Genomic DNA, 144,179 nt, shown 5'->3' on the forward strand with positions numbered 1-144,179 from the left:
GGTTCATGTACTGGTTTTATCATTTGGAAGTGGCTTTATCTCTGTGAGTTGAACATCCTTAAGTTCATCCATAAGAGTGAGATGAGATGAGGGTAGATGAGAGTGAAGGTTCTCGAAAATAAATCAGTAAATCTGAGGCTTGGGCACCCCAGCAGGGGCGGGAAGATTTTCTTTTTCTTTTCTTTTTTTTTTCTTTCTTTTCTTTCTTCCTTTTTTTTTTTTTTTTGTTAAGTAGAGTCCTCACCCAACGTGGACTTCAACTCACCATGTCAAGGTCAAGAGTCACATGCTCTACCAACTGAGCTAGCCAGGCACCCCCCTCATTTTGTCTCAACACCTAGCTCACTCCTTTCACTTGGTAGAAATACTCAGATGAATGAAGAAAAGTAATATAGTTCACTTATCCAACTGTGGGATAAACCCTTCTTTCAGAGGATAGCCACAGGATATCTAAATCCACTTTTCTATGTACATCATTAAGTAAGAAATTTACTGATCAAAAATATTCAGTAGCATGGATATTCCTGAAACCATTTGTCTACTTTACAAATCTTATTGTATTGATGAATCTCAGGGATAGCTTTTGGATATGAAAAGGTGCTTATAATTTATTTGAAAAAGGAGGTATTATAACTTAGTTATATCAGAATTTTTCTTGAATTATTCATGTGCGTGTGTGTGTGTGCATGTGACAAAAAACAAAATAAAGAAAATATTTTAAAGTAGAAACTGCTTTGTGGAGGAGTGCCTGGGTGATTCAGTTGCTTAAGCATCCGACTTTGGCTCAGGTCATGATCTCAAGGTCCATGAGTTCGAGCCCTATGTGGGACTCTTGTGCTGACAGCTCGGAACCTGGAGCCTGCGTCAGATTCTGTGTTTCTCTCTCTCTCTCTCTCTCTCTCTCTCTCTCTGCCCTTCCCCCACACATGTTTTGTCTTTCAAAACTGAATAAATGTTAAAAAAAAATTAAGAAGCTACTTTGTGGAAGTAGAATTTATTCTTCACTTTATTTTCCTTCTTCTTTTCCACTGTTTTGGAGCCTTAGAAGATGAGTAGGTAACATATGGCCGATATGAAGATTACTGTAAGTAATGTTTGGGATTTAATTGTGATCTTTTTCTCTCTCTCTCTCAAATAACATCCTCATTGTCTGACTGAGACAGAAACTCCCCACCTCCCTATTAAAAAAACAAAAACAAAAACAAAACCCAACTCTGACCAGGACGTTTCTGAAGCCTCCATTGATAACACACAATGGCCTGTTCTTATGGGGCATTTCTTGGCCCTTAAGTAAGTCACTGTTGGCTGAAGTCCCCTGTTGGATGAAAGCATGAAAGACGGGAAAAGAGAACCTAAGGGTTCACCAGCCAAACCCAGACCTGGCAGGGGACTCTGGGTATAAGCAAGGACCCATAAATAGGCAGGGCTAAGAGATGCCAAATTTGTATCTTAATGATGAGAAAAAAGACAAACCTTCAAAGCAAATATTTTCCAGCATCTTTTAGCTTAGAGGAGAAAGGGAAAGGGAAGGAAGAGGTTAGAACATGATGAGCATTGTCTGAATCAAATCCACTGCTCAAGGTGGCTTTGCCCCCTGTCTCAAGGGAAAGGAGATGCTTTTCCCACTGCAGAGAGGTAAAGTGGTCTATGTAGATGTGTTATGCTGAGCTGTATTTACTGAAATCTATACCTGGAAAAATAAGACTGTGACTTTCCGTTAGCTTGACCTGATGCTCGTTCACATGAATGTCCTTACCCTGATCCCTGGGTATTGCATTACAGGGTTCCCCAGAGAGACAGAGCTCCTAGGGGATATGTAGATCTTTATATGAAGAGATTTATTACAGGAATTGGTTATGGAAGGTGAGAAGTCCTACAATCTGCTATCTGTCAGCTAGAGAATGAGGGAAGCAAACAGCATAATCCAACCCCATTTCAAAAGCCTGAGAACCAGGAGCACCAAGTCTAAAGACAAGAGGAGACGTATGACCCAACACAAAAAAGAGACGGAGAATTGCTCTTCCTCTGCCTCTTTGTTCTGTATGAGCCCACAACAAATTACATATTTCCTACCCATGTTGGTGAGGGTGGATCCTCTTTACTCAGCCTACTGATTCAAATGTTAATCTCTTCCCCTGAAAACCCTCACAGACATGCCCAGAAATGTTTTCTCGGCTGTCTGGGCATCCTCAGCCCAGCTGACATGACATATAAAATTAACCGTCTCGTCTGTCACTGTGTTACCTTGCATGGCAGGAGGGATGCTGCTGTCAAGGAATAAAAACTGTCCTTAAGCAGTGAAAGAAGGTGCAGCGCCCCCGCCCCCCCCACCGCCAGCGCCTTGGTTCAGACTTCTGGTCTCCAGAACCGTGAGAGGCTGTATTTCTGTTGTTTCAAGCTATCCAGTTTGTGCAGCAGCTTTAGGACACGAAGCATGCAAGGTTATAAAAGTGTATTAGCAGAAATGATAGTATATCCATTAATCAGTGTTATTGAGTTGTCCAGAGGTGTTCCCATATCACAGAATTGATTACGTGGGTAGCACGTGAACCCCTAATCTGATTTAAAATGCATGCTTAGGTGCAGAGATCCTTGAGAATCTGTGTCATCATCTGAGGCGCCACCTCCTCCAGGGTACTGAGGGCTAAATAGGTGACCAACAAATATGTTCTGGTTTATATAGCACAGCAGAAAGTCATTCAGCCAATGAGGAGCTCCTTGTGAATGCAAGAAAGCAGGACTGCCTAGACCAAGAGGTGCGATCCTGTGGGATGCCCGCCCACACCTTCTCTTGGTAGCTTCTGAATCTCCAGGAAAGACCTAAACCACATCCAACAAACATGGGTGATGCACAGTGGGCCCTCCACAATTATTTTCCCTCTAGCAGTTATACAAGAGGGGTTTCTGATGTCCTAGAACTGAGTTGGAGGTTAAAGCCAAACTGGCCAGATGAACCCACATGATGCAGAAGGACAGGGTCAAGTTTCCAAGGTGATGAGATCTGAAGCTATCTGCCTCAGAGGGGTGCCCATCAGGTTGTTTTCTCACTGGCTTCTACCCAAACCCGAGTCCTCCTGCATTATGAATTTGAGGAAATTTCTGATCTTTGGGGTGCTATCTCATTTGTTTTTAGAAATTTCTAGAATGCTTCTAGAATTCCCTAGAAAGTTTCTAGAAATCGTTGTTTTGTATGGAAGCATCCCAATGTCCTTTGCTGCCTAGCTTTGGCACGTGCCCTTCCCCCTGTCACAACACCTCCCTTCCAATCAACATGACAACCATCTGCCCTGGAAGCCGAGAGGCCAAAACAAATATGATTAGTGCACTATCTTCAGAGTGATGACAGCACCCTTGGTGTTGGATGAACAGGCAACCCAAGCCACTGTGCCAAGTTCAGTTCCCAAGAGATCGTGCAAAAACTACAAAAGGAGAGAGAAAGCCATATGCATTTGGATGGGAAATACGCCTCCATCAGCGCCTGTTTCCCCAATCCAATTCACCAATACAGGCAGCCATTAAAGAAGCCTGCAATTTTGATGATGAGCTTGGTAGTTGTTCATTTATCATTGTATTGTCTCATTCTACCCAAATATACCCAGGAGTCAAACTCCCAAATCTCTTGTGTTTCACATGGATGAAATTAACCATTTAACCCAATGAAATCTTTTTTCTTTCTTTTTCTCTCTCCCTCCTTCACTCCCTCCCTCTCTCCCTTTCTTTCTTTCTTTCTTTCTTTCTTTCTTTCTTTCTTTCTTTCTTTCTCTCCTTCCTTCCTTCCTTCCTTCTTTCCTTTCTCTCCTTCTCTCCCTCCCTCCATCTTTCTTTCTTCTTTCTTTCTTTCTTTCTTTCTTTCTTTCTTTCTTTCTTTCTCTCTTTTTCCTTTCTTTCTTTTTCAAAGTTTATTTATTTTGAGAAAGAGTGTGTGAGTAGGTAAGGGGCAGAGAGAGAGAGAGAGAGAGAGAGATCGAATCCCAAGCAGGCTCTGAGCTGTCAGTACAGAGCCCCACACAGGGCTTCAAATCATGAACCATGAGATCATGACCTGAGCTGAAATCAGGAGTTGGATGCTTAACTGACTGAGCCACCCAGGCTCCCCAACCCAATGAAATTTTCTATGCTGTGTGGCATGGCCACCAGTGGCCAGGATCTTAATGTCTCACTCAACAGGATGGTTCTGTTGCCTTCTCTTCTTGGTGGAAGCCGAGCTATATTGCCTTTCCACAGCAACAGCTTCCACATTTTCTGAGTTTGTAGTTCGGGAAGTTTGTTAGTTCTTTTGCTGGTACCGCTTCCTTGCTGCAACTTTAACGCGTCTAGTCTGGTTGTGTTGTCAGGATTGCTGTGATCAGTTCTTGTCATGGCCATTGGGTTCTATTCAATTTTCTTTTAAATATGGATGTTTATGGTTAATTGAGGGAGGCCATAGTCATTCCTGCTGTTTCAAGCCCACATACACTTACAGAACCAATTTTGATCGTCCAGGATTCTAGTTTTTGAGCTGGAGTTGGAAGGAATCTGAGGAATGAGCTGGTCCCAACTCACCATTTGCAGGAGGAAATCGACTTTTCCAAAGTCAAAAGTAGTGTGTGACCAGGCAGGATTTGCCAAGAAATCTCAAACTCCTCATTCAAAGCTTATGCTGTTGCCTCCAGCTTGCATCCACCGTGGAGTAAGGAGCTTGTTGTTTCTCAACGCATTGGCGCTCAGACACCCTGACTCGCAACGTTAGAGAGGAAAGTGACTGCCATGGGTGGTTGGCTCTTGTTTGCTAATGCCATTCACTCTGACTGCTGAGACACATGTGGTGGCATCATGGTCAGCTGAATGTACTGTTGGCTCTCTCTGCCCTGTGTCAGGTGACATCTGAGTACTCAGCCCACAGTTCAGCAGACCCTAGAGAAACACATGAGCAGACAGGATAAGCTCTTCTCCCAGATAAAAACACTGTTCAAGAATCACTCACATATGCGTTCCCAACAAGATACATAATCCCATTTTACATTCCAACCAGGGCGGTGGTGCAAATGAAATAGTAAGGTGACATATGTAAAAGCACAAAGAAACTTATTTATCAGTAAAAGTCAGCATGGCCACTGTTATAAGTAACTGTCTTTATTTTGCTGCTCCCCTTTTATTTTTCTTAAAAACGTGGACAAATTGCCATGTATAAGGTAATGTAATATAGCTAATTTGGGAAGCATTTGCTAATCCTTCTCTTTCTGCCAAATGATTCCCCCAGATGGATGTGGAACCAAGAGGCAGATCCAATATTGGCTGTGCCAAATGAAGAAATGGAAATAGATTTGCAAAGTGGGACTTTTGAATGGAAAATTGTTCCCTTTCCTTGCTTCCCAGCCTGGGCCCTGCTCAGAAGTGTTAGACAGCTCTCAGATTCCACAGTGAGAGAGCAGCGTTTCAGATGGAAAATTTTATTTTAAGTGCCAAAAAGCCTCCTGTCTCTAGGATAACATTTTGTTTTTCTTTCTTGAATTCTCTGACTTCCTCTTTTCCTTTGCAAAATCATTTTGAACCAGTTTATTAGTATTTATCTGTTGTAGTGGACATGTTTTGGTTTGTGTGTTTTTTATAGGTTTTTGTGGGCATGTGAAATAAGGCTAAGTCTTGCATTCTGTAAAATTTCATCAATACATTCCACAAGAAGGGTGGTGGTAGGGAAAGCAGGTTGCAGGTTTAGCCTTAACCCTTCAGGCCATTCTTATCCTTGGGACATTGGGCCTCAGTAAAAACCAGGTCATCCTTGGACATTTACTTTAAACTTTTCAACTAGGTTTGATTTTTCAGGTTGTTTTTGTTTCCTGAATTCAGCATTTACCCGTAAGTTTTCACCATTGTGTTAAACTCTTCACTTCACTTCACACTGGAGATGTTGAACCTGTAGCTACCTCCTTCGTGTAGATGGTTCATTAATGTGCTTTATGGAATAATTCATGCAGTTGGTTATTATATACGCATTTGATTTCTGATTGGCTGGCCCCAAACAGGAGGGTATTGCTGGGTAAATACGAGAGAAATGGAAAATCTTTTAAAGTTGGCATCGGTGTCCAACACACAACATTCATAGACTGAGAATTAAATCCACGCCATGCTAATCCCTGGATTCCTGGGAGGAGGCCTTCTTCCTCTCTTGGACTCTGGTACATGACAGTTTCTAACTTCTTATGGGAAATATAATCTATCCAAATAGATCACCAGGCAGCTATTTCAGGGGTCACAGAATGGAAAGGCTCACAAATCAAATTAGCAGTCTTGAGTCACACAATTTATTAAATCAATTTAAAACCTACAGCCAGGGGGCGCCTGTAACACTGTGTCAACTATACTTCAATTAAAAAAAAAAAAATAACCTAGGGGCGCCTGGGTGGCTAAGTTGGTTAAGCGTCCAACTTCAGCTCGGGTCATGATCTCACACTCTGTAAGTTCGAGCCCCACGTCGGGCTCTGTGCTGACAGCTCAGAGCCTGGAGCCTGCTTCAGATTCTGTGTCTCCCTCTCTCTCTGCCCCTCCCCTGCTCGTGCTGTGTCTCTCTCTGTCTCAAAAATAAATAAAAATATTTAATAAATAAATGAATAAAATAACACCTACAACCAGAAGCAAGGAGAAAGAGGGTAAGAAATTAACACACTCGTAGTTTGGGGTAGATGAATCACACTCCCAGAATCTTCTGTTATATGATGTTTATGCATCCTGTCTCTTCTTCTTTGCCTTTCCATGACAGCCATGCTATGAAGACTGAGCAGAGGCTTCTGTAACGGGGGCCTAATGAATAAAAGGAGCCTGGAGCCAATGACACATGTTCACTCTGTTGAAGAGATGGAAGCTATGGCTTGCCAGTTAGCCTAACAAACAGCTTTGGATTTTATTTTCCTTGGTGAAAGGACGTATGAGGCTACAATAGATGTCACTAATGAGTAGCTGTTGTAAACCCGCATGAATACTGAGTGCCTTGTATATATTAATGCATCGTGAATATTCCAAGTCTCATATAGTTCATGAATATTTCGTGTCTAATGGTTTTATCTTCCCTTTCTACACTTTGTCTACATATAACACGTGTCCCATTACTAACCTATCTTCATTTTATACATCTCATGAATGCTATATAGTCCTCATAAGCTGCTTGTCCACACTTCTATCCCACTGATTTTTTTTTTTTTTTTGGTCTTTTGTTGCAGAATTGAATAGTCTTTAATACAGCAAACACAAATTAAAGCAACATTCACAACCAGTTGGGTGGTGTAGTAGGAAAACTACAGAATTAGTAGACATTCGATAAAAAATTTCTTTATTTCTGGGAGTTATGCCTTTGTACTAATATCTTTCCAATGGCTATAGCAACAATAGGATGCCAGAAATCTTGGAAATCAATTTTCTCATTTCAATTAACAGCACAATAATTTTGCCAGTGGCTTGAGTCCCAAACCCAGGTACCATGTTTATTTCTGTCTTGCCCTCAGTACCTCATATATCATCCATCAATAAGCTCCATTGATTCTGCCTCCTATACACATTCTTAATCCATCCATTCCTCTCCACCTTTGCTAGAACTATTCCCCTTAGTTCAGGCCACCATTGTCTCTTGCTTTGACAAGGCAGTAGCCTCTTAGACATCATCCCTGTTGCCACAGCTGTCTTTCTGCAGCCCATTTTCCATACAGCAAGCAGAATGGTCTTTTAAATATGTAAGTCAGTGTGGGTGGCCTCCAAATGCCTCTAGACCAGGGTCAATCAAAGTATGGCCAGTGGAAGTGGGAACAATCCACTTCGTTTCACAAGAAACCACATATATGATTCCGGTGATACAAAAGTTCAAGGATAGGCAAATTTATAGAGATAAAAAGTACACTAGTGATTGCGTAGAGGTGGGGCGGGATAGATGGAGAGGGGGAGGGAACTAATAGCTAAAGAATACTGGGTTTCTCTTTGTGGTGATGGGAATCTTCTAAAATTGACCGTGGTGATTATTGCACAGATCTATTAATATGCTAAAAATGCATTCTATACTTTAAATGGGTGAATTGTATAGCATGTAAATTATGTCTTAAAACAACTGTTTTTTCAAGCTGGATGAGTGGGCAGGCAACATTTGAGTCATCTGGGATCTTGGAGAAATGCAGATTCTTGGGCCCCATCCCAGTCTCTCTAAAGAATTTCTGGGGGTGGGTCCCAGCAATCTGTGTTTTGACAAACATCCTAGATGATTCTTACCCACACTAAAATAAATTCAATTAAAATTCCATTTCAGGGGGCGCCTGGGTGGGTCAGTTGGTTGAACGTCCGACTGCGGCTCAGGTCATGATCTCTCAGCTCGTGAGTTCGAGCCCCGCGTCGGGCTCTGTGCTGAGAGTTCGAAACCTGGAGCCTGCTTCAGATTCTGTGTCTCCCTCTCTGCACTCTGCATTCCTCCCCCCTTTGCACTCTATCTCTCTCTGTCTGTCAAAAATAAATAAACATTAAAAAAAAATTTTTTAAATAAAAATAAAAAAATAAAATTCCATTTCAGGGTTACTGGGCCCCACAAGATCTTATGATCTCTCTGATGCCAACTCCTATTCCAGCCACAGTGCCCTTCCTTTGGTGTCATTGAAGGACCAAATGGGTTCCTCTGTTAGAGCCTTTGACCTATCGATTCCCTCAACCTGGGATACCTTTCCCTGCAATCTCTTTATGTCTGGCTTCTTTCTGCCATTTGACTTTCAGCTTAAATAGAATCGGGGCACATCACTCTTTATATTTGCTTCCCCACACTTCATAACTACTTGGTATTTTCTACTTTATTTAGTATATTGTGTGTCTGATCTCTGGGAATATAAACCAGCCCTTCTATCTAGCAGACAATCAATAAATATCTGTGGAATTGATGAGGAAATACACTGAGTCCAGGTGTCTTGGGTTACATGCCCTCCCACTTGCTATGCTCTGTGCCTAGTTTCTGAGTTGTCTGTATCTTGCCAATGTATTGTGTTGGAAACGGAACCACTAAAATTGGCCACGTTTCCTGGTGACACAAAAGGCCACCCTAGTAACTGATGCTATAGGCTAAGCTAAGGATGAGAGACAAGCAAATGGATGAAGAAGCAATTTTTCTTCTTTACCAGACTAATAGTTCCTCAAGAATAGCCTTAGCGTCTGCTACAAATGTGATGCACCCAGAATGTTTGCTCAACTCTTGGACTAAATGTTTAGGAAATAAAAAGCAATTCATTCTTGCTTTGTAAGAAACCACGCCCCCAGAAGACACCCCCCCCTTCTCAAATTCCTCCAAACCCTTGTAGAGTCACCTAGACACTATTCCCTGCCCTCCTCTTGTCCTTTCTGTTAAATGAGATATTTGTGTTTTAAATGAAAGCTATTGTTGACCCATCACTAATGGAAAAGAATCAATGTGCACGCATTCCTCACGTAATAAGAAATAAATCCCTTAAGCCTCTAATTTGCTCCCACTGGTGTAGAATTTTGAAGTCCAAGAATGCATCTGCCATCAAAGAAGTTAATTCTGGGGCTGCTGGCTCCACAGCTATGTATGTGGCCATTGTTCATGACCCAGGAACGGTCTAGAGGAGATCAGTGCTCTGTTCTCATAATGAACCTTATGTTTCTAAACACAGGTGCATTTGGATTGTAGACATCTGTGTCATTAACTGGGGGGGGAGAAAGAGCACAAAAGCAGCTCAGAATGGGCCCCTTGGAAATGCAGGGTGGTATTGTTGCTGTAGCTCTTATCAGTGTCATCGTTATGTCTTTGATGCTGTATCATGGCACAGAGATGGTGATGATGAATCCAGTTGTCTCCCTGCCATGTTTTCAACATGCTGCCTTTCACTGTGGGAGGAGAGAGACTCGTGACAGAAGTCACCCCATTGTCACTCTATTAGAAAGTGTTGTCAGAGAGCCCCTGGTCCACCCTACCATCATTTCAATCTGCTTTTTTCCTCTAACTTTGTATGTCATCTCTGCTCCTTGATGCAGAAGAATGTAAGAGCTGTTAGGAAATGTTTGTTCCTGATGGCTCGGGTGAGAATGAAGTCCTGAAAAACCATCAAAAAATGGCAGTCCAAAGAAAGAAGGACTATTAGATGGCTCCTGGACGTTCTCTGCTGACCCCGCTGACTCAACATTGATGTGTTCTGTACCCTAGTCCCAGATTCGTGCAATTCATACATCAACAGGTATTCAGAGCAACCCAAACCTTATGACAAGCAATATTCTTGGCCATTTTATAAGCACATATGCCCTAGGAATCTTTGTAGTTAGTCACATGGCACATTAAAATTTACAGTTGTTCTATATTAAGAGTATTTTAAAACATTACCCAAAGCATATGCCAATATCAGTAAACAAAGTTAATTTTTATTATTTTTATACTTCTATTTTAGAGAGATAGTGCGTGCAAGTGGTGGAGGAAGCAGAGAGAGAGAGAAAGAATCTTAGACTCCACTCTCAGCGTGGAGCCCGATGCAGGGCAGGATCCCAGGACCCTGGGGTCATGACCTGAGCCCAAATCAAGGGTCAGATGCTCAACTGACGGAGCCACCCAGGCGCCGCACAAAGTTAATTTTTTTAAAAGGGATCTGAGATACCTAGCCTCATTTGACTAAAACAGTTTTCTAGCTTTTTACTAATTCTAAATCTCTGAGGGAAAAGACTGTCTCAGCAAGTTGTAAAGGCTGTGATGGTGCTTTGTTAACCACCTTAAACTTTGAGCTGGAGCTTCCACTAATATTCATCTAATCTAACAAAACAGAGATACAGAGAAGTCAAGTGATATGTCAAAACACAGCTAGGCAGCGGTGAACCCGGGGCTAGAATCCAATCTCCTGACTTGAAGTTCTTTCTTTCCCTGACAGGGTGCGGTCGGGGAGCCAGAGCCACTCTGAGTGATACGGAGTAAGGGATTTATTATATGGACCAGATCATCCACGATGGTAGGAGCTGGTGGAAAAGTCTCGAAGGGGATGTTGCTCTGGTTCTGCATGCCAGCAGGGCTTGAAGTTGGGAAGAAAACCTGAATGTCAAGAGGAAAGAACAAGGGCAAACTGGAATCCATACAGACACATTCCACGCTGACTCTCTCTCCCCACCTCCAACTTCAACGATGTGGTTGACTTGCAAGAGGAAGCTGACAGCCTTCTCCCCTAAGCTGCATGTGCACCTGGCCCAGGCCACAGCAAAGTGGAAGAAGGAGGTCAGCAGGATGCGGGGGCAAATGAGACCCGGTTGTTTCCTCTAGGCACCACGGGAACCCGCAGATCAGCACCCGTGGGGGGCACGGCACTTGATGCCCTGCATCAGCCTCATGCGTGTGATGTCCATTGCTTCCCTACCTCCTTCCAAATCACACGCAGATTTCTCTTGTTGCCAACACGAACCCAGAACCAGACAGTGAAAGGAATTCTGGGAAATCGGTTTCAGTTTAGCTAAATAAAAAGCCTCTGTGTCATGTTGTGTCTTGTCAACGTATTGGCAGATGCAGTTGATTTTTCTTTGGATGCTAACTACAGAATAATTCAAGTACAGAAGAGAACACAAATATAGACCCTTTCCGTGGTTTCCTTTATGGAATTATTGCTTTTCTGGCACCTTGAGGACTCAGGCACTGTGGATTATTTTCTTGTCATATTGTGCTTCCTGAGATGATTAAAACTATGTCCTATTTGCATATTACTTATATATGAAGTATTGAAGCAAAACAAAGTCCTCTAATATTATGTATGTGATGCTAAATAAAGATTAGACAAATTTCAGGATCCATTGGCATATTACTTAGGCTTACATATTTATGTAGGTATATTATGTAGGTATATTGTATCTCTGTTCTTTCTGTCTATCTATCTATCTATCCATCCATCTATGTATCTATCATCTATCTATCATCAATCTATCACAGAGCTATAAAGACTTAAGGAAGATCAGTTTTCAAGAATAAACAGTCAGATATTTAAAAATGGTGAGCTGACAGACTGAGAAATTGGTGTTGTAACTTCTCTTTTTTAAAAAAAAATTTTAATGTTTTATTATTTATTTTTGAGAGAAAGAGAGAGACAGAGCATGAGTGGGGAAGGGGCAGAGAGAGAAGGAAACACAGAGTCCAAAGCAGGCTCCAGGCTCTGAGCTGTCAGCGCAAAGCCTGACCCGGGGCTCGAACTCACAAGCTGTGAGATCGTGACCTGAGCCACAGATGGATGCTTAACCGACTGAGCCACCCAGGTGCCCCTGTAACTTCTGGCTAATTATATCAACTACTGAACACCTGTCACTAATCCAAAAGCCAAAAGAACTGACAGTTGTGTAAACTGTTTCTTCACCTTGGCTTCTTGAGATTACCAAGATAGTTACAGATAGGAAGTGCAGAAGTTAGAGAGGCAGAGGAGGGGGAGAGGAGAGGAGTGGGAGGAGGAAGAGAGGGGGAAAAAAGGGGAGGGAGAAGAGAGGGAGATCTCACCACACAAGAGTATTAGTAATTTGCTTAGCTGCTGCCTCTCTAAGCATATCTTAGATTCTCTAACCTTGTAGTCTATTTTCCTCTGCAGATCCAAGCCAGGCAATGCTCCTTTCCTTTGCTCTTTCCAGGAGAAAAAAGTTAAGACTATAGGCAAATAAATCAACAAATAAATACAGCTCTCTGAGGGCACTGAGATAGATCACTGAGATTGTGAATCCACCTTGCAGTCTCAATCACCAACCAGAGGGAAACGTGAGAGCAGTGGTTTCCAAAAGCTGCTAAAACACAGAGGGTGTTGGGGGGTGGGAGGGGTGGTAGAGAGATCCCTGGTTTTGGATCTAGAACTAGGTTGAATCCCTTTATCCATTTGTGTCCTTTTTAGCAATATTTAACCTTATCAGAGTTTACATTTTCTCTTCTGCAAAATGACTATAATCTCATCTGCTTGCTGAAAAGTTCCAGGCTTGAGTGAGAGAACCTATGTGTCCACCTCCTTCCTACCTTCATTGTCTTAACACTCCTTCCCCTGCAATGACTCCGATTGTCTCATCATTTCCTGAAGAAGCCATCATGTGACTGATATATACAAATAGGAATGCAATGAGTGGGGTCATTTATTTTAACATGCTAGAGGATTAGCTGTTAGTAAGCAAGTGAACATTTTAAAAGAACTTATTTCTTATTCTGACAACCACTGTTTGTTTTGTCTAACTGAAACAACAGATTTTTCCTGTGTCAAAAAAACTCATGAAAGATTTTGAAATGGGCAAAAACATTATTGGGTGTCCTGCCTGGAGAACGCTACTGAGTTATCTATGTCTTTTATTTTTATTTTAAAACTCTGTGAACTGTAGATACCTGTGCTAATACAAATGATTCTTATCCAAGGACAAACACAGTTAAGTCTTATTATTCACGGTAGTTATGGTCTATAAAGTTGGCATGAACGCTGAATTAGTGAATACAGAACCTTTCCTTTTAGGGAAAAGACAGGATTATGTTCCTGCAAAACGCCGGTTACATTTTCTTCATCCAATTAATATTTAACTTTGTTTTATGTATATTTCTGTTTAAACATACCTTCTTTAATACACAGTGTTGAGTCATTAGCCTTTAAATAATGGCCAGTGACACGCCAACTCATGTCTGAATCAGGCTTTTCTAACTCAGTATTTTAGCACTTGGGTGAATTCGCAAATACTGAATCAGCAAATAATGAGAACGGACAGTAGAGTGTCTAATGGATACACAAATCATTTATCTCCCCACTTTCTCATCACAGAAGCAGCCAGTTTTGCAACTATTAAGCAGATTTATTTTGGTCATTCCTGACCACCTATGAACTGTTAAAAGATATACTGAGGCTTATTAAAATTTACAAGAGTTTATATGAGCAAACATCCATTCTACCTAAAGTAGTTAGAGGTGCCCCACTGGCAGGAGCTAGGGAAAGGCTTTTATAGATAAGACTCAGAGGCAAAGCAAAGCAAATTATTAGATTGGCTGTAGCTTAAGCGGTTGCCTTATTTGGGAAAGCCTAGTTGGCTGTTTGTGATTGCCTACTCTCAAGTTTTGCTTTCTTAACTTTGAGACATTTATAGGAATTGACTCTGGCTTAGGTTCTGGTTTGATTACGTAGCTGCTAAGACAGTAGTGCCCACCTCATTCTAACGTCCACCTTGTTTAATTCCTGAATGTCCTATGTGTCCACACTTCAGATTTTCCTTTAAAATTGTCATGGTATCTTTCTGGTTCCCTCACTAATTAGTGGTTACATGAAAATCTTAGCTATGTATTCATTTTATATTTATGTGAATGTCATGATTTTACCTTTAAAAAAGAATTTTATCCTCTAACATTTGAAAAATAGTTCAGGCTGAATTATCGTCTTCAACTTGGACAGTTTTATGCAATTCTATGGGCCCACCTTCTGACAACATTCCAGAACGTGATTTTCAACAATTCCTCTTTGAGGTCTGCCTTTGCCATCCCATGGTCTTACCATCTGAGAAAGTGCTTTTACATTGTAAAGCCCTCTGCAAATGAGTATCTCATTTAATGCTTACAGTCTGGGGGCGGGGGGGGGGTTGTTTTCCATAGTAAGGCTGAGGAAACTCACACTCAGGGAGATTATGTGGCTTGTTCTAGATCACACACATAGAAAATTTTAGTTTGACTGTTATCAAGAGTTAGAGATGAAAGTTTAACAGATAACAGAGTCCATGCTGTTCATGTAAATCACACAGAAATCAACACCAGTTACTGAACGGGATTAAAAAGCCTTTCCCACTTTTCTGCACCTAAGACTTGTCATGTAGATCAGGGAAATGGGTGGATTAGTGGCAGGAATATTGAAAGGTGTCTATCTTGACTTGCTTGATTTACAACGGAAAGAGAAAGAAGTTACTGGGAGCTGAGAAAACAAGAGATTCGTAATCAGAGCTAGGAAAGGGGGTGAGGAAGAGAACCAGAGAGGCTGGGTTGGGTGCTGCTGCTTGATGGGGAGTGGTCAGAAGGCAGAGGGGTAGGTGGGCAGTTTTCGTGTTGTGATGAATGGGGAGCTCTGAGGAGACAGGAGAGGGGGTTTTCTATTCTGCGGAGTTAGAGAGACGTCTGTAAGGCTTCCAAAATACTTTCGGGGGGTTGTTGGACATTTTTTTTAAGTACAGCATCTTGCTGAAGGATCACGGGGGCCTAGTTTTGTCTGATTTAGGATTATTACTTCCCTATGCTGTACAGGATACCTCTAACAGAGGTGAGGGACCTCTTCCAGGATTGAAAGTTAGCATAACTGACCATACTGACTCTGAGCTCCAATTCTATTTGATCAGCTAATCATTTTTATGTTTTTATTACTTTTTTTTTGTCAAGGGTCCTAGAATAAGATCACCAAGAAAAAAAAAAAAAAAAAAGGAGGAGAAGGAAAACTCTATTGGCCGCTATAGCACAAGGGTTTGTCTGAAAGCGAGCTGCCCTGCCTTCTGGCAGTTAGCAGAAGCCTTATATATTATAAGCACATAGGCTGGTCTTGAGAAAAAGGAACAAGAAAACAAGAACTTTATTGGTGGAGCAAAACTTATGTTCTGTTACCAGCCTTTTTTTTTTTGTTTTGAAGTTTTTTGTTTTGTTTTTGTTTTTTGAGAGAGAAAGAGTACAAGCAAAGAAAGGGCAGAGAGAGAGAGAGGGAGAGAGAAAATCCCACACAGGCTCCACATGGTCAGCACAGAGCCCAACACAGGGCTTGAACTCACAAACCGTGAGATCATGACCTGAGCCAATATCAAGACTTGGTCGCTTAACCCACTAAGCCAACCAGGTGCCCCGTAACCAGTTTTTAAAAGGCCTAAGAAGAAGTAAGTACAGGAAAACACTTTCTTGAAGTTTCTGGCAATAAAAATGGTTGCTTTAGTCATGTGGCGGTCCCAAACGATATTAATTAACCTTTCATTCTTTGAAATACATATACGCCCTTCCCCCTTCCTTACTGTCACAGTATACAGCCTTCTTATACGCATGGCAGGTCAATGACAAAAGTCAGTTACTGGGGTGCCTGGGTGGCTCCATTGGTTAAGTGTCCGACTTTGGCTCACGTCATGATCTTGTGGTTCACAGGTTCGAGCCCCCTGTCAAGCTCTGTGCTGACAGCTCAGAGCCTGGAGCCTGCTTCATGGATTCTGCCTCGCTCTCTCTCTGCCCCTGCCCCGCTCGTACTCTGTTTCTGTCTCTCTCTCTCTCTCTCTCTCAAAAATAAATAAAAAACATTGAAAAAAAAAGTCACTGATCACGGACTCACTGAAAAGTGAAGCCTGCTTTACATAATTTATTCAAACTCAAAATGTATATTTACATCTATATTTCGTAGTCAACATGTCATAGAAGACCAAAGATTATTCTCTGAATTAGGACAACTGATCGGAGCTCTGCATTGTCTTTCATACGTGGGCCACAGCAATAATATCTATTGTGTCATTTCCAGTTTTAATTTTTTCTTAAAGGGAGCAAGCGTTAAATGAAAACCAGTGAAACAATCAGCACACAGGGTCCCTCCCGATTGCTCAGATTCTTAAACTTTACAGTTCTCCTCTAACTGTTCCAAGCATTTGCCCTAGTTCTGACAGAGAAAATTCTCTTTCTAAATGCATTTTTCACTGATCTCTGTTATATTTAATTACATTAGGTAGTTATAATAACACGGACAGCTGGCATGGACAGGTCTGGGCACCATTCACTTGACTCCACTTAAGCATCTAACTCATATGGTAAGAGAATAATTCCCAGGATGCTCAAGGAAAATTCAGGAAAGTAAATATGTAGCATGTTGTGGGCCGCGGTCCATTATGCTTAGAAACGGAATTGCAAGCAGGGCGACCATGGAAAGTTAGTTCAGTGTGGAAGCGCCTGAAATGAGTTGAGCTCCTGGGTACCAGAGCAGGTGTCCTGCCTGGGACCTGCAGGGCAGGGAGTCGATGATGCTCACAGATTCGACCCAGGGATCCGGAATCTCCCACCCTCCCATCAGGTCCAAACCACCCCAGAGAGCCCATGGGACAACTGCGGAAGACAGAGGGGCCTACGGGTCCTCGCTAGGAGCACATGGGATCCCAGCCCGTGTGTGGCTCCGAAAAGTTACCCAGCCCCTCGCTCTTGCAGCGAGTCCAGCTGTGAAAAGTGAAGTTCGAGCTAAACTAAAACCATGTGGATCAATTTCATCTCAAAGCCAATGATTTCTTTGTTTATTTGTTTTTGCGGTCGTTTGTTTTGCTCCGCTTTGTAGAATACCTAGAATTACAGCGTTGTTTATATATAGCAGCAGTAACAGTGTTGCAATTAAGCAGACGGTTTGGAATTCATTTTCCGGCCTCTAGTTGGCAGTGGGAGCGGAAAGCCTCGGACGAGAGCTTTTCTCGATTGCTTCTGGACCTGTGGCGACGTGCTGGCAGCGTCCGGCAAAGGGACACCAGGCAAAGGGGACACCGGTGCGCCCCTGACCCTCACTGCTGAGCCTGCAAGCGGGGGAAAGAAAACCCAAACCAGAGGCCTACACCCACACCTTTCTCTCCAGCTCTGAGCTGGAGTGTGTGAGTGTCGTACTCCCCAAGGAGGCCTCTCTCCAAGGCTGAGGGCCAGGACCCTCTCAGGAGAGCGAGAACTCAACCCCAGCAAGCGCTCTTGCCGTCTTCCCTGGGCAGCAAGGAAGTCAGGTGGGCACGTCAGTTTCTATGGTTCCTGCCTTTTGTAGAAGTGCCTGCAGCTACAAACGCCATCACAAGACCAAACCCACCTGGCAGCTGGTCCTTCTCCTCCCCCAGCCTCACTTTGCTCCTGACGGGAAGAGTCCATTCGGTGGTCCGAGGAGGAGGACTTTCGTCCTCCCCAGGAGGCTGGCCTGACCACGGAGGGGACTCTGGTGCGTCCCTTGTAGGTGGTTTAGGGTAATTCATCTGAATAACCGTAATTAGCATGGATAATCGGCACACAGCACAAGAAGGTATTTGCTTGTGCCCCAGGCATACCTTTTCTCCTTCAGGATTGTTAGGAATCGGAGCATAAAACTCATACTGGGAGGTAATGACAAGTTTCTCCCTGGGGGGGGGGGGCAGGCCCCCAGGCCCCCTTTCTCGCCATTTCTGGTTTGCCCTGCCCCATCAGCCATCACATGAACTGAAGTGGATTTTGAGCCTTTATTGAACTTTAAAAAAAAAAAGAAGATATTTATGTTCTCTGTTCTTAATTTTAAAATCAGTGGAGCGTGACATTTTTAGATAGCTTTGTCTTTCATAAACAAAACCGAAGAAAACAGAATGAAGCCTCTTTTATATTCCCATGTGGTTGTGGCTTGCTTTTAAAATAGGTCAGTTGTGGGGTGCCTGGGTGGCTCAGTTGGTTAAGCGTCAAGACATTGGCTCAGGTCATGGTCCCCGAGTTCGAGCCCTGCGTCGGGCTCTTGTGCTGACCGCTCAGAGCCTGGAGCCCCTTTCAGATTCTGTGTCTCCCTCCCTCTGACTCTCCCCCATTTATGCTCTGTCTCTGTCTCAAAAACAAATAAACGTTTAAAAAAATTTTTTAAAACACGTCAGTTGCTCGGGATAGAAAACATCCCCAATTCCTGGTAATAACTAACTAACTAAATAAATAAATGAGTATTCCAAACATCTCTGTCTACAGTAGCATGGAAAAACAGATAATAGTACAAACTACACATATGTAACTTTATCTTTTCTCGTAGCCACCTTTAGAAACAGGAAAAAGTAACAGGGGAAATTAATTTAGTGATATATTGCTTTAACCAATCTATCCAAAATATCATTTCAACATGTAATCAATATGGGAGATTATTAAGGAGATAGTTTGCTCTGTGTGTGTGTGTGTGTGTGTGTGTGTGTGTGTGTGTGTGGAACTGTGTCTTTGAAACCCAGCGTGGTTTTACACTCGCCGCACACCTGAATTCAGGCTAGCCACATTTCAAGTGCTCAGAAGCCACACATAGCTAGTAGCTTCTCTATCGGCAGCACTGACCTAGGTGCCTTTTATGCTGACACCCAAGTTTTATTCCTGTTTTGTTGCTGCGTCTTAGAAGAGAGAAAGCATTTACACTCCAAGTCTTATGTCAGCTGGAAAATTTTCATAGCAGTTCCCGTGAGTTACAGGATTTGTTAAGCAACAGCTATTTCTAGTTTCATCAACTTATTCCTTCCTCAGCAGAACATCAGTTGGTATAAAGAGTAAGCAGTGAGTCAAAGCAAAACTGCTTGATTTCATTAATTCCAACTTAACCTCCTGCCCGGAAAAACCAAATTATTCCAATGAGAACTATCGCCGTATGTGCAGAGAACAGTTTTTATACAGTGTTTCTAAATGTGCCCAGGGCATTGTATAGCAACCTTGCAAACTGATACAAGCCCAGCTGTTCAGTAGAGCTTTCTAGATAGAGAAAACTACTCGTTTCCTTAGTTCCTTCCATGTGGATGCTGAGGACCGTACCCTCGACAGCGGTACCCTCGACAGCTTTCCTCACCTGCACTGTGACTGGGGAGAAGGCCTCCCGCTTGCAGCTCCCAGAGGAAATTCTGGAGAAGTTCTCTCTGGAGAAAGAGGAACTTCTACGCTTGATCGCCAAGTCTGGTACCTGAGAGTCTCCAGCTCATTATTACAACTTTGTACTTGTCTCTATTGTAGAATTTGGGCTAGTTAAACAATAACACTATGATTCCTTGCTCTGTCTCCCCAGTCGCCTATGAGCAAATTAGGACACAGAACGCTTATTTTTCAGTACGCGCCTGGTGCATCGCTCGTGCCCCGTACCCTGTAACTGAAGCCAGGAAGTTCTGTCCCGTTCATTTGTCTTTTTCCCCTTTGTCATACGCTTTCATCAAGACCCAGGTCCACACTGATGCTTCCACACTGAATTTTCTTCATTCCACAAACGTCCAATGAGTGCAGACGCTTTGCTGGGGGAATGTGGTTGAAAAACGATAGGCTCCTGAAGTTGAAGGATACAGGAGAAAACATGGAAAAACAAGCACAAAGGGTATTGAGGTTTTGAAATACCCTCCAGTGACTTTTGTTCCCAGCCGTCTGCTTTGTTTTGTTTCTTTGTTTTCCTCCCCTGCAGACCTTTCCACCATTCAGCCTTGAGTCTCAGAGCCTCAGAAAGGAGATCCAGGCACTGTCTGCAACAGACAAATCAAAGGGGAGGGAAAGAATGAAAACAGAAGCTCTCTCGGTGGGGTCAGTGTTGAGGGAACGCAGGGCTGAGAGAGAGGGCGATGAGGGAAAAGAGGGAGAGAGGGAGAAAGGGGAGGAGGACAGAGAGAGAGGCAGAGAGAGACACAGAGAGACAGACAGAAAGAAGCTCTTGCTCCTTGTCTGTCGCAAGCTGCTTTCAGCCCTTGTCTGTGCTAATTGGAAGGAAACTCTGAGTTTCAGAATTTAAACTGGACTGGGCCAAGTCTTAAAATATAAATGACTAAACAGTGACTAGATACCTCGGCTATCTCTCTTCCTGGCTGGCCTATAGATGGTGGCTCGACAAAGAAGAGTGAATAGCAGGAACTAGAAACATTGAAACTGACTCGTATTTGTACAGCCCTCAGTTGGGCCTCCCAGTCCAGACTGTGATGGCAAGGAACAAAATTCCCAGCCAAGTACTTCTCCTGTGGCCACATGCTTTTAAAGTTATACACCTTCCAGAAACGACTAGCTCTCTGTTTCAAATACTTGCTTGGAGGTTCATCTCAGAGGATTTCAGATGCAAAACACCAATCAATTATTATGAGAGTGTGTGTCCGATAAATATTTGTTTAGTGGGTGAATTTATAAGTGGTCCATAAAAGAAGAGAAAATATCTACTTTTTAAGGGTCCATTGTCACAGTAAGTCCTCAATAACTATTGCAATTCATTATCCAGAAGTTCCAGGGCAGGAATGCTACTAATTTGTGTTTTCATAGTCAGTCATTAAAGAATTTCTCCGACTTTCTATTTTAGAAAAGTCTGTGCTTAGATGGCCATCTTCTTAAAAGCATTTTCCAGACATACATACATACTACGTATATATATATATATATATTAAAAGCTACAAAGTTTTATATCTTCCAAGGAATACAAGAGCATATGGGTTTTGGAATCAGACAAATCTGGGCTCAAATCGCAGTTTTGTTATACTGTAGCTGTGACCTTGATCAAATAACCTAACTTCTTGGCATCTTGGTAATTTCAGCTGTGAAAAGAGAAAGGAAAGAAGGAAGGAAGGAAAGAAAGAAAGAAAGAAAGAAAGAAAGAAAGAAAGAAAGAAAGAAAGACAAAGTTGAGGGAAGAGACAGGGAGAGGGAGAGAGGAGGAGAAAGAAAGAAAAAGAGAAGCGGGAGGGGGACGGAAGAGGGGGAGGAAAAAGGAAGGAAATACAGAAGGAGGAGGAGAAGGGGGAAGGGAAGAGGAAGAAGAAGGAGGAGGAGAATAAGGAGGAGGAAACAGGGAAGGAAGGAAGGAGAGAAAGTGAGAGAAGGGAAGGATGGAGGGAGGAAATATTTTTCTTTCAGGGTTGGTGTTGGGAAGAGACATGGGTTAGAGACAACCTAAGAAAATATCTAGTATAGTTCCCAGCACAAAGTGGCTATTCAAAAAATGGTAACTATTATTATCAGCAGCGACTGCTGATTAATTTGCTATCCCTGAAATAGCCACATGTTTTCTGAAAATATGTATTTGCATTTTGTCTCTGGTCAATGCCCCTTACCTTCTCTGTAGCACTTATTGCCAGGATGGCTTAATGACATCGGTGATTCGGAAATTAGTCTCTGCCTCTAAGGGATGGGTTTTCTCCTGGTTCCTTAATCGCATCACTCTCTTGGTTTTGAACAATGCTTCAATGACTCTTCAATGTCCTCAGCAAGAACCTCACCTTCCCAGAGATGACTTTGGGAGGGGAGAGGAGTGGGTGAGCACGCAAGTCATAACCTCCCAGGGTATTGGGAGGATTAAAAATAACTCCTGAAAAACACGGCGCAAGGTATTTGTAAATAGCATCAAAGAATAATATTAAATGCATGAGTCGATATATTGCCCGTCAAGTGGGCTTTGTGTTCCCGCAGCTGGTAACACCAACAGCTGCCACCAGGGGTGATGAGGGTTGTTGCAGATCCCGAAACAAGGAATGGAAACCCCCAGAGCAGGGCAGGAACATGGGAGATACTCTGAAGAGGACAGGTGAACAGCATAAAACAAGAGGAACAATAATCCACCTGCCGCAGCAGGTGCAGACGCGGCTCACTTAGCTTCGTGTTTCTTCTCGCCAATTCCTTAGTGAGAAGAAACTCTCATTTCGACCTCCCTGTATCACAGAATTGTTTTCTTGTTTATGCTCAAGTTAAATTCTAGTAAAATGCTAAAGTTCTTGTTACAAAATCTTGATCAGCTTGTGCTCAGCAAAGCCATACGATTCAGGTAATTTGTGAAGACAATGCATTAGGTGTTGTCAGATGAGAGAACCCGGCCGCATGGCCATTACCTGATGGTTCGTGCCAACATTTCAGTACCCAGAATACATGGGTTTTACTCTAGGTCCCTCCAGCAGGGAGGATAAAGGGGGATATCCCTGGCGCAGGGATAAAGGTTCAAGTGCAAGCAGTTAATTTAGGAGGGGAGAGTAGACTACATTGGAAGGGGAGAGGGGAATTGACACAGGAAGGGGTGTTATTAAATCATCTTCCAATGAAGAAACTCTGGGAACCAGTGCAGAAGCTCCATCTGAGGGACAGGGGAGCTGGGGTATTTATACACCAACTTCGGGTAGTCATCAGTTGAAGGCTATTCCCGGGACCGTTAGTTTCTTACCACTGCTGATGTAAAGGTGACCATATTGCCAGTTTTTACTTTACTTTATTTTATTTTATTTTATTTTATTTTATTTTATTTTATTTTATTTTTTTAATATTAAATGTTTATTTATTTTAGAGAGAGAGAGGGGGAGAGAGAGAGAACCAGCAGGGGAAGGGTAGAGAGAGAAGGAGACCCAGAATTCAAAGTAGGCTCTGTGCTCTGAGCTGTCAGCAAGAGCCCATTGTGGGGCTTGAACTCACAAACCGTGAGATCGTGACACGACCTGAGCTGATGTGAGATGCTTAACTGACTGAGCCACCCAGGCGCCCCTTGCCAATTTTTATTTTAAATAAAATGAAAATTGCGTACAAGTACAGGTAAAGAAAAAGGAAGGGGGTGACAGACAGTGATTGAAACAGAGGTGTCACCACCCCCCAAAGCCATTGCTTGCTCCGGCAAAAGCATTCCACACGTCTTTCTGGGTCAGGCTCCACTCTGCATTTTCAGACCTGGTGCGCACACTGCAAAAGTTCCCAGAGCTCCTCAGGGACGACATGTTCTTTCATCACAAGAAATCAGTGTCCGTAATGGAAGAAATCTGAAAAATTTTGGCGGGGCACTGTCAGTTCCTTTTAATTTTCTGAACCGAAATCTAAATTATAGCGCCCAGGGAAAGTAGAGCACACAGATCCCAACGGAGAGTATAAGCGAGTGCGTGCACTTAGAAACACCCAGCTCCTTTCTTGTTACATGAGAGCAGGCACAGATCTCGCCCGTGGAAGTCAAGCTCCTGAATTCAAACTCTGTCCCAGAAAAGCATTCTGTCCCTCCCTTACGTGCTCTGACCCCCACATGACTGAGTCTCCTCAGGTGCACAGTAATCCAGTTCTCTCAGTTCGCCCTCTCCCCAACTTCCACCCTAGGGAGCTGTTGGACACTCGGAAGCCGTGCCTTTGGCTACTGTCCAGGGAACAATCATTTCCTGAAGAGCGACTTGTGGCCCCAGAGAGTTCATGGGAGCCTCCCAAAATATGTTCCTTTCTTTCCAGGTCCAGCTTTTGTCTGGGAGACCTGAAACATATGCAAATTTAAATGAGTTTCCCCTCTAAGAAGGGCAAATGAATGGTTTATTGAAACTTGCTGCCTGCAGGAGCAAGATAAAACCTCTCTCGAGCTGTGGCCTGGGACTTTGGCTTCCCATCGAGTTTGAAATAAGGAAAAATTCCCAGCTCACATAAGGGATTCTTTCTTCTCTCAGTTGCACTACCTGTCTCTTGTGTGGAGAAATTCAATACGACCATGAAGAAGCAAGGACTTAAACAGGCCATTGTCACTGATGGGGACTTTGGACTGAGCCCAAGGCAGATGGATCATCTTTGTTCAGGTGACATTCTGAGCCCGGGTACAGGTCTTACTAAAATGACAAGATTGCTCCCCAAAATAATGTCACTTAGTCTTGAGGGGAGTACCACTGACTTGTCTTTGACGGCAGAATTCTTGAACCCTCTCAAGTAAACATACACACACACACACACACACACACACACACACACGCACATACATACACACAAGGAGAGAGAGAGAGAGAAAAGGGAGACAGTGATCTCCTTTAAGCCTGGAATTCTTTGGGTATGGTTTCAAGCTAGAAGAAAAATCTTTGTTAGCAAGAAAGCTTGCAGATAAATCATCAAACTGTTTGGAAATTTCAGCACTTTGAAAAATGAGACTGTGTGGAGGAATTTTTTTTCTTTACTGTGTTTCAGGTTTTTTTTTTCTTCATTCTTTTTCCTCATCCATAACTCAAAAGAGATTGCCCTTTACAAGGTCAAACTTTTTATGCATTTAGTTTTCACGTCACATTGTTAAGGAGAAATATAAAATTCTGGCTTTGGTGTATGTCCCATATTTTAAAGAAACACAGATTGAATCCCATATGCTTTTGAAACTGACCTTGCTTAAAAAAAAAAAATGAGTTATCATGACCTGGGGTTGTAAAGACTCAGGTTGGGAAAAAAGATTTCCCTTGTGAACATGAAGTTCATTACTGACCAAAGACTGCCGCATAAGTGGTTTAAAACTTTCCCACTGTTGCTGAAATAGCAAGTCGTGCAAAGATGAACAGAAGACTGGATATTTGTTTTTATCCTAAAATATGTTCTCTTTGCCCTTTTTGACCTTAAATGGAGTTTCTGCCCTCTCTGATTCTCTGTTTCTCTTGTGTTCATTGCGGCAATGTGCCGGGTGGCTCAGATGTGACTGTCATGCTCTTTTAAACATCTGTGCGCTTGAATGGTTATTACATTGAGCATTCACACACGCCATACCCTTTCTCCCAGTACCCCCGCGTCTTAAATATACATTTCTTAAAATACGTTTTTTTATCCAAAGATCTAGGAAATGATGAGAAATGCATGGAGAGAGGTAATCACTTACTTAATAGGTCATTTTGGTTATTCCATTGCAAGACTATGTGGAAAATCTTTTACTTACTGCTCAGTCTCTCACACCATGCAGTCAACTCTTAATGATTCTAGAGAGTTCTATGAAGAAAGGGGATATTGCAAAAGGGGAGGCAGAAAACAAGACATGATTGGGTTTTAAGGTTGGAGTGTTGACACAATCTGCTACCTCAATCCCTGCATCCAAAGCTTGCATTTGTCTATAACGTTCTTAGTTTTGCCTAGATGCTGACATTTTGTTTAGTTATTTAAATTCAAGTTAGTTAACATATAGTGTAGTCTTGGTTTAAGGACTAGGACCCAGTGATTCATCTCTTACATAGGACACCCAGCGCTCATCCCTAAAAGTGCCTTCCTTAATGCCCAACATCCATTTAACCCATCTCCCTCCCCCCCCAGCAACCCTCAATTTCTTCTCTGTATTCAAGATTCCCTTATAATTTGCCTCCCTCTCTATTTTTGTCTTCTATTTCCTTCCCTTCCCCTATGTTCATCTGTTGTTTCTGAAATTCCATGTACGAGTGAAATCATGGTATTTGTCTTTCTCTAATGGACTTATTTCTCTTAGCATAATTCCCGCTAGTTCTATCCACATTGTTGCAAATGGTAAGATTTCATTCTTTGTCATTGCTGAGTAGTATTCCATTGTATATATATACCACATTTTCTTTATCCGTTCATCCGTTGATGGACATTTGGGCTCTTTCTACAACGTGGCTATTGTTGGTAGCACTGCGCTAAACATTGGGGTGCGTGTGTCCCTTTCGAATCAGCATTTTTGTATCCTTTGGATAAATACCTAGTAGTGCAATTACTGGGTCTTAGGGTAGTTCTATTTTTAATTCTTTTTAAAAATTTTTAATTACTTTTCTTTATTGTTGAGAGGCAGAGAGAGACAGAACGCGAGTGAGGGAGGGGCAGAGAGAGGGAGACACAGAATCCGAAGCAGGCTCCAGGCTCTGAGCTGTCAGCCCAGGACAGCCCAGAACCCAACTCCGGACTTGAACTCACAAACCGCGAGATCATGACCTGAGCCGAAGTCAGACACTAACCGACTGAGCCACCAGGTGCCCCTATTTTTAACTTTTTGAGAAACCTCCATACTGTTTTCCAGAGTGGCTGCACCAGTTTGCATTCCCACCAACAGTGCAAAACGTTTCCTCCTTCTCCACATCCTTGCCAACATCTGTTGTTGCCTGAGTTGTTAACTTTAGCCATTCTGTCAGATGTGAGGTGGTATCTCATTGTGGTTTTGATTTGTCTGATTATGAGTGATGTTGAGCATCTTTTCACGTGTCTGTTAGCCATCTGAATGTCTTCTTTAGAAAAGTGTCTATTCATGTCTTCTGCTCGTTTCTTCACTGAATTATTTGTCTTTTGGGTATTGAGTTTGGTAAGTTCTTTATAGATTTTTGATACTAACCCTGTGATACGTCTTTTGCAAATATCTTCTCCCATTCCACCGATTGCCTTTCAGTTTCGTTGATTGTTTCCTTCACTGTGCAGAAGCTTTTTATGTCAATGAGGTCCCAGTGGTTCATTTTTGCTTTTCTTTCTTTTACTTCCCTTGCCTCTAGAGACATGCCAAGTAAGTAGTTGCTGTGGCCAAGGTCTAAGAGGCTGCTGCCTGTTTTCTCCTCTAGGATTTTAATGGTTTCCTGTCTCACATTTAGGTCTTTCATCCATTTTGAATTTATTTTTGTGTATGGTATAAGGATGTGGTCCAGGAGATGCTGACATTTAAGTGCAAAGGACTCTGCCCTTACACCGCATTGCCAGATGGTTCAGACTGCAACAAACTGGAGGGATCATTTTTCTTACATTCTGCGTAGTTAATATTGATATGACATCAGATTCACAGAGAATAGGTTTAACCCCATCAGACATCACAAGTTTATCTGCTGGTGAGATTATTGTCAGTTCTGTCCCAGGGGCCTTAAGTGAGACATGGCCAGAGCGGCTCATATTTGTTCCCTGATCTATCTCGTCACCTGGGTAAGTGTTTGACACATATTCAATAAACACCTATGGAAAGAGTCCCTGGAGGTGCCTCTGCTCACTTCAGAGGGATACAGCTGTTTGGGGATGGCCGTTTGTGTTCTGTGTGTTTTTCCTTCCTCTTGGCCTAACCATCAAAGGAGCCTCTGTGACCTGGCTTAGGGTCTCCTCTCCACCTGGTTGGTTACTTCCTGGTGATTGCTTCCTCTCTTCCTTCTTTCTTCTTCTATTTTTTACCTTCCCCTCCTCTTTCCCTTCCTATTCCACTTCCTCCTGTCCTCTTTATTCTATAAAAAAGAAGTCAATAGGTAGATGACAGATAGATGGATAGATCATTATTCACGACAAGCTTTGCGCTAACCTAGCCAATATGAGCTCTAGAAGCAATGTGATTTATCAAATATAATGCTGGCTATTCATCTGCATAACGGAAGGATTGCCCACTGCCAGACTTCGTGTAGGCTCTGTTCATGCAAAGTAAAGGTACCTACTGATACAGGGTGCCTTTGATGAGAGCAGATTAAAGACTCTGAAAAAGTACTGCTAAACGACATTGAAACGACATTAGCTCAGATCTGGGGCTGATCTGAGCACTTAATTGCCTGAAGGGGCTGAGTAGCTCCTATAAACAAGAGGAGCCATGTGAGTGGAGGTGCCATAGGTGTGGAGACCCCTGGCCCCACAGCAAGGGGGAAACCACCATTCATCAGCTGATGCCAGGCGGGAGTTTGGGCCCTGTTGCTAAAACTTTCTGATTTTAAAGGAGAAAAAAATCCCAGTGTTTGTATGAAATTACCCCAGCTTTCTGATGTTGGCAGTTAATGCACTTAAAAAAAAATAAACCTGACTTGTCTTTGGATTCAGCCTGCAGCCTGATGATTTGCTACCTTTGGCTTAGGTTGCCTGTACTAAGTTGTTCTGGACATTATACTTCTTTACTTTCATTGTAAACATAAATCAAGCATTATATCAGTTAGGATGAAGTTCAGCTACTAGTAGTAGAAACCTAAATGACAGTGGTTTCAAATGATAAAGGCTTAAAAATGATAAAGGTGTGTTTGTCTCTCACATTAAAAAAGTCCAAGGGTATGGGGTACCTGGCTGGCTCAGTCAGTAGAACATGGGACTTTTGATCTTGGGGTTGTGAGTTCAAGCTCCATGTTGGGTGTGGAGATCACTTAAAAATAAAATTTCAAAAAAAAAAAAAAAAAGAAGTACAAGGGTAGCTAACCTAGAAATACTATGGGGTCCACATGCCTGTCCTATCTTTCTGCTCTTTTCCTCTGTTTCTGCCCATTACCCTCAGCACACACCTTGTATCTTCAAGGCTGACTCATACTCACAAGTTGGCTGCTGCAGCTTCAACTGTCACATCAAATTCTGACCAGGACAAAGAAAGGAAGAGGGGGAAAAGGGCTGCTTGCCTCCCAGTTGAGTAAACCCCTTTAAAAAAGAATTTTCCTAGATGTCCATCCAAAAATATCCACTTGCACATTGACCACTTTTATGTGGAAGGGAGGAAGGGAAACAGTTTGTTCACTAAACATGATGACATTCCCATCATGACCCTGTTGTTGAGGAAGGAGAAATTAGATGGGCAATCAGCATCCTCTCCCACAAGTCTCTATTATGATCCAGAAGACTGACACTCAAAGCCAAATAATCGAAAGTCCTATCCTCGAGGAACAGGACCCGTGAGAGGTGCCTGGGTGGCTCAGTCAGTTTAGCACCTGACTCTTGATTTCAGCTCAGGTCATGATCTCACGGTTGTGAGATTGTGCCCCATGATGGGCTCTCCACTGACAACCAGAGCCTGCTTGGGATTCTCTCTCTCTGTCTGTCTCTGTCTCTGTCTCTCTCTCTCTCACTCTTTCTCAAAGTAAAGAAATAAACATTAAGAAAAGCAATGGGTTCAGTGTAAGAGAAATCCTGCCACATTATAGTTGTGTATATACATCCAAGTATTATACTGATAATATAAACAGAGTTCTATAGGAACACAAAGGAGGGAACAATGAACTTGCTTGGATGTGACATCCAGCAAGGCTAACTCTTAAGCAATGATATCATAGCTAGGGAAAAATCGTCCCGGTCACTAACTTAACCATGAGCCTCACTCCTTGATACTCCTCAGAAAGATGTTCTGCGGGGTTTACGAAGCAATATTAAAACTTCTCCTAGGGAAAAGGAAATGAAAGGGTTTTACAGCAGAAACAATGAGTAAAGTGTGAACCACTGCTTTTAGCCCTGTTGGTATCTGCGTTATAGATCCAGGTGGTCTGATATTGGGTGTATAAATATTTGTGGTAACCAGAAGCAACAGGTCGTTTGGGGAAAGATGTATGAAGGTGGTCAAAAGGTACAAACCTCCAGTTATAAGATAAATAAATAGTGGGGATGTAATTCACAATATGGTGACCATGGCTAACACGCTGTATGGCATATTGGAAAGTTACTAAGAAAGTAAATCCTAAGAGTTCACATCACAAGGAAAACAAAATTTTTTCGTAGCTATATGAGGTGATGGTTGCTAACTAAACTGACTGTGGTATTCATTTTGCAATATATATAAGTCATCATGCCATACATGTGTAAACTTATACAGTGCCACAGGTCAACTACGTCTCAATAAAACTGGAAAAAAAGATGTGAACATCTCATGTTCGTGGACAAGGAACCTACGTAAGGAAGAATGGGTGCCAGGTCGACACACATCATGATTTGTAGACAATGAGAATTTTTAAAAACAATCTTGAATCAGAGAGAAAAACAAATATTTGTGAATATCTAGGATGACTGAGCTTTGCCGTAGAAGGACTCATGTCTAAGTCATTTCTGTGTCCTGAATACTTGGAAAAGACTAAAAGCTTATTCAATGTTTGATGAAGCAATGTTTTCCCTACTTGGGGGCAAAGATGGTCTTCTCTGTTTGTAATGAAGGAAGCTGCATGAATTCCAGAAGATGCTAATAGCTCTCTTGAGATCAAGAAGGGCATTTTAAGGAGAAGCCAACATCCAGAGAAAGGTGGAACAAAGTTAAAGATGAAACAATTCTTGGCCACCTTATTGGGTGGCAGAATTGAGATTATCCTAAAGTCAGAATGTATCTGTAGCCAGTAAATTCCCTTTATCATTTTTTTTTGGTCTTTCACTCTTATTTCATATCTTAAACCTGCAGAAAAGAATAGAAAATTATATAACAAGCATCAGTATATTTACAACCCAGCACTTTAAAACTGGCATATTTCCTTCCACATATTTTTAAGAAACCCAATGTTAAAGATGCTGTGGAAGCTCTTTTGCAGCACCATGGGGTCCAATGTTCCCATGGCCACGCAGATAGTTATTTGTTATTTCCATGTTGTAGGGATGGCAAGGCCAAGCTTCTGTAACAGAGACACAAAGCTTCCGTGTTTCAAGAATACACAGTTTCATTTCTTTGTCACCCCATCACTCACTCCAATATGAGCAGCCCAGGCGGGAGGGACAGCTCTGTTCTGCAAGGTCCTTCTGGGAAACTGCTTTACTCCTTCCTGTGACTCTTTCATCCCCAGCACTGTCACCACCTGCACACTTGAAGCTACATCACTGCCACTTCCAAATGCCAGCTAGAGGGGAGACAAAGCAAGCTCGGAAGGGATACACTCTTCAGTGGGGACCCCTACGTAGTACACATCCCTTCTTCTTACATTCTACTGGAGAGAACTTAGTCACATGGCCACAGAGCATGACACAGGAAGTGAGGAGCTACTGGCTGGCCAGATGGGCACATGCCTACCTGAGACTCTCCAACAATGGAGGAAGAGGAGAGTGGATTTTGTAGCAAATGAGTAGCCTACTACAGGCCATGCTACCATACCAGTACCAAACATGTATGCTTACCTAAGAGCGTAAAGAAAACCAAACACGCATAGGCCACCCAAACCCAAACATGCTAAACAAGATAACAGTGAATTGCAGGCAAAATTTCTCCTCAATCTAACAGGTATACTTCTAAACTCTCCTTAGTAAATAATGAGGCTGACTTTCGGTGTTCGATGGATACTATTTATCAGCTTATGGAGGCTTCTTTCCAGTCGTACTGTGCTAAGTGTTTTTAGTTCTTAGTTACGAATGTGGGAGGACTTCTATCTTATGCTCTCGGGACATCTATTGAGATGATCATATGGTTTTTCTCCTTTAAAATTATTTTTTAATGTTTATTTTTGAGAGAGAGAGAGAGAGAGACAGCATGAGCCGGTGAGGGTAGAGAGAGACAAGAGACACAGAATGTGAAGCAGGTTCCAGGCTCTGAGCTGTCAGCACAGAGCCTGATGTAAGGTCAAACTCACAAACCACGAGATCATGACCAGGGCCGAAGTCGGACGCTTAACTGACTGAGCCACCCAGGCACCCCTGATTTTTCTCCTTTAATCTGTTAATGATATGTATTGCATTGAGGAATTTTCTAGTACTGAGCCAACCCTATAATTAGTGAGACAAAACTTACTTTGTCATTGTATGTTTTTTAATCACTACTGAATTCAATTTGCCATATTGTTAGGATTTTTGCATTCATGATGATAAATGAGATTGGTTTATACTTGCCTTGTACTGTTTTGTCCAGTTTCCATATCAAAGTTCTATTAGCTTGATAAAATTATGTGGGTAGCTGACCCTTTTAGAGCTAGACTCAGAAGCGATTTGTATAACTTGGGGAATATTTGTTACTCGAAGTTTCCAAAAACTCACCAATAAAACTGTGTGCATCTGTTGCTTTGGGAGGGTACTATTGCGATTCCTGATTCAACTTCTTGAGTTCAGTCAAGTAGTTTATTTTAAATGTTCTTTTCTTTAAAAAAATGTTTTTGTATTTTAGGCTACAAATTTACCTCTAGGTGTGATTTTTGCTGCATCCTACAAGGCTTTATATATGACTTGTATTGTCATTCACAGTTGTCACTGTGATTTTTCTCTTTCACTCGTATAGTAGGCTGAGTAATACTCACCTCCCTTTGGAATATACCCATGTCCTAATCCCTGAAACCTGGGAATATTACTTTATTGGGTGAGGGGAGAAGACTTTGCAGATATGACTGGCTCAAGCATCTTAATATGGAGAGATTATCCTGGATATCTGATTAAATATAATCACATATATCCTTATAGGATAGGGGCAGAGAGAGATTTCATCCTGACCCAGGAGGAGGAGACATATGATCATAGAGGCTGAGTTGGAGTGATATAGCCACAAGCCTTAGAACTTCTGGGGCCCCCCAAGAAACTAGAAGATGCAAGGAACAAATTCTCCCATAGCGCTTTCAAAAGGAGTGTGGCCCTGGAAACACTACGGCTTCAGTCTGGTGATACTGATTTTAGACTTCTGGTCTAAAGAAGTGAGAAAATATATTTCTTTTAGTGTTAAGCCACCAACTTTGTGATAATCTATTATAGCAGCCATAGAAAACTCTTTTACCATGAATTATTTGAAAGTACCTCTCTAAGTTTCCCTATTTGTGTTTGTCCATTTTTAATCTTTTCTGTTGATTTCTACTTTAATCACTTTTAACTGGAAAACCATTATGATATGATACTAGTTATTTGAAATTTGTAGATAATACATTTGTGACATATATATATATATAATAAATTTTTATAAATACCCTATATGTACTTGGAAATAACATATATTCTGCATTTGGGAGTTGTAGGATTGTCTTTATATTTATTAGAATAAAGTTTTATTTTCTCTTCCTATCTTCTTTATTCTTAAAAACCAGGGGTCAGTTCAACCAATCATTTCTGGTATATTAAAATATCTCAGGTTTCTTTTTAATTAATCACCTTTTCCTTATAATTCCATCCGTTTTTGCTTTTTGTAGTTTGAGGCTACCTTGTTAGCTGCATACCATTTCACAAATTCTGTATTTCCTCTCCCTAGACCCTTAGCCCCCAGTTCCACACTGTCTCATATCATGGATTTAATCACCAAGTAAGAAGAAATTGATGGAGACTCTGGTTAAGAGGCTGCACTTTGAAACTTTCTCCTCTGTCTTATACATTTGTGGCCTCGAGTCCCACCCAGGCCCAAGCGTTAGGCAGTGAACTGATCTTCAGCTCTTTTTTTTTTTCTTTTCCATCTTTTCCTTTTCCTTTTCCTTTCCCTTTTCCTCTTTCTTTCTTTCTTTCTTTCTTTTCCATTTACTAATGCTTCCCTTGCTTTCCTCAGCACCTGGGACATTTTTATTATTTTTCCACTGAGGTCCTTAGATATATTTATATGCGTTTTGAGCCCTAACTATGTCTTCTACTTATCTACTATTGGGCTATGTAGTTGGGAGTGCCAGGAGCCATCTTGCCTGGAAATACTCCAGTATTGTTAAAAGTAAGTTGAGTAGAGTGTTCTGTTTTTTGCTACTAAGTGATATAATATAATTCTCTCCATTTTACAGACTAGAAAACTGGGGCAGAGGAGCTAAATGACTATCCCAAAGACCCCCTTAGCTCACAAGCCAAGGATCCAGAAATTCAGTTTAACTCTGCTGGCTGGAAAGTATAGGGTATTTTTCTTTTACTATGTTGCTCCCAAAAGAACATTTCTAAACTCTTGAAAAGAATAGCATTTGTCCTACCCTCCACCAGCCGCTCTGCTTTCTCCCCTCTCTACGCCCATGCTTCTAACTTATCTCACTGATGATGATACCAGAGCCAGATTGAATTGATGTTGCCAGGCCTGGGTTTCCTCATAATTCTTTCTTTTCTGGCTTTGTTTGGAACATATGCTCCCCGTGTGCCTGCCATAGAGAAGATGTGGGCTCACTGTGATTCATGGTTCCTCCATGCCAACCAACCTTCCATAAAGCAGACTCCACACAGAGAAGATCTCTTGAAAACCAACTCCTCTGCAATGTCTGAACCTCTTCTCGCAAATGTGACCATATAGCCTGCGTCACCAGAGACAATTAAGACTCTCTCCTGCCTTATTCTCCATCACTACTGTTCTCTCAGCCTCAACATACACCAGTTAGAGTCGTAGCAAAGGAATTTGTTTTCATTTACTGTTTCTTTTGTTTAATGTAACCATCCCAAACTTTGGAACAAACAATGCTCTTTCCTTTCCTCTTTCTTTTCTTTTTTTTTCTCCCATTGAGTAGATAAGAAACTGCTGTGTATTGTATTTCCCCTTCTCTGTTGGTAAGATTGTATTTACCACATCATCCTCATGAGCAGGACTGGAGATATCTCACACCCTAAGAAACTTTCCCATTTTCATAGCATGCAGTCTGAAGATATGAACACAAGTCAAATGAAAATTAAATCAGTTCCAGGAATGTTATGTCCAGTGTGCACAGATAGTTCTTTTAAGAATGAACTCTCCCCTGAGTTAAAATTTTAAGAGGCATGGCAATATAAGTCAATTAGACTATTAACAGTGGCTCCAAATTATAGAATTAAGGGAGTGTGTGGTGACACCAGAATGCATAAATAGGGTTCGCGCAAGTTTGTTAAAGAAATGACGTATCACGGGGTGCCTGGGTGGCAGTGTCAGTTAAGCATCGGACTCTTGGTTTCAGCTCAGGTCATGGTTTCACTGTTTTGTGGGTTCGAGCCCCACATCAGGCTCTGCATTGGCAGCCCAGAGCCTGCTTGGGATTCTCTCTCTCCCGCTCTCTCTCTGCTCCTCCCCCACTCAGGCTGTCTCTGGCTCTCTCAAAATAAATACACTTTTTACACAAGAAATGACTTCACGGTGAAGTTGGTTTTTCAAAGAGCCTTTCATGGAGCACTTGTTACTTGTTTCCTGAGTTGTTCTCCGAACTAATGGGCACACGAGCACATCAGACGCTCCCTGAGCGCAGTTGCAGATTCCCTGGGCCTCAGGTGTCTCCTAATCCAATGACTGTGGTGCAACCACTTCTGCATGGGCTCTGACTTGCTTCCTGCAGGTGCTGGTGCTGTGCTTACACAAAGGCAGGTGAGGACCTGCTGGGAGCTTAGACACGCAGAGCCTGCGTGGGTGGGGAAAGTGAACTAATTATGGAGAGGCATAACAACTGATAACTGCTGATAACTGCTGCCTCCTTCCCTCCCCGAGTAGAGAGCACTCAGAAACATTTCATCTGGTTCTTTGAGCTGCTCCTGGGGATCAGGCTGCCAACAGCCCCGGAAGCAACCAGATACAGGATACACTCGGCCCTGGCCCTCCTTTGGTCCGTGATGGGCTCTTGCCCTTCCCTCTGGCTCCCTGGATAATAGTTCCCAGTGGAAAGCTTGGGCTTAAGCCTGTCTTAAGTCCTGCTTTCTGGAAAACCCAAGCACAACATAAACACTCAAAAACACACTCCCCTGGGAAATGCCATGCTCTGTATCCCATTTATGAAAAGCCGTGATGCCCATCAACTTCTTAAAGGTTCTGAGGAGTCCTCTACCAAAACAAACAGAGAAAACAAAATTTAAAAAGCCTGCGTAACTGCTTAACTTTGTTACATAAAATTACCAAATTGCCGACATCATTCCACCATGAGACTCATTTGGAAAATGGCTCCTAAAACTTGGTACAAGACACACACCCCGGGAAATGCAAATATTGAAGTTATCATATCTTATACTGAAGATTGGGGGTGTTTCTGAGAGTTTATTCACATGAGAGCTGTAGTGTGTTGAATGGTGGCCCCCAATAAGATATTTCCAAGTCCTAACCCCTAGAACCTGGGAATGTGATCTAATTTGGAAAAGATATAATTAAATTAAGGATCTTGAGATGAGAAAATCATCTTGCATTAGCTGGGTTGGCCCAAATCTAATGACAAGTGTTCTTGTAAGACAAAGAAGAGAAGCCACAGGCACAGAAGAGAAGACCAGGTGACCACAGAGGCAGAGATTAGACATATGCAGCCACAAGCCAAGGGAGAGCTGAGCCACCAAAAGCTGGAAGGGGTAAGGAAGGCTCCCTTCCAGAGTCTCTGGAGGGAGTGTGACCCTTCCAAGACATTCATTTTGGACCTCTGACCTTTTAAACAATAAGAAAATAAATGTCTATTATTTCAAGCCACACAGTTTGTGGTAATTTGTTATGATGGCCACAGGAAAGTCATACAGGCGTGTCATGCCTGATGGAAAAGACACATGGAAGGGACCTTGCTCATCAGGTGGACCTCTATATTAGGGGTTGGCAAAGTGCCAGGCTGCTCTCCCTGGGGACTGACTCCTATATACAGGGATTTCTGAAGACCATGTTCTGCCTGAGAGCAGAGCAGAAGACAGGAGAGGGCATGGCTCTGAGGGCCTCGGCACTGGTGGACTTGGCTTTGACAGCCCTCAAGCACTGCACACATGCAATGGGCCCAACGTCCTGGCTCTGGGTTTTTCCTCATTTGCAAAAGGTATTGAATGGTTGTTGGTTCCTTTCCAGTTTCAAAGTTCTGGGATCGCCCACAGGGGTCCTTAAACAACAGACTTCCCCAATGTCTTTTCAGTGGTGGTTAACAGAGGGAACAAAGGAAAAAGGGAAGAGGTGAAGAGGAAGAGAGGGAACAAGAGTCTGCTCAAATGATCAGGAACACGCTTAATACCCAAAAATGGATTCACACTTGGCTCATCCAAGTATGAATGTCTAGGCAAGGCCATCTTGTTTTCTTTTCCACCTTGATTGATCTGAACTTGGGCAAGGAAGACTGCAAGCACTTTTCAAAATTTGGGTAACAGTGGTTGAGTAACAGTGTGTAGTATTTAGATCTTGCCCATCGATTGCCTTCCAAAGTTTCACTTTCTTTATGTGTTTTTTTTTAATGTTTATTTACTTTTGAGAGAGAGCAGGGGAGGGGCAGGGGGGTGGTGGACAGAAGAGCTGAAGTGGGCTCTGTGCTGACAGCAGCAGAGCCCCAGGAGGGATTCGAACTCATGAACCGCGAGATCACAACCTGAGCCAAAGTCCGACTCTTAAGGAACCGAGCCACCCAGGTGTTCCAATGGCTTTGTAAGTACCGAATTACCGAAGCTTCGGCAAAGCTGTGACTTCAGTTATCTCACTGGTCTTCTGCAGCTGGGCCTCAGGGCAGTGAGACAGCTCAGACTCTGCAATGCAGGGGCTCACGCCCCATCGATCATCTTTTGGAAGTTCTAGAGTTTCTTTTCTGTATTGCCTTTCAAACCTGTGACCTGTGACTGCCGCGGGAAAGTCAAGTTGAGCTTTTTTTCAAAAACTGAATTATACTTTAAGAAGGCACTCAGGTACTTCGCTATTTAAACGCTCCATAACAAATGAACAGGTAGTGGTCTGCTTTTGAAAAGCAGCCTCTCTGGGGGCCCCTGGTGTCTTAGAGTGAGCTTGTACATAGCGGGGTGCGCCTGCACATTCCACAAACCTTTTCTGTCTCCTTGGAGGCTCCCTGTTGCCTGTGTTCCTGCCTCGGCCAACCTGCTAGGAGTGAATTTACAGAGCTCTGCAGGACGGCCTCCAGGCTATAGGAAGCAGCAAAGAGATTCTTGAAAAAGTGCCAGATGGAAAACACATGACAGCTTTGGAGTCCTTCCAGAGCCCAGACAAAAAGCACTGCAGATACAGTCATTTCTTCACAGGGACTTGAGAAAAGAGAGAGAGGGAAAAAAAAGGAGTTACTAATGTCTCTTAAATTTTTCCACAGAGTCAGAAGTAAACAGACTTAGAAAAGACTGTATATTTCATACGGAGGTTCTCACAGGATATTTGTAAGATGTTAGGACCGTAGTCTTGGTGGATGGAAGAAAGCCCTGGACAAAAAAACAAAAAAAACAACCCCCTCCCCCCAAAACAGGGGTCCAAATTGTAGTCCTGACGCAGCCACAAGGCAAGTGAGACCTGGAAACTTCAATTTTTCCTCTACAGGTGGGAGGGGAGTGCCTACTTCTCCTGGTTCCTGTGGTGGCAGGACGAGATTGACAGAAATAAATATGGTTTGTCAAGATGGCGTCTTTTGGACGTATGTCAAGTATCATTAGGAAGGTCTCATTTTCCTGAAAGGCATATCCAACCATTCTTGGATGGTTACCATAATTCTCTATGAAGCAGGAAGCAGTTGGGCATCCTAAACTGCCCAAATTCTTTTTTCCCCTTTTTTGAAAAAACAAGTTAATTCTGAGATTCCTCATCTCATGAGACAGCCAAAGATGTATGCGGACTGTGGCCCCACCTGAGTATGCAGTGACTGCAGATTGACATCAGTGTAATTTGCAATTAAGGGATCTGTGGTAATCTCCTGGGGCTATATCCAAAGATCAGGGCACTCAGCTTGGGTGACAGATCGAAAAAAGGCATAACTCCAGAATACTCCCAGTCACTGGAATGTTATGAGCCTACAAACACCATCATATCCCCCCTCACTCATTATGTTCTTGAAAAAATATGTCCTCGAGTGGAGCAAGGACAGTTTTTCCCATAGAAATTATGCCTAATTATGGGTCTCTGTTACTGTTCAAGAGCTTGGCATTCAATGAGCCATTGATATGCTGCAGGAATAAAGATACCACAACTCCAAATCACTGTACTTATTCGAACGAGGAACATTATGTTCCATGTGATGGGACTGTTACAAATAGAAGGAATTTTCTTTTGGGGATAAAAACCAAAAAAAAAAATATTATTTATAAATGGTATTATTGTCTACCTAGAAAACCCAGAAGTCTCTATATCTTAATTAGTACACTTGATGAGCACATACAGCAAGGTTAGTGGCTGAGAAGTCAACGCATTTTTAAATTTTAAAAGGGGCCACTAACTTAGGAATACGTTGGTTAGCTGGCTAGCTCGGGAGATCAAGCTTTCCCGTATCTGAATAAATTTGGTGTTCGTAGCCAGAGCTTCAGAATAAATTTGGTGATTCAGGTTTGAGGAAGCAGAAACTACGAAGGAGGTGGCGTTGGATGCAATCAGACTCCATTTACATCCTGGCTTCTCCATTCGCCACTCACGTGAATCGGTTTTCTCACCTGTACGATGGAGGCAATGATCACACTCAGGAGAACAGACACTCCGTACAGTTAGCTGAGTCGGTGAGCGCACAGACTGAAGCCATGTGATGTGGGGCTTGGCTTTTCCACTTACACCTACATGACCTTGAACCTCTTCGTGCCTCAGCTTCCTTGTCTGGCAAGTGGGGACAGCAGTGCCTGCCTTATTGGGTTGTAGTAAATATGCAACGAGTTGCTACGGGGAAAGCTCTTAGAACAGTGCCTGGCACAGGGCAAGTATCAGCTCTTAATTGTATTTTCATGTTTGCCCAGAAGGCAGCTGTATAAAAAACTGCCTATCCTAAATAATAAACTCGGTTTCACCTTTTTTAAAAAATAGGATCTTAAATCTTAAAGGTGACCCAGGCCAACCTCTTCTTTCAGGGAAAGAAGCTGAGGACTGAGTGTTTCCTCTGGTCACATAGCTGGGTCACCCGGGAGCTCTCACCTCCCAACTCAAAATGTTTTCCTTATACTGCTCTCCTTTGTAAATAAGTCTATATGAAGCCTATGCTATCCGCACCGCCAGGCCAATGGGGCCACAAATCCCATAAACTAGACTTTTTATAGATAAAGAAACGGTAACTCAGCATTTCAGAAACTTGCGTAAAGTTACACAGCTCTAAGTCACCAGAAATTAGTCGATAATGATTACAGTCATTGAAGGAGCCACTAACTAGTTGTATAACCCGAAGCTAGCCACTCGATCTCTTCCTTGATACTCAAGAGAGTAGTCTGTGGGGTAGCATCACCCTAGAGCTGGATAGCAAGGCAGAATCTCAGGCCCCACCCCAGACCTCACTGACTCAGAATCTGCATTTAAAAGTTCCTTCTAGGGGTGCCTGGATGGCTCAGTCGGTTGAGTGTCTGACTTTGCCTCAGATCATGATCTTGAGGTCTGTGGGTTCGAGCCCCACGTTGAGCTCTGTGCTGACAGCTCAGAGCCTGAAGCCTTTGGATTCTGTGTCTCCCTCTCTCTCTGCCCTCCCCTGCTCACACTCTATCTCTCTAAAAAAAATTCTCTGCATTTATGCCCATTTCTCTGAGGCTCCCGCTGAAGTTCATGGCTACAGAACATAAAACCCCTCTTCTCAGTCCTTAGGCTTCACCTTCGCACACAGAGCCACTTGGAGTGCTTCTTATGCCTCAGGCTAAATAATAGTTTTCTGTTCTCATAAACATGGAAGTTTTAGAAGTCAAAGTTGACTTTGAAAGTGACACAGAGCTACACAGAGGTTTTGTTTGCCAAACACTTGCAAATCATTTTCCGTCCACAAAAGCTTTTAAAATGTCAGCAGCCTGCACATCTCTGCCTACAGGGCTGTTCCTAACACAGGACCAGGGCAGTAATTTACTGTCTAGGACCTACCAGCCCCTGGACCCCAGGAAGGTTGTGAATATTTATGGCCCCTCAAGCAAAAGTCTTCTGGAACTATCCAGGAGCAGCGCAGTCCCTTTCACTCTCTATGGCACGGAAATATTTTTGTGAAGGTATTTTTATTTTAAATAAGTGAGCTCAACAAATAAATACTGAGCAAGGATTAGTAAAGTACCTTGAAATGAAGCAGAGGTTAATGAAGACACCAAAAGATTGATATAAAAGATTCTGGTTTTTCTTTTATCCCTTCTCTTTTCTTTCTCTGAGGAGCGAGTACATGGAAAACAGCATTCAGCCTCCCTGGGAATGAGTGTGTAAATCGTAGATCATTTTATGGGCTAAAAACAAATCTGTGCATGTGGGTGATGGTGTGGACTTCATTTCCCTGTGAAGTTACCACGTGAAGGAAAGAGTTAGTCATCGCCCTGCTCCCTCTGTAAGCGAGAAGATGGGAAGGCTATCATGAATTATCAAGAGAGAAATAGAACTTTCTATTTTTCATAAATGGGCCAAAGAGGCATCTGGTCAAATTCAGAGGAAGTTAAGACAGAGCCACGGGCAAAAGACACATCCAAGTCTCCCCAAACATACCACTGTCTAGTTGACTAACACAATATTCTCAAAAATAGATGAAGAAAACAGCACGTTATTTTTCCTCCAAAAAGGGAAATGTAACCCATATCTGAAATGCATTATTGTAGCGTTTTAATTAAAACATACTTCAAACATATATTCAGCTGAGAATTCATTCCCTCCCCCATTAACCACATTCTTCAAGCACTGAACAGGATGTAAGAAGAATCGCCAAGTCACTACTGGATCATTTCTCGCTCTAAAGTTGCTTTCCCGGCACTGACTGCATCTGATTCTACAAATGAGAAAACATAAAATGATCTTCAAGAATGAAAAGCTTGTATGGAGTTTTGTGCAATAGTGTTGAACAATTGAATGAATACTGTGGCCATAACTAGGTTTTATTTTGCTTTTATATTGAATGAGTTGAAAGAAAATAGAAAAAGCCAAGTCTTTTTAAGAATCCAGAAAATTTTGCAGATAAGGCTGATGGAAATGTTAAAGGACTTCTGGAAAAAGATGGACATTTGTTTAAAATCTAGCTTTTAGCTGCATTTCATTCTTCAAGTCAATGTCTGCCTCTCCTGTTCCCTGCTGTTTTCACATACAGGGAAAAGGTTTTTGAAAAACTCAAGTCCCAAAAGACCCCAAACAGCTATGAGATGTCAAGTAGGCAGTTTCATTTCTAGAAATCTAGATAAACTCATTTATTTTAAAGCCATGGAAATAACAATAACATAAAATAACTGGCTCGCTCTTCATAATAAACGAACAAGCGTAGATGCTCTTGTACACACACATATATACACACAGACAGTACACGTCTTATTTGGCCAAACAAAACTTAAGGGCTTATTCAGTGACTTGAAAGATCATTAGTTTTATCTGGAAATGGGAGAAAAAGAAAAAACATACAACCAGGACTTAAATGCTGAGGCCAGGAAGGCCAGGAAAAAGAAGAAAGCCGTAGTCGAGTATTTTTATCTTCTTCTGTGCGTGAGTTCAGCAGGTCACCCATGTCTGTCTCCCACAGTATGACAAAATGAGTGTCTTCCCTGCTCCTTGCTGCCTCCTCTGGACCGTCCACCCTCCTCCCACCCCACCCTTCATCTCAGCTCCTCTGAAGTCCATGCAATAAATCTATGCCACATGCCAGTCCTCTTAGGGGCAGTCATCTTCAGACCCCCAATCACTCATCTTCATTCCTTGTGGAGTTTAGTTTTTCTCTTATCTTACTGTCATTCTCTCCACTGCTACTTCTATTATTTCAATGTCTACATAGAGAATTCTTCCAATAATCTAGTTTCTTAATTCTCCCTCCCCCTCCTTCCTTTTATGAGCTTGCGCTCTACCTCATTTCAAATGATCCCACTCCAGACTTTATCATTAGTAGTGTGTGCCCCTCCATAATCTTAATTTCAAATATCCCCCCTGATGATCACTACCTCCCATTTTTTCAAATCATTACCTGTGTTCAAACTCCATTAACCAGTTGGCCTTCTGTGACTTCTAAGCGCCTCTCTCCTATTTTTTCAGACCTGACCCTGATCCCTTGCTCTAAAACTATAATCGGTCCCTTGCACTGTCTTCAACTCCCTTTCTCACCCCCTCCATTAGCCACAACCTAACTAAATCCAGCTACTTTGTGTCTACTGTCTCTTCTTGATCTAAATTCTTAACCAAACCTCATTGAGCCCAGATTGCTGGCCAGAAACTACACATCTCCCTGGTCAGCTCACACTATCAATCTTTGACTCTACCATTTCATAATTCCTTTTCTATCCCTAAACCACTAAAATTTAGCCCCCATTCCTTTCTTACTCAAGTAAAGACCTTCTTACTTCAGGAAAAAGAGAGTCAGTAATAAGAGAAATTCCGAAAGTTCCCACCTCCAAATGTGCTAATCTACCTGCATCTGAGCCTGCATACCATACCTTCGTCCTGTTCCTTTGTCCCTAAGGCCACTCTTCCTTCAGATACTGAATTCTATCCCATCCAGAGTTGTCAAGGGCTCCCCTTCTGTAGTCGTGTCCTCCTTTCACAAAATTGTCTATTCTTCTATCAATTTGGTTATTGCAGTGAGCACCCAACCACGTTGGGATTGCTCCCTTGACAGCCCTTCCCCCTTCTACTACTTGCCATATTTCTCCACTCTTCCACAGCATAAATTCTCCAAAGACTTATCTAAATCTACAGTTCCCCGGGGCACCTGCGTGGCTCCGTCGGTTGAGCGTCCAACTTCAGCTTGGGTCATGATCTCGCGGTTTGTGAGCGTCAGGCTCTGTGCTGACAGCTCAGAGCCTGGAGCCTGCTTTGGATTCTGTGTCTCCCGGTCTCTCAGCCCCTCCCCTGCTCATGCTCTGTCTCTCTCTGTCTCTCAATAATAAACAAATGTTAAAAAAATAAATTAAATCTACAGTTCCCCTAGTATCTCTTTTAATCCTCTCTTGACCACTTTGCAGTCAGGTTTTGCCACTAAAACTCCTGTCAATCCAATCTAGTATTCATTTCTTGGTCTTCTTTCTTGATCTGCCTGCAGAATTTCTGTCAGTTGCCCTTTCTCTTCTCCTTAAGGCAATTTTTCTCACTTGGTTTCCAGAGCCCCATTTGCTTCTAGTTTTCTTCTTATGTCACTGTCTCCTCTTTCTTACATCCTTTATTGGATTCTTCTCATTCCCCCAACCTCCATATGTTAGTGTGTTCCCAAGTTCAGTCTTCAAATCACCTCTCTTCTCTACTGATAAATACCCCCCATTTAGTCTCGTCTGGAAAATACCATTTACACACTATTACTCCCAAATGTCCGCCTGCAGCTTAGGTCATTCTCCTGAACTCCAGACATTTATCTTCCTGCCTTCTTGAATATCAATCTCACTCTTGATTACCCACCCAAGCTCACTTTTTCTCCCACCTTCCTCATCTGGGTAAATGACAAATCCATCTTTCCAGTTGTTGAAGCCCAAATCCTTGAGGTGCTCATTCCTTGACTTCTTTCTCTCAGATCCTTCTTCCAATGTATTATCAAATACTTATAGCTCTATCTTTGGAATGAATCCAGAATCTGGTCACCCCTCAAATCCTTTGTTCTGCTTCTGTTCTGCCATCGTTTCTTGCCCAAACTATTGCAAAACCTTCGTATGTTCTTCCTGATTCCATCTTTTTTGGCTTCCATTTCAGTGTGTGTGCATTTGTCTTGTTTTAATACAACAACCAGAGTGCTTTTAAGATCTAAGTTGGACCTATTGTTCCTCTCCCCAAAATCTACCAAGAGCTTCTATCTCTCTCAGAATAAAATCCAAAGTTTTCACCATAGCTTATACAACTCTGCCTGATCTGCCCCCCTGCTACTTCTCTATCTCATCTCCTGTGGCTGCCTGTCCCCCATCCACTCACCTCTAGCTACGTGGGTTCTCATCACAGGTCATTTGCACTTGCTTCTCTCAGATGTCTGTCCATCTCATTTCATTCAGAGCTTTTCTCCAATGTCAAATTACCCAAAAACTTTCGTCTCTATTCTACTGAAAGTATCCCACGCCATTCATTCTTTTTCTGTCTACTAACCCTGCTTTATTTTCCCTTGGCACTCACCACCACCTGACATAATACATTTATTTGTTTATTATATTACCTCTACTAGAAAACAAGCTCCATAATAACACTGGTTTTTCTCATTTCATTGCTGTATCCAAAGGTCTCTGAGATATAGTAGATGACCAGTAAACACATATGGAATGAATAAATTAATTTTTAATAAGAACATTTAATAATAATATAAGCCCTGAATCAGATTCAAGTATTGATTTAGCATTAAGCACTTTTTGATCATCTTTTTTGGGCCAGCAAAACCAGCTACAAAACAAGACAATAATAACAACAACAATAAACCCCAGAAACATTAGAATAGGAAGAGAAATTTGCTCGTGAAAGACAACACTAGTAATTATTTTAAAATATCTCTGCATATACACTAAGATATCCATATCCCAGAACCATATCATAGTCGAAAGGAGAACCCTGAGTGTGACACATAACTGTCGGTTAAAGAAAGATACAAATGGCAAGGAAAGTAAATGCTTAACACATACATGTTGACTAAATGAATTAAGAGGAGATATAGAAATTTTTCAAGAAAATTCACATTTGACATTTTGATTGTCCATAGAAGACCCTGAACCATTGTAAATCTGTTATTTTTTTTGCTGATAATAATCTGTCTCCTTGGCTCTCAAAGGAAAGAAAACAACTCTACACACACACACAAATACATAAATTTTATTTGCAAACTAATATCTTTGGCCAGTTTTCTGACACTGTCTTGAAAATGTTTTAGAGGGGCGCCTGGATGGCTCCGTCGGTTAAGCGTCCGACTTCGGCTCGGGTCATGATCTCACGGTCCGTGAGTTCGAGCCCCGCATCAGGCTCTGTGCTGACAGTGTGGAGCCTGGAGCCTGCTTCAGATTCTGTGTCTCCCTCTCTCTCTGACCCTCCCCCATTCATGCTCTGTCTCTCTCTGTCTCAAAAATAAATAAACATTAAAAAAAATTTTTTAAAAAGAAAATGTTTTAGATGTGGAAGGAGTTGTTTTGAAACGTTGAATTTATTTACTTTGATTAGATCACAAGAGGGACAATGCAATGACATTGAGATTGGAGAAGGGCTGGTTGTGTTTTGTTTGTGCTGCACTTAATCTGTGTCTTACTCATGTGGAGTGTGGCTGGTATGAGGAACAGGAGACCCTGAACTGAGATACAAACTTGTAACCTTAGACATTAGGACATCCAGTGCCACCCCAGAGAAGAAAATCCATGGTCCCCACTTACCTTTCTGACCTCACATCCTACTCTCTGCCCTTTGGTCACTATGATCCAACTACACCGACTACCTCTCCAATGGTTATTAGTTAGTTACCAATTAGCAATTAGTTATTTCTCTAATCACCAAACATGTTAAACTTCTTTTCATACCTCTTATGTTTCCTTATTTCTAACTTGTGTCAAGCTTTGAACTTTCTCTCTCTTCTGCTTAGAACTCAATCCCCCAGCTTTTCCTTCTCATTCTTCCATCTGAACTTAAGTGTCACCTCCTCAAAGAAGCTTTAGCTGACCATCCGCTTTAATAATGCACCTGTCCTTCTCAACTCTTTGATATGACCTTATTTTGTTTTCCTCTTAGAACTTACCGCTGTCTGGAATGATCTTGTTTGTTTACTTTTTGATCATACCCTCCTCTCTCTCCCCCAACTGAGCAAAATCTGCAGGAGAACAGAAACTGTGTATATTTTGCTAAGATCTCTGTCACCAGCACTGGAGCCATGCCTGGCACATAGCAAGTACATTTTGGTACATTTACAAGCACATTTTGGAGAAAAAGAAAATGGAATGACTTATCTTTTCTTTTTTTTAATTTTTAATTTTTTTTAACATTTATTTATTTTTAAGAGACAGAGAGAGACAGACTGTGAGTGAGGGATGGAGAGAGAGAGGGAGACACAGAATCTGAAGCAGGCTCCAGGCTCTGAACTGTCAGCAGAGCCCGATGTAGGGCTTGAACCCACCAACCTTGAGATCATGACCTGAGCCAAAGTTGGCCACTTAACCGACTAAGCGACCCAGGCACCCCGTGACTTGTCTTTTCTGATTAGGAAAAGATTGGTTCATTGGTTTCATTATCTCTATAATGAAAAAGCTGGGTTAGATCAGTAATTCTCAAAGTAGGGTCCCTGGATCAGCAACATCAGCCTGGGGACTTGTTAGAAAATTCAGATTCTCAGGCCCCACATAAACCTGACACATCAGAGACCTGTGACTTAGCAGCCCTGTGAATGTATGTTAAGTCTGAGCATCACTGTACCACATGTGTGTACAAGCAGGGGGGAGGGGGTGGGGGAGAGGGAGCGAGAGAGAGAGAGAGAGAGAGAGAAAGAGAGAGAGACAATCTTAAGTAGGCTTCACACACAGCACGGAGACCCATGTGGGGCTCGATTACACCACCCTGGGATCATGACCTGAACTGAAATCGAGAGTCTGATGCTCAACCGATGGAGTCACCCAGGCAGCCCTTTTTTAGCTTTTTAAATTACGGAAGTATTTCACATATAGACTTAAAAATAGAAAATGATACAAAAATCATCAGTCACTAATAACTCAATCTAGCATTTGTTAATATTATGTCATATTTACTCAAAAATATTAAAATATATACACTTCAAATCTATTTGCATGACTTTTTCCCAGTCTCATCCCCTCTCCCCTCTCCAGAGGAAAGCCACGCCAATGGATTCAGTGCTTATCATTTCCTAATTATTTGCCAAAGTACTTGTATAAATCTACATTCTCATTAACAGGCATAAGAACCCCATTTTGCCATGTACTTCCATCATTTGGTACTGTCAGGGATTTTTAAGTCTTGCCAATTGACAGACATGAAATATTATCTATTGGAATATTAATCCGTGTTCCTTTAATAACTAATGATGCCAGCCTTCTTGTGTCTGTCCTCAACTCAGGTTTCCTGTTATATAGTCAATCACGAATTCTCTATCAGCCATATGGTTGCAAATATCTTTCCCAAGAATGCAACTTTCCCCCCTTTGTTTCTGATGGTTTTTGCTATAGAGAATTTTAATACATTTAACATTTTCTTAATGATAAGCCCTTTCTTATTAACTAAGAAATCCTTCCCTAACCCCAAGGTCATAATGGCATTCTCCAAAACTTTAAAATGAATGTTATACTTTCCATATTAAGGTTTTAATCCTTGATCTGTATATATGATTTGAGCCAGGGATTCTAATGTAATACTTTAGATTGGTATCTTGTGTTTCCTTTCATTCAATATGAAAACAAATGTTATCTATATAACCTTTGCCTTAGTGGATCTTACAGCTTTTTAAGGAACAGAAACAATAAACAAGTAAACAAATACATACATAGTAATAGTGAACGTTTACATAGGGTTTCCGTATGTGAGGTGCTAAGCTCTTTATGACTATTTAAGTGATTTAATTGTCAGAATTCTCCATGAGGTAGGAGTAATTCACATCCTCATTCTACATATAACAAAGTTAAAGCATAAAACAGTTCAATAACTTTCTCAAAGTACCCCAACTATGAGAGAGTTGAGGTTTCAATTCAGATTTTCCTTCACTTTCAGGATCTGTGCTTCTAAACCTGACACCAGATAGCCTCTCATCTGTAGTGCAGGAAATGCTGGGACTGAAAGTCATGTGGGGGTCGGTTGCCTCAGCTTACCTCCATCAGGGCTCAGGGGAGCCTTTCAGAAAGGACACCCAGGCTAACAGCTGAAGGATGAGAAGAACACAGCTTCTCCCCAACCCAGGAAGGTGCATAGTTCTGTGTCTCTAGATCTTAAACAATCAGAGAGCACAGAAGGAATGAAGGCGTTTTTCTACCCTTTGGGGTCATGTATGTGTCATCCACATAGCAGACTGGGCCCCAAACACAACGCTTCTTCTCTCTCAGCTGAACGTCTGACTCTGGGAAACAGCATGGGATGCTCTCTAGATGGATTCTCCTCCTATCCCTGTCTTCCCTCTGCACTGCTGGAAAGACAGAGAAGCCTTTGTGAAATCCACGATGGGAGCTTATAATTACACAGACCCATCTGAACCAAGTCTGAACATATTAGTCAAGGCACTTGAAAAACATTATCTTCTTTCCCTCAAGACACTTCATTCACAGTTTTACCAGACCCTCACTTTATAAATCAAAGAGTAGGTTGTTCTTAAATTGCTCAAGAGATGAGAAGTAGGAGAAAAGACTTCCTCATGAACCATGGAGGAAAGCTGGAACTTTTTGGAAATGGCCCTGAAGTGTTAGGTTGGTTTAGGTCCCTTGTTAGCTTGTTAGCAGGGCTTGCAGTACTCACTCAGAAGTATGGGGGGTCTCCCACTTGACCCATACAAAGGCCCCTCAATACCCCTTACAAACCCACCTCTGCTCTTCCCCACATTTTTCTTTCCATGTCCCTCTGAGGTCACGAATCACATTTTCTGTGATTTCTTGATTCCTGTGAATCAAGAGATATAATCAGTATGGGCAAAGGTCCTAGAGCCCCCTCCTGAAGCATTCTATAAGTCCAGTGTAATGCTTGCACTATTTCTGAGTCCTGAAAGGATAAAGATAAAGATAGGAGTCTGACTGCAAGTAGAAAGCCATAACCTGGGCTGAAGAAACGGACACCTCCTTGACCACATAGTTTGATGTTAGAAGCCCTGGCCAATCAAGGGTGTCTGATGTCACCTGGCACAAAATCCATCCAGCTAGCTCCATCTAGTTCTCAACTGTCTGATAGTTTCCTATGACCTGGAGAAGATTTATAGTTATGCCTTAAGAATCCTGTCAGTGGGGACTGTTTTAGCTTTCTCCTGGGCAGAGGTGAGATTACACTATTTGCGCCTGCTGAGGCTCTCATTATACTGAGTTAGTAATATAAAATAATACACTCCAGACATTTGCCGGGGAGAATGATGTCAGGTGAACATGGGCCCGTTACTTATTCCAAAGTCCAATGGAAAGAATCAGTCTTCAAAACTGTTTGAAGGATCACTGTCAATTTTCTCTTCTAGGTGTTCTAAACTATCCCCCTGGCTTAGGAAGATTAGAAAGGAGCCAGCTACACAGATTTCATATTATTGGATCCCTGAAGAATTGATTTTTATGAATTATGCTTTGGGGATGCCAAGAGCCTAAATAAAAGGTCATTACTAGAAAAAGCCTTATGAAACTCCAACATCCAAAGAAAGGATACTGTTGAACACATCGATCATTATGTCTTGTTTATGAGTATCCCAGAAAGAATGACCTGGCTTTAGTAAGAACACTAGTTAGAGCTTTTCTCAGTAACGCATTTTGTTGTTTTCCATCTTAAAAATATTATTTTTTAACGTTTATTTATATTTGAGAAAGAGAGACAGAACACAAGCAGGAGAGGGGCAGACAGAGAAGGAGACACAATCTGAAGCCGGATCCAGGCTCTGAAATGTTAGCACAGAGCCTGACATGGGGCTGGAACTTGTCAACCATGAAATCATGACTGGAACCAAAGTCGGATGCTTAACTGAATGAGCCACCCAGATGCCCCTTAAAAATATTATTGATTGTCTTTTGACCAGGTTCATTGGTTCAACCCAACCAAAACAGGTTTAGACCAATACCCATTTTTAAAGCTTCATCCATTCCTTCATTGTATTCTTTTCCTCACCCATCTTTCTTCTTTCACCTAAATTATATTTGCCATCATACCTTATGCATGGTGTTATAGTCAGCTAACTCATTCCTGAAATTAGGAGGAACATAAATTAATAAATAGCTGTAAGATCTAAAAGCTCAATGAACTTTAACTTCTACATATCCTCGTGGTTAGTGCCTGAAAATGCTGAACATTGTAAGTTATATCACTTCTTAGAGACTGTACCTTACAATTTTTAAAAAAAAATTTAAATGTTTTATTTATTTTTGAGAGAGAGAGAGAGAGAGAGAGACAGACAGAGCATGAGCAGGGGAGAGGCAGAGAGAGAGGGAGACAAATAATCTGAAGCAGGCTCCAAGCTGTCAGCACAGAACTCAACACAGGGCTCAAACCCACAAACTGTGAGATCATGACCTGAGCCGAAGTCAGACGCTTAACTGACTGAGCCACCCAGGTGCCCCTGTACCTTTCAAATCTTAAAGGAAGTGATGGGGCAGTTCTTTTCTGCTATGCTTCCCTATACCTACAGTTCCCATCTTTATTTTCTTGACCTTCAGGATGTAATTATTTGGAATTTCTGGTTGTACCCCTTGTCTGAATCACTCAGGTAACATTTAGAACGTGCTGTTATATTCTAAATTCAAAGTATTCTGCCTTTAATATGGCCATGGATAGATCAACAGAGAAGATGAGGTCATTATACACCATACTTCTTAGCCTCATTCTTTCCAACATTGGATTCTTACACTACTCCTTCTTTCCCCTTGTATCCTATTTACATTGGAAGTTCTACCTTATATGTAAATGTTGTTATAGGCCAACAACTCCTTTCTGGAACTAGGTAGAATATAAATTAATAAATAATTTGTTATGGTCTGAAAGCTTGGCAACCTCTAAATCATAAATACCCATGAGGTCACAGGCCTTCAAACAGACCCTTTGGTGTTACCACACTTGTGGTAGCCAGAATAATCCCTCCCCTAAATATGTCCAATCCTAATTTTCAAAACCCGTGGATATGTCATTTACACAGCAAAAGGGACTTTGCTGATCTAATTAAGACTATGGCCCCTGACTTGGGGGAATTATCTGAGTGGGATAATAAGAGGGAGGCAGGTGCATGGGGTTCTGAGAAGGAAATATGATGATGCAACTAGAGATAAGATTCAGAGATTGGAAGATGGCTACATTGTTGGCTTTGAAGATGGAGGAGGTGCCACAGATCCAAGCAATGCAAGCAGCCCCCAGAAGCTGGAAAAGGCAAGATATCTAGAGCCTCTAGAACAAATGTTCTTGCCAACACCTTTATTTTAAGTCCAGTGAGACTTCTGACTTCCAGAACTGTAAGAATAAATTTTTGTTGCTTTTTCTAAGTTTATTTATTTATTTTGACAGAGATAAGGTGAGAGAGAGAGAGAGTGGGAGAGAGAGAGAGAGAGAGAGAGAGAGAAGAGGGGCAGAGAGAGAGGGATAGTGAAGATCCTAGGAAGGCTTTGCGAAATCAGTACAGAGTTCCACATGGGGCTCAGTCTCATGAACCATGAGATTATGACCTGAGCTGAAATCAAGAGTTGGAAGTTTAACCAACCGAGTTACCCAGGCACCCCAAATTTGTGTTGCTTTAAGAGAGAAAGCTTGTGATAATTAGTTAAAGCAGCAGTAAGCTAATACAACACTCCTTGAGAATTCTAGATTAGCTCCATGTCACAACTGGGCTTATATGGTTTCTCTTTTTCTCTGTTATTCTCTCCTACCCCACAGACTTTGTAATCACTCTTCAGCCCCAAGTTTGGTCATGGTGTATGGTCTAGATTCTACCATCCTGCTCGGGATTGCTTAGCTTTGAACTTCATGCCTCCATTTTGACATTAATGTGTTGCCCCTGTTCCACCTGGGTAGTGTACCCTTACAGAATATCTGTTTCATTGTTCATCTCTTTAACTAAATGGTGCTCAATTTCCACAGGCTGACAACTTCCCACATCTCTAGAGTACCCACTGGGCAACCTATCTGCCTTCATCCATTAGGACTCAATGCCAGCCAGAAGAACTGTTGCAATGATGGAAATGTTCTATCTGTACATCCAATATGGTACCCACTCATCATATGTGGCTATTGAAACATGACTTGTGTGGAGAGAGGACTCAAACAAAATCGCAAATGAAAGAGGAAAAATAACATCTGACACCACAGAAATACACACATTAAGAGAATATTGTGAAAAATTATATGCCAAAAAATTGGACAACTTATAAGACATAGTTAAATTCCTAAAAACATATAACCTCCCAAAATTGAAGCAGGAAGAAACAGAAAAATTTGAATAGGCCAATTAGCAGAAATGAAAGTAAATCAGTAATCAAAAAACTCCCAACAAAAGTCCGGGACCAGATGGCTTCACAGGTAAATTCTACCAAACATTTAAAGAAGAGTTAACACCTGTTCTTCTCAAACTTTTCCAAAAAATAGAAGAGGAAGGAAAACTTCTAAATTCATTCTATGAGGCCAGCATTATACTGATACCCAAACCAGATAAAGACATCACACACACACACACACACACACACACACACAACTACATGCAATATATGAAATGAACATAGATGTAAAAATCCCCAACAAAATAGTAGCAAACTAAATCCAACAATACATTAAAAAATTCACTATGATCAAATGGAGTTTATTCCTGGGAGGCAAGGATGATTTAATATTTACGAATCAATCAATGTGATACATCACATCAATAAGACAGGATAAAAACCATATAATCATTTCAATAGATGCAGAAAAAGCATTCAACAAAGTATAACATCCATTCGTGATAAAAACCCTCAACAAAATAGATTTAGAGGGAATATACCTCAACGTAATAAAGGCCATATATGAAAGATCCACAGCTGATATAATACTCAATGGGGAAAAACTGAGAGCTTTTTCCCCTAAGGTCAGAAACAAAACGAGGATCTTCACTCTTACCACTTTTATTCAAGGTAGTACTGGAAGTCCTAGCTACAGCAGTCAGACAACAAAAAGAAATAAAAGGCACCTAAACTGGTAAGGAAGAAATAAACATTTGACTATTTGCAGATGACACGATACTATATGTAGAAAACCCTAAAGATTCCACCAAAAAACTACTAGAATGGATAAATGAATTTCAATAAAGCTGCAGGATACAAAATCAATGTACAGAAATCCACTGCATTTCTCTATGCTAATAATGAAGCAGGAGAAAGAGAAATTAAGACAACAACCCCATTTTCAATTACACCAAAAATAATAAAATATCTAGGAATAAACTTAACCAAAGAAGTGAAAGATCTGTACTCTGAAAACTATAAAACATTAATGAAAGAAATTGAAGATGACACAAAGAAATGAAAAGAATTCCATATTCGTGGATTGGAATAACAAGTATTGTTAAAATGTCTATACTAGCCAAAGTAATCTACAGATTTAATGTAATCCTTATTAAAATACCAACAGCAATTTTTACAGAACTAGACTGAACAATCCTAAAGTTTGTATGGCACCACAAAAGACCTCAAATAGCCAAAGCAATCTTGAAAAAGAAAAACAAAACTGGAAGTATCACAATTCCAGACTTCAAGTTATATTACAAAGCTCTAGTAATCAAAACAGTAGGCACAAAAATGGACATATAGACCAAGGGACAGAATAAAAAGCCCAGAAATAAACCCACAATGACATGGTTAATTAATCTTTGACAAAGGAGGCAAGAATTTGCAATGGGAAGAAGGCTCTCAACAAATGGTGTTGGGAAAACTGGACAGCTACGTGCAAAACGATGAACCCGGGCCACTTTCTTAAACCATACACAAAAATAAAGTCAAAATGGATTAAAGACCTACGTGTGGGACCTGAAACCATAAAAGTCCTAGAAGAGAGCACAGGCAGTAATTTCTCTGACATTGGTCATAGCAACATCCTTTTAGATATGTCTCCTAAGACCAGGGAAACAAAAGCAAAAATAAACTATTGGGACTGCATCAAAATAAGAAGCTTTTTCACAGTAAAGGAAACAATCAACAAAACTAAAAGGCAACCTACGGAATGGGAGAAGATATTTGAAAATGACATATCCAATAAAGGGTTCGTATCCAATATATATAAAGAACTTATACAACTCAAAACAAAAAAGAAATTATCCAATTAAAAAATGGACAGAAGACAGGTAGAGACACTTTTGCAAAGAAGACATACAGGTGTCCAACAGACGGATGAAAAAATACTCAACATCACTCATCATCAGGGAGATGCAAATCAAAACCACAATGAAATATCACCTCTTGACTGTCAAAATGGCTTAAACACTCAAGAAACAACAAGTGTGGGTGAGGATGTGGAAAACAAGGAACCCTTGTGCTCTGTTAGTGGGAATGCAAACTGGTGCACCCATTGTGGAAGACAGTATGGAGGTTCCTCAAAAAACTGAGAAATAGAACTACCCCGCAATCCAGTAATTACACTACTGGTTATTTACCCAAAGAATATGAAAACACATTCTAAGGGATATGTGAAATTGGTGGAGGGAATTAAGGAGGGCGCTTATCTTGATGAGCACTTAGTAATGTATGGAACTGTGGAATCACTATATCATACACCTGAAAATAATACAGCATTGTATGTTAACAACACTGGAATGATACTAATTTAAAAAAGACAGGAAGCTAAAAGAAAAAAAAGAAAGAAATGTGACTAGTTTGACTGAGAAACCAAATATTTAATTTAATTAATTTTAAGTTCATCTTAAATAGCCACATATGGCTAGTCGTTTCCACATTGGACAGCACAGTTAGGTTTTTACTAAATACATGTTGATGATGAATAATTGAAGAAGCTATCAGACAGACACCTATAATCCTTAAGTTCAAATCAATAAACCTTCTTTAACTGTTGCTTGAGAAGAAGGGCAGTGAGGATGAAAAATATCTGAAAATGAAAGACGTCTGTCTGTATAATAGGCTTCAGTTGTTTGGGAGAATGATCAGTACTTAAACCAAATCCCCCAAACTATTAAATCCCTGCTCACGATGCCATTACCTTCAGGAACTCATAAAAGGAAATGTCCTTAATTAAAAGTGTGGATTTTTTTTGTGGCTCTGGGGACTTTTAAATGTCTGCGTATAAATAAACCACATTTGTAGCTGGGCTTGAAGGTGAGCCCTTACTTCATCCAGTTCCCAGGTTACCCTGTTTCTTGGCGACCTAAGAATCCAGGTCTGTTGTTGCATGAGAGAGAATTGGCTGCCGGTGCATTTTTGCTGGTAGCTGTGTCCCCATGCTATTCTCTGTGATTTATCTTCCATGAAATGTCTGTGGATGTAAAAGCCCATATAAAACAGAGTAAAAGTGAGGGCAATAGGAAATTTGTAACTACCAGGTGCTTATTGGTTGCATTAACTGGAGGAAATATGGCAGGAGCCATGGGCCTGGGATTTGGGCTAGACAGCATTCTGCGGGTCAAGTGACACTGGATGAAAGCCAATCCGTTTCCCAGGACAAAACCCAGATGGTTCGATGGAGAAAGGCGCCCCAGCTTCCTGCCATTCCCCTGCCTTCTGCAGGTAGATTCTGTAAGATTTGAACTAAAACCCTAAACAGAAACAGGCATCAAAATGTCAAATTTATAAAGCTCGCATTTGACACCTCTTACCCTTGTGGAAGCGTCTATATGGTTAGGTTTGCAGGTGTTTTAAAATCCAGGGAAAGTGAAGTCATAAGTATCACAAGTAAAGCCTGTGGATCAAGAATGTACTGGTTCAACCCAGACACAGGACCTGGTATCCCAATGAGGCAGGTGTTTGTTTCTAGAGAAGCAGTAAGCTCCCTTATTTGGACATTTCTTTCACTGATTATATAATTCTTTAGTGTCAAACTTGCTTCCACTTAAATAATAACTATAAGAAGAAGAAGAAAAAGAAATAACTTTAGAATATAAGGAAATTTACTGACTTATGAATCTCAAGAATGTCTAGTCAACTTGTTCAGACCACAATCCAACTTTATAATGAAAACGACTCCTGTTGATTGTATCTGGGATTTTGCAACCTCAGAAGTGCTTCTCTGGGATTTCAGATGTGACATAGCTTCATGCACAAATCAATGAATCAATCACTTGCCAAATGTTGAGTGTTTGTAGGATATTCTGAACAAGAATTTAACGTTGTGTGAACATTACTTCTGTAACTTTTCCCTCAAAGGTAGAAAGAGGTGGGAGAAACATCCCTTAATATTTCTTTCTTAAGAGTATTTCCTTTCCCTGTATCTTTGCTGGCTTCCCACTCCAGAATTTGACTATTGTGTTTGGGATGGTAAACACTACCAAAAAACAATTTTATGTGGCTTGACTGGAATGTCTTCCACTTTAAAATTTCAGGGGCCATAAGTTGAATTACGACTCAGTTCCAAGCCCTGAAACAAAAATACTGTATTTAAAATAGAAACACCTGTATTCCCTAAGTGGATAATACAATAACCTTTCAGTAATTCACATTTCCTTGGTATGTAATCATTTGTGTTATCAAACTTGAAACTAGCACCAAAGAGTTCTACATTCCTTATCCCGCTGGCTAGGCCACCTGGCCTGAAATTTCTCAGTGCTTACAAAAAAAGGACAAGTACCCAGCGCAAGGCAGGAAAACTCAGACACTTCAAATCTGGAAGTGTGCAGATATTTGAGTCTGCTGCATGCCCGGTGGGTGCTGAATTGCACTTCAACGGTCCATTTCAGGGCCGCGAGCGGTGAATGTGTCCTCCTGGGTTTGCTGAGGGCATTCGAAAAGCAATTCTGACTACCTTTTCCCTATGGAGCACCCATAGCTGTGGGCCTTTTAAACACATTAGGAAAATAGAAATCTAGCAGAGAAAGGAGAGAAGCCTAATTGTGAAAGAGGCCAGGAGTCTGTCATAAGCAAGAAGGAAAAAATTCAGACGTTTATATTTTTTAAGTATGATTTATTGTTTAAATTATACTCTTTTGCATTTTAAGAGCAGCCAGGAAAATGAAGTTATTGGTACGCTAGAATTTTCCTCTCTGCTGTCATTTCCATTTAATTATTGCTCAGACATCTGTAATGGAAAGAACCAGGGGCTTAGAGTGGATTTTCAGCTTGGGTCTTTCTAAATCTTTCCTGGGACAGATGACAGAGCCTGGGACAAGTGACCAAGGCCTCCCAGAGGTTGCTTCTTTATCTGAGACAGCAGAGTCCTAAGTGCTCCATGACATGGGGATGACAAGAATTAAGCGTTATGAATGGGACCCCAAGTCAATGCTTAGCAAGTTAGCCCAGTCCCAGTTTAATCATTACGTTTTGAAAGTTGGCCATCAGAGTCCTGCTACCTGTGTAGCTCTGAGGCTTCGAGTTGAACTGTTTCCACTCAGAGTTCATGACCACATGGGAGGCAAACTGATTTGTATTGAACAGAAAAGACACTGTCTGATGTCATATTGACATATTGGTCTCAAATCACTGACTAACCTTCCATAGGGACAAAAGACAGAATGAGAAGGAATTCGAGATTCTTCTAAAGACCCTAGAAAGGTGGAAATACCTGTAAAGCCTTCCCCAAACACGGAATTTATTTAGACCAACTTGGAATTGAAAAATAGTTGCCACTCAGAATGTTGGGAGAGGGGAGAGCAGCAGGGCTCACAAATCACAAAGGATGGAGTCATAGAATCCACCGTATGGTGAATAATTAGGTTTGCTCACGTGTCATCTGGCTTCTCATATACCATGAAATACATAGGCACCTACCAAAGACTGAATACAAATACTGAGTTAAAAATATATATATATTGATGAGGCACCTGGGTGGCTCAGTCAGTCAAGCATCCAACTCTTGATTTTCACTCAGGTCATGATCTCACTGTTCATGAGTTCAAGCCCCGTGTTGAGCTCTGTGCTGACAGTACAGAGCCTGCTTAAAATTCTCTCTCTCTCTCTCTCTCTCTCTCTCTCTCTCTCTCCCTCTATGCCCCTACCTCCCCCCTCTCTCTCTCAAAAATAAGCATTTAAAAAAAATATATTGAGTTAATCCTGGCTTGGCTCAGCAGCAGTCTGTTTTAGAGACTTCTAATAAAATTACAAGGTTTTTTTGTTTGTTGTTTTTTGTTTGTTTGTTTGTTTTTACAAATGGACTCTTTTCCAAGTGGCAGTTATACACATGGACACATGGGGCCCTTGGAACTACTTTTTTCCCCCCCTCTGCTTCTTTATTCAACCATTGTCTACACTTTCCGAACTGAGCAGAAGCAGAGAAACCCCTTCCAGTGCATATAAAAGCCTGGTTTGGCTTGGAAAGTCTGGTCAAGTTCAAGCAGGCAGTGTGCCTATGAGCCCGTGCTCAGCTTACGGCTTTGCGGCCTTCATTAGACTCTCTCAGAGTTCTGTTTTTAGAAGAGCAACAGACCGACCCTCCTTAACCGAGGGGAATGAAAGGAACCCCTTAATCCACCACTCACGTCTTCTTTCCAGTTCTGATACCAGATTTGGCCCGCAGGAGCCACGCCAGGCTAGAACTCTCACATGGGTCAAACTGTGGCTCCTGCTCTCCAACGCCGTTTCCCAGCGGACTGGGTTTTCTCATCAATCATGTGTTGCCCGTATTGTGTTTCCTGGCTTGGCTGCTCATGCGGCCATCCTAAGGTTGGGGGTTTGGGGCGTCAGTATTAATCATGAGACATGCCGCTCTCAGGGCTGAGTTTGCTGTGATGATGGCATCTCATACTTGCCTATAGCTGTGCTTTTTCCCTGGAGAAATCTCAAGTTAGACGAGAGGGAGGGAAAAAAAAAAAAAAAGCCAGTTCCTGCTTGATGTTTAATAGCTGGGTCATTATGAGGGATCCTGTAAAACCCCCACCCCCTGCTGTTATGTGGGTGTTTTGTAACTGTCAACTCCATCCACCTTGCCACAGCATATTAACTGGCTCCAGGTTTAAGGCAATCTACGAGGATTTTAATTTACTTCTCACCTGTCTCCTTACCTAGTTCCCACACAATTATCCCTGGAGACTACTGAACCCTTGGCTTGCTATCATTTCAGTCAGGAGCGGTGTTTTAAATCGCACTGTGTCACCTACCCAGAGCAGCCGGAGAAGGTGACGCGCGTAGTAGGATTGAATTGCTGACCTGCACTGCGGGGCTGGGGAGAGTTTCAATCACACTGTTTGCTTTAGTGCTAGACGTTGCCTCAGCTCTGAGGTGTGGGAGCTGTAAATTAGCATCTGAAACAACGCAGCTGTATTCCTGCCTCTGCATTTCTCGCCAAGGCCCCTGTCCCTGTGACTCCCGAATCCTCTGTGTGGGAGCTGCTCTTTGCTGAGTTGAATCCGACTTTGAGGAACAGATGTGGGTCTTCTCTGAGTTAGTCCATGGGAGGAAACTACGGAGATGCCCACACTCATTTTGGGTTTCCCCTAGAAGGGGAACCCAGGGTAAGGAGTAGAGTGTAAGGCAATTAATTATCTGGGAGGTAATCGCTAGTTGGAGAGTGGGGGAAGGGAAGACAAGCCGTAAAGTGAGTTTCCACTGCGGGCTGCGGAGCTTGACTTCCGTTGGGGGCGCCGGGAGCCAAGGTGGCAGTATTGTCCCTGACACACAAGGGAGCTGGGGTGTTTGTGTTAAGGGATGTTTCCAGGACCCCGCAGCCTCTGCAGGTAGAGTGGGCTCCAGAGACCAGACAAAGCCCCCAGCAGAGAAATGCAGGTGCCTGCAGGTAGAAGTCAGGCCTGTATGTTAAAATGGTAAGGCTGGTGTGGGGGTTTGTGGGTAGGGTAGGAATAGAGGAGAACAGTATCTGCCCCACTAACTCCACACCCCAGGTACTGGAGCAAAGAGCCGGGCAAGCTGAAAACCCTGTTAAATATCACAGCTTGGAACAAGCTGGGAGAGGGTCTCCCCCAGTCCTAGTTCCATGCAGGAATATTTTCTATAGGGATCATCCAGCCTCTACCTGAACATTCCAAGGGGTGGGGGGCTCAGCTGTCACAGCTGCCCAGGCTGTGTGTAGATAGTTGTGGCTATTATTCTAGTTGATACCTTCTAAATTTCCATGTTTGTTCAAATGACCATTCATTCCCCATATGTTGAGCGCCTCCTGGGTGCCAGATGCAACATGAGGAAAGGGGTTATAGCCCTTAGAGTTGCATGCCCATGGAAGGATGGACGAGCAGTGACGTTATTCTCCAGCAACATTTTCAGAAGGTGCCCCCGATGTGCCGGATGTATGCTACAGTAACACTCCACAGGTAGGGAGAGCAAGGCAGTTAGAAAAGTGAAGCTTGACTACAAGCGGTAGGAGAGACATACCCAACACAAGCCCAATGGCTACATCCAACAGTCAACATGCCAACAGCGATCTCCACGCCTACAGAATACATGCCTCAGTAGTATCTTAACTGGAGTTCTACTTAAATGGGATTAAGAGGAATGATTTATTACCTACTTTAAAAAGCATGGAACTTCTTAAGGAGAATAGCAATATCTTTTCTTCTATCCAGTTTCCCACCTCTGTCAATTTCTTGCCAGGTGACTGCAAATGAGCTCATCCTGCAACGTAAATTTCACCTTCCTCTGCAGACGTTTTAGGAGGCTTTAGCTGCAAACATATGGATACCCAGAAATTACCACCAGTCTCACACATACAAATAGATGTTATAAAAAGTAGTCCCGGGGTGCCTGGGCGGCTCAGGGGCACCCCACTCTTGATTCTTGCTCAGGTCATGGTCTCACAGTTCATTAGATCGAGCCCCACATTGCGCTCTGCACTGATAGTACAGAACCTGCTTGGGATTCTCTCTCTCCCTCTCTCTCTGCCCCTCCCCCCTCAAAATAAATAAACATTTATTTATTTATTTATTTATTGCAGGATACATTTTTGCATTTATTTAGGTTTTTCTTTTATAAATACACATTTTTTTTTTTTAAAAGAGTAGTTCCAATCAAGCACCCATTGGTCTTGGGGGGCTTGTGACTGAAGAGTGCTGACCACTTTCACATACTGCAAGTGGCTCCCTAAGGAATGAGGAAAAGAAGAATAGTCTGCTGCCCAGTCGTAAAATTAGCAAACTTCAAAACGAGGTGAATCTGGAAAATGTGTGAGCCAAATACAGGTGTGACTGCACTTTCCATTTGCATATGAGTGTGTATGTAAATGTGTGGGTGTGATGCTTATTTCTATATGATCCTGAAAAATGAATAAAAATAATTAGCACACTGCTCCCTAAAATAGGAAGTTTATATTCAACAATTCTGTATTATTTTAGAGAGAAAGCAGAAAAAGGAAGTTGACATGTAAACTTGCCAGGCTTTGGTGAAAACATTGGTTAAGGGACCACCGGAGGTTTGAAACAGTAGAGGGATTTGGTCAGAGCTATGCACTGGCAAGCCAAATTTGCTAACACTGTGACGTCCCTGAAAAAGAAGGGTTAACATAAATTTAAGTAGCACCATCCCTATCCTCCATGGTTTTCCCCTCAGTCTTACACGGATGTCCTATTAGTTGAGTAGAAGTCACAAACTGGCTGTCCGTGTATCAAACAAAAGCACTTTATGGTTGTGTTTTGCTTGGCTCGCACAACGTTCACCCACATTGCGTTTTAAACAGGCATTCGTTGCTGTCATTTAAAAATAAGAATAGTTGAAATCAAAATTCAGATTTCCAAATTCTCTTGGAATATCAAGATCTCTGGTAATCCTGAGCACCACTTGGCACGACGACATTTGGCCAGAGCTAGCAGCTTCTGTAAGTGTTTGGATCTTCCACCTCTGAAGTCAACTGAGTCAGTACCTAGGAAATGGTTTGGGGTGCGCGCAAGATGACATACTCTGAGCTATGATGAGGTAACCGGAACAGTCTCAGGAGACAGGCCCCAAGTAGCTAGAGAGGGACTCATTCCACATAGATTTAAAAAATATTAAGATCCTCCACTATTTCAGTCACCAGGCTATGGATAGGGAAACAATAATAAACAGAAGGGAGCTGTCTCCATAGGCCCTGCCCTGTGGAGCTCATGGTCTAGACGAGGAGGTAGACAAACAATTCTGCAGTTAAGTAAAGTGTCAACAAAATGGCAAGTTTGGCCAGTACTCAGAAGGAAAGGTGTGTGGTGGCTTGAGTGGCCAGGGACTCTGGCCTCATCTTGGAGATCAGAGAAAGTATTCCTAAGGGAATGAGGTCTAGAAGACGACTAGAGGTAACTATACAAAGGAAGGGCAGGAGTACATTTTTGGGTTCTATTTGCACAAGCCTTATGGCAATAGCATCATGATTACTCAAGAACCTGAAAAGACAGAATGTAGCTGAAATTAGTAGAGAAGATCCAAAATGACACAGAGAGAAAAAGAATAGAAAGAACAGAGCAGAGCATAAGAGATGTGGGAACCCAATCAAGTGCTGTGGCAAAGCTGTACTATGAGTCCCAGAAAAAGAGGAGAGACTGAGATTGGGGCAGAAGCAATATTTGGGGGGAAAAATGATCTCTAAGAATATTCCAGAAGGGATGAAAAGACCTCAACCCACAGATTCCAAAAGCTCAGCAAATCCCAGGGGCTCCTGGGTGGCTCAGTCAGTTAAGCGGCCGACTTCGGCTCAGGTCATGATCTCGCGGTCTGTGAGTTGGAGCCCCGTGTCCGGCTCTGTGCTGACAGCTCAGAGCCTGGAGCCTGTTTCGGATTCTGTGTCTCCCTCTCTCTGACCCTCCCCTGTTCATGCTCTGTCTCTCCCTGTCTCAAAAATAAATAAAACGTTAAAAAAAAATTTTTAAAAAAAGCTCAGCAAATCCCAAAAGTGACCAGTGAATTGTAAATTGTGATATACCCATATAACGAAATTGTATTTAGCAACAAAAATAAATCACCTTCTGATACACGCCACAAAATAGACAAATCTCAAAAGCATTATGATGAGTGAAGGAAGCTAGTCACAAAAGGCCATAGGCTATACAATCCCATTTTTCTGACATTCCGAAAAAGGCCAAAGTATAGTGATAGAGGTTAGATCCGTGGACACCAAGGCCTGGGGTGGGTAGAAAATTGACTAGAAATGCGTATGAGGGAAATTTGGGGGATGATGGACTTTCAAATATTAATCAAAGCAGTATAAAAATGGGCTGGAAAACAGTGTGACCAGTAGGATGGCGATTCTGTTATATTAATAACAGTAAAGCCTAGAAGATAATATCCATAATCAAGTCATGAAGGGTTAGCCTCTGCTTCATTTTTGTCTGCTTTTGATTCTGTTATTTATTCTTTTCCTGAACTGCTAAATTTTCTCCAATAAGAACACAATCATTATAACTAGGGAAAAGATTATTTTTGAAAACAACTATATTTTCTGATTTTCAATGTTACCCACAAAAAAAAGGTGTTTTCCTTTTATTATCTTTAAAATTCTATATTATTAATTCACTCACAAACACGCACGCAAAATTACACCTTGTATTTGAAAATCTCTGTGAGCATAATAATCACCACGTATAGGCTTACAGAAATTTTATGCTATAGTACTCGCTGAACTGCCAAACAAAGTGAATTTCCAACATGCTATTCGCACTGCTGACTTACATCTACTTGCAACATTTTCCAAGTGCGAGGAACAACGGGAGATGTGAGGACTCCATGTAATAGATCACACCTGCCCTCCTGGCCCCAGACCCTTCTAGATGGGTCAACGACAGAAATGAGTGTTGCACCCCCATATTTGGCGGGACAGGATGATGGCCCTGTGGCTCAGCAAGGCTGCAGTATGACAGACGAAGTACTTAGAAAAGGATCTTCTTGAGTGTTACCCAACACAGTCACCTGTTGATTTATGAACACACACTCACACTCACCTTTTACATCCTGTCAATTTGGTCATCTCAGCAGAGGAGAAGAAAAAAAAAAAAAAAGGGAACTGAAACCACTGACTATCCACAACTCGGCAAACACTCAAAGTCCCACATCTGTTAAATCTGGACGGATGAAGTTTGTAAACCACTAACACCTCATTTTCTTCTATTTTATAATGAATTTTTAATTGCAGAAGAAATAAGTGAAGTCATTCTCCCCTTAAACATTAGAATGTTTACTCAAAACGAACTTTTGGCCACCTTCTCCAATTTTAGTCCCTCCCATAGATAGGGTGGGGTTTGGGGTTTAGGCTTCTAGACCATGTACATAGACAAGTACATATCCATGAACAAACATAAATATAAATGTGGATCTATACATATATATATATATATATATATGCAGGTATGCAGGACAGAATGGACAACATAACATGGCCTTGTGTTTCGTGAGGATTTTTCTTTTTTTCATCTCTCTCTCTCTTTACAGAAATGGCTTCATCCTGTAGTTATCAATCTGCAACTTACTCATTTGTTTCTTTTTTCGAGCTCTAGCCCAAGCCGGTTATTTGTTTTAACTGCTGCATCCAATTTCATCATATAAATACACCACATTTTATTTACCCGCTCCCCTGTTGATAGACATTTAGGTTATTCCAATTTTTACCATTACGAACAACACTGAGATGAACATAATCGTGTCTGACATTGTGTGTGCACGTGTCCCTCCCACCCAGCTATGGCCAAGACCCTTGTGTCCACAATGAAATGTCAGGAAGTTTGACAATCCAATGACATGGTGCCTGAGTCTTGGTTCTCACATGACCTGGACCTTGGTGTGGAAGGGTCTTGGCGGGAGGTCTGGAGGCCACGTTTCCCAGAGGACTCGACCCTCCCCCTGGGCGGGGTCAGAAAAGCTGATGGAGAAACTCTCACCGCTAGACAACCAGCTCAAATGCTAACTTGGCCCCTTTTGCAGATTTAAATGAAATGTTCATCATTTCCCCCAAAATCTGCAACCCGCCTAAAGGTGGTCTGGCGTTGAACATTCCCTCCACAATACCCCGGCTGAGGAGGGCCCCACCGATGCTTCCCACTACAGGGGCTTTTGCAGGAAGGGGCAGAGGCACTAGGGAGTTTCTGCTGGAGATAGGAGTGATTTTCAAAACCGCGCAGGCAGGGCCGCCAGTCTGCCGAGGCTCTTCCACCCCTTGCCACTTGCACCCTGCGAATACAATCCGGCCCTGTTCCCGGTCCCTCTGCCATTTGAGAGTCATGAAGTCATAACAGCTGTGGCCGTAGCCGCCCCGGAGGCCTGGAACAGGCTGGCCGGCGGCCCATCCCCCGCAGGCCGGAAACGTGCGCTCCTGCAACTCAAGCACTGCCTGGGGGGGGGGGGGCGGCAAGAAGCCTCCGGCAGCAGCCAGGGAAGCCTGATGTGGGCGGGGCAGGCAACGGGACCAGCAGATTCACACCCAGTGACCCACAGGCCGTTGTCTGGGAACCAGCATCGGTGCCCCTGGGCCTCTCGGGTTCCCGGGGCCAGGCCCACAGATTCAAGCCTTTTCACACTTGGAATGTGTAACAGGGGATGGCCTGCAACCTGCCACCTCGGTGTCAAGCTCAGCTCCACTCCATAAACCCACTGGGGGTGGGCGGGGCGGGGGGGAGGTACTGGGGGCAGAGTTGAAACAACGAGGGGCAGAGGACTAGCGAGTCCCCGGCGTGGTTGGGGCCAGGCGTCCATCTGAGGAAGGAGGCCTGGCCTCGGGCTCCGTCTGCACCAGTGGAAAAAGCTACGTAAGTGCCAAGTCAGAGGAGAGCGAGTCATGGCCCAGGGCTTTACAATCTGTTTCACGAGCTCTTCCTCCCAGCCCAGCACGCCAGGCAGCAACATTTCTCCATTAGTGCCCAGCAGATGTGAGCCTGTGTGCCCCGGGGGAGCACGAGGCCTCTGACACAAGCAGGTGGCAGCTGAGGGTCCTGGGAGGGCTTAGGAATTGAAGGAGTGCATTCGCACGTCTAAATGGTCTCCCCTTTTATGGGGCTCGGGGAGTCGCATGCATGTGGTGGTTTGGGGTCAGCTTTCAACCCAGACCCTCACCCTGCCCTTCTCCTGATGGTATAAGCAGGGTCTGGCTCTGCCGGATGCCCCGCTGCCTCTCCCTGGGACCAGAGAGGCTGTGAGGAGCAGCAAAGAGCCCTCTGTCCTGGGGAGAGACTGTCTTCATGGAGGCGGGGGGGAGGGGGGGGGAATGGAAGGCAGGGGTCAACACCGAGAAGGGAGCAGAACAGTCACCAGGAAGACTGAGCAGCACAGATGGGGGGTTCCCAGGGACTGGGGGTTAGGGATTCAGGGTTAACTGCTGACAGAAATCCCTGGAGATGCTTTCTGGGGCTCCCACCCACCTCTCCTCCTCTGGTGTTGCTTCCCTCCCCTCCCCAGGAGCTCTGCTTACGGCCAACCACAGCTGCCCACCATCTCCTACACATTCAGCACCTCTGGCTCTTGGTCTCTGCCCTGGGTTCTTTGGAAACTAAGGGTTGTTATCAAGAGGGGCATTGAGAACGAGGAGGGGGTTTCCACCCCCTTCTCTGTGGGCCTCAGCCCTGCCATGGGCAGCATTCCCTTCCCTCTTCCCGAATCTGGAACTTTGTAACCCCTCCACCCAGCCGAAAAGACAGAAGAAAGATTTTTGAGAAGAACCACACTGAAACCATCCTTTGCCATTCAATTCGGCAGCTGAGTCTGACGCTGGAGGGAGGAGGGGAGGGGAAGGGAGAAGTGAGGAGGGGAGAGGCGAGCTGAAGATGGTGCTTAGGAACCCAACATTGGGCCGGTGAGTAGAGCTGGAAAAGGTCCTAGTGACAGGGAGTCACGATCTCCCCTCCTTCCCTCCTCCTGGGAGGGCGCCACTCTTCACACCCAAGGGTAGGGACGGGAGACAGGTTGGAGGGCTTGCTCAGGCCACATCAAAAAAGAAGAAAATAGAAAATTCTGCATGCTGGCTATGATGTGCATGGGAGACAGCACTGGAAAGTGTCCACACATGCCTTTCCGGGGTCTCTGCTCTTTCTTATCTGAAGGATCTTCGTAAATGAGCGCCCACCTAAACTGTTTTTAAAAAATAGTGGAAAGAAAAAAAAAACAAAAAATAAAAAAATAAAACAAACAAACAAAAATAGTGGAAAGGGTGCCATGTGTGTCCCAAAGAAAGGTTCCTGATGAATTGAGGAGCCATAATAGACACAGTTTTGAGGTAGACGCAAAGCAATAAGCACCGAACACCTCATAATACGTATAATCACTGAGGTTTGAAATTTTGTCAATAGTCGTTGTAAACACAGCGCTCCACTGTACGGGCCACAGGTCCGCTTTGTCGCTGTACGTGGGCTATAATCTGGGTGTTCACGTAACAGTGTCACCTAAACGGGTGGGCCCCTAGCTATCATCTCGAATGCCAGTCCTGTGGCTCCAGCTAAAACTCACCAAAGACCATGTCCACTTGTGGAGGTTTTCCTTTACGATACCCTGCAGTGAACCCCGATGACACTCAGGAATGAGAGCCAGAGGCCACGGATGATGCTGCGTCTTCATAAATTAGGCTCTGTGGCTCAGACGTAGTAAGGCTCATGTCCTCTCGCCCCCCTGACTGACACAATAACGGGGGTCCCCAAAGGGCAACAAGTGGACTTCACGTAAGAGGGGACGCCACCTACGGAGACGTTTCTTCCCGTAATCTGGGCCAGCCCCCTTTAACAGCAGAAGAGTGTGGTCCTTCATCTCTGAATTTCATCTTTGAGACTGTGACACAGATGTTTCCTTGGATTCCTGAAATTTGTTTAAACAGGAACAGACTAGGGGCACCTGGGTGGCTCAGTCAGTTAAGCGTCTGACTTCGGCTCAGGTCATGATCTCACAGTTCATGGGTTCGAGCCCCGCATCGCGCTCTGTGCTGACAGCTCGGAGCCTGGAACCTGCTTCAGATTCTGTGTCTTCCTCTCTCTCTCTCTCTCTACCCCTCTCCTGCTCTCCCTCTCCCTCTCTCTCTCAAAAATAAATAAACATTTAAACACTTAGGAACAGACTAGACCATGTCTTGTGCATCATGACCACGTGCTCACATGATCAATGACCCCAGGCACGGTTAGAACCCTACTCTTGCACCAAACAGCTCTGCAATAGCCCTCCAGACAAATCCACAGCACAGGACAGCACAGGCTATCTTTCCAATGACACCAGGAGTTTCTTGAAGTGGGAGAATATATTCTAACCCTTACCAGCTTTCTTTCTGGGGGAAGAATGTTACTTGCCCCAGGTAGCAACTCAAATGCTAATTCTTTTCAGAGCCCTGAAAATGTTAATTTCCTCAGCTTCTATTGTGCTCCAGCATTCTAGGTAAACAAAAAATGTGAAGGAGGCTTGTGTAAGGGAAGGCAGGCAGATGCAGGCAAGAAAGAGACTGGGGAGTGCATATCTCAGGCCCCTGAACCCTGTCCTTGGAGATCTGCACCCTTCAGGTGCCTTGGAAATGCCACTGGAGCTAGGTGGGGTTCAGAATCTGTAAGGAATCAGGTTCAGCACCTGTCAGTTACGTGCAGTGCCCAGCAGTGATGCACACCTTGCAAGATGTACCAAGAAGAATGTACATTTTCTCTCTCTGCCTAAGATACATACAGTCCCCCATCTTCTTGGGCCTGAAGAATATCACATTGGGTTTTTCAGAAACTAGCATTTGGAAATGCCAGAATTTTCATCGTGTCTTTTGTCTTCAAGACACTCTTCTGAGGACTCCTAAGGAGCTCTCTCAAGAGGAAAGAAAGAAGAGTAGGAGTGGCAGTGGCTGTCTTTGCTTTATCTCACAAATTGGTATATTGTGTACGATTATTTTTGAATTTGGGACACCTGGGTGGCTCAGCCGGTTAAGCATCCGACTCCGGCTCAGGTCATGATCTCACAGTTCATGAGTTCAAGCCCCACATCAGGCTCTGTGCTGACAGCTTAGAGCCTGGAGCCTGCTTTGGGTTCTGTGTCTCCCCCTCTCTCTGCTCCTCCCCTGCTCATGCTCTGTCTCTCTTTCTCTCCTTCAAAAATAAATAATAATTAAAAAAAAACATTAAAAAATTTAAAAAAATAAAAAAGATTATTTTTGAACTAAACTTTCATTTAAAAAAAAATGTTGCAGAGGCGCCTGGGTGGCTCAGTAAGCATCTGACTTTGGCTCAGGTCATGATTTCAGTTCTCGAGTTTGAGCCCCCGCATAGGGCTCTCTGCTGTAAGGCAAAGCCCACTTGGGATCCTCTGTCTCCCTCTCTCTCTTCCCCTCCCCCTCTTGTGCTCTCTCTCTCTCTCTCACCCCAAAAAATAAATAAAATTGCAAATTGTCTCTCTATTCTATAGAATAAAGTTAATGTTTAATGCCTCCTATATGGCAGGTGGGAATTTAAACTATGTAGTTCTCTTAAGGTTGTGTATGGGCTTAAGAGGTAAGAACAGGAACAAATTCAGATTATCACAGTCTCAGGAAGATGTGGGGAAGACCTTGCATCAACTTCTCACAATCTAGGGCCTTCTCCACTCACCGAGGGGCGATAAGCAAATATCAAGAGCATTGTGTTTTGTGGTCTGGGAAGTGACCTTTGGGCTCTGCTACATAATACTGGGTTTCATGAAGTTCCCAGGATGCATCAGGGGCAGCCGACACAGTGGTTTGGTGTCTTGCTTCACCAGACAAGACCCAGTCGTTTTTGCCTTATTTAGAAATAGACTTGTTTTATTATGACACGGACCGTTTGTTAGCACAGAGAGAGACAGAGAGGCTCACAATGTTTGAGTCCCTTATCTTGCATTGTTTATGTTCTTAAAATAATTTAATTAGCTTAATAAACAAAAGCATTTTCAATTCATAAACAAAGAGAACTCAGAAAAATCAAATGTCCCAAAAGGCAAAAATAATAGAGAAGTCAAATCATTCCAAGACTTTCTCTCACTCTCTGGTGTGCATATTCTTGCAAACCTCGCCCCTGACAGCCAGTGGGGCTTGGGAGACATGTGTTTATTTCCTCCTTTTGGTAGGTCACGGAAGCCTTCCAGAAGGATCGATATTTAAATGGACTCTGAAAGGCCGCATTCTTAAATGACTCCCTAAAAACTTAAAATGGAAAGAAGAGCCAAATACAAGGTTAATCATTTATAAAGCAGTTTTAAATACATGGGTTGATTCAATTTTTAAAGCAGGAGGAATTTAAAACTGTAAGGCCAAAGGAGGATTTCTTAGAAGAGCAAAAGGAATGAAGGGGTTCTGTAATTCTGAGTTTAAATTAGCAGCACAAGCAGACTATATCCTTTGAATCTTCGACTGTATCTTACTCATATTTCTGGCTTTTAAATTATTCTCGCTTGTTTAACCCATAGATGACTAGGGATGGTCTCAAAATGTACTTGTTATCTTTGCACTGTGCTGTATCTTTACACTTCAAATTATGGGTTGTATTATTACTATTATAGCAGTGGCTATTAGCAGTGGCTGTTAGCAAAGCCAGATGGCTTGCCGTTGTTTCTGATGGGTCTCAACTGTGGCCCAATAAACTCTTCCACCCATATCAGTCATGGCTTGATCAGATAAGCATAATCACCAGGAGGTAATACATATGTGTATGTGCTTACCTACACACATATGCAGAGGTATCGGTATGGGTATAGACAGATATCTTTGTTACACGACTTTTACCTTAGAGGATTGTGGGAGATGATCGCTTTTGTCCACAGAGCAGGCAGTGGGAAAGCAAGGATAAGCCAGGACCCGCGAGCATGAGCTGGAACCCATAAGGACAGACAGAACCCCACGTCAATTCTTGCTGCCTCTGACTTTGCCGGTGTTGATGTCCTGTAGGATAAGCTGGTGCCCTTCATCACGGAGCTGACCGGTCAGAGAAGCCAAAGGAGAATGCAAGAGAAGGAGAAGCAGCTGCAGAACTGGCTGCCACCCCACACCAACAAGATGAGCCAGCAGAGAGCAACAACATATGAGCTACATCATGGCTGCTCCTTCAGTTCCTCCCTCCACATCTCCCACAGTGTCTCTCTTGGGGCCTACCCTAACCCAAAACAAACAGGGGAAGGAATTCTGGGAAATACAGGTCAGTCTAGGCAAGTCGACACATTACAAAGCCACCATGCACACACACTCCCTGTGCCCTGTTTTCTTGCATGAAAGGAGGTTTAGTGTTCCGTGTAGAACGACGGAATCACAGACAATGGAGAAAATTCAGCTCTGCCCCATAGTGAGCACGCCGTCATGTCAACAGACACTTAGAGCACCTCCTTTGCACAGGCACTGTGCATCAAAGGTGCAATGGTGAATGGAACCTGGTTCCCATCTTTAAGAGGCTAATCATCTGGGAGGATGAGGGGAAAGAGAAACAGAACAGGTAATATCAATACAGGTATTATAACAACTATTATGATAAGGGAGTGCACCCAGACTGCACAGCAGTGGCCACCCGGGCGAACTTCCGGAGGATGTGTTATCTCAGTAGTCTTACAGGGTGAAGTAGGAGTTGCCTAAGTGAAGATATATAAGTAGAAATTTTAAGGTGGATGGGGAGAGAATAGCCATTAAGGTTTATGGTAGAGGTGAGATGGGGAGACTTACAAGCAATCATTGTGGGAGGCTGGGAGTAGAAGGAAAAGGTGTTGGAGAAGTAGGTGTTGCAAGCCTAGGAAAGTCTATACATGCTACTCCAGGGAGTTTGCACTTCATCTTCTAGAACTGGGGAGGAATGAAAGAGTTAAACACATAAAAATGATACGATTGCTGAAGTAAATGATCTTCACAATAGCCACCACAATGGTCTCCTTCCTTTGCACATGTGTGGTGCTCATCACATTAAGAGATAGGGTCTGATTCCCTCCCATGAATCTTGGGCTGGCCTAAGCAACTGCTTGACTAAAAGAAGGTAACAGAATCAACATTCCAAGGGAGAGTCTTAAGGAGTCTTACAGCTTCTGCCTAGACTCTTGGAACATTCACTCTTGGGATAAGACACCTCTTCCTGGAAGCAAACCCGTGCTGTCAGAAGCTCAAAGCATAGGGAAATGCCACATAGAGGTTCTCCACTCAATCACCCTAGCTGAGCTCCCAGCCAAACACCATCACGTGGTTTGCCATCATGAATGACCTGGCTAGCCAAGTTAAGCACATAGAGGACTTCAGTCCCAGGTACCATCTAAATACAGCTTCATGAGACACCCCAGATGAGAACTGCAGGATTTGAGAGATAATGAATTTTGTTTTTGATTTCTAAGGTTTCTTATTTTTTACATAGCAACAGATAACCAGAATTGTCATTTTTATATTTTAGGGGGGGGAAACCTCTTGGAGGATAGCCTATTGACTTAAAAGAGATCGAATGGAAATAGGGAGAACTGGTAGGAACCCATTGACATAATCAGAAGGAAAGATGACAGCCTGAGAGTACCAGTTAAGGCAAAGAATAAAAGCAATATTCTAGAAACAGGAAGCAGACTTAATAGACTTCACAAAAAATGATGAATAAAGAAGAGAGGAAGAGTCAAAAGTGCTCTGTGTCTCTTGCACAGTGGGTGGAAGCTGGCTTTCTTGGTTCCAAAGACCTAGAACACTGAAGGACAATCATGTGTGGTGGAGAGAGGAATATGATGAGGCTGGATAGACACAGGGTGAATTAGAGGTTCTTAGTGTCACCCAGATTGGCAGGTTCAGGAGGAAGCTTGGCTGGGAGTTGGAAACCCAGTGGGGAAAAACTCCTCATAGATGTCACTCATTAAAGACTATGAGAGTGAACAAAATAATTCAAGGAGAGGATTTGAAGTGAACTGAGAAATTGGCCAAGAATGCACAGCTTGAGAAAACTTACACTTTCATTCTCTGTCATGGAATAGTTTGCATGAACTTGGGCAAATAGCTGGACATTTCTCAGTGACCACATTTCCACAATGGATTTTGCTGTGGGTTTTTAATATGATATTTAATGTAATAATGCATTCCAAATACCTGGCCTAGAACTTGGCATAAGAGCTCGCTAAAAATGGCAGATGGTTTCTACTATTGATATTATTATCATAATTTGTGTTGAAGGGATGGGTTGCTGAGATATCCATGAAGGAGACCAAGAACTGTTAGAGAGTTGGGAAGAAGACAGGAGGGTCACAGAAGCACAAGAATTGAGAGTTTTGAGAAAGAGCCAGGGTGGAGGTGGGAGGGTAGGATGTTCTTACTGGAATTGGCAATATTCAGGTTGCTGAGGACCTTGATAGGGAAATTTTTAATGGTGTAATAGGAGTTTAGCAAAGCTGGGAAGTGGGATATGAAAATACACAGATTGTTCTTTTAAGATATTTGGCAAGACATAAAGAAACAAAGAAGTCCTGCCATTTGCAACAACATGGGTGGACCTTGAGGGCATTATACTAAGTGAAATAAGTCAGGGAAAGACAAATACTGTATGATCTCACTTATGTGTGGAATCTAAAACACACACACACACAAAACAAGCTTATATAGAAAGGGATCTGATTCGTGGCTACCAGAGGCAGGTATAGGCAGGGGGTAACTGGAGGAAGGTGGTCACAACGTCCAAACTTCCAGTTACAAAACAAATAAGTACTAGGGATGTAAATGCACAGTGTGATGACTGTAATTAACAACAGTTATCAATATACAGGGAAGTTGTTAAGGGAGTAAATCCTAAGAGTTCTCATTACAAGAAAAACATTTTTTCTTTCTTTTCTTTGCTTTTTCTTTTTATTGTATCTATATGAGATGATGGATGTCAACTAAGCCTATAGTGGTGACCATTTCATAACATATGTATGTCAAACTGTTGTGCTATGTACCTTAAAACTTATGCAGTAATGTAAGACAATAATAACTTAATAAAACTGGAAAATAAATAAAAGTAATTTTTAATGAATAAACTACTTTCTAAAAAGAGAAACTTAAGCAAAAATGAACTACTGGGACCTCACCAAAATAAAAAGCTTCTGCACAGCAAAGGAAGCAATCAGCAAAACTAAAAGGCAACCAACAGAATGGGAGAAGATATTTGCAAACGATGTATCAGATAAAGGGTTAGTATCCCAAAATGTATGAAGAACTTATCAAACTCAACACCCAAAAAACAAATAATCCAGTGAAGAAATGGGCAAAAGACATGAATAGACACTTCTCCAAAGAAGACATCCAGGTGGCCAACCGACACATGAAAAAATGCTCAACATCAGTCATCATCAAGGAAATACAAATCAAAACCACAATGAGATACCACCTTACACCTGTCAGAATGGCTAACATTAACAACTCAGGCAACAACAGATGTTGGCAAGGATGCGGAGAAAGAGGATCTCTTTTGCATTGTTGGTGGCAATGCAAGCTGGTGCAGCCACTCTGGAAAACAGTATGGAGTTTCCTCAAAAAACTAAAAATAGAACTACCCTACAGCCCAGCAATTGCACTACTAGGTATTTATCCAAGGGATACAGGTGTGCTGCTTCGAAGGGACACATGCACCCCAATGTTTATAGCAGCACCATCAACAATAGCCAAAGTATGGAAAGAGCCCAAATGTCCATCGATGGATGAATGGATAAAGAAGATGTGATACACACACACACACACACACACACACACACACTGGAGTATTACTCAGCAATCAAAAAGAATGAAATCTTGCCATTTACAACCACGTGAATGGAACTGGAGGGTATTATGCTAAGAGAAATTAGTCAGTCAGAGAAAGACAAATACCATATGACTTCACTCACATGAGGACTTTAAGAGACAAAACAGATGAACATAAGGGAAGGGAAACAAAAATAATATAAAAACAGAGAGGGGGACAAAACATAAAAGACTCATAAATATGGAGAACAAACAGAGAGTTACAGGAGGGGGTGTGGGGGTGGTATGGGCTAAATGGGGAAGAGGCACTAAGGAATCTCCTTCTGAAATCACTGTTGCACTATATGCTAACTAATTTGGATGTAAATTTTTTTAAAAAGTTAAATAAAAAAAAAAGATTTAATGGCTCAACCAAGAAATTAAAGAATAAATTAAAAAACAATACATGGGAGGAAATGATAATGAAAACACAATGGTCCAAAACCTTTGGGATGCAGCAAATACAGTCATAAGAAGGAAGTATATAGCAATAGAGGATTTATTGCTATTGACGTTAACCTCGATTATCTGGCCAAGGTGTGTTTGCCAAGTTACTCCACTATAAAATTACTTTTTACCCTCTTCCAAACTGTACTTTTTGAAATCAACTCATTAAGTTCAGTCTATATTTAGAACAGAAAAGATTAAGCTGCACCTCCCGGGGGTGGGGAGCAGGCCTCCAAATAAATGATTTAGAATCCAAAAATAAATAAAATAAATAAAAACAAAAAGAGAAATTTTACTGGAAAGAAAAGGAGAATAGCAGTGTGAAAAAAGCTTTTGTTCGATTGCCGTTCCTGTTGCTATCATTATTTACATGCTGTTTTGTTTGTTTGTTTGTTAAAACGGAAGAGATATGAGTTAAAACGAAAAAGAACCTAGACATAGGGAAAAAACAGAAAGGGCTTCAAGCAAAGACCCTTGACTGAGAACATAATTAAGTCCTGTAGGGGGAGACCTAGAGCACTGGCAGGCAAAGAAGTGTCTGGGACTCAGCTGGCTTGGGATGGCAGCCTTATGGGAGCATAATTTCAGAGCAGAATTTTAGAAGAGATGGAATAATGCGAAATTTGAAGACTTAGTGGGAGAGGACTTTGCATATTATGAGGTGGTTATGCAAGTATTTCCTTCTTATGGGCTTAACCAGCTGGCTCTGAGCATTAATGTTTGCCCTCAGGAGATAAACATGGGGACTGATCCAAGAGTTACTACCTAAATAGCCATGGTTTATGGGGGAGTTTAGTTTACACAGACATGAAAGCCTTCAGCTCACCCGGGTAGAAGACATGTGGAGCTAGAGTTAGGAGACCCCCACAGTCCTTGCTGGACAGAGAGATGGGATCAGAAAGTGTCCCTGACTAGAATCCAAACTGAATAACTCAGATTCAGGGAAATGAGCTGCAGGGGTTTTCAGGGACCAGTGAGGTGGGGAAGGTAAAGAGTAGATTCTGGGCTATAGTTTCTTCAAAGGTGGGTAGATCTCCACAACTAGATAGAACAAGGTTCTAGATTAGGCTCCAGACTAGCTAGAATAAGGACATCCCACCTTATTCTTCCTGCTGATGGTATCAAAACAGCCAGGACAAAATTCATAAAGCAACTGAAAGAAGACTCAGAAGTTACAGGAAAGAAGATAGACTGGCAAGGGCCTGCCAGGCTCAAGGACCCATCCAGTAGTGAGTTCCTGGGTTTTGTTTGCTTGTCTGTTTGTTTTGTTTTGTTAAATTTTTTCACTTCTTATATATGGCAGCTTGAGCTCTGGAGAGGACCACCCAGAAGCATCATGGGTACAGATTTTTAAAAGCCCAGGAAAAGTCTTCTTTCTATAGCCAAAGGACCAAAACATACAATATTTGTGTTTTGCAGGGCAAAACTTTTGACCATATCTGCATATTTCCCTTCTGTAGTCAAACACCCCTGCCCCCAAAAAAAGAAAGAAAGAAAAAAGCTTTGTCCCTTCCCCTTCTTACCAGGTGCTGCAGGTAAGAGCAGTGGGTAGAATCCAATTAGCCATCCCTCTTCCTGCAACAAAGAAATGATATCCTTCCCCCCACCCCCTAACTAGAATACAGTGAGGTGGATTATGTGGAGGAGAGAACTAAAGGGAGTGAGCTTCTAAATCTGATTATGAAATCCTGGATAGAGCTCTCAGGGACCTGTGCATAAAACAGACAAGAACTATTCAGTAATGGTTTGAAAGGATAGAAAAACTGAATACTGATCTGAAACATCACCTAGTTTCGAGATTGGCGTCTGGGTTTAATGCACAGTGGGGCATGCCATAACAGTACTGCCAAGGTTTTGACATTGACATTTGAACCACAGCCCACAAAGAGGACCAAGACATGCATTCTCAGTCTAAACTGGTTGACTGCCTGCTAAAATAAAAGATTTAAGTAAGAATCAGAGTCACATAGTCCTCACAATGTCTAGAACACAATCCAAAATCTCATCGCACTGAGAACCATAAAAATCTCAAATTAAAAAAGGCAATCGACAGACATCAGTATTTAGATGCCGCAGATATTGTACTTATCTGATGAGAATTCTAAAGCAGTTACTATACAAATGTTTTAATTTTAAAGTAATTATGAGTGCTTGAAACAAATGAAAAGATAGAAAGTCACAGCAAATAAATAGAAAATGTAATGAAGAAACAATGAAAAGTTCTACAAATGAAAAATATAGTTACCAATTTTTTTTTTAAATCACTGGATGGATTTACAACACCGTGGATGGAGCTAGAAAGTATAATGCTAAGCAAAATAAGTCAGTCAAAGAAAGACAAATACCATATGATTTCACTCATATGTGGAATTAAAGAAACAAAACAATGACCAAAGGAAAGAGAGAGAGAGAGAAACCAAGAAGCTTATAGAGAACAAACTGATGGTTACCAGAGGGGAGGTGGGATGCAGGAAGGGGTAAAATAGGTGATAGGGATTAAGGAGTGCACTTGTGATGAGCACCAGAAGGAGTGCACTTGTGATGAGCACATGAAAGTGTTGAATCACTATAGAGTGCATCCGAAACTAATGTAACACTGCATGTGAACTATACTGGAATGAAAATGAAAAGCTAATAAAAAATCACTGGATGTACTCAATAGCAAAAATTCATGAGAAAAGACCGACAACCCAACACAAATATAAGCAAAAGATATGGACAGGGTTTTATGCACACACCAGTTTACAGAAAAGGAAATACAAATAACTCACAACAAAGATGTTTGAGTTCAACTTCACTCACAATGAGAAAAATAAAAATTAAAACTATGAGGGTGCCTAGCTGGCTCAGTCAGTTGAGTGTCTGACTTTGGCTCAGGTCATAATCTCACAGTTAGTGGATTCCAGCCCCACATCGGGCTCTGTGCTGACAGCTCGGAACCTGGAGCCTGCTTCAGATTCTGTGTCCATCTCCTTCTGCCCCTCCCACTCATTCTCTCTCTCTCTCTCTTTCTCTCTCTTTCTCTCTCGAAAATAAATAAACATTAAAAAAAAATTAAAACTATGAGGAGATACTAATTTTCACCTGTCAAGGTGGCATAGCTCCCAAGTGTATTCATGCTTGGTGTGAATACACTTACTCTATTGGTGAGAATGTGGAAAATTGTCATAGATGGCTTATGAGCATCTAGAATATTGGCCACATCTCTAAAACCCACATGCCATTTGGCCCCGTAATTCTACTTGTGGAAATCTATTATACAGAAAACTTGTATATGCATGAAATGACAATGTCATTCTTTGCATAATCACCGAAGACTAAGAAATAATTTAAGGTCCATCCACAGGCTACTGGTTAAACTAATCCTTATAGGTCCATATAGTGGGAGGTTATAAAATGTAAGAAGAAAAAGTGGGAGGGCAGGAATGAGAACTCTCTATAACTTACTACCATTAAGTAAACAAAAGGAGAGCAATAATCCATATTCATGTGTGTGTGTTTGCATAAGGAGAACCTGAAAGGATAGTTAAACAGGAAGTGGCCGCCCATGGAGAGGAGCAGAAGCTGGTAAGATGGAAAACAGTCTTACTAGATGCCTACTAATATGTTCCGGTTATTGAACTATGTGAATGCATTGCCTATCTGAAAAAAAAAAAAAAAAAAAAAAAAAAAAAAAAAAAAACTAAACCAAAAACAATTAAACACACACACACACACACATGCACAAACCCAGAAACAGTCCTAATGTCCAGTCCCAGGGCTGTATCATAGAGGTCCCTTTATGTCTGGACCCAGTAAACCTATTCAGCGTTTCCATTAAGGTGGCTTCAATATGAGCAGGGATGCTGTTTCATCTCAGGCTCTGTTAGTCAACATGCCTCCCATCATCCTTACGGGGAAGCAGAGCCCCTGGATCACCACAGGCACTGGGGAGGATGGAAGCATTTTGCTTACAAATATTTTTCTCCATGGCCTGGGGCACTGGAGCCTCGAAAATTGCCTCCTCTACACTTCCAGCCCCTCACTGCTTTCAGCTCATCACGTGGTGCTCCCTTGTGGGTTTTGAAAAGGCTTTCTTTTTGGAAATACCATAAGCTGGTTGGTGATGACCATTCACCCAGCTCCCAGCTCTCCAGGTCGGTGTTTATGGTTTCATATGGAAACCAGGCAGAGCAAGCAAGTTCTCTTCCCTTCCCATTCCAGGTACCCAAAGCAAAACCTCATCATAGCTGGCCCTTGGGCACCTGCCACGTGGAAGGACCTCCTTCCCTGGCTCAGGAGTTTTGTTTGGGTTTTCATCAGAGCTGTTCAGCCCCCTGAAGGGCAGAGTTTGAGGATGGAGTCTTGCCTTTGACTCTCTCTAACCTGTAGCAAAAACTGCAATGGCCCTCACTTTCCATAAGGGGATCAAGTTGCTTTTCTGAAATCAGAGGAGTCACTTTTCTTCCTGTTAGTTTTGAGCTGGCTTTCCCACGGGGACACATGTGGGTCCGGGCACAGCTGCTCCCGGCTGTAACCTGGGCTGACACACGCAGACAGCTGTTGGAGGAGGGCACCCCTTTCCCTCTTTGTTCCACTGAGCTCTTGGCTTAGCTCAGCTTTTGAATCCCGGCAACACCGCTTCATCGGCAAAGCACAGCCCCCAAAATAAGGCAGAAAAGACTAGCCCATGCGGAGCCCGACTCCAGTCATTTAAAGCAAGATCGATCTCACTTCCCCTGTTTCCTCAGCGATCTGAAATAACATTTGAAGTTCTGCTTTGTCTCTTTGGAGACCTGCCAATGGCTTCAAGGCATGTAGTGAAGTTATGTATCAAGACAAGATTACACTCAGGACTTTTGAAAAGTGATTCGCACTTAGCAATAATATACGATATGAATTTAATAATCTGCCATACTACTTTCTTTCTTTCCTCAAGGAAGTGAATGGAATACTTACCGTAGCAAAAGCAATCTCTCACCATGGGCATGATTAATCAATAATGTTTTTTTTTTTTAGTTCATAAACTATTATCCATGATGGGTCTTAAAAGGAACAAAATGAGCGAGTTCTTGGATGTTCTTCTTGTGATCTTGACTACATAAATGTTCTCAAGACATCTCTTGCCATCACTTGTTAACTTTAAAAATGAAGAAAAAAATTCTTACTATATTGAAATTAATGGGTGAAATGTAGTCTTTAAGAATAAAGAACACCAAAAACCCACCGGTCACTTTCCCCATTCTGACCACAATTACATAACTAATTATCAAGTTCAATGCACTTTCCCTGCCACAATCTAGATAGGTGACTCTCACACTCTTTAAAATCTATCTTAAGTTGTATGATCATTATACTGATACATTCTTATAAAACATTTACAAAATGGGGAACAACCCATTCCACCCTGTTCCACCCACATCTCTGTAAGCTCAGTGTGGCATAGATTCTTCTAGACCTTTTTTATACGCACGTATAGACATACAAATATTTATATATAAACACAAATATTTACATTAGAGGCATATGGTTTAATTTTATGATTGTCTTTTACATATATGGAATTATATCGTACCCAACTGTTCCATAACTTGATTTTTAACTTCATGTCTTGGGGATGTTGCCACATCAATAGATGTAAATTTGCCTTTCTCTTTGGAACCACTGTGAAGTATTCGATTGTGTCTGTATCCCACACTCTGTTAACTCTTCCCCTATGCATTTATACAGTTTCCATTTTTCCCCATTACAAATGATGCTTCCATGGACATCCCTGCAAAAGCTGCTCTTTGAGCACATGAGTATTTCTCCATAGACATACCTAGATGTGGAATCATTCTGACAAAGGGACTGGAGTTTTATTTTAAAAAATACTGTTAAATAGTAATAGTTATAGCTAACTATTACATGCTTGGACCTATATTAACTCAGTCCTTATACCTATGACATAGGTAATATCATTGCTTCTATTTAGAGCTGAGAAAACTGAGGTACAGAGAGGTCAAGTAACTTGTCCAAAGTCACACCATGGAACCAGGATTCATATCTGGACATCTCACTCCAGAATCTATGTCCTTAGCAAAACAGTAGGCTGTCTCTCTCAAATGTGTAACTGTATGGACATATTATGTACCTAAACTATATACAAAAATAGAAGTTAAAAGAAATTATATAAACCAGTTAATATTTTATAACATTAATAGTCAAAAGCGTTTTCTTTTAATAAAACTATTCTTAATAGTAATATTTTTATGAAAATATGTGATGGAATATGCTCCCTTCTTAAAAATATTTGACTCTATACTTTATGATGCAGTCATTCAAAACTTAGGTTCAGTTTATTGGCTGTCACAGCTGAAAATGTTACCCCACAAAGACTCAGAGGGAAGAAGTACATGCTGGACCATACTGACTAAATCCTGATATGAATTTTTAAATCCCATCCACCAATTAATCATAGTCTTTTCCTAAAGTGTGGCTGGTAAATGTCCATTTGCTCTGTATGTCAATATGTTCTCCTTAGGAAGTAATCAGAACATTTCACGTTTCTGTGCGTGTTGGTAGCTTGTCTCCAATGTGGCCGCCATCAATTCCTTCCCTCCTAGCAAATGCCAAGTCATTTCCCTACTGAGAAACAGAGTCTGTTCTTTCATTCCCTTGAATCTTGGCTAATGTGTGACTGCTTTAGCCAATGGGGTATTGTTAAAATGAAGCTGCCTGATTTCTTTTTTGATTTAATTTGTTTTAATGTTTGTTTATTATTTATTTATTTATTTACTTACTTTTTTGAGAGGCAGACAGAGCCTGAGCAGGGGAAGAGCAGAGAGAGAGAGAGGGAGACACAGAATCCGAAGCAGGCTCCAGGGTCTGAGCTGTCAGCACAGAGCCCGACGTGGAGCTCGAACTCACAGGCTGGACTGCGAGATCGTGACCTGAGCCAAAGTCGAGCCACCCAGGTGCCCCAGACGCTGGCCGACTTCTGAGACTTGGTCATATTGAAGACTTTGGACTTTCTGGGGAAAGCCAGCCACTGCATAAGATAGAGTACCCAGAGATTGCCAGGTTGTGAGGAAACCCAGGCCTTTCATGTAGGTAGAAAAGGAAAGAGATGCTTGGCCAGCTCTCAACACTTCCAGCCAAGCTTGCCCAGACAGCAGACATGTGAATGAGAAAATCTTCAGGTGACTTCAACCTCACTCACCTGTGACTGCAGTTGTGTGAGACATCCCCAAGTGAGAACCATCCAGTTAAGCCTGTCTATACCCAGAACTGTAAGAGATAGTATTAAATTATTTTAAGCCACGTAGTTCTAGAGTGCAGATTATCTGCATCACAAACAGTAGAACAGAATTTTACTGCAATGCCACATTTGGAAGACTTTTCAGTGGGTTAGATCATTTTATTTTCATGGTTTCCTTCAAGGGTGAGACACGGCAGCTTTGTATGGGTATACTCATAAAGCTTTTTAAAAGGCATGAGAACAAGAAATATTTTCAAACATTCATTTGCAAAATGTTCTTTCTGCGGCTGTTTCTATTTTAAAAACATTTTTTTAAGCCACATATTGTTTAAAACGTCACTTTTCCTAATAGGAGCAGATTAGTTTTTTTTTCCCCCAAATATGTACAAAGCGGGAAACTACAAATCATGTTTGTCATCATAGAAAAAGTCCATTTTTTAAAACTTTTTATTGTGAAACAGTTGTGAGAAGAGTACAAAGAACTCTCGTATATGCTTCACAGAGATTTCCCAACTGTTATCATTTTACATGTTTGCTTTATCAGTCTCTGTAAATATGTGTATTAATTATTTTCCTTATGAACTATGCAACCCAGTTGCAGATATAATGCTTCTTTACTCCGCATAAACTGGGACATTGTTTTACAAAATCACAGCGCAGTGATCAAACCCAGGAGCTTAACGCTGATGAATGCTATTATCTAATCTATAAGCTTTATTCAAATATCACCAGTTATTCTAATAATGTCATTTTGAGCAAATAAATAAATAAATAAATAAATGAAAAACATCTCACCCAGGGTCCCATTCAGAATCACATGCAACATTTTCTCGACATGCTTCTTGTCTCTTAATCTGGAGCAGTTTTTTAGTCTTCATTTCTCCCCAGTGACCTTGATACTTTTGAAAAAGTCAAGCAATTTGGATTTATTTCTTCATGATTAGAATCAGGTTATACATTGTTTTTCTTTCTTTTCTTTTCTTTCTTCCTTTTTTTTTTTTTTTTTTTGCACAGAATTGATTCTCTATCCTTTCAACACAACTTATTAAAAAGTACCTGATGTTGTTTGTTTTCTGTATATATGGGTCTATTTCTGCTTTTTCTTTGCTTGCTTGTTTGTTTGTTTGTTTGTTCACTTGTTACATGTGATCTCACATGTAAGCGAAATCATATGGTATTTGTCTTTCTCTGACTTACTTCACTTAGCATAATACCCTCTAGGTCCATCCATGTTGCTGCATGAAACAGCCTGTTTAAAAGGGAGGAAAGAGCTGCAAGAGATTCAAGAAAGGAGTCATTATGTGAGAAATGACATCCAGACTAAGAGATTTGAATGAGCAAATGAAAGAGACACGAGGGGTTGGGGACAGAGCGGCAGTTTAGAAATGGATTTAGGTAAGTTTTCAACAAGGACAGTGAGGGACTGATTGGTCTTCAATAAGCTATGTTTGCTAACAACAAAACAGCAGTAAGCCCCTTGAAAATTAAATGCGTATCATAACTTGTCTTAATGCTTAATGCTTTCGCTACATCGTCTCATGTAAGTCATGTAATAACCTCATGAGGTAGACCTGTTAGTCCCCGTTTTACAGTTGCATAAAATGAGGCTCAGAGAGAGGAAAGAGATTTGCCCGAGTAGATGAGACTAACTCCAAAACCCTCACTTGCTAACAGTCTGCTTTCAGGTTGGGGCCATACCCGTATTATATTGATAGTCAACAAGCAACGGAATGAACTACACCAACCGATTTCTTAACAAGTTAAAAACAATCTTCTCTCCTATAAAAATACACAATAAACACCAAAGGCTCTAGGATGCATTCTTTGATACTGGTAACAAACTAAAAGAAACTGGTTCTCCCAGCTTGCAAAAATGCAAGAAAAGGCCAAAAACTAAAGGTTTTAAGTCCATTTAAATGAGCGAGTAAATCTTGTGGCAATATCATCCATGTGACTGGGCCTTAAATAAATATGAGTTCATTATTTAAGAATAAATAACGAGTTACAAATTATTTTTGCAAGTATCAATCATTCACAACCATCTTCTTTTGTCAGTGGCCTAGAAATCTTGAGCCAAAAGCTTTATGTTACTAAAGATTAAATTCTTCACTAGTAGGCCGAGGATGAAAATATATTGTGTTTTTATTTGGATAGTCTGGGAGTATTGAATTTGTCCTTTTCTTATCATTAACATTCATCTCTCTGGATCAGCCACTTCTCTTTGAACTCGGGAAACAGGAATTTGATAGCACACAGTATTTAAATCAATTAAAACAAGAATCCAGACAGAACCAAGTAATTCTGGGAGTTAACTGCAATAACTCTTTCATCTCAAAAAAGTTCAGTTCAGTTGTTTATTTGGAAAATGACCAGCATCAACACTAACTTTCCAGGGTGCATAAATGTGTTTTCCTACAATTACTAATACTATGTTCTACTTTCCAAAGAACAGAAATGAACCAAAGGGATATAAGCACTTGTTGGCAAAATTAAAAAAAAAAAAAGCTTTATTTTAGGAATTAGAAATTTGAACTCACTTTATGAAGTGCTTTTAACTCAACACAAGTTGCATGTAGTAACGCGTTCAACAAACTTTTCTGATTTATGGTATGGACATGGCTGTGAGTTGGACGTTACATGGAACAATTTCTCTGGAGAGGCGGTGATGTTACCAGCTGTCAATAATAAAGCCAGAAAGGAGTTTGTGAAGGTTCGTTTGATCTGATTTTGACTTGGTCTCGTTTGGTGGGGTCTGAAAAGTGCAAAAAAGCAAATGGCAATAATGATAATCACTCATATTGCAACCCGGAGCTAATCACTATTAATGTTTAGCATAGCTGCTGCTAATTTTTTTCTGCTTAGCTACATTATTCTAAAGATTGTGCAAGCTATCTGGTTACAACATTTTCTTTTAAAGAAATAATTAGTTCCTTTCTAATCAAGCTGAGTGTCTTTGGACATCTACCCTTGCCCTGGTCCCTCCCGCTCTTGCACTTGATTTGCTTCTTTCCCTTTCTTTAAAGCAGTTTTTGGCTTTCTGCTTCTGCTCCTTCTTCCCTTTCCGCCTTTCCTTCCTCTGCTGTCTATAGCCTTCCAATTCCATCCATCACCTAGTGTTACACTGTAATGAACTAGTGTGGCTATGTAGTAGATTAGGGCCTCCTATGAATCCGGAGAAACAACTTACAGATGGAGAAATAATAAAATGTATCCTTCTAGTCCACGGGAAGCAAATTCTTCCTGGCTTGGAACCTTGCAGATTTGATTTATTGGATCGAATCCCCTTAATCATAACTGCCCTTTTGGATGGGTTCAAAGAGTACATATTCCAATGACCTAAATAAGAACAAGGCACATACACTCAAAAGGCCAGCATGGGATGGAAAAATAAAGTCAAAGGGACTTTATTCCTTAGACCAGAAGGAAATCCATTTCTTACCCTGGATCCAAGACTTTGATGGCTCCAAGCCAGCAGCCCATTTCCTATTTTAAAATCTTTGATATCACCAGAGTTCTTCTTTTTTTAAAAAAAATTTTTTTATTACATTTATTTATTTTTGAGACAGAGAGAGACAGAGCATGAACAGGGGAGGGGCAGAGAGAGAGGGGGACACAGAATGGGAAGCAGGCTCCAGGCTCTGAGCCATCAGCCCAGAGCCTGACGCGGGGCTCGAACTCACGGACCGCGAGATCGTGACCTGGCTGAAGTCGGACGCTTAACCGACTGAGCCACACAGGTGCCCCCAGAGTTCTTCTTATGAGATAAATAATACATGCCAATGTACCTTAAGAAATAGAAAGCCGTATATAAATGTGCATGGTTATTTTTATCAATCTATGCTGTCCGTCTCTTTCCGCACCAAGAGCAGAATAGTTTTGCCTTCTTGTTCCTATTGTACAGTATGAAAAATAAAGCTTACAAGAAATGTTTTCAAGCCGAAGGGAAATGGCATCTCCTTCCGGCCCAGTTACTGGCACATAATGAGTATGTATCAAACATACTTTAGTGAAATTAATATAAAACGAAAAATGCTACAAGTTGTCTTTTGAAACAAGTAGCAATGAGAATATCTTCAAAGAACCACCCCATCACATAAAGCCCTTCTCACTAAACACTGTCTGGCAAATCCAGATAATTCATTCTTGACTTTTGCTGAGATAGTTGTAAATCTAGCCTTTTTAAAAGACTCGCAACCTACCCTTATGTAGAGGGATAAAAATGGTGAGATTAGTAATAGAATTATGAATAGGATAACAACATCTTACTTACTCCTGTCCCTGAGGCACAATCCTTGGCAAGGAAGCCAGATCTTATCAATGGTAACTGAATAAATATATTTTAGTTTGTAATAAAATGACTTAGCATAGGTCCAGATATTTATGTATCAGTAAGTGATGGCTTTAATTCTTAATTACTTCAAAATACTATAAACTGATCTTTGCATCTCCTTCCAGCCCATAAGTAATAAGTATTTATCAAACATACTTTACGTAAACTAACATAAGGCATATCGAGGCACTACAATCTGATGGCCATTCGCAATTAGTTTGTGTTTTTTGCCTCCATGAAATTTTATTTTCTTATGCTTGTGTTGATAGACAGTATGGAAATATACAGGATTGGATCATAGACTCCAGAGGACTACTGTTATTTATGGGCAGATTTCATGAATTCCAATTGTCTTCTGGCTGGCTTGTACTTAAAAGGAAAAGTCTAACTCAGTGTGTAGGAAGAATGTTAAGCAAGAGTATTATGAAGTTAAAAAAAAAACTCACCTATAAAACTGAAACTATTTATGCCTAGGGAGAATTTATATTATTTACATTCCTTTTCAGATAAAAAAAAATTATATGGAAAGAACCGTTGGGAAACAGAGCCTCCCCTTGATGAGTTAATATTTTATCCCATTTGTATCATTGCTGGAAGAAGAAAATAAAAGTTGAACATCAAGGGAATGCTTTGAAAAAGTAACCTAATGGCATGTACCATTTGATATCAAAGTTATAACATCGAGTAAAGTGTACGGACAACCTATAAGTATTTGTGCAGCCACACATCACTCCAGGCAATTGCTTATTAGGGATACCTGTTCATACTCCTTGAAGTATAATTAGGTGCCTTTTTTTTTTTTATTGTCCAACTCAAAGTGGACACACTACAGAAGAACATGGTTGAAAGATGGGCATAAGGGAACTTTAGAAGCCTATCTATTCAGTAGCTGTGGGTATGTAGGTACATTGAAAATAGTTGCAATGTACTCTTTAATCCTTCAGTACATAAAATGCCTTGTGAATATTTGACATTGAGGATAATTCATGAGACTATTATCCCAGGGAAGGAGGGGTAGATATACCTTCAATAAAGATGTATTTATTCTGGATTAATCAACAAAGTTGATTATTCTGGATTCATAGGAAGATAATATTGTTAAAAACCAGGCTTTTCTGAGAATATTTTTTCCTCAAAATCTCTCCTTATATATGTTTATGTCTCTCCTTTAATAAATATCCCAATTATATACCAGTCCTGGTCTACTCAGAAAACAGAGTTTTTATGTGGACGTACCGTCAAGAAAGAGGATAAGAAGAAAGAAGTTCCAAACCAAGAAAAAAGAAAGGGCCTCTTCACTAGAGAAGATGGACAGGAAAGGGTAAAGAAGATAGAGAGAGATGGAAAACATAAGACTCGACTGAGAAGTCGGCCAGAACCCCAGACAGTCCTAGGAGTCAGCCAAAAGGAGAATGTGAGAAAACAGTAAGTCTGATGGAAATCTTGAATAGATGAAGGGGAATCTGAGAACATCCAGACTGGCTTTCCACTTTCTTGTGGAAACCAATATGGTGCAAGCATGTAGAAGAGCAAGGGCACTATGAGATTTCTAAACAATTGGGCCTAAAATGGCATTCCCTAGTCTTCATGCACTGCATGTGGACTCCAGCAGTTTCTACAAGCACAGTAGCTGGTGCACAAAAGGTAGCTAAAGGGAAAGGCTAGCTAGCTTGCCAGGGAGAACTACCACGATAGGGACAAAGAAACCTAAGTGTGCCCACACTTAGGACTACTTGGTAGACTTGGCAAGATCTTGCCAAATCTGCGGAATAAGAAAGAAAGAAAGTTAGGCCCCGCCTGGGGAGGTGGACAAGTTCCCAAGAACAATCAACATGGTACCTTATCCGTGAGGAGAGAAGAGACCATAACTTACCCTACCCATGAGTGCTTCAGCTGCCAGTGCCAGTGTCCAATAGAACCAGATGGCACCACTGCCTTATTATCTGGCCCTAGTGTATTAGAAACCTGTGAAGACCAATCAGTGTTCAGACTTTTGGTCCTTCCAGCTCTTATTGGCAGGAGGTAGTGGGAGCACCCCCCTCCACCCCTCTACACAGAGCTTCCAGTTTGGGAGCTCATAGAAAGGAGGAAAAAAGAGAGGAGGCATCCTGATAGAGACTTTAACCTTGAAGTGAACTGGAATTTAAACCAGAAGAGATTGGGTTACCTTCAACTTGGCAAGTTTACATTAACTGGAAGATTCCAGAGAAAGATGAACTCAGTAATACAAAACAAAGTTATAGTTTTTTTGCACACAGGAGACTGAATGCATAAATTTCAACCCAGCTGCCCTACTTTTAAGAGGTCAGCTTTTTCCTTTGCTCTGAGAAATATTCTGGCCATTTTCTTTGCCAAGGCAACTGGAGCTTTCTGTCACAGATTCTCCCTCAAGCTTTCTGAAGATATCTCAGCCTAACCAGCTTTGTTTTTCCACCTTGTTGCTTTAACCTTTGGTGCTGGATTCTCGCTAACCTTTCAGGCTTGATCAAATCTGAGCCCTAGTTCATTTGGTACTTCAAGTTATAAATCAAACTTTATTCCATTCCTAGGAGTTTTGTTCTCCCAGGTCTACTAAACACTATGTCTATATCTAATTAGATTCTTTGTTTCTTTCGGGCAAAAACTGTGGCCAATACATCTATATTCTAAGCTCTTAATAAAAATGTTTGTATGCTGGGGCACCTGGGTGGCTCAGTCAGTTAAGCGTCTGGCTCTTGGTCTCGGCTTGGGTCATGATCTTATGGCTTATGGGATTGAGCCCTGTGCACAGGCTCTGTGCTGACAGGGCTGAGCCTGCTTGGGATTCTCTCTTTCTGCTTTTTCCCTGCTCTAATGAGCACGGTCTCTCTCTCTCTCTCTCTCTTTCTCTCTCTCTCTCTCTCAAAATAAATAAATAAACATTAAAAAACATTTCACATGTAAGTATGTGTCTGCAGGTTTTCACCCATATAGAAAGGGCAGTTTTTGGAACTTGAATACACGCACACACACACACACACACACACACCCCACACATCACTTTCCTCTCTATTCACACGGGGCATTAAAAGTGGGCCTATTTAAAATTGTATTTAGACAGTGAACATAAGCGTTACATCTAAACCAAGATCTTTTAAGGACCTAATAGTCAGCTAGTTTGATTACCATTATTATAGATAATACGTGGTTTACGCTGGGACTTAGGCATAGCTGCCTACAATTCTTGTTTTTCTGCTGAAATCACTACCTACACAGTTACATGACACCAATAATAAGTTTGTAAGTAATTAGTGACAAAGCTTTCTTTTGTTGTGTTTCAATAGAGCGAAATCCTGGGGCTAATTCTACCATTATGTACATATGATATCACTTCCTGAAAATATAGGAACATGAGGGGTTCTGTTGTTGTTTTTTTAGTACAACAAAGTGAGAAATGCTATGGAAGAAATGGCCTCCAGAAATGTGGTTGATTTCTATCTCAGGAATGTGTGTGAAGAACTAGGAGGATAGGTTTCGTCAAATAGCTGCTAAACCCAGCAGGCTCCAGCTAGCCTCTATTTAGCAACTAGATCCCAAGACCTTCTACCTGCCTGCATCTTAAGTTTCCTAATATTTCACCAGCTCTGGGTACAAATGAAGTCACATTAATACAAATAGTCCATATTTCACCCAACCAGACCTCTGCTTCGCATTCTAAATTTTTTCTCCATAAAAAGCTCCCCTAAATATTTCTGACATTATCCAGGGTGGTTCACACGAGCTTATTAACAAGTCTGGTCAGATGTGTCCTGACATCCCCCAGGTGCTGCTGTCACTTGCAACACAAAGCATGATTCCTTCCAAACCCACCGCCCTTCAGGATGCGGTCAGCTTCCTCGTGAGGAGAGCAAGCACGCAGACAGACCCTGCTCGGCCTCTGGCCACCTTCTCTGGGTCTCACAACCCAGACTGCTCCCACTCTGGAAGATGTACTCAGAGCCAGATGACTTCTTTTCTCACTGAGTATGTGGATCTTCTCCTTAGGGAGACACCAAGCAATGCCATAAACAGATTTTAATCAAAGTCACTTTTTTAGGTTGTGCTAATGTGAGCTTTTTCTCAGGATCCAAGCGGCAGAGGAGTCCAAACGATGGGGCCTAGGGCAGAAATAATGCTGACAGACAGCACTGGACCAAGATAGCTCTTGGCCTTAACTGAGACCTCGCCATCATTGAGACAGACATCCAACAGGCTTAGAGCATCAGTTCACCTGGAAGGCCTGACAAGTAAAATTCTCAGCTTGGCTCAAGCTGAGACACTACTACACACTATTTATGGAGATAATCTATAAGATTATCTTCTAGAGATGACCTACAGGTATAAAATGAAGTCCAAAGTGCAAATTTAAGCAATAAACATCAAAAGTGCGCTGATCAAAACCACAATGAGCCACCCTCTCCCATCCATTAAGACGGCTGACATAAAAGAAAAAAGAAAGAAAAAAAAGGAAACAACAAGTGTCGGAGAGGATGTGGAGACATTGAAACGCTTGTGCACTGTTGGTGGGAATGTAAAATAGTGTAGCCTTTATGGAAAACAGTGTGGTGGTTACTGTATGGGATGTATACATACAATCGAACATTAGCCAGCCTTAAAAAGGAAGAAGATTCTGACAACATGGGTGAAACTTGAGGACGTTGTGCTAAATGAAATAAATCCGTCACAGAAAGAACAATTCGGTAAGGTTTCACTCACGTGAGGCCCCTAGACCGGTCCTTTTCATAAAGACAAACTAAAATGGTGGTGGCCAGGGGCTGGGCGATTGTTGGTTTGTGTGCTCAGAGTTAGGGTTTTGCAAGGTGAAAAGAGTTCTGTGGATGAACGGTGCGATGGCTGCACAAAGTGTGAACGTACTTCATGCCCCGAACTGCGCCCTTAAAAATGGTTAAGATGATAAATGTTACGGCACGTGTATCTTATCACAAATTTTAAATTAAAAAAAAAAATATGTTTTGAGGGTTTAACTCCCGGTAATGCCTAAATAGTTTCTTTTGGGCCAACCCCTTCTCTAAGAGCAGCTAGAAAAGTTAGATTCAAGGGGGAAAAAGTGTATATCTATTCCGCTTGAAGTCATGAGAGTAAACAGGACAGGGAGACTTTGAAGATTCAGCGCCTCAAGGAAGCTACGAGAGGCAAGATGCACATAGATGGAGCCACTTTTCCCTTCAAGCCCATTACGAATTCTGAAAGGGAAAGTGGTGGCTGCAAGGCTGAGAAGCTGGACTGAGATTCTGGTAGTCCCACATAGATGGAGGGGGAAAAAATGGAGTTCCCGGGCTAGCAATGGGGAGCAGCGCTGATACACCTCCCAGGGCTTTGTTTGGGACTCCAAATGGATACAGCAAAGGATAAAGGTAAACCAGAAACGGATTGGTCCTCAGAATGACTGAAATCCATGTTCAGATTATTTCTATTTCGGCGTGGAATGAGAGGGCCTTCCCTTAACCAGTGATCTGCCAAAAGAAGAAAAAGTAAATTTTCACTGTAGAAAAGTAATAACATCAATGCTTCAAATTCTTGACAATTTATCATTAAAAATGCCTGGCACCCAATAAAGAATAACCAGGTGAAGTCTAGAATTCAGTTAATAGTAATGTTGGTGTCTTCATTCTGAAAATTGTACCATCATGATGTAAGATGAAAACGTTAGGAGAAACTAAAGCTGGATGAGGGATATATAGGAGCTCTGTATTTTGACAATTTTTCTATACATTTAAATGTACTCCAAGCCAAAAATAATTTATTTTAAAAAATAACCAGGGATACAAGAATACATGAGTTTATTTGAAATCAGTTGACTGAAAACAAAGAGAAAAAAGCAACCGGAAACTGCAACTATTAACCACAGACTTGAAAAACATGATGCTAAGTATGTCCAAGGAATTAAATGAGATGATTTTTTTTTGTAAGTTGGAAAAGATTTTAAACATGAAAATTCTAGAACTGAAAAATATAGTAATTATTAAACGCTTGTCAAATGGCTTTAATGTCATATTAAAAGACACTGGATGGGGCGCCTGGGTGGCGCAGTCGGTTAAGCGTCCGACTTCAGCCAGGTCACGATCTCGCGGTCCGTGAGTTCGAGCCCCGCGTCAGGCTCTGTCTGGGCTGATGGCTCGGAGCCTGGAGCCTGTTTCCGATTCTGCGTCTCCCTCTCTCTCTGCCCCTCCCCCGTTCATGCTCTGTCTCTCTCTGTCCCAAAAATAAATAAAAAACGTTGAAAAAAAAAAAATTAAAAAAAAAAAAAAAGACACTGGATAAGTTAGGTCTATATATAGATAAGTTAGATCTACATATAGATTTAATATGTACATTCAATCTAAATTATCATCCAGTGTCTTTATATACATAAAGAGGGCAAGAAAGCAAAACATGAGACATGATCGAAAATTTTAACCTATGAAGAGTTGGAGTCCTGGGAGGAAAAGGAGAATTGAATAAAAATATTATTTGAAATTATGGTGATTGAGAATTTTAAAAACCTGAATAAGGATACCAAATTGTGGATTTAAGACCTACCGTAAATGCCAAGCCAAAAATATAAAAAGAAAATTATAAAATTTATGAAAATTCCGAACTTATTAGTCCATAGGGAAATGGAAATCAAAACCATAATAAGATACCACTCACCAAGGAGCCTACTATTTTTTAAGCTAGTCATACAATTATTGGCAAAATTGAAGTACATGGCCATGGTCATAGCTATTGGGACTGTAAATTGGGAAAAATCACTTTGGAGGAGTACTTGATAATATGTTAATGCCGACCATAAAATATACCTTGTGACATAGCGGTTCTTCCCATAGGTAATTGCCCAAAAGAAATTCAGATTCTTCACAGCAGCGTTATTCACCTATCAAATAGATACATTGTGTTAAGTGGCAGTTGAAGAACTACGTTAGAAAACTTGAGGGAAGGGCAAGTCTAGACACAAAAGAATACATACTGTATTTGGTTTGGAATTGAAAATGCTAGTTACCCTTTGGAGAGGATGGCAGGGAAAGTTATTTGGTAGGGCTGCTAGTCATGTTCTGCTTCTTGATCAGAGCACTGGTCATATAGGTGTATTCACTTTGCAAAAACTTATCAGGCTGTGCACTTAAGATTTGTGCACTTTAGGGCACCTGGGTGGTGCAGTTGGTTGGGCATTCGACTCTTGATCTCAGCTCAGGTCATGATCTCACAATTCATGAGTTTGAGCCTGCAATCGGGCTCTGAGCTGATGGTGCAGAGCCTGCCTTAAATATAACCGCCTTCCCCTCAAAAGAAAGAAATTTTGCAATCCTTACCTCATGCTTTCTGTCCTCAATTTCAGCTTTCTAGAGGCAACCACTTCTAACTATTTTTGATGGTTTTTTGTGATGCTTAGATCCACATTTCAAAATGACCAGCAGATATCCTGCTAATTTCTTGATTCCAACTACCTTTAAATATTCATTGTTTTTATACTATGAAAGTTGAGGATTTTGCTCTACCTACCTTCCCACATAAATATCCCGCCCTTCTGCCCAATAGAACTGTTATTTTTTTTTTTAGTAAATGGACTTCCGTTGCTTACATTATTATGGGAACATAAATATTATTCACGTTGAGCCATGTAAGTGTACTGAAAGTATATTCTTTTCTTGCACAAAATTTTGCTTTTTTTGTAGTTAAATTGAAAAAAAAAACTTTTGGGGGGCTCTGCACTGACATCATGGAGCCTCCTTGGGATTCTTTCTCTCCCTCTCTCTGTCCCTCCCCAGCTCACATGCACACTCTCTCCCTCTCAAAATGAATAAAGTAAACTTAAAAAAAAAAACTCTTTTATTTTTTTATTTTTATATTTTTTTAGATTTCCGAGAACCCATCCCCAGTCTCTCACACAGATATTCTACACTGAGGCATTTTATCAGTTGTGTCTAGATGTCTGACAGCTTCTCATGTAAAATTTCAACCAAACCTCCCAACCCTCCATGCCCCCGCCCTCACCCTTTCTAGACATTCCTGTTGCTCTAATTCCTGAGGCTTTTCTGAGGTTCCACAACTATAGAAGGGACAATCCCACAAGACCACTTGATGTAGAAGGCACACAGTGCAGCTGTCCATGATTTTGAGGGACCCCAGATGTGCTTTTTGGGGTGGATGCTTGAAGAGAGGTTGAGTGTTCTCTCAGGCTACCTGATGATGCATTTCCATGATTTTTGCTGGGCTCTGCCTCTCTCCCTCCCCTCGCCTTCTTCAGCTGCCTTTCCTACTCCCAGAAGCCCAGAGAATCCTTTCTTAGGGGTGTGTGTGTATGTGTGTGTGTGGTGATATGAATGCAGTGACCCCACAAGTTTTTTTCTTTGCCCTGAGTCATTTGGAGTCTCTATTTTTCTCAATTCATTTTCCTGTAAAGATCTTGTCCTGGGACAATCACTGGTAACCAGTATAGCTGATGCCCCGCTGTAAGAATGAGCAGGAATAATGAAAAATCTAGGGAAAGGCAAAAGAAATTATACATTTTTCTTACATCATCAAGCCCTGCTGACGACCTTCCCTTCTGCTTGTTCCATTCCAATGCCTGACATTTTTCACCATCATTTCTCTTCATTGTCTGTCTCTCTCCAGAAACTCATGTTCAAAGGTGGATTATGAATTTCTTCTCATCTTGCATACGTGAATAGATTTTTTAAATGGGGCTCATTGGCATTCTTGCAAATGTCATGATAGAAAAGCGACCGACATCTTATTAGTCCATGAAGGGTCCCCATCTCTGTGCAATCCAGCCTCCACCCTCTGATTTGGCATTTCCCCCAATTTCCCGTTTTCCAACAGGCTTGAGAGTTTATAAAAACAAATTGTTCAATCACAAAAGATTCTTAACGATAAAGAACAAACTGAGGGTTGATGGAGGGTAGTGGGTGGGGGTGGGCTACATGGGTGATGGATACTAAGGAGGGCACTTGTTGGGATGAGCACTGGGGGTTGTATGTTAAGTGATGGATCATTGAATTCTACTCCTGAAACCAAGATTGCTTTGTCTGTTGACTAACTAAAATTTAAATTAAAAAAAAAATTGTTCTCTGCTCAATTTTTTACTCTGTAACCTCCAGATATAACCTCCAGATATTTACTTAACACTGCCAGGCAGTGTTTTTTTTACCATAAGGCAAATTGCCTTAATTTTTTGAAACTCTAATTTCTGTTTTAATCATATTTTAAGGCAGGAAACAAACACTTTCTTGAATCAGCAACATTTCTCCCTCCAGCCCCATCCCTCCTTCTAGTATTAGCTGGAAAATGCTTTATCCCTTACCTACTGCAAGGAATCAGAGGTCGGGCAGCCCGGACAGTTTTTATCATTAAATGGGGTCCCAGATAGTTTTTAAAACTGTGACGATTGTATGAATATATTAGTAATTTACTTTTGTGTGCCTTACTGTATTTTTTTTATAGCTTTCTATTAATACTTTGGAAGCTTTTGCAAAATTTGACAGAAGCTGAGAATCATAAACTCCAGGTACTCATTCAAAAACTAACTCAGGGATGTTCTCATTTTGTCCATACCCTCACTCACTCCCTGACCTAAGGCTTATTTTTATTTATTTAATTTTATTTAATTTTATTATTTTATTTTATTTTATTTTATTTTTGAGAGTGAGGAAAAGACAGAGAGAGAGAGAGAGAGAGAGAGAGAGAGAGAGAGAGAATCCCAGGCAGGCTCCACACCCAGTGCCAGAGCTCAACTGGAAACTCATCTCACTACCATGAGATCATGATCTGAGCAGAAATCAAGTCAGATGCTCAACAGACTGAGCCACCCCAGTTGTCTTAATCTTTAATTTACCTCTCTATCTCTTTTATCCCCCTTTGCAATTTACCTGTTGACACAACCAGATCATTTGTCCAGTAGATAGACTTTCCCAGTCTGGATTTTGCTGCCTGCACCCCTGTTCCATCTTTTAATGTATTTGTCTGTCCCTGTTTCCTATAAACTGGTCATTAAATCCAGAGGCTTGCACAACTTAGGTTTGCATCCCAACATGGACCATGTGCCAGCAGCACTTCACAGCAATGCTCCCACTAGCACCTTCACTTCCAAGAATCTGAGTTTGAGATGACTATATGTTTTGGGAAGGATAGATATATTTTTTCTCTCCTTTCCCACTTAACTGGCATTCATAGATTCTTTGGGACATGCTTTCTCTGTACTTGTAGGAGCAAAATTCTAGATATATTTTTCCTCCCAGAGGATGTTAAGAAGATTAATTTAAAATAAGTTCATTTCAGGGCACCTGGGTGGCTCAGTCGGTTGAGCATTGGACTCTTGATTTTGGCTCAGGTCATGATCTTGAGGTTCATGAGATCGAGACCCGCATCCAGCTTTGCACTATCAGCGCTTTGGATCCTTTGTACCTCCCTCTCTCTGCCCTTCTCCCACGTGTGCTCTTTCTTGCTCTCTCAAAATAAATAAACTTAAAAAATAACTTTAAATAAGTTCATTTCAGTGAAGTCACATTTCTAAATCCAAGACCCTCCATTCAAGCAACTACTCTTCAAATAGATACTATTCTAGCACAGGGCGGTTTCTTCACCTGACTTCCAGCACCTACAGTAAGCACAAAGAGATTGTAACTCTACAGAATACATTTTCAAGGAACAAGTATTTAGCTGGGTTTTTCTGAAAATTAATATGATTCCTTTATTTTTCCTTCCATTTTCCACAAACATTTATGTAGTTTAGTCTGCATGGATTAGTTTAGCTTGGCTAAAATAATTGTGAAGATTCTGCAGAATCAGCTTCCCCACTGTTTGTGGTTAGAACCCTATGTATTCCCCTGAGAGACCTGGCAGAAAGGAATAAACATGGGCCACCAGCCTCAAGGAGCTTCCAGTCTTGTACAGAAGCAGGCACCCAATTAGCTACAGTGCAAAATGTGCCAAAATAAAGACCACACAAGAAAGATGAATAAAGTCCAGTGAGGGTGCTTAGGAAAGAAAGGTCACAGCTAAGGAACACAGCCTTCTTGGAGAAGGTGGCATGTAGGAAGAGTCTTCCAGGAGAGATAGGATTTTGACAGAAGGAGACAGCAGGGGCTGTGATGGAGGCAGAGGGTCTAGCAGGACAAAGCGAGGTGGGAAACAATTGCTGTGCTCAGGTTGACCCTCAGGAAGTGTCGAGTGTGGTTCTGAGTTTGGCTGCCATGAGGATTACCTGGGAGCTTTGAAAGCACCCAAACCTGGGCTCCTCCTGAGACCAACTGACTCCAGGTCTGTGGGAGTAGTTCTGGGTGTCTGGTGTGTTTTGATAGCTCCCTCAGGGGATTTAGGGAGCACAGCATGTGAAGAAGGAAAAGCAACAAGGTCCTGTGGTGGAGGATTATGGCTGGAGAGGTAAGCAGTTGGCAATGCAGAGCTGGCCACCCTCTTCTGCAACTGCTCCAGAGGGCGTGATCACAGAGCCCCAAGGATGACAGAGCTGCCAAAGACTCATGGAGATTATCTGGCTCGATCTTTCTCTTTTGATTGTACACACTTATTACACAAGGGACAACAATGGAGTCTTGAGGTCAATGATGTAAACAATAAATATACATACAGAATAAAACTCAGAAAGGCCCCTGTTACCATTCTCAACTTACCCGCACTGCCCCCCACCCCCCCGCAAAGGCTACTCCCGAAAACCATTCAGGCCTTCTCTCCTCCTGACCTCTTTTAATATATTTATGCTTTAATGTGTGGGTAACAATTTTAGTTTGCACACTAGAGACTGAGAGCAACAGCACATTTATTTTCTACCCCTAAACACATGTAATCTGCTCTAAACCCCATTTCACTGGGCTGGTGGGAGATTCCATTCCAGTAGATTCTGCGGGGTTTCTTTTGTACTTTACACTATGAGGGCTAATTTCAGTAGTCGTTAGTTTCCAGAACATTCTGAGAGGACTCTGTATTTCTATTTCAGGCTGATCTATTCTGACAGGCTCATAGCCCCAGTCTGTATCTCTCCTGAAGGCAGGGAACACCCTGAAGTCTCTGGGGCAAAGGTCCCCAGAGTCCTTTGCAACTGCTCTCAATGCCACCACTCAGGTTACATCCTCCACCCAACCCCTAAGCATCCCAGTTCAGCTCCCATCTGGGTGCTGCAGAGAAGTAGATTCTAGATGGTGTCTCCTCAGCCACCTTTAAAAAGCTCATCCTTTCATGTAGACTAGCTGGCTAAATGCCACCTCTTTTGACAGATTTCAGCATTTTCTGCTTCTTGAACTCAAAATACTTTCCTCTAGGTCACCGTTTTTGGGTCGGTCCAGCAAAATTCCTCTCACTGAATGTAGGCTGTCACATAAGAGCCTGAAGGGTGTTGTCTTCAAGGTTGGCATTCTGAGTCACTGCATGGATACAGAGTTTGCAGCCAACAGTTTTGACACAGGATCGACATGGCATGACACAATGGTCCCCACACAGAACTGGGGAAGTAGGCAGAAGTCCAGGTGAAGGTGTGGCTGGGAGACACAGAGAGGGCCAATGAGAACGGAGATGTGGTACAGCCAGTCCTGAGCCCAACTGGCTATAACCAAGTCAAGAGAGATAGCAGACAAGTTCATGACCTACAGACATCAGCATCAGGGTGCCCAACAAAGCAGGTGGACAGGGACACTGGAGCAGAAGTCATTACACAGACGTAACATAGAGGTTTGGGGGTTCTTCTCACACCACGAGGACCCACTAACATTCTACACCCAGAAGTCATGTCATACAGAAACAAGGAAAGTGGGCAGGACTCCGGGACACTAGCCTTTCTACCTAGGGCTATTGAGCAAAACTATGGCAAATTCTTTCAATGATCCTATCAGTGCTGACTACAGTCACTACATCGGGGTACGTTTTTCAGATTGTGACTTTTTTTCTTCCTGGTGCACAGTGACTTAGAGGGAGACCAGATCACATTTTAAGAAGAAACATTTCCTCTGGGCATCTGAATTACAATGTGAGTACTTCTGTGACCTGCTTCCCTTGCATTTCACTAAGGAATAGGGCCTTTTAGTATATGCTTAATTATTGTTTTCTCTGTTACCAATTTTCTATTTATCCATTTGTCCACTTGCCTCTTGGGTATTGATCTTTTTTCTTATTTATTTGGAGGACCACTTGATATATGTTGAATCTTGCACTTATTTACATAAGGATGACACCCAAGGGAGAGTGATAAAGAAGAGGGTCAGAGCACTGGATGGATAGTCATAGCTTTGGAGCTCCAGCCACCTCGGCCCTTAATTCACAACTGAAGAACATCTGACACTACTCAACTTGTTTATTGCGAATATAAGATTAGAAAATGTAGGGAAAGTACTTGATACCCAAATAGGGCTATATAAGTATGAAGACTGTGGTCATTATTTGCATAATACTGCGTTTATTCGGCAAATATTTATTGATTTCCTAACATACCCAGGGCACCAAGATAGAGAATAAAGTTACAAAGTTGAGGAAGAAAAAAAAAGAAAAAAAAAAAAAGAAAAGATATTGTCCCTGTAAAGCTTAAAGACCATTTATAGGAGAGCAACATTATTCAGACTTCTATGCCAACCCATATACGATCACAAACTACAGAAGTTGTTAGGGGACAAGACATGTGGTACTGTGAATGCACATAATGGTGGTTCTGACCGTCAAGGAAGGTTTCCCTGGAAAAAGGCATCTATGTTGAGATCAGAAGAATGAGCAGGTTTTACTTAGGTGGGGAGAGATAAGGAAATGTGCTCTTGGCACTGCTTATGCAAAGGCCCTGTTCAGGAGGGGACATTACTCACTCAAGGACTAGAATAAGGGCATGTTGGGAACAGAGACTTGGCAGGCAGGTGGTGAGGGGATGCAGAGTGGCCTGAGACCAAGCTGGAGCGGGGTAGCCAGGGGCTAGATCCTGCCTGGCCTTGGATACATACAACTGCATTCACCGTTGTCTGAAGTGCACCTAGAGGTCATGCACAAGCCCTCCTGGACATAGTGTCTCTCTTCTCCCCGATGCCCCACTCTCTCTTCACCTTCATGAGGAGAAGCACTGCTGAGAAGGCCTTTTGCAAGTGGGTTCCCTCAGAGCTCCTTTCTAGAACCTGAAAAGCCCTATTGCATCCCATTCATCTGTTGGATCCATCACAGCTGAAAATATACTTTGCTCTTTTCGAGGACTCCAAGTCCTTTGCTCCAGGGCTACATGAGTGCCATTGGCGTGAAACAAAGTATACTCCCCGAGCCCTGCCTGGCTTTTCCTTTCCTTCTTCTCACCTTGACTCTTACTCAGAAAGAGAACCTTGGGCCTCTGTTGTTGCTGTTGCTGTAACACAACTTACTTTCAGGAAGAGAACTGAACATCTTCATTAAAGACTGGATTTGGAATAATGTGAAACACCTAAAAAAAAAAAAAAGTAACGTTTCAGTTAAAGAAATGTCCTATCTGCCTCTGTAATCAATCAGGATTGGTCCATTCTGAGGAACGAAGGGAAGGCCTTTACTTGTGCTTCAGAAATAATCTCCTACTCTCACACAGCGGTGTGTGTGTGTGTGTGTGTGTGAGAGAGAGAGAGAGAGAGACAGAGAGAGAGACAGAGAGACAGAGATGGAGAGAAAGAGACAGAGAGAGACAGAGAGATGGATTAGCTGATTGACTTCAAAATCAGTCACATTCCTTAGGCTATACCAATCATGGTATATAATTTTTGTTACTCACCAATATCTACTTTCAGGGAAGATAGCTTTTCTCTACCTCTTTGAAGTTATGTAAGACAGTGTGACTTAACTTTGGCCCATAACATATGCATGGGAACAACATGTAGTAATACTGCAGTTGACCTTCTAGACTATTCCTTCTCTGCTGCCACAGTCCTGGATGCACAGGCTGATATGGAAGTGCCATAAGACTGAAGAAGCCTGGATTGTGTGGTCAGCTCATGGAGGACAGCTGTCCTGAAGATTTGTCCATACTCACTGGGTGTTTTACACAAGGGAGAAATAAACTCTGATTGTGTTAAGCTACTGAGATTTGTTTGTCACTGCAACACTGCCTGGCCTATCCTGACTCGTTACATATGCTTTATTGAGAAACTCAGAAACATCATTGTGCAGGTATAGATTTTGTGTATGTATGTGTGTGTGTGTGTGTTTGAGAAATAGAGATAGATGATAGACAGTAGGGATAGATGATAGATCAATAGACAGACGATAGAACTTCCTAATGATGAGGATTTGGTTATAGAATGAGGGACAAGTTTCTTAATGCTTGATTTTTGTCAGTTGGAAATTTTAGGTGTAGGTTGTACAAATGAATGTATATTTAAACAAATGCATGGTTGACATAAGAGTTTATTGATGCACAGTATAAAACATACCCTCATGTCTTTGTGCTTTGGTATATAAATGTATTATGGTCATTCAGAGTTGATACAACAATCCACAAATTATATATGTTATATATACATAAACTTGAACTAAGTAGTCAATGAAAAGCCCAAGGCAGTACTGCATCTTTCAGATACACTCCAGATTGCCTGCTGAATCATGGCTTGTGTGTTGTACATTCATACCAACAGCCAAAGCAAAGGCCAGAGCTGACTTAGTTCTTTTATATTTCCTGATTTTTCTTGATTGCAGTCTGATCCTTCATGTCGTTCCAACATAGAGTGATTTTCAAGGAGAACTTAATTTAATATAAGTCTGAATATCCTTTGGAATGTTAGAAACCAGCATTACTACAGCAGCTCTAATGAAAAACACAAGTTCCGTGTACCAATTTGTGGTCAGAGCCAGCATTCCAGCCCTGCTCTCTCCTTGCTGCTAGTTCTCCACCACGCTCCTTTTCCCAGCCCTTTGCTATTCTAGTTAAAGATGTCAGAGGCTGTGGCCCACATGGCATGCTAAACAGTCCACTGCTTACAGCAGGCGCCTACAGCTCAAGTGCAAAGACTTTGAACCCCTGAAACACCACCACCACCCCCGCCATCGCCACCACCACCAAATGGAAGTCTCAGAAGATTTCCTGTTAATGTCCCTGCAGGTAGAAGCCCACTGATTTTGAAACATCCTACAAGGGCACAGAGTTACATTCCCATATATATTCAAGACAAAGAACACAGCACCTTCCAGAAGAAAACTCACACAATTGGGCCAAGGCTGATTCACTCCCGTGTTTTATCACCGGTGTGGAATGCCAGTAACAAGGGCAATCATTTGTTTGTGGATTCACGGAAGACTGGACTTTCACACTGGAAAGGGACTTCCTAATGAATAGCAATGGGAGACTTGCTGTGTATTAGCATATTTTATCTGCCCTTGTCTTGAAATTAAACAGAATTGTGGCTGAAAGGAGAAAGCACAGATTGCCACTGAGCTAGCTTTTGAGAGAAGTGGCATTTGGAATGAGGTTTAACCATGAGGGTAAATTCTAAAGTTAACTGTTAGGATCTTCAAGCTTACACAGGACATTTTTCCCATCCTTGTGTGATAACAGAATTTTCTCCTCATTATTATTCTTCCCTAAAGGCTACTCATTCTTGGATACAATGCTTCTCTGTTTTGTCTGGAGTTGCTTAAACATAAATCAGGAGAAGTATGAGCTATAGCCAAGGCTAATCTGCAAGCTCATTTCAATTTCACTGAATGTATACTATGTGCCCAAAGCCATTCTGAGCACCTTTGGGGGCAGAGTAGGTTGCAAGGATATATGAATAATTTCAAAAGCTTCTTGAAGTCATACTTCATAAAGTTCTCTATCCACCTGGAGGGGGTAGAAAATATATGAATGGATAGCTAGATCTAGATCTAGACAGACAAATAAGACACTAAGGTAAAATTAAATAGCATGTCATCAAGACCACCAAGGATTCTAGACATTCTGAGAAGAAAATGATGAGCGTGAGTTGGAATATTCAGGGAAGATGTCAAGAGGAGAGGTGATCCTTCATTTAACTTTGAAAGTTTGGATATAGAAAGGGCAGGCATTCTGGAACTGGTAGGTACTATGTTACTAAGCACAATAATTCAGAGTGTAAGCTCTGTATTGTCAAAGCATAATTTTCTAAAAGTTAAAAGCGTGATTCTCATAAAAATATAGAGTAGGCACCTTTCAAAGATCCACTTAGCTCATTAATGGGGGAATCAGTGGTATAATAATGCTGACTCAACAGAATAAAGAAGAAATCAAAGAACATGTTATTAGTGAGAGTTTGAATGCTGAAATAAAATTGCAAAGTGAAAAACAAAACTGGTTTGTGTTCTAAAGGACAAAAAAGCAGTAAATTTTGGGGCTCCCCTACCTCCTGGGCAAGAATCTTTGAATCTCTATGGCATAAAAATCACTTGAAACTTGACAATCTTCACTAAGTTAAATTAGTCTGGGTCCTAATCAATAGTCAATTGGAAGTCCAACAAAAGTACAGCTGAAGAATCAGGTGTTTCTGTTGAAGACTGTTAGACAATGCTCCAGAGTAACACTGAAAGGACATGATATTGGAAAGATCTTCAAGTTTGGGCTTTTTTTTCTTAACAGTATTCAGGCAGAAGGGAATATCTCATCTTGTTCTACCACTCTCCAGCTGCGAAATGTGGCAATGTACCTTAGCTTCTTGGTTCCTGGTTTCTTCATCTATAAAGTGTAGACAGTAATAACTTTCAGTATGTAAACCGGAAGTAGCAGACAAAGGAGTTAGTATGTAATGAAAGTATTTTGGGTAACATTTAGCACACAGTAAGGGCTCAAAATATGTTCCCTACTATAAATAGGGAAGTGTCATGAACAAAAACCCAGAGACAAGAGTGAGGGTGATTTTTAGGGGCACTGGATCAACCAGCCTGCTTTGGAGAATTTGCTTTGGAAAACAGAGTGAAATAAATTGAATGAAGAATTTTTAGCTAAACTAGAACAGATTTTTAAAACAAAACTTTAAAAGATGGAAAGACACATACACAAATTTTGAGAAATTTGTATTTTGTCCTGAAGTCAGTTGAGAGCTATACTAGCATTTTTTTTTTTTTTGAGCTACAACAGGAACATGATGTGTGCAGGATTTGAGGAAAATTAGCCCAGTCCTCTATAGGGCAAACTGAATGGAGAGATTCTGTGGCTAAAGAGGAGTTAGGAAGTGGTAAGGGGTTGAGAAGCCAAATGTGAAGAGGGAACCACATGTGGATACTGGATTTTGCAGCTGGAGGATTATAGGAATGAGGTTACCTTTTGTATAAATAGGCAACTTAATAAAAGGAGATATTTTAACGTGAACATCAGGAATTCCCCTTTGTATCCATAGGCTGTACATGAGAATAAGGGACATGTATGTAGAAATGTTCAAGACATAAACAATGGGAGACCTGTATTCTGATGCGAAATCAGTGGTGGTGATACAGATTTAGAGGTCACCATACAAATGTGATCGCTAATGGCATAAAAATCAACATACTACGCCAGCACTAGAGAGAAAGAGCAAAGGGATAAAAATGATTTGTGTGTTCCTTTCTTTCTCTTTTTCTAGAAAGTAGCTATTTTTCCAAGAATGGAAGCATAGCAGGTCATTGGAGAGAAAGGAGGGGCAAAGCTTGGTGATACTTTGGAATGCAAAACAGGGGAATGATTAAGTAAAAGAAAGTCAGTTCTGTTGAATTCTCCTTGCATCTCATGAAAGATGGAGGTGAAGCACAATCAGTTTGGTTGACTTCATTAAATGTAAGAAACTTTAGGAATCGTGACACATTGCCTTCATTCACTTGAAGGTTTAAATAACTAATATAAGACTGTTTTCCTTTTTATTTCCTTTCTTTTTAAAAAATGTGTAAAAATGTTTTATTTATTTTGAGAGAGAGAGAGAGAGAGAGAGAGAGAGAGAGAGAGCCCAAGCAGGGGAGGGTCAGAGAGAAAGAGAGAGAGAATGAGAATCCCAAGCAGGCTGCAGGAGTCAGCGCAGAGCCTGCCGTGGGGCTTGACTCACAAACTGTGAGATCATGACCTGAGGCCAAATCAAGAGTTGGAGCCTTAACCAACTGAGCCACCCAGGCATCCTGCTTTCTTCTTCCTTTTTAAAATTTAAATCCAAATTAGTTAACATATAGTATAATAATGGTTTCAGGAGTAGAATTTAGTGATGGGCTAAATGAGTGATGGGCAATAAGGAGGGCACTCATTAGGATGATCACTGAGTGTTATATGAGATTGTTTCCTAATGGGAGGGTTGATTAGGAGGATGAAAACATTAAAGCAAGGGGGAAATTTAAGCTAAGAAGATCAGAGTGAGCAGTATGTTAGGCTTGCTTTGCTTCCAAAGTGGCTCTGGGACAAGACTCTGAGTATAAACAGTTTATGAGGGAGATGATCCCACAGAGAACCAGGAGAGGCATGGACAGAGGGCCAGGGAAGGGAAGAAAGCCAATCCCAGGTACAGGAATGAGTCAGGTCATGCTGTGGGCAAGCAGAGCTCCCAAGGCTCAGTCCTGCCGGGAGGCCATGAGAGACCACAAAGAATAGATTTGAAGAGTGAGTCACTGGAGTACTTACCCACCAAGTCTCAGCTGTTGGTGGAGGGATGCTCCTGCGTTCTACCTCCTCAGTACTTCTGGTGTACCAGTGCCTCCAGTCAGAGAGAGCCATTGGGTGAGAACATAAGGCCAGCAGTAAGCAGCTGTTGTCCATCCCAAGAAGAGAAAGTACTAAGGAGACATGGGTGTGGCATCCATAGTGCTTTGAGAGCAAAGGCCCTGGAGCCAGACTGCCTGAGTGTGAACTGGGCTGGATTTGCTTCTTTTGAGGGCAACTCCGGGTGGTCTACTGAAAGGTCCGTGATGAATTCCACTTCTGCTTGTTTCAAGTGTCCAAGAGGGGCCACAAAAACCTCAAAAGCCAAACTATCCACTGGGGAGTCTAATATACGTATTACTGACCATGTTGTGGTCACTCACTGTGTGCCACACATCTTAACGTGCGCTTTCTGTATGGGGCAAGACAGGTGTCCTATCCCCAACATACAATCTGCTTTGTCCTCCTCATCCTCCCTGAGTGGGGATGGGGGAAGATCATTGTTACCCTGGTGCAAACTAGCACAGAATAGTTAGCCTAATAACTTCTGCAAGCTCTTCTATAAAGACAATTAATATTAGAAGATGTTATACTCTAAATACTCCAAAGGCGTCCACAGGTACTTTTTTGGGATAAAGCCAAAAATTATGGGCGTAATCATTTTGAGAACACTGCAGCATTCCCATCAGGAAGTCACAAACACACAATGAATCCAGAAGATGCTGCACCTCTGTTCCCACTAAGCAGGTCCAAGAGGGCTTTACTCTCTCATCCCCCTCTGTCCTCTCCATGCCCCTGTCAGCCTCATGGGCTCCCCTTCAATTCTGGCTCTGTTCTGGCAGCATTTTGCAAAGCTGGCCGTATTTTCTTTCCTGAATGTCCCAGCCTCTCTCAGAAAGCCCTCTCTTTATGGACACAGTCTCGGGGTTCCAGGAAGAGAACAGCTTCCTGGCATCACTAGCCAAAGTGGATGGCAGCATCTTTCATTAGATTCTTTAAACCTCAACTGCCTCCCTTTATTGGCCTCCCCTCAAATTGTCCAATTAGAGTTAACTCTTGTTCTCTGCAGGACCTTGACTGATACTGTTCCCAAGTTGACTATGGGAAATTTGGTGATAGAATCTCTGCCTTATGCTTGCCTCTGAACCTGTCCCTGCTAAGATACAACCACAAATGTTAGTAGAGCTTAAAAACCCTGAGGTTCAGAGGGGACCCATTAGAGGTGACTGGCTATGTCCAGAGAAAAAGCATTTTCAGAAAGCGTCTTGTAACTTCATTCTTTTGCTCAGCAAATGCTGAGAGCCTACTCTGCACCAGGCACTTTTTTAAGCACTTGGAATATAATGTTCCTGCCTCATGGAGTTCCATTCTCATGAAAGGAAGGGGTCAGCACAAACACACACACACACACACACATAAATAAGAAAGACAAGCTCAAATAATGACAGATAGCATTCTGCCTTTTTTTTTTAATGTTTCAAGTTTTTATTTAAATTCTAGTTAGTTAACGATAGGGTAATATTAGTTTCAGGAGTAGAATTCAGTGATTCATATAGCATTTTGAAAGTATCAGAGATGGAGGGGTGCTATATGGGCTTGTATGTTTAAGGAATGCTATTAGGACCTAATATCCAAGCTAATTGGGCATCTTCCTTTCGCATAACTGAGACATCCCCCCACCTTGACCCCTAAAATCACTGAAGGTAATTTTGAGGGATGTGTAGCATTGCATGAGCAGGAAAGAATAATGAATCACTGAAATCTGAATATTAACGTTTTAAGGGACTTATAACCCTGCATGCAAAGGCTGGGTTGGGCATCTCTTCATTCTCATCATGTGATGTCTCGGGTTATTCAATAAAAACTAATTAGTTGAATAGCAGCTATAATTCTTTCTACTCTTAAGGGGACTGTGATTTTAGTCAAATCTGTGAATAAGCTATTATTTGGGTTCTGCAAATAGAATGGAAATGACTTTTGGCTGTGGATATGTGAGGTTTTCTTAGAATGGAATAGTCAGGGTGAACACTAATGTGCTAATAAACCACTGTTTGCTGGAAAGACTTTTTGTCAATGAGCTCTGAGAAAAGTAGAATACAGTCACAGGAAGTTCCAAGATGGCGTCTACTTTACAGGAATTGGAATCAAATCCAAATATTTTGTGGTTCAGCCATTTAAACTTCTACTTAAACATTTGGACATGTATCCATCTCTGGTCCAGCCTGGAGCCACTTTGACTTTCACATGAAATCCACTGAAAGCTACTAATTACTGTCTTCACAAAAACCACAGTGCAGGCAGTAGCTGAATTCTGAAAATGGGTTTTCTGCTCTCAAGGAATAATACCAAAGGGAAAAAGTTTGTAGATAGCCAGTGTTCCTACCCACGAATGTTTGTTTCTGCAAGCACCAATCCGATTCCATGACTCTCTTTCCCTTCTTGTGGTCCCATAGCTACCAGCTTCTCTCATCCTTGGCCCTTTGGCTTCTGCCCCTAGTAGCACTTTGATTATGACCATGCATGAGGTTGTTTGCTATAGCAAGCTGGCACAGGGTGGACAGAGGCCATCTCTGTGGACTGTGGTAGCATGGATGGAGCCATTTCTCATTGCCCTTGTCAAAGTGTTAAAGCATTTACACATGCCTGGTGCGTTTGACTTCTTTCCTAAGGAACATGCCATTTGACTCATATAATGATGGAAGCCTGGCAATATAAGGACTTTTCATGTAAATAATAGGTGAAAGGCTCTGGTTCTCAGACTTTTTGTTTTCAGCACTTCCTCACACTCTAAAATTATTGAGGCTCCCAAAGTGCTTTCATTTATGTGGGTGACAATATCTATCAATGATCACTATGTTAAAATTTAACACTGGGAATATCTTATATTAATTTACTTTAAGAGTAACAGCAAAATATTATGTATTAATACACAAATCATACCTTTGCAAACAATAAGTATATTTTTCAACACAAAAAAACACGAGCGAAAAGGATAGCATTGGGTTTTTTTGGGGGGGTAGTTTGTTGCTGACAGTTTTGTAAATCTCACTCTTTTCTGGCTTGATAGAAGATAGCTGGACTCTCACTTCTGTTTCTGTATTTGCTCTGCTGGAAAACTCGCCTGTGTTCTGGTAAGAGGAATGACAAGAGGGAAGAAGACAAGTAATATTTGACTATACTGATAAAAATAGACTTGACTTGGCAGATCCCTAGAAGGGTCCCAGGGACTCTCAGGAGCTCCCAGAGGGCACTTTGAGAACTGCTATTATAAGGGAAAGGCACTCTTCTCTCCAGGTAACACCAACACCAGGGAGTGTGGTAGGCTGTAGGTCAAGGGGAACTCTCTTAATCCCTAGAGCCTGCACTGATGTTCAGGAAGTGGCAGGAAAAAAATAGGGTTTAACCCACTTTTGCCTTTTGGAGCTACAAAGACAGGTTTCAAATACTGGAGCTAGGGAAGCACTTAGAGATGGCACGCAAAACCCTTCATTCTAAAAACCATACCGATCAAATGACAAGAAGAGCACTGGGGACATCCATCTAACACCTGGGGTATAGCCTGAGGTGGGTCCCCGGAAGCAAGAGGAGGAATCCTCTCCCACAAGACTTTCCTTTTTTTTTTTTTTTTTTTTTTTTTTATCACTGGCTTGTCCTCCCTAACAGAACTGGTCTCCATTCAGTGGATACATGTTCTGTGAGCCACTTAACAAACTCAAGCTGTGGTTTAGGGCTGATAAATAATTATGTTAATTAACAGGTTGGAGGAAAACTATGATGTTATTCCTATGGAATGCTCTGAGAAGCTGGAAACACTTAACTGCAAAAAAAAAAAAAAAAAAAAAAAACACCGACATGTGGCGAAATAACCAATAATTTGCTGAAAAAACCCACATCTGGTTTGCTGGCTCAAAGCAGGGGTTAATAGTTGTCTGAGGGCAGCCAGTGGCGGAGAGGGGTCCCAGGATAAACAGCCAAGGCTTCACGGCAGGAAATAGGCTTGTTCATGTAGCACAAGCATTTACATTGGCTTCTAACCAGGATGAAACGTAAAAGGAATTGTTCAGTGTGCCTGTTTCTTTCTTCTCTTTATAACATGCAGTTCAAGAGTATCTTGTTCTTATTTGTACACTTGAAGATGTAAAAAGTCGAGAACAGTCAGTAAGAATAATGACTTAAAAAATGTATTTCCTCCAAACTTCCAAATGGATACTGCAAATGTATCACAACAGTGAAGAATAGAAAAGTGAGTTTGCATTCTATATTATTTATTATCACAACATACAGGCTGGTTTGATAAATACCACTCAAGCATCCTCCTCACACAAGGTGTAGATACGAGCGTTATAACTAATACACGGGTGAGTAATCTGTGGTCCTGCATCTCAAGGAGGAAAGAGCTCAGTGGGGAGACTAAGACAAATCCACAATATGTGCAAAGTTACAAATCCCAGTGTCACATGTGTCATTAGAGAGCTGTAAGAGGGTCAGAGGAAGGAAATTTCATGTAGGATTGTACGAGTCCTCAAAGGCTTCCTGTCAACAGTGGTATTTCAGCTGAGGTATAAACAAGGACTCAAACTCCAACAGATGTTAATAAAGGCAGAATGGTGTTAGAATGGAGCGAGCCAGCACATCTATCACATTCGAAGGTGGAGGCAGTGAGTAAACCCATTTGGCTAGAATGTAGGACTGGTGTAAAGAGTTTGGGAAAATTAGGCAGAGAAAAGCCATCACTGGAGATGCCCATTGGAATACTGACCTGGCAGCAGCACTGTGTATGAAAAAGTGGACCCAAACAAATCTAAGGACCAAGATGGGGCTCATAAAGATAGTCTCCTGATATCCCAGGAGATTATTAAAGGCACTGTAGGTTGACTGGATTCACTAGATATCATGTAACATGACGACGGATGAGATATGAGGGCCAAGGTAGGGAGGAGTTGGAAATATTTTCCTTGAGTCCATGAGCAGAGACTAAGAGAACATGCTTGAATTTCTGGCCCATTAGGGAGATATATCCAGCAAGTCATTACACTTAGGTTGTAGAGACCAGAACCATGAAGGAAGGACATACAGTTAAGGGTCAAGAGAAGGGAGAGCCGTCATTACAAGGAAAGGATGAGAAGTAGTATGTCTGTGCCCATGATGCCTTCTTCCAATCTCCTTGACATTGGAGCCAGAGATCTCTCTGAGATATGCAGGTCTGACCTTGGTAGGTCCCTTCCATGCAGACACTGAAGGCCTTTCAGTGGCTCCCCATTGCTCTTAGGATAACATCAAATCTCAACATGGTCTACAAGGCCCTGAAAGTTCTGGCCCCCACCTATCTACCTTCTCCCTCACCTCTGTGCTTCAACCACTTTGGCCCTCTTTTCACCCCTTGGGCCTGTCAGGTTCCCTTCTGCCACAGGGCCTTTCTCCTGACTGAGAACTTTTTCTTTCATCTCTTTGAGTGCCTTCTGCGTATCATTCTCAATTCAGGGGTCACTTCTTAGGGAAGCTCTTTATATTTCTCTAATTGGGTAGATCAAATCCTCTCATCGCACTTTAGATCTTCCTTTTCCAGAACTCCTCACAGTTGCGATTGTATATCTCTTTGTAAAATCATTACATTCATAGCGACTCTCCCAAGAAGCTATAATTTCTTAAGGACAGGGTCACCTTTGCGTTCTTTCTTCCCCACACAGTTCCTTGGTCTTAGCAGGCTCTAAGTGGATAGTTTTCAAGTAGATACATGCTGAAGTATGATATAGAAATGCCCCCACCCACACTATCTCATTATGAACTTCATAATATATCTATGAAGTGGAATTTATAACCCAACTTTTATAAACAAGAAGACCTTAAAGTGTCACGCATCTCTCTCAGTGTCATGCAAAAGTTGATAACAGCGTTGCAGTCCTGACTGTGTCACAGATCACCCTCAGGAGCAGAATTCAGGTCACAGACTCCAAAGAGGAGGATGGCTTCCATGGGAAGCAGAGATGATGGCAAGTACTAAATCACAGGATATTTAGTACTCCCTAAAGGAGAATAAAGGCAAAGATGCTCCACTGATTTGGAAAAGCCTGGATGGCCTTTTAGAACGCAGTACTAGAAGAGCCGTGGAAGCAGAAACCACACTGTGAGTTTTTTAAAGTAGGTTGGATCAAGGAAAGTTTCTGGGGAGAGAGAGAGGCAAGATGGTGCAAGATGATTTTTTTTAATGTTTATTTATTTTTGACAGAGACAGAGAAACAGAACAGAGCACAAGTGGGGGAGGGGCAGAGAGCTAAGGAAACACAGAATCTGAAGCAGGTTCCAGGCCTTGTGCTGTCAGCACAGAGCCCAACGCAGGGCTTGAACTCACAAACCTCGAGATCATGACCTGAGCGGAAGTCAGACGCTTAACCAACTGAGCCACCCAGGCGCTCCCCGCAAGATGATTTTTAAAAGCCATGCAGGTTGTTCAGAGGAAGGCCAGGAAAAAACATATTTGGGGACTGAAAAGGCTATAGGCAACTTGAAAGAAGAATCCTCCCCAGAAGGAATGAAAAAAAAAAACAAAACAAAACAGAGTCACATTTCATAAACAAGGAACCTGGAACTCTATTCCAAGGCAATACAGGAAAAATGAAAACGATGAAGTTATAGTAATCAAAAGGAAAAAAAAAAATTAGAATTGAAGTATAAGTTTTACTCACCAAACTGGGAACATTTTTTTAAAAAAAGATGCTTGGGGCACCTGGGCAGCTCAGTTCATTGAGTTTGGTTCAGGCCATGATCCCAAGATTGTGGGATCCAGCCCTGTGTCGGGCTCCGTGCTGAGTGTGGAGCCTTTTTAAGATTCCCTTTCCCTCTCTCTCTCTCTGTCTCTCTCTCTCTCCCTCTGCCCCTCTCCCTGCTTGTCCTTTCTCTCTCTAAAATTAAAATTAAAAAGCCTAAGGATTCCTGATGCTATTATTTATCTTCTGATGTACATAAGGGCCAAACAAGCCGTACATAGTATAAAGGCCACTGTCCAGAGAGCTTGCTGGCCTTCATGGTGGTTAATGAACATGGTAGGTGTTCCAAAGAAAGGAAAAAAATATCACTTCTCTCCCTTACTTGACAGGTGCTTCTGAGGAAGTCAGCATGAAAAGCTATCCGCTGTACCAAATGGTGTTACAGAACATGGAACAGGAAATGTATGACATGTTCTCTGGGTGGCAAAAAGGCCTCTTAGTTTTAAAAGGAAGAGACACATAAAGCTATGCTGTCTGTACAAATAAGTCTGTACAAATTAGTTTTAAAAGCAAAAGACACATAAAGCTATGCTGTCTGTACAAATAATAGTCCCAGATGACAGATATTGCCCTTAAAATAAAATAAACCAGTGGGAGCTTCTAACGTGTAAAAAAAAAAATTAAACAGCATGATTATAATCTGCTGATGGAACCTTCTGATATTCCAATCAAAATATCTGTAAAGAAGTATCCGATGAAAGAGGAAAATATCTCACATTGAAATGGATATGAACCACCAACCTGGAGAAGATTTCTAGTACTTCCAGAACTGTGGACTCGTGTGACTCATGCTTGGCCACCTGAAACAGACTAACCCTATCACTTGAAAAGAGAGCCTGAGACTCTATGCAACCCCATTGTCAGCCCTTTGGTTGAATGACAAGAGCATTGGGCAACTTGAAAACTCTCCTTTTGTTGCAAGAGTATCATTTTTTTAGATGCTTTCCCTCCTCATCCAGTTAGTATCTGCCTTTCTCGTCAATACAAGTGCAATTCCTAACCCCAAAACACCCTGGCCCAAAGGTGGCTATGATACAGTGCCTGCTGGGAGCTGTAGGCCTACGAAGTAAACCAGTGTAGAAACAGACTAAGTCACCGGACATGCCGAGGAAGGGAGCTTTGTTGTGTACTTGGGCATTCCCACTTGTCTGGAGGCAGGCAGAGAAGGGGAGACAACTCAGTCTGGCAGAACCTAACTGGGTGGAACCTGGGCTGGGCCAGGAGCTGTAGGCAAGAGAACATTCCCCTAACCTGGCAATGGACAATTAGTGGGAGCCATGCAAGTCAACACCTCACCAACAGTGCCTGGGCCCAGACCACCTTCCCTTCATCCTAAGGGGAAAATTGGGCCAAATGGAGAGATGCAAAATACCACAAAGCAAAGGGGCTGGAATGACTTCTAGAAGACCTCAGAAAGGCAAACATGTCTGCGTCCAGTGACTGGAATAAAATAAGGTACTCTTTTCACTTATAAAATTCGCAATGAATTTTAATAAAATATTTAAAGGTAATGAAGTTTTTGGAAGAGGCCATGACGAAGACATTCTCATACACCATCAGTGGAAACATAAATTGCCAGCAACTTTCAGGAAATGATCCAGGTTTATCATCCTTCAACCTGGCCGCCATCTTGCTTAAACAACCATATGGCAGAAAATAGAAGAACAGTTAAATATTCTTATAAACATTGCTGCAAAATAGTCCACCATGAGAATATGCTTTGATTTATTTAATGGCATGTGAAAATTCTTATGATATAACTTTACATTAAAAAAGCAGAATACCAACCTTTTTAACTGCATTCTGACATGAATGGTTAAAAACAAACCAGAAGCAAGCATAGGCATAAAGAAATTGGAAAGGGTGTGAAAAAAAAAATGGAAGCACTCCATTTAGATGTTAACAGTGGTTGCAGCTGAATGTATATAGAATTTAGGAGTATTAGCAAAGCATGGTTTTATATATTTTTGTAATAAAATACATGGGTTGATTTACAACTGCAGAGCATGGTTTTATAGAGATAGCCGGAGGGGACAGTCGGCAATGGACATAGAGGGGATATGTATGTCTAACAGACACACCAGTCCAGTGACAAAATTATTAGAAATTCAAGCATGTCAGAAACAACTTTCTTTTCCCCTAAACAGGCTCCTAGAAACATTTAAAAATGCCAAGGACGTAGGAGGCAAACTCACACTTGACAGATACCTAACGAATCAGTGTGGAATAGTTTTATTAACAGAAGTTTTATAGAAAAATGATCTCATTCCAAATGGTGCTTGTGGACCCAAACTCTGAAGCAAGGGAAAGCTATCATAACAGAAAGACTTTATGGAGTTATAAATTAACCAGCGACATCTATGCTAACAAAGCGGATGAGATGAAAAGAGGCCTGGGGTCTGACTCAGACACCTTTCCACCCCATGTTGATAGTGTCCTTGGACAAGTCATTTACCTCTCTGGGAGCAGGGTTCTCATCTATGATATGGGGACTGTAAGATTGCCCAGCTCCCCTCACAGGATTATCATAAATAACAAAAGTCAGAATGCATGTGCACACAGTGCCCCACAAAAAAGTCACACTGCAATATGCTGTTAACGATCAGCCTCGGCACAAATGTATCTCATGTATCTCATACTCTCTCCAAGCAATTGCGCCATATATATTTATCTCTAAAATGAAGAATTTGGAAGACAATTTTTTTCCAGGTGAGAATATTTTCTGAAAAGCTTGACTAAGATATGCATCATTTATAATTCTGGCGTTTCCATTTTTTGCTTTGTTAGAACGCTCAAAATATTTTTCATATCTGTACTTGATATTTGAAATATACTTATCAGAGATAATAGCCAACTGTGGAAGGATCCCTAAAATGTTAAAGCCAACATACCTTGGGATGTATTTGGTCAGCATTATGGGGAAGAAGAACTTCATTTTCCTAAAAAGGTTTGTCAGAGATGTGCATGTCTGTACATGGGGAGTACGGGTGTGTGCACATGCCTGCGTGTACCCACCGGTGTGCGTGCATATTACAGTGAGGAACAGGGAGAATCATTCAATAAGCTGTAAGAAAGATTAGTGGTGGTGACACCCAGACCCACATCCTCCCCCACTGACCACTGCAGGATCAGGCCAAGTTTCGTAGACGTGGTCGACCATGAGTGTTTGATCAGGGATACTTAAATTTATTACAGGAGAAAAAAATATACGAGGCAACAAATAATTGGTTTAAGTTGCATAAAATATAAACTGTATGTGGATAAGGAAATAACATGCACAAATGATACATCATGTTTGTAACAGAGAAAAATAACGGATGTACCAAGAGGAAGCTGGTTAAAGTTCATCCATAAAGTCTAGAAAATTCTATTGGGCCATTTCAACATATGATGAGATACATGAGTTAATGCAGAGTGAAAAAAGAAATTGATATATATTTAATATATATAAAATAATTTAAAACTATAATCTATAAGTATTATAGAGTGTGTTATATATTATGTAATTATATATATGTTATATATTATGAAATTTATGTACTGCCTAGAAAAAATACCCTGAGAGGATGTACCCTAAAATATTAACACTGGTTATTTCAAAGAGACCCAAATGGGTCTTTTATCTTTTTAAAAGTCTTTTGGGGGGGTTGCTTTATCTTTTTAAAAGTCTTTTGGGGGGGCTGCCTGGGTGGCTCCATCGGTTAAGTGTCCGACTTGGGCTCAGCGCATGATCTCGGGGTTTGTGGGTTCGAGCCCCGCGTCGGGCTCTGTGCTGACAGCTCAGAGCCTGGAGCTGGCTTCGGATTCCGCGTCTCCCTCTCTCTCTGCCCCACGCCCACTCACACTTTGTCTCTCTCAAAATTAAATAAACATTTAAAAAATTTTTTTTAAAGTTTTTGGGGGGATGGATGTTTTAACTATTTTGCTGTAATTGTTGGAATAATTTTTCAGAGTTTGAATAAATTATTTTAACCACCATAAACACATAAAACTTTTTTTTTTTTGAGAAAAGTAGCAAAACATATTGCCACCAAAAAATGCTTAGACTCCAATCTTAGGAAGTGAATAAGACTTAGAAATGCTTCTTTGAAATCATGTTTCGCTTCAGCCTTGCCCATCATGAGTTCTGTGTTGCTTTGTATAATGTGATGTTATGTCCACCTCGTACCCCAGCCTCTGGCTTTGGCTTTAAAAAGCTTCAGAGCTCCAGAAGGAAACAGCAAAAAAGCTCATTTGCTGAAAAAGATAGCTTCAGATCACTAATGTCAAAGTTGCCAAATCTTAAATAAGAAACATCAGTCAACATGTGCCCTTTTCTCCCTGGGCTTTCTTGCCTCGCTGGTATAACATCAGTACTGGTGGCTTTGACAACACTTTTCTAAAGCCACAGATAAAGGTAAAGCTTGAGTGGAAAGCCAAGTAACTACCTCTGCAGAATCAGAATCACTGTGGGTGAGGATATTGAGTCAACTGAAGTTGATTTATGGGAGGTTGAAATCAGGAGCTCTAATAGAATGAACCAGTTTGACAAATCTATTGCATCTACTACACGAGGTAAACAAAGATTTCATGTCAGAATAATATTAACTATGATGTTTGGTGAATAGAATGAAACCTTTTCCTTCTTGTAATCCTTCCTTTAAGATAGACAACAACCACAGGAACCTATTATAGAATTAAACGTAATTCATACTTTTTTCCTTTTTGTATGTAGCCAGCAATTCCTCTAAAATCTCCCTGGGCAGTCAGGCATTACTTTCTAAAAAAAAAAAAAAAAAAAAAAGAGTCAGCAGAGGAAGGAAGTGTTACGAATTCCAAGAAGTGTCCTCTTTCATACTACAATTTCTCGTTACACCTGAGTTATGCCAATCCATGAAGAAGCTTCATTGGAAGCCACACAAGTTTGTGTGGTTGGAGCTAATGTTGGTTTATAGCATGGAAGGTGTGCAGCTAGAAGGATGAAAAAAAAAGCTTCTTTTTGCATTCTGGGCAGAAATGGGAGATGGGAGGCTGAGACCTGGTGTTTAATGCTTCTTGGTGAAAAACCGCATGATTGCTGTCATCAGTCCAACCAAAAGAATTAGTACTGTTCAAGTCCTCATGAGCTTTAAAAAAATCTGAATGTTTACTCTTCTTCTCTGATGATGCTGTTTAGTTTTAATGAGAGTGTGTTTTAAAGGAAACTAAATATCTGTAGAGACTCCTGGCTCATAGTCGTGTGATCGGCAGAACTGGGAAAAGGTGGAGGGTCATGGCTGGAGGCAGTTTTGCTCCATTTGTTTTCATAATTGCCGAGAATGTTAGGAACCCTCAAGATCTGGGGAAGGTGCCTGCAAGCTTTGGAAACTAAGACTCCCTATTTATTAATGGCTTTTGGTAACCCCAAACCTATGTTTTTAATAGTTAAGCTGTGTTCTTTTTCACCATTTGGAAATGCATTTAAAAGACAGCCCAGATGGATGGATCCAGCAAAGCCCAGCAACTGTGGATTGTCAATGCTTTTCACAATGAAAAAAAATGTTTCTCTCTGAGGGCTTCTAAATTTGGGCTTTATATTAGGGATCCCTGGGTCTTTAAAGTTACTACTTACACCTTACATCTCCACAGGGAGATGATGCATGGAGTGTAGACAAGGTGCCTGGGATGGAGACCGCCTCTTCCTAGAGCTCATGCTTATTCTGGCCAGCCCACAGTACTGGACTTGACTGGATTGAATAGTGTCCCTCCAGAAATCATGTCTTTGGGCCCTTAGAATGTGACATTATTTGGAAATAGGACTTTTACAGTTGTAATTAATTTAAAATGAGGTTATGCTGGTTTAGGGTAAACCTTAATCCAATGACTGCTATCCTTATCAGAAGGCCACATTGAGACTGACACACACACACACAGAGAACACCATGTGCAGAAGAAGGCAGTGATGGGAGTGATGTGTCTACCAGCCAAGGGATGCCAAAGACCGATGGCAAACAGCCAAAGCCAGAAGAAAGACATGGAACAGGTTCTCCCTCAGAACTTCTAGGAAGAACTAACGCTGCCCATAACTTGCTTTCAGGCTTCTAGTCTTCAGAACCATGAGACAATGAACATCTGTTACTTTATGCCTCCTAGTCTGTAATACTTCATTATAGCAGCCCTCGGAAATTAATGTGTGAATAACTGGAGAGGAAGTTCTTGAGAAATTCATAGGAATGAGACAGACTTCAAAGATCGATACCTGAAGCTTTCAAATTAGGCTTTAAGAAGATGTTTTTGGGGTGCCTGGGTGGCCCAGTCGGCTGGGTCCAACTTGGACCAGGTCATGATCTCATGGTTCATGAGTTCGAGCCCTGCGTCGGGCTCTGTGCTGACAGCTCAGAGCCTGGAGCCTGCTTCAGATTCTGTGTCTCCCTCTGTCTCTGCCCCTCCCCACTCTTGCTCTATCTCTCAAAAAATGAATAAACATTAAAAAAACATTTTGTAAAGATGTTTTTCTGTCTCCACTTAACATGCAAGATTGTTTTTATTTGGAGGTGACAATCTGAGGAAATAAATAGGTTCCTTGGTTCCTGTCAAGGTTAGATAATTTTATGTTCTTCCTCAAATAGGAACTTCAAGATTAAAGGATTGTCGGAAGAAAACTACTCTATTCCCTACTTTAGACTAGATGGCCAGTGTGCCATAGCATTAACACCTTTGGAAAAGAACATTTCTTGTGGGCACACAACCCTTGGGATAAAAAAGCGTTTGTGAATTTTAATGTACGCCATTGTACTACAAAAGCTATTAAAAGAAAGAACGGAAACATTCTATAAAATCCAAACACTTTTATGGTATTACTTCCTTGAAATTACTGTCTTGTAGTGTACGTTACAAGCCAAAAATCTCAAAAAAAATCATGGGCCCTACAGAAATATTCATTGTGAACTCTAAAAAGATTGCTTAAACTTAAAATATGGTCTATCCCTATAAACAACTACATTCCTTCTATCCAGGCACTGATGCTGGGTCTAGTGATATCTGAGCTCATGTTTCTAGCATAGCAACTGACAGTTCACATATGAAAGCACATATACATATTCACAGATGCGAACACACTGATGTCTGTATAACAAGACAACCACTGACTGCTTATATCCATCTGTGTTCCCAGTTGCATCAAATACTGAAAAACCTCATGCTATAAAACACCTAGAAATTCTAAATAAAATGGAAAAAAAATACTTTAAAAAATGTAAAAGTGATCATATGCCTAAACAAAATAAGGGACATAAAATGAAGATTAAGATGAAAACACAAGTGATAAGTAGTAACAAGTACCTTGGCTATCCTCAGGACAAAGTAAGGTCTTGGTTTTAATGTCTTTCAAGACCAAGGGTCAAGGATTTGGACATGACTTAGAACTGAGACACTGGCATAGAGTAGTGGGACTCAAAGAACAGTACTCTTAGGGAAAAGGGGGAGAAAAAAAAAGTGAGCAAACCAGAAAAGGAAACATCTCTGTTACTTCTTCTGGTCTCATTTTCTGGAAAAAAAAAAAAAAGTCTTTTAGGAGAATTTTTACACCACCACCAGGTCCAGGAAACTTAAACCAGAAAATGAACCTGAAAGAATGTCATCCTGGGTACCAACCAGGAGATCCCCAATTTAGAAGACACAAGATTCCCACAAAATATGAACTCTATTCAAACATATGAAGAAACACAGGCAGAATAGACAATTACACAATCAACAAACATCAGATTCAGACTCCTTAGATTTTCAGATCTCTGGAATTATTAGAAACCAACTAAAAATATGTTTGAAATAACTAAAGTGAAATGATGTTATAAATATAAGGAAACAACTACATGAATATAATTGTATTATTCAACTTGAAATCGAATCAGATAGAACTTACTGACAGAAATGTAGTCTTTGACATTGAAAAGTCAGTGGATAAGAGATGAATGAGTAAATAAAATGTGGTCTATTGCATCCAGTGGAATACTATTCAGTAAGGAAAAAGGAAAAGTACTGACACATGTGACAACATAATGAAGGTCAAAAACATTACACTAAGTAAAAGAAACAAAACACAAAGGGTCACATCCTGTATTATTCCATTTATCCACAAGAGACAAATCTATAGAGACATTAAGATTGGTGATTTCCTAAGGTTGTGGGAATAGAGATTAACTGAAAATGGTCATAGGCCATTTTATGGGTAAATAGAAAGACTCTAAGACCCGGGGCACCTGGGTGGTTCAGTTGGTTGACTGCCCGACTCTTGATCTGAGACTAGATCTTGATCTTAGGGTTGTGGGTTTGGGCCCCATATTGCGCTCCATGCTGGGTGTGGAATCTCCTTTAAAAAAAAATAAAAGCAATGTTCTAAGACTAGATTATGATCATGGTCGCACAACTAAGTAAATTTGTTGAACGTCGTTACACTGTGAAGTCTTTAAAATAGTTGAATTTATGTATGTAAATTATGTGTATACCTTATAGTTCAATAAGTTTGTTCAAAAAAAGTTGGTGGGATGTTTGGATTAGACACTGCCAAAATTGGAATGTAGATCCAAAAGCACAGAAAAGAAAGAGATAGAAAACATGACGGAAGTAAAGAAAGTTGGGAGGAAGTATGAAAAGTTCTAATCTATATTTAATTGGAGTTCCAGAAAGGAAGGTAATTGAGAAACAAAGAAAAAGATGTGAAAATATTCTCAAAGAAACGAAGGCTGAGAATCTTCTAGAACTGATGAGAGGCATGAATCACAAGCTAAGTAAATAAGAAGAAACTTACACTAGATGCATTGAGGTAAAGCTACAGAATCACTGGCAAAGACAGGTTCTTAAAAGCAGTGAGAAAAGACTTTTACAGAGGAAGCAATTTCTGTCATGGAAGATGTCACCAAAAAATAAGATTTAACCTGAGCCAAGAAAGAGGATTAGAGTTTAGATGAATGGATTAGAGGAAGGGAGTACATTCTGATCATAGGTGTGGGAAGAAAATCCTAATCGAAGATGCAGAGGCTGAAATGTATGGTGGCAAGTCTTCAGGTCCATGAAAAGGATGCTCTGGCTGAAGCAAAGAATAATGTAGGAAATTGGCAGAAGACAGAATTAGGAAGGCATGGTCAACCTACATTAGCGTGCACAATGAAAAGCTCTCTAAAGACTTGGGCCTAGGGATGCACCACAAATAAACACATTTCTTTGGTTGACTCATAACAGATCCCCTTTCTCATCAAGGAGACCCTTGTTTCCTCGCACCCAGAGAAATTCTCTGACTCTGAAACCAGAAAGGAGGCTGTCTAAAACCTATAGTGCATTTTCCATCGGACCCTGTTGAGTTCTGAAGTCCAAGTTCGACTTGAACCTAGCAAAGACAGGAGACTCCAGGTTACTGCTGGGACACACCCATGCTCATCAGGTGGATGAGGGGGACTGCCTCAGTCTTCCCTGTATATTTTCTTTAAACTCCTATTAATTTAACAGGCCTGGGAAAAGGGTGAGTCATAAAGGTGGAAAAATATTTTGGCTGCAGCTTTGGTGAAAGGTGAAATGCATTAACCTTGCAATGAGTCATCATCACCTCAGGCAGCTTAAAAGAAGAAGGAAAAAAAAAAAAACCCCTTAACCACCATGGTTTCAGATCTCTGGGAATGTGTCTGACAGAGCGTCAGGGTTTGGTAACTTCTTGTCTGGTGTGGGTATGGCCCGGTGTGAGATTAGTTTCTCCAGAAGAAGGCCTGAAATGCCTCCTTTCCAACATGCAGCCTGTAGGGTTGGCTCTCCCACCTCCCAAGCCTCAGCAGGAGCCAGCTGCAGCCCACCTGTTTCAATGGGGCCACTTTCACTCCACTGTGAAGGAAGTACTAGCTGCTAGTGCCAGCAGAGGCCCTAAAATAGACATATTTTTAAAAATCAGGCATAGCCAATTAAACCTTTAAAAATTACATTGGTAATAAAATTATGTGGAATTTATTTCTCTGAACTGTGACTGCCAGATCATTCTAAGTATACCCTAACAACTCATTAGGTTTAAATACGAACATAATTAACCATTCTTCCATTATACAGTTTTAGAAAAATAATCACAAACCCTTTACCTGATTAGAAAAAGTGAATACTTGCCTGAATATTATGTGCAGGCATCTATTCTTGTCAAATGTTTACAAAGGAACTTAATGGCCCCTGATTAACCATTGGATGTTGGAAAAGGTTGAAAGTCCTCTCAAGCTATATCAGTAAATAAATGCTTGCTTACTTATATCCACATTAGGGAAGAGCTACACATCGCCTATCGACAAGCCAGGCAGCAAGAAGTACTGCACAGACCTAGGTTTAAGTGTGACACTAGCAGCTTAGGAGCCTGTGACCTTGGCCAAGCTACCTAGCCTTGCCGAACCTCGACTTTGTCATAAGTGAAATAAGGGGATAACATCTACTGCATGGTGGGTGTGAACACAAACCGAGATGAAAGATATGACATTTCTCGGTACTCAGTGATGCCAGATTGCTTCTCCCTTCCCTCCTTAAAGCAGCATGTCTCAAGGAATGACCAGGTGGGCAGGTGAGTTAATTCAAGGTTGTGGAAGCAGGTAGAAGTTGGTAGAAATTGGTAGAAATTGGATGGGCAGGGGAGAAATGAGGAGCTGTTCTTGACAGCAGGAAAAGCATGAGAGGAGATGGGGAGACAGTGGAGCGAGCACATGGCTGAAGGAGCTGCTACCTGTCTAGCTCTCATGGAAGATTAGGTGTGGCCAGAGAAAGGAGGTTGTTTGGCATTACACTGAGCCATTTGGACTTTATGTCTTAAAGATCAAAATCTGCAAAGGTTTTAGAGCTGGGAATAATTCCTCTGACACTGATGGCTTGGTTGTGACCATCTCATGGTCTTTGGCTGAGAGTCAGTGGAGCTTCTTCACCAGAACGAAGAAAACTTCCATACTTTCTAGAACTGCCTTCTCTCTCTCTAGTGCCTGAGTCTGGTAGAGCCCATGGTACATTGCAACTCTATTTTACAGATGAAGAAAAGAAAGTAAGACCCCTTGAGCCTAGGCGATTTGCCATAGATCAGCATCCAGAACTTGAAGTCTGTGTTTTCTGATACTATTGTTTGTGCTTGCCCTACCACATTTCACTGAGACTATGAAAATTCTATCAAAATGCATCAAAATAATAAAATGAAGGAAGGAAAATATTAAGAGGCACATGCAGCCTATGATATTCATACACCATGAGATGAAATAAAGTTTTAGGATTCGTTATGTCCCCATTATTCAATTCCCTGCTTTAAAATTTAATATGATCTCTCTAAACTCTCACTATTTAGGATCTAATTCTTGGAGATAACTAACATCTCTAAAGAGAAGATGTCAGCAGCTTTGGTTTGATAGCACAAGTACACTTGTGTTGACTTCAATGCAGCATTTTAGCAAAAAATTTCTCTGCTTCAGGGACCAGCCCTAATGATTAGGGTGTTAAGACATGACCAGAAAACCATGTCAGGTGCTAAAAACCTTCACTGAAATTCACAGCCCAGCAGATAGGAACCTTGACACCTGTCTGACTTGGCTGGAACTCAGATACCCTAACAATATAGTCAATAAGTCCAAAGTAGCCATCCCAAAAGATCAGCCTGCAAAAGGGGTCTTCAAAGATTTTCTGTAAAGGGCCTGGGCTTTGAACTTCACCAGTTACCTCACTCCTGACCCAAAGAGAACACTAAGAGTCATCTCCTCCCTTTGATCACTCTTTGTCTACCATCAAAAGAACCTTCAAACTATGCTCATTTTTCATCCTCCCTGACCCCACAAACCTTAGTGCTTCTCAACTAGTGTTGAGCAGAAACAAAACCAAACAATGAAAACCTCTCCACCCTTGAATAATTTGGTATCAAATTCCTGTATCATCCTAAGGGATTTAGGATTTACTGTAAGTTACCAAATGAAAGGTCAACCACATTACATAAACGTGCTATTGACTGGAAATGGCAAAAGGCACCCCCCCCCAGACTATGGATGGAAGAAGAGCCTCTTTCATTTTTGTAGTCATAAAAAATATATTAAAAAGTATACACCCTACAGCTTATGCTGTATTCAAGTCAGCATTTGAAATGAGTAGCATAGATTATCAGAGTATCTCAGAAAAAAATCATATATTATTTCTATCTTTGAATTTTCTCCATTTCCTGCCTTCTTATAGGAAAAATGTTCTTGAGTCAATATGATGGTAGAGAGAAAGTAGCACGAGAGATAAAGCTTCCAAAGAGAAAATTGAGTGGATGTGTTGTTGATACGTCTACCTTAAACATATTTTGAAATGAGACAAATTTAAAAAAATAATAGCAAAAGCAGTACTATCAATGATATTTACACAAGTTTTGAGCTGGTCAGTGCTTTTTCAATTATGGATTATTTTCAAGCCTTTCTTATGAGATGGATCGAAGATAGTGTTCTACAAGTGAACAGCTTGAACCTCATTCTGGGCTTAGTGTATGGCCTAAGAGGGTTTCTCCATATAGATGCCTGAGCAGAGAGTATGTGCCGTTGTTCTCCACTGTCCACCCCTTCCCCCAAGCTATTCTCAGCCTTTCTTTCCTGTGGCTCAACACCTGAGCTCCCCTGCCAAGGGCTTGCCTCTGGCTGGTTTCTGCTTGGGTTCAGCCAGCAGGTGCACTGTCAGGAGCATGGGAGGAGGGAGAAGAAGGGAGTTAGAGTATTTCTTCCCTGTTTCCTCCCTGTTTGGGGTCACATCTCTGGCAATATCTGCATCTCTCCATGACTGTTGTCCCAGCTGGAGTAGCCGTCTCTTTCACACTTCCAGCTCTTAGGGGACTCCAATGGCACTATTTCCTCTCACGCTTCTGCAGTCCTGAGGGAGGTGTTAGTGGCTTCCTGCTGTTACACATCTCGAGGTGTCTGGACATCTCTCGTTTGTGCCTGGTCTTTCTTCTCTACAAGGAGTGCCTTCATTAGGTCTCTTTACTTGGATCATCCAGGTAAACTTTTATTTCCTTCTGGGACCATGACTGACATGATGTTCTAATTTCTCTACCTGCAAAGCTATGTTGGGATTGTCAGCAGGAGTGTAGACATTATTGAAATGTTCCTAGCATTTCCTCTCACATGGTCGCACCTTTGGGTAAGCATAAGTAGTCTTATGACCTGTATTCTATGCTCTCCGTCATTTGGGGAAAAAAGAGACTTTGGAAGACTTCAATCCAGTTTTCTCTTGTGTAATTCAGGAAATAATAAGATTTGTTCAGTCCTGCTCTGCAATATTTGATTTTGGTCTGGCTGCAGTGCAGGCTAAGGAGCTACATTTTAATAACCATCCCTGTGATTCTGAGATGAACAATCTAGACTCACATTGAGATCCAGTGCGCAAGACTGCCAAGTGCATAATGGCAGAGAAAACATCTGCCTCCATCACTGTCATATCCTAATGCCTAACGAGTGCCCCAATTCATGGTTTTGAATGAATAAAGAATATGTAAAAGCAAATTAACATCTGAGCTCCCTTTTCTACGAGGCCTTGGTCACACGTCCTGAAATAATGTGCTCCTTCTATGTGGAACTGGTCTTGATTATTAAAAGCACCGCATACGTTGTGCCCTGCAGCACAAGGGTCAATCCACTAAGCCCATGGCCAACTTTAAAAAAATTTTTTTAAGGTTTATTTATTTTTGAGAGAGAGAGAGAGCGAGAGCAAGCAAGCATCAGCAGGGGAGGGGCAGAAAGAGGGAGACACAGAATCCGAAGCAGGCTGCAGGCTCTGAGCTGTCAGCGACAGAGCCCCATGCAGGGCTCAAACCCACAAACCATGAGATCATGACCTGAGCCAAAGTCAGATGCTTAACTGAGCCACCCAGGCACCTCACCCATGGCCAATTTTGAGTGGAACAAGTGGGTATTTGGCTAAACATCATTTTTTTTCATATTAGTAAATCTCTTAGCACAATGCTTTTAAACTAAAAATGCTTACATCTAACATTATCCTTCACCCATTTATTCACCAATATTTATTAAGTATATTTGGCAATGTAGTAATTGCCTACCATCGGCCAAACACTCCACTAGCTATCAAGTGAACAAAATCAAACAAAGACCCTGTGCTTGGAGCTTACAGACCAGGGGTAGAGACAGACATTTAGGCACATCCTCCTTCAGATTCAGGTGATGTGACACCAGTAACGCACAAAGAGATCATAATGTCAGGAGCAGGTGGGGATAGGGAGGTCCAACCTGGAGAGCAGAAGGCCCAGAAAGTTTCCCTGAGGCAGAGAGTCTGAAGTTGCTGAAGGCGTACAGCATGAGAGGGAAGGTAGGAAGGGAAAGGTGGAAAAGCACTGCAGGCAAAGGGACCAGAGAAAGCCAGGTGAAGGATGTTTGAAGATGTCAGCAAGAAGGAGTCTAAGTAGTGAGCTCATCTTGAATCATTAAGCACGTTACTCAGAAAACACTCCTGGGCTTTGATCAGAGTGAATTCTGATTATGAAGGGCTATAACTATGCAGAGTGCTTTGAGTAAAAGACATCGTGCACCGAAAGCTAGTACAGTTGGAGTAGCGTTTGTCTGTTCCTGTCTCCCTCTCAAAGACCTTCAACTGGATAAAATATTTAATGCCCCTTTCCTTACAGCACCTTGTGATTTTCTTGCTGAACTGGCAAAACTGCTTTACTTATTCCAAACAATTTCATAAATGACAAATAGGGATAAGAGAAATACTAAGTATTTTGGTAATCCCTGTATTGTTATTTTCAATTTTTTTTTAATGTTTATTCATTTTTGAAAGACAGAGAGAGACAGAGCACAAGCAGGGGTGGGGCAGAGAGAGAGGGGGACACAGAATCCAAAGCAGGCTCCAGGCTCTGAGCTGTCAGCACAGAGCCCGATGCAGGGCTCGAACTCATGAACCATGAGATCATGACCTGAGCCAAAGCCTGACGCTTAACCAACTGAGCCACCCAGGCACCCCTGCATTGGTAAAAGACCCCAGAAAAACACGAAACAAACCCATATACAAAAGAGGAGTGTTCATATTTTAATTTAAAGACTGTGAATTTCACATACATTGATAGAACTATAAATAAGTTTACATCTCTATTACATTGGGCATATAAGATATTGCTCAATTCCATAACAAAATATATTTAAGTTACGCACTAATATACTTTGTTTTGAATGAAGAACAAAATTATATAGGGCATTGATTAGCTTAAACTATTTTATTTATTTATTTTTTTAACGTTTATTTATTTTTGAGAGAGACAGAGACAGAGTGCAAGCAGGGGAGGAGCTGAGAGGGAGGGAGACACAGAATCCGAAGCAGGCTGCAGGCTCTGAGCTGTCAGCACACAGCCCGATTGCGGGGCTCGAACTCACGAACAGTGAGATCACAACCTGAGCTGAAGTCGGACGCCCAACTGACTGAGCCACCCAGGCACCCCCACCTTAAACTATTTTAGAAAATTAACAATATTTTTGAGATTCATAAGTTTCCATTTAGAATATAAAATTTTTTTAAATATTCAGAAGCATTCCTGTAAACACTTCAGGGTGAACTATTTCAAAAGAGGCATATTCCACAAGCCCTACTTTCAGAAGCATCTGTCATCAGTGAAAGTGTCCAAAGCACTACGTGGAATATGATCATTTTAGCAGTGCTTTTCCTAGTTTGCCGAAGCCAAATGTCTTTGGCTACACCTTAGATGCAATGAGCAAAACTTCGAGTTTGTGACACATGGCACAGTAGAGTAAAAGGACCCTTTTAATTGCCTTTCCAGTTTGCAAATTATTTTTAAATGCATTACTTTATGAAACTGGATATTAAAAGGTCTGCTTTTTCTTTCAGGACCCGAGATTTTGAACTGCTCATTTCATTTCCATCACTAGTATGCCATGCACTACATTTCAAGCTATATTATGGAACCCATTTCATCATGCACACTTAGCAAGGTATAGAGAAGGGTCCAGAATGAGATGGAGATCACATTTCTCCCAGTCACCCGGCTATAAACTGCAGCCAGTTAAAAGTCTGTCATGCTCCCAGCTACGCTTTGAGTTCTTCCTTTTCATTTCTCTGACAAACCAACAGCTTGATAAAAAGGCTCAAGATTAATTGCAACTTTTCTTTTGCAACAAAAACAACTCGACTGCAAGTCTGATTTAATAGATGAGTCTCTCGCTGGGAGATGGGGCTCAAGGGAAAGGCACAGTGTGTATGCAAGAGTCTCCCCTCTCAGTGTACCGATCCTTCTGGTTCTGGCCTGCTGACATCTCCACAGAGGGCTGGTCATCCAGTCTGGAGGGGCTCCAGGCCTCCTTCCTCTTCAGGCTGTCTTAATTCTGACTGTTTCTTGTCTGTTACCTAAAGCTGTGAGACACAGAATGGTACTGTATTAATTTGCAGAGGCCGTCATGGAGAAGTATCTATCGCCAACTGAGAGGCTTAAACAACAGAAATGTAGTGGGCCTCACGATTCTGGATGCCCAAAGTCTAAGATCAGGGTGTCACCAGGCTTGGTTCCTTCTGAGGGCTGTGAGAAGACTCTGTCCTATGCCTCTCTCCTAGGTTCTTCTGGTTAGCTGGCCATCTTTGGCATTCCTTGGTTTGTAGAGCACCACCCCATCTCTGCCTCCATTTCACATCACATGTGCCTTGTGTGTTGTGTCTGTGTCCAAATTTCCCCTTTTTATAGGAAGAGTCATATTGAATTAGAGGCCCTCCCTACTCCAGCATGACCTAATCTTAACCTAACTAATTATATCTCTAACTACCCTATTCCCAAATAAAGGCTAGGACTTCACCATGTGAATTTTCAGGGGACGCAATTCAACTCATAATAGTTACTATATATATTCTAGGGAAACATAAATTTCAGGTTAATATATAATAAACCTTCTGGAATAATAATACGAAGCAACCGATTACGGTCACCTCTGCAGATAATAGTGAGGTAGACCAGGTAAGGTGGAAATCAAAGGAAATTTACTTGCAACTATAGTATCTTCATTTTTTTTACGAGGAAGGTAGATTACCTGAGTAAAAATAAATATAAATAAATGAAGATTTTGTAGTGACTCCCAGGAGAAATGCTATCAACTGCCAAGGTACACTTTGGAAACTTGTGAGGGGGTTTCTTGGCAGCTGCAAGGATCGGGGACACGTCTGGCAGTGAGTGGGAGCAGACTAGGGTTGCCAGATGTCCCGCAGTGCTGAGGTCATGAAGAGCTGTCCTGTGTCCCACATCGTTTTCAAATGTCCTGCTAAACATTTACATATAAAAACAAAAGGACTTGTTTTTAATGTGTATTGTCTTGAGAGAGACACAGAGTGTGAGCAGGGGAGGGGCAGAGAGAGAGGCAGACATAGGATCCGAAGCAGGCTCCAGGCTCTGAGTTGTCAGCACAGAGCCCAAGGCGAGGCTCGAACTCAGGAGCAGTGAAATCATGACCTGAGCCGAAGTCGGATGCTTAACCGACTGAGCCACCCAGGAGACCCAAAAGAAAATAGCTTTTTGGCATCATTTTACTGTACATTGAATTTTCTAAGAATGCAATCTTGGCATCTACAGGGAAGACTGTACTTTGGTTCAGAAATTTGCCGTGAGTCTTCACCTTGCTGGAAAATTCTATTGCCGACAACAGCATCACTCTAAATATGGGAGCCACCTCAAGAACACACACAGAGGGGTCGCCTGGGTGACTCAGTCGGTTAAGCATCCAATTCTTGATTTTGACCCAGGCCATGATCTCTCAGTTCACGAGTTCAAGCCCCCACTTGGGATTCACTCTCTCCCTCTCTTTCTGCCCCTCCCCCACTCACACTCACACCCCATCTCTCAAAACAAATAAATAAACGTTTTTCTTTTTAAAGAACACCCACAGACTGGGCTGCACTGGCAGCTGTCGCATTCTTGATGATTCTTCCCATGGGTGTGGTCACTGACCACCGAACTGTGTCTTCTGGTGTGGGCCCTCCAAGCCTTCCTGTACTGAAACAGGTATTAAGCTCATACAAACTTGAACTGCATTTTCCCTTTCCAGTAAAGTTGGAGCTTTGTGTGAATTTTTGAAATATGTGTTCAGGTAGATTACATTATGTATGGATTTCATGTCAGGGTGCTAACAGGGATGCTACAAAGCATTCCTTATGAAAAGGGAAGACTTGTTCTCATAGTACTGTGCACTACCAGGCATCTTTGACAGCCCAGGGAGAAATGCAGACTATATAAACTAAAGCTTTGGAAACGGAGGAGAAGCCATGCATTCAGGAGATATTTTCCAAAGCAAAAGGTCAAAAGGACCATATTTTAGACTGAGAAAGAAGGGAGTGTCAAAAATGCCTCTGAGATTTTTAAGCTGGGCTACCAGGTGGGTGATCGAAAAGTGGAGACACGAAGAGGAGGGCGGTAAATTCACTGTGGGACGTTGCACCTCAAGGCAACTGGGAGCAAGAGCGAGAGGTCCACAGTTGTTAAATAACCCAGGTATGGGTTTAGTGACCAAGGGATGCCGGTGCGAACAGGATTGCTAGAATCTGGAAGTAGAAAACGTATGGAATAAGAAGGGGAGAGAACCCATAGCAAACCCATGATAGACACCCAAAGGACATGTGCAACTGAGAAAAGCCACAGAGGAGCCTTTTTATTTTTCAACGTGTGTCCCGCTGAGCTTGAAGACTCTCAAGATAAAAGGCAACAAACACAACCAACTAACAGCAGAACACAAACCCTGTGACTCACATCACTTTGATATTCCTCACATTGCCTAGTACAGCACTCGGTACCCTTTAAACATCTTCCCTCAGTCCTTTCCCTTCCTGGAACATTCAGGAGTGGGGAGGAACATTTCTACTGGGATTGGACTCCCCACAGATGTCACAGATGTTGTTGTGATCTGTGGGAAGCTTTCTCCCCAAGCTCATTGAATGTCTCAAGGCCCCGGGTTCTCTGGCAGGTAGAGAAGAGACACTCTTTACCTGACCATAGACATGGCTCTGCTAAGGGGTGGCTATTACACTCAGAAAATCTGTTCTCCATGCAGAGAGTGACTTACCTCTTGTGAGACAGGTCATCTTCCCACCCCCCAACATTGGGCAAAACCAAAACTAAATTTAACAGCAGACGAAGTGTCATTCCCAAATGCCGCATCCAGCCCAAATCCAGAAGAAAAGCCACTGATCACCCTCCCAAAGCCCAAGTTCCACACTCAGGGACATTCCCTCTCCTGGCAGTGACATCGCAACCTCAGGGACACTCCCTCTGGCTCAAACCCCCATTCCACTTGTCTGCCAGGACACATGACATGGGACAGGAGATCTGTCACTGAGGGCACATACCTGTGGTCACATAAACACATAAACACTTTCACTAGCAGCCACGTTCTTAGGCTCTGGCCAGAAGAGGCAGCCGACAGCCAGACAGGAGAGGCTCAGCTGAATGCTGACTACGGCTCGCCATCCACGGATCCCCCTGGCAGGAAATGGGTTCCAGATGTGTCCTCAGCTGAGCCTGTAATGGAGTCTGACTGTCATAAATGGGCCTTCTAGCCTGGGTCTCCAGCCTTTATCAATCTCCCTAGACAACACTGAGCAGAGGGGGAGGAGAGGAAGTGCAGGAATAGTCTGCATTGCTGGGTACAGTTTCAACAGAAAGATGACAATGTGTTTTGAGTTTCTAGGTCCTATTTTTGTTTTCTTTTTTGAAGATAACATTGTGTGTGTGTGTGTGTGTGGGCACGCATGTGCTTAAGGGGGGAGAGAAACAAAAGAAACAGGGGAAGGGAAGGGGAGATTCTATTTCAGTTACAAAAAAGGAGTTGTGCATTTTAGACAAACTAAAATAACATTGCAATCCCATGCCAACCCAGGAAATTCAATAAACCTAAAGATCAATACTCTATCCTAATTTTGCCTTTGCTGTAAGTAGATATTTCAGAATTGTGGTAACAGGGCACCTAACTCAAGGTTGTTAGAGATATTTATTAATAAGTACCCAATAGCCTTCATTCTAAATTCCCACATTTCATGGAGATGTGTATCCTTAGAATCTCTATACATTGATCGCTTAATTTCTTCTTTGTTCAAAGGGATAATGGCTTAAAAATATCACGTGAAAATAGAATTTAGGGGACACCTGGCGGTTTAGTTGGTTAAGCGTCCAACTTCAGCTCAGGTCATGATCTCACAGTTTGTGGGTTCAAGTCCCAAGTCAGGCTTTGTGCTGACAGATGAGATCAGAGCCTGGAGCCTGCTTCAGATTCTGTGTCTCCTTCTCTCTCTGCCCCTCCCCTGTTCTCTCTCTCTCTCTCTCTCCTAAAAATAAATAAACATTAAAAAATTAAAAAAAAAAAGAAAATAGAATTTAGGCAGTACAAGGTCAAGATAGCCTGAGAACAGTACACAATGAATAACCTGTGGCGTTCTCCATAAATACACAATTGTAGCTGGGAGCTGTACCTAAATAGTCCAGAATTGATCATTCTCCAGAATTCTCAGAAAGTAAGCCTGTGGCTCTAGATCAGGCCCTCTGAGCAGCAGCTGAAGAGCACCTAGGTTCTGAGAGAGGCTACACTGGTGATTTGTTTGGGGTCACTGTGTACCTGGTGAATTTAAGAGTCACTGCCAAGGTCACTGAGTGACCTTGGGTGAGATACTTAACCCCTCTGGTTCTCAGTTTCTTCCTTTGTAAAGTGAGAGATTAGACTATGGTCTGTGACAGCTCAGAATTTCAATTTTAAAAGGCTTATTTTTTTATGTTTATTTTTTTATGTTTTTTTATGTTTATTTTTTGAATGTTTATTTATTTTTGAGGGAGAGACAGAGCATGAATGGGGGAGGGGCAGAGAGAAAGGGAGACACAGAATCCGAAGCAGGCTCCAGGCTCCGAGCTGTCAGCACAGAGCCCGACGTGGGTCTTGAACTCATGAGCTATGAGATCATGACCTGAGCCAACATTGGACACTCAACTGACTGAGCCACCCAGGCACCCCAAAAGGCTTATATTTTTTAAAGCAAGATTAAAATTCATCACCCAGTTGGTAGGGTTTGAGGCCCCTACCACAGTTTATAACCCTAAAGATAGTGACACCTTTTATAGAATCAGACTCTATTCTGTGTGTAACAGGCTTACAATAGCTAGGCAGAGGCACGACACGCTCGAAAGAAAAGAGCCTTTTGTTCTGGAAGAGTAAGATGCAAATGAAACAGACGGTAAGAACTATTCCAGATAGTCCCATCCACATTCTGTGGGTCAGTGCTGTCCGTCGACAATTCCTCATGATTTTGACAAAAAAGGGCATCAGCGTTCCCTGTGTCAAAGAAAAGAGATTTGCTTACAGCTGTCCGTTGTTCATTTCACTCTGGACATAGAGTTTCTTCCTGAAGGCTGAAATTAATTTTAAACTTGCTTTGCACAGTGGTCAACCAAAAGATTTTGATTCTTTTAATGATTATTTATTTTTGAGAGATAGAGAGACAGAGCACAAGTGGGAAAGGGACAGGGAGAGTGGGAGACACAGAATCTGAAGCAGGGTCCAGGCTCTGAGCTGCCTGCACAGAGCCTGACATGGGGCTCGAACTCCTGAACCTCGAGATCACGACCTAAGCGGAAGTCGAACACTCAACCGACTGAGCCTTCCAGGTACCCCCAACCAAAAGATTTCGTATGTGCTGGCCTCATTCTGTAAGTTTAGAGGAGAATTTCATCATTTCATTAAAAGCTATGATCCAATTACTCTAAAGAGTATAGTCAAATCAGACTAAAAATTGAGCCATTAGTCAAATGTAAAATCGTCTCTTTTTAAAACCAATTATTTTAAATACAGAGTAAAATATGAATTCATTTCTGATGGTAAGAAATTGAAATAATATAGATACAAGTAGTTACCCTAAAGACAGTACCTCCATTCCCAGGTCTTTCACAGCATATGATGCCTTCTGTGAGGAATTTAGTGTGTGTCCACTCAACTTTTTCTAATTACACATGATACTATACAAATAAATATCTTTGTTTCAAATATGTATTGTTCACGTAAATAAAATATCTCTTTACTTTTGTGGACATTTTTAATTGGCCAAAGTCTTTAGGTGGTTCCATACGAGTTAAGTATGGATTTATTGCATTAAAAAAACCTGCTGCATAATATTCCATAGGATGGATTATGAAATTATTACCCCATTAGTGGAAATTCAAGGTTACTTTTCTCTTAACTATTCCACAAAATATCACAGGGAACAGTTTTGTACATGCCTCCCTTGCACACATGTGGCTGTGTTTCTCTTGGGTAGATACCAATAAATGAGATTGTTGGCTCAAAACTTGTGCAATTTTAAAAGGTTTGGCAAAGTGCCTTACAAAAAGGCAGTACAAAGTAAATCCTTAGCAAAGAGATCATTTAGAGGGAGAGTTACCTTCCCCCATGCCCTTATCAGTATATTATTTTATCTAATTTTGAAATATGTTCTAAAAAACCAGAAATATGTTCTACTATAATAGGTAAAAAATAAAAGCTCATTTGCATTTGCACTTCCTTAATTACTAGTAAGGTTATACATTTAAATATGTATTTATTGGTCATTTGCATTTCTTCTTCTATGAATTACCTGTACATACCTCTTGCTCTTTTTTTTTTCTAATTAGTTTATCTTCTTATCTAATTATAAGCATTCTTTATAAAACCTTTACACATGCTAAAACTATTTTCTCCTAGTTTGATAACAGTTATTTGTCTTTGTCTATGGGGTATTTGATGAAAGAAAATTTTCCTTTCTTTTTCTTTTTTAAGTCTCCTTTATACATATATCCAGATGTGTAGATGTATTTGCATAATTAGCATCCGATAGGTACTTTTTATTTTTATTTTTTTTTAATTTTTTTTTTAACGTTTATTTATTTTTTTTTTTTTTTTGAGACAGAGAGAGACAGAGCATGAACGGGGTAGGGGCAGAGAGAGGGGGGACACAGAACTGGAAGCAGGCTCCAGGCTCTGAGCCATCAGCCCAGAGCCTGACGCCGGGTTCGAACTCACGGTCCGTGAGATCGTGACCTGAGCTGAAGTCGGACGCTCAACCGACTGAGCCACCCAGGCGCCCCTGATAGGTACTTTTTAAAGTGCAGTGTATTTTGTCCTTTCTTTTGTTTGTCTCAGTTCCATCTCTCTCTGCTATTTTGACTGACATTAGTCTCCTGCCCTGACCCCCTCCAATTCAGCAATGTGGAAAGAAAAAAGAAAGACATGAGGAGATTGAAAACAATATATATATGGAAAAATATATAGCAGGCAAACACAACCAACTAAAAGAAAATTGCTGCAGATATGTTAACTAATAAACAACATAGACTTTAAACAAAAAGCATTGTTGGGAATACAGTGGGTCACCACATAATAATAACTCACTTAATTCACCAAAAAAGTGTTTTGAACTTGTATGTACCCAACAACAGAGGCTTACAATACACAGAGCGAAATTTTACCACATTAAAAGGAAAAATTGCTTTCTCTAGAGTTGTCTTTTCCTTCATTTTCCTGGTAGCACAGAGTTGGTTGTCACAGCAGCAGCAAAGTAAAATGAGGACAAGATTTGAGATATATAAGAAAAAAAGGAGGAGCCCCTGGGTGGCTCAGTTGGTTGAGGGACCGACCCTTGATTTCGGCTCAGGTCATGATCTCACAGTTTGTGGATTTGAGCCACGAGTCTGGCTCTGCGCTGACAGAGTGCAGATCCCAGACAAAGTGCCTGCTTGGGATTCTCTGTCTCCCTCTCTCTCTCTGCCACTCCTTCTCTCTCAAAATAAGTAAATAAACATTTTTAAAAAAAGAGAAAAAGTAAGTCCCTGAAATATGTCATTAATAGTATAAACCATAACCCTATTTCTTTTTTTTTTTTTTAAGAAAGTCTTCTCTTTTTAAAGTTTTTTAGGTTTCTTTATTTATTTTGAGAGAGAGAGTGTGAGTGGGGAAGGGGCAGAGAGGTAGAGAGAGGGAGAGAGAGAGAATCCCAAACAGGCGCTGTGTCACAAGTTCAGAACTCATGAAATTTGAGTTCATTATTTGAGCCGAAGCCGGTAGCTTAACCAACTGAGCCACCCAGGTGCCCCCATATCCCTACTTCTTGACCGACAGTACCAATCAAAGGGAGCAGACAAGATTGTTTTGTTTATGGAAGAGTAAAGGAAATCAGAGTACATTTAGAGAGAAGATGCTTGAAGGATGTGAGAAACCAAACTTTCAAGGGAAATTCCTGAAAAAATTTTTTCTAGGTTTGGCAGTTTGTGTGCTTTGCATTTTAATTACAAAGTACCGTGTTTCAACACTTGGTTAGGGAATCGTTCATAATTGGGACCTTCCTGACCACAGTCAGCAAGCCTTCCTTCACCTCCAGGAGGTTTGGGAAATCAAAACAGAGCCCATCTGCCAGAGAGCTGTGGTCCTCATCAAACAGCCCCACGACTGGCACAGCGGTGTATTTGTGCTTGAGAGACGGCCTCGACCAGTTGCCGAGCCTAAAATACCTCTAAGGGCTGGTTGCAAAGCGGGCAAATTCATAGCACAGAAACTGGCCTGTGTGAAAACCCTTCACTTGGAGCCGGTCTGCATGTGGCTTGTGGAAAGAAGAGAGGTTTCACTTCTATTTCTTTCCATCCCACATCATAAACACGAAAATTGCCATTGAACATTCAGCTCGTGGCTCTGGTACCTTTCTCATGCTGAAATGAGGGAGGTGGGAGGAGGTGTATATACTCCTAAAACTACGCTGTACAGAGATTTCCATGAGAGGGAAAGGAATACACACATTGGGAATAAGAGTTTTGAGTTTATTTGTGAATGCTTTTATTAAAAAATGTTAATCATGTACAGAAGTACAGTTTTCAGAATAAAATGGTTTTTCTGTTAACACTGCCATCCCACAAAATGGAGGTGCTAATAATTCCTTATTATGTTGTTTGTCACTTCACCACTATCAAAGTTTCACAAACCCGAATGAAATATACAACAAATAAAAGAAAAGTCAGTGAAAATTGAAGAAAAGAAAGGGATAGCAAGTACACAAGATTACAAGGCCAAAAGTCTCAGAATTTCATCCTAAAGAGCTCAGGTGACCTTAGAAAGCTATAGTCACACAAATTTTTAGGCATAGTCATATCGATTTTCATTAAGGGTCTCCTTTCTAGAGCATTCTTGAAAGTTTCTAATCTTTCTTAATGCCTTGAGTTCACTTCAAATATCATTAAGACATCTTGGGATCTTTGTCTGCAAGAAGTTCTGCGTCTAATATCACAAAGACTTGAGTTCACTTCAAATATCATTAAGACATCTTGGGATCTTTGTCTGCAAGAAGTTCTGCGTCTAATATCACAAAGACCCCAAAAATAGACTTTGGAAAGGAAAACTTGCACTCCAGAAAATCATCGCTTGGCATAGAGAAGAATGTACAGAAGTGAATGCCAGGGCAGTTAGCTGTTAGCTCAAGTTTGTCTCCAGTGCTGAGACTTTTCATACTTCCCTGGGCCTCAGTGGAATGCTGCATCAGAATAATGTGGCTTGTGCAGTTTTCTAGATGATCTCCATGACTCTTTCAAATATAAAACACTATGATTCTCATCAGGTCTCATCATTGCCTCTTGCCTATCTCTCTTCTCCTGAAGGCTGGGGTCAACGGACCCCAGAGAAGATTAGTCTTACACATGCACACACACACAAATAAAAATTTCATGATGCATGGCAGGTGACACAGTAAACACTTGTTTTGGGAGCCCCAAAGAGATATTTTTTAATTGAGCTATAGTTAATAGACAATATTATATTAGTTTCAGGTATGATAATTGTACAAATATTATATTGACATACAATATTATAATAATCAGACTAGTAATTCGATACTTATATACATTACACAATGCTCACCTGATAAGTGTAGTCACCAGCAGCCACCGTACAAAGTCATTACAATATTATTGACCCTATTCCCTATGCTGGACTCTTCATCCCATGACTTACTTGTTTTATAATTGCCATTTTGTGCCAAGGAAGTATTATGATGGTGTATTTTGCAAGACTTATTTTTAAAATGCCTAATTCTTTACAAAATCGGTGCAGAACTAGGGAAAGGGGTGTGGTCTAACAAATGGAAAGATATGGATTGAAAACAGATGCCCATCAAAGGATGAAGCAGCAAATAATTTAACAATTCATACATGATTAAAAAAGAGAAGTGGTTGTGATTTGATGGACACAAATTTCCTGAGTTTTCCAAATTCCTGAACATTCCATATTTATTGTTTCTTACATTGTTCTCTATAGCACTTGCTATATTCCCGTTTTGGCATGAATTACAATGGTTTATTGGAAGAAGGTAAATGCACACTTACATACAATTAAACAGAAGTGACTACTGTGTAATTTTACAAATGATAAAAGATATTAGAAACTAGGGACACTCACATTTCTAAACCCTGGAATTAAGCTCTTTGGAAAAATATCACTAGAAAAAAATGATTAAGACTTGTAGAGTGTAGGTCATTTAAAGCACTCAAAAGGGAAGACAACAGGTGAATATTTGGACAAAAATGTCCATTGTTCAGTTTTTCTCTCCACTTCGTCAAGTTTCCTAATTTATTTATAATGTTTGTCTCAAACAGGAGTTTTTTTTGAGACAGACCATAATTTTTCTTTTAGGCCAGTGTTTCTGAACCTTTCTTTACATCATCACCCCCTATGAAGGCTTTTTAGACTCTCTTTTCCCCAGTCACTCCACAGTAAAATTATAACACCATAGATAGACTGTATATGTGTTTGTGTGTTATATGCATATATGTCCTTTATAGATTTTGAGTAAATTTTCTCACTCCCTCCGAGGAACTAATTTTTCTCCTTTGGAGATAATATTCTCCCCTTGAGAATGTGTGTTTTATATTGTGGTAAATAGGTATGCCTTACAAGCTGCTGAAAGAAAGCAGGATATAGATACCAATGCAGCCCACACTTAATGAGCAGTTACAGATTAGAATAAAACATGAGAGGATATAAGCATGGCTTCCTGCATGTTCCTTTGCCACACATACTTATTAAATTAAATACAAATAGTAAATCACAGAATCTGAAGCAAATCAGCCAAAGAAAACATGAAGGGAAAAAAAAACCCAGAAAATATAGGTGATACTGGAGGATGAGCCCTGAAAATTCTCGGAAGTCACTTTTTTGTAAAAAGATGGAGAAAGGTAAGATAAAAGAAAAAAATTAAAAAGGTAGAAAATGAAGGTAACACAGTACCTTTGGCAGTTTTATTTACATCTAGATTTTTAGAAGCCAACTTTTATATATGGAAGTCATATATGGCTCCTAGAGAAAGATACACCCCAGTGAGGGAGTCCATTCTGTGACCCATGGGTCAGTCTATGGAAATAACATGGAAAGAAGGAAGCACCCATATCTGGAGGAAATCGAGAGCAAATAAGGAAATGGAGACTGTGCACATTCAACAGATCTTTGCATTTTTACACTTAACCCTCTGCATGTTTCAATGGTTAGGACACATGAGAGAACAGTGATGGCTCAGAGACAATTTAATTTTACTTGTTCATATGCAAAAATAGCACAAAACCAAGGAAATTTCCAAGGATATTTCATAATTTATGTAAACATATTCTGAAACAAATTTGTGAGCATTAATTAATGTAATAGAGAATAGGAGTTGACAGCCTAAAATCTAAAAGAAATTCAAGGTAGGACTGTTTGCAATGGTCTTGGGGTTGACCATTCTCTTCTTCTTGTTCTCCCTTCGACTGAATGATCTCTCTTTTTCTGTCACCTTTGCTAGCTTGGCTCCATCCTTCTGCCTCCTAAATGAGGCAGGTCCCAAGGTCACATTTTATCCTCTTCTCTCTGTGTTCTCTTCCTTGGCAAGCCCCTGAATTCTCAGTTTATCAGTTATCATGTCTAGGCAGACCTCTTTCTAAACCGTCTTTCTGGCCTTCCACAGTCTCCTGATCACCAAACATAATTTCCAGCTGCCTATTAGATATTCCAATGATTTTCTTTCAACACACCAAAATCAAGATGAACAAAATAAAGCTCATCATCATAACACTTCCTGCTTCTTTATTCCTGTTAAATGAACACAACAGAAATGTATGATAGCCATGCCTCTCTGTCCTCACCCATGTGCTCACTTGGCTATCAACACAGGTCATTCTACCTCCAGATGTTGTTCACAGTGGCCTCCTATACCCTTGTCAGACACTGTATGTCTTATCCAGACTCTTGCAATTGCATTAGCTTTGGTATTCTCTAATTCCTCTCTTGGATATATTCTATGTGTGCTTTTCAAAATAATCCTCATATCTGGCCATGCCACAAAATAGATAGTTATCAATTTCTAACCATTTTCACTCAATATTGAAGGTCTCTCTACTTTTCTTCCATACTATTGCCCATCTAAATTCCCGTTGTGCCTTGTAAGTACCAGGTGGGCCCAATTACTCGCTGTCCGTTAGCATACCCTACATCTTTCCTCGGCATCTTGTTGAAATTATTCCCTCTGCTTAAAATGCCCTTTGCTTTTCTCTCAACTTCACCCAACAAAGTTTGACTCTTTGTCAAAATTCAGGTCAAATTCACCTCCATGCTAATGGTTTTTGCTGAATTTCTGTTGTGGACTTCACTGTGCCTCTCTCAGTGTGCTTTGTCACATTCTATCTTTATTGATAATACAAAATCATGGGATGTGACTATACTTGTATGTACCTTCATTCTTCCCGCTTGTGCTCAAAGCAGACATCATTAATCAATCGCAGCGCTCTTTCTCACTAAACCCAGACAAGCTCTCAGAATCCATCTCCGCACCGCATGTCAAGCAGCCACTGCCAGTCCATTAAAGTTGATACATGAACACAAGACCTGGATTATAGTAAATATCTAATAAATATTGGCTATTATTATCATTCTCTAGCATGATACTCATCACATAAACTAGAAGATTGTTGAAGATTACTGGTTAAACGAACTGCTACTACAGTGCTGACTTGTCTATATCTCTTCATCTTTGTACTTAATGAAGAAGACAGAAAACCTGTATTCCTTTGAAGTCAGAGTTTTTCTGGCATACTGAAGAAAAGCATGCGATTTCCCAAAGTAAACTGCCATAATTCCTTTCTCTAATACACACACTGATTCGTAAGCAATGCTATCAACCTTCCAATTCAGAAGGAATGCCAATATTACCAGAAATTTGAGGAAATTATTTCATCACTGAACCTTCAGTATAGTTGATGCTATTTAGCTATCCAGCTATCCAGCTGCATTCGATTGGAAAGGCCGGGTCCTGTTTGAAGTGGACCCGGGCTACATGTGCTGCATTTGTATGGGTAGTTTGGGCATTTCCCCAAGAGAACAGGTGAGGGAGGAATGTGCATGTGGAAGCACATGTGGAAACATCTGCTTTTAAAGGTATCATCTGTTTACTCAGGATGTTTGCGAGTTTGCTTTTCCATGGCTTTGTGTACAGTGATCGCTGTTCACATGCTGTCTCTTGTCACCGGAAGGTTAACAATGTCAATGACAATGATGATGGTGATGCTGCTGTTGGTGACAGTGATGGTACATCATATCTACCTAATCCTCTGCAATTTATAAATATGAGGAATGACTGGCAGAGAGAGAAAAACAGGGAGAAAGGGAATAGGCAGGGACATTCTAATTAAATATAACAAAACTTCCAATGGAATGAAGATTCTAAGCCCCCTTGCAAAATTGGAACCAGAAGCTATGCCCTATTTCTTTAGGGTCTCACTCCAAGTTTGATAGTGAGTCTCAGAAGAGAATGGAGGCCCAAATCATAGAAGATTCTGGATTTGATGCTGGAAGTTCTAAATTCTCAATTTCTTGACTCAATTTTAGACCTTTTATAGCACTATTTCTCCTTCCCTGTGATGCCTTCAGGGAATGGGATACTTTGCCTACCCTCACAATCCCCCAGATCACTCATTCCCCTGCAGCAATCAACTCCAGCTTTGGTCATGTTTGTGTTATTTTCCAGGACTGTTTCTTAGGGAAAGGGAATCAAGTTTTCATAGTGATGACAGAGCAATCCAATGTGGTGTCTTTCACCCTTCTTGGGGCGCCAGTCACAGGGGTGGGACAGAAGACCACCACTGATGCTACATCTGCACCTTGTCTCCATCTGTGTGGGGTTTATCACTTGGAAAGGCAATGAAGATGACTGTGTCCCAGTGGCTGGGCTTGAACATAAATGCCTTTGTTATTCTCGTTGACTTGCAAATTCGGATACTGATTTATTACAGCTTCTGATCTTCAGCCCAGAAGTCTCATCTTGAGAAATGCTGACTAATATATTTCCTTCCCCAAAGTCACACAATTCCTTGATCATGGAGGAAAACATTGTAGAACTTTTTAATTGATGTTTTTTTTTTTCTACCCTAAATTTGGGTGTTCCAGGAAAACAAATAAGCAAAAATAAGATTTGGTAAAAACCAGCTTTTATTCAGATTTCTAAAACTCTGAAGCACCGAGGCGACAGAATTGTCTGTCCAGGACCCGTGTTTTGAAATAGCTCATTTTACAAACATCACACAACTAACATGACTAATGCATAACTGTAGGTAACAAACGGTAGCAGTATAAGAGTTGCCTGGCTGCAAATTGACCAGCAGGGGATGTCACGACAGTCTGGACAACTCAGTTAGAAAAAGACATGCAGATAAAGCAAACAAAAAACAAGGAGCTGATGGGGAAATCTCATCATTTTCGTAGAAGACAAGACATTTATTGCTGAGTCAGAGATGCTTGGAGTGGAAAGAGAATTCCAAACAAGTACGATAAAGCAGAAGGAAGAGATGGCACCCACGCGTGTAACTGAAAGATGTTTCCTTTGGCCATTTGTAAGGAAATTGCGAATTCATTTTCAAACCATTTAAACTGATAAGAAAAATTTAATCGAATGTAGGGTTTTTTTCCACTTATAAATCTGAATACTTTGTTATTTT

The 144,179-nt window shown here is 41.5% G+C and overlaps 1 long non-coding RNA gene across 3 annotated transcripts; it reads right to left on the reverse strand.

Annotated features, from left to right (window-relative positions):
- Window positions 1-23,127: 23,127 nt before the first annotated feature.
- On the reverse strand, window positions 23,128-82,628 carry LOC122233145. 3 transcript variants are annotated; one of them, XR_006210622.1, is made up of 7 exons: window positions 82,540-82,628; window positions 80,298-80,478; window positions 70,944-71,132; window positions 60,828-60,980; window positions 49,101-49,175; window positions 37,576-37,792; window positions 23,128-23,373 (listed from the first exon to the last, which is right to left on the reverse strand). It is a non-coding gene; the product is annotated as an uncharacterized LOC122233145 (long non-coding RNA). The 3 variants fall into 3 exon arrangements; XR_006210623.1 differs by lacking the exon at window positions 70,944-71,132; XR_006210624.1 differs by lacking the exon at window positions 49,101-49,175.
- Between the last annotated feature and the right edge of the window lie 61,551 nt (window positions 82,629-144,179).

The sequence above is a fragment of the Panthera tigris genome, chromosome D4 (assembly GCF_018350195.1).
Source record: "Panthera tigris isolate Pti1 chromosome D4, P.tigris_Pti1_mat1.1, whole genome shotgun sequence".
In the NCBI taxonomy this organism is placed as follows: domain Eukaryota; kingdom Metazoa; phylum Chordata; class Mammalia; order Carnivora; family Felidae; genus Panthera; species Panthera tigris.